Source organism: Coregonus clupeaformis, unplaced genomic scaffold, assembly GCF_020615455.1.
Source record: "Coregonus clupeaformis isolate EN_2021a unplaced genomic scaffold, ASM2061545v1 scaf1131, whole genome shotgun sequence".
Lineage (NCBI taxonomy): Eukaryota > Metazoa > Chordata > Actinopteri > Salmoniformes > Salmonidae > Coregonus > Coregonus clupeaformis.
Genome location: NW_025534585.1, coordinates 14371 through 158549, shown reverse-complemented (window position 1 = coordinate 158549; position 144179 = coordinate 14371). Strand labels below are relative to the sequence as shown.

Below are 144179 nucleotides of genomic sequence, written 5' to 3'. Positions count from 1 at the left end.
TCTAGCGGTGTGGGGGCTGTGCTTTGGCAAAGTTTATGGGGATATATCCTGCCTGGTTGGCCCTGTCCGGGGGTATCGTCGGGGCTAGGGTCACTGTCCTATCTGGTGAAATTATCCTGTCTTATCTGGTGTCCTGTGTGAACTTAAGTATGCTCCCTCTAATTCTCCTCTCTCTTCTCCCGGAGGACCTGAGCCCTAGGACCATAACTTAGGACTACCTTGCCTGATGACTCCTGGCTGTCCCTGTCCCCAGTCCACCTGGTCGTGCTGCTGATCCTGTCCTGCTGTTTTGCCTGTGGGTATGGTATCCTGACCTGTTCACCAAACGTGCTACCATGTTGTGCTGCTGCGCCAGTTTCAACTGTTCTGCCTGTGTTCGATGGAACCCTGACCTGTTCACCGGATGTGCTACCTTGTCCCAGACCTGCCGTTTTCAACTCTCCCTCTCCCGCTCCCTCTCCCTCTCTACCGCACCTGCTGTCTCGACCTCTGAATGCTCGGCTTTGAAAAGCCAACTGACATTTACTGACCTGTTGCACCCTCTACAACCTCTGTGATTATTATTTGACCCTGCTGGTCGTCTACGAACGTTTGAACATCTTGAAGAACAATCTGGCCTTAATGGCCATGTACTCTCATAATCTCCACCCAACACAGCCAGAAGAGGACTGGCCACCCCTCAGTGCCTGGTTCCTCTCTAGGTTTCTTCCTAGGTTCCTGCCTTTCTAGGGAGTTTCTCCTAGCCACCGTGCTTCTACTTCTGCATTGCTTGCTGTTTGGGGTTTTAGGCTGGGTTTCTGTATAAGCACTTTGTGACATCTGATGTAAAAAGGGTTTTATAAATACATTTGATTTGATATTGAACTGTTTAGGAAACCAGTCAATGATGCATAATGCCAATCTACCAAGGGGCTACATCAGAGACCAGAACTAGCTATACTTATTTTCCACCATAATTTGCAAATAAATTCATTAAAAATCCTACAATGTGATTTTCTTGATTTTTATTTCTCAATTTGTCTGTCATAGTTGACGTGTACCTATGATGAAAATTACAGGCCTCTCTCATCTTTTTAAGTGGGAGAACTTGCACAATTGGTGGCTGACTAAATACTTTTTTTCCCCACTGTATATACATGTACCTTACACAGAAAGCAGCACATGTCCTAATCCAGGCACTCGTCATCTCCCGTCTGGATTACTGCAACTCGCTGTTGGCTGGGCTCCCTGCCTGTGCCATTAAACCCCTACAACTTATCCAGAATGCTGCAGCCCGTCTGGTGTTCAACCTTCCCAAGTTCTCTCATGTCACCCCGCTCCTCCGCACACTCCACTGGCTTCCAGTTGAAGCTTGCATCTACTACAAAACTATGGTGCTTGCCTACGGAGCTGTGAGGGGAACGGCATCTCCTTACCTTCAGGCTCTGATCCGACCCTACACCCAAACGAGGACACTACGTTCATCCACCTCTGGCCTGCTAGCCCCCCTACCTCTACGGAAGCACAGTTCCCGCTCAGCCCAGTCAAAGCTATTCGCTGCTCTGGCACCCCAATGGTGGAACAAGCTCCCCCACGACGCCAGGACAGCAGAGTCACTGACCACCTTCCGGAGACACTTGAAACCCTACCTCTTTAAGGAATACCTGGAATAGTATAACAGTAATCCTTCTACACCCCCCCTCCCCAGTGGTGGTTGTCCCACTGGCTATCCTAAGTTGAATGCACCAATTTGTAAGTCGCTCTGGATAAGAGTGTCTGCTAAATGACTTAAATGTTAAATGTTAAAACATTTAGAATAAGGCTGTAACGTAACAAAATGTATAAAAAGTCAAGGGGTCTGAATACTTTCCGAATGCACTGTACATTTTATTTGGTCAGGCACACAAATAGGAGCTCTATTGCATGGGTTCTGGTCTGTAGATGGAGTTTTATTGGAATTCTTGCAACTGTTGTCCATAATAGTCAATCCTCCACGCTATAGTTAGGCTTAAGCCTAACCAATGAGCCTAACTCTGGTAAATGTATTTTTCTACCTTGTATTTGTCTCAGGCAACCAACTCCACACAACAAGCAAGATTAAATCACTCGCCAGTGATAATGATGTCCAACCACAGGCTCCCAAGCAGAGCAAGATGTCCACTCCAAAAATGTGGCAATGAGTCAGACGACTCAACTGACATAGGTCAAATAAAATTTCAAAAAATGGTCACATGCGCCTTACAGTAAAATGCTTACTTACAAGCCCTTAACACTTATTTTTCTTAAAACTGCATTGTTGGTTAAGTAAATAATAGATAAGTAGAAATAAAAAAAGGAACACGGACTTTCAACTCCCTCCAAAGATTTTCTATGGGGTTGAGATCTGGAGACTGGCTAGGCCACTCCAGGACCTTGAAATGCTTCTTACGAAGCCACTCCTTCGTTGCCCGGGTGGTGTGTTTGGGATCATTGTCATGCTGAAAGACCCAGCCACGTTTCATCTTCAATGCCCTTGCTGATGGAAGGAGGTTTTCACTCAAAATCTCACGATACATGGCCCCATTCTTTCCTTTACACGGATCAGTCGTCCTGGTCCCTTTGCAGAAAAACAGCCACAAAGCATGATGTTTCCACCCCCATGCTTCACAGTAGGTATGGTGTTCTTTGGATGCAACTCAGCATTCTTTGTCCTCCAAACACGACGAGTTGAGTTTTTACCAAAACGTTCTATTTTGGTTTCATCTGACCATATGACATTCTCCCAATCCTCTTCTGGATCATCCAAATGCACTCTAGCAAACTTCAGACGGGCCTGGACATGTACTGGCTTAAGCAGGGGGACACGTCTGGCACTGCAGGATTTGAGTCCCTGGCGGCGTAGTGTGTTACTGATAGTAGGCTTTGTTACTTTGGTCCCAGCTCTCTGCAGGTCATTCACTAGGTCCCCCCGTGTGGTTCTGGGATTTTTGCTCACCGTTCTTGTGATCATTTTGACCCCACGGGGTGAGATCTTGCGTGGAGCCCCAGATTGAGGGGAGATTATCAGTGGTCTTGTATGTCTTCCATTTCCTAATAATTGCTCCCACAGTTGATTTCTTCAAACCAAGCTGCTTACCTATTGCAGATTCAGTCTTCCCAGCCTGGTGCAGGTCTACAATTTTGTTTCTGGTGTCCTTTGACAGCTCTTTGGTCTTGGCCATAGTGGAGTTTGGAGTGTGACTGTTTGAGGTTGTGGACATGTGTCTTTTATACAATCAATCAATCAATCAATTTTATTTTATATAGCCCTTCTTACATCAGCTAATATCTCGAAGTGCTGTACAGAAACCCAGCCTAAAAACCCCAAACAGCTAGTAATGCAGGTGTAGAAGCACGGTGGCTAGGAAAAACTCCCTAGAAAGGCAAAACCTAGGAAGAAACCTAGAGAGGAACCAGGCTATGAGGGGTGGCCAGTCCTCTTCTGGCTGTGCCGGGTGGAGATTATAACAGAACCATGCCAAGATGTTCAAAAATGTTCATAAGTGACAAGCATGGTCAAATAATAATCAGGAATAAATCTCAGTTGGCTTTTCATAGCCGATCATTAGAGTTTAAAACAGCAGGTCTGGGACAGGTAGGGGTTCCATAACCGCAGGCAGAACAGTTTAAACTGGAATAGCAGCAAGGCCAGGCGGACTGGGGACAGCAAGGAGTCACCACGGCCGGTAGTCCCGACGTATGGTCCTAGGGCTCAGGTCTCTCAGTTGGCTTTTCATAGCCGATCATTTAGAGTTGAAAACAGCAGGTCTGGGACAGGTAGGGGTTTCGTAGCCGCAGGCAGAACAGTTGAAACTGGAATAGCAGCAAGGCCAGGCGGACTGGGGACAGCAAGGTGTCATCATGCCCGGTAGTCCTGACGTATGGTCCTAGGGCTCAGGTTCTCAGAGAGAAAGAGAGAACGAGAGAATTAGAGAGAGCATACTTAAATTCACACAGGACACTGGATAAGACAGGAGAAGTACTCCAGGTATAACCAACTAACCCCAGCCCCCCGACACATAAACTACTGCAGCATAAATACTGGAGGCTGAGACAGGAGCGGTCCGGAGACACTGTGGCCCCATCCGAAGAAACCCCGGACAGGGCCAAACAGGAAGGATATAACCCCACCCACTCCGCCAAAGCACAGCCCCCGCACCACTAGAGGGATATCCCCAACCACCAACTTACAATCCTGAGACAAGGCCGAGTATAGCCCACAGAGGTCTCCACCACAGCACAAACCAAGGGGGCGCCAACTCCAGACAGGAAGATCACGTCAGTAACTCAACCCACTCAAGTGACGCACCCCTCCCAGGGACGGCATGAAAGAGCACCAGCAAGCCAGTGACTCAGCCCCTGCAACAGGGTTAGAGGCAGAGAACCCCAGTGGAGAGGGGAACCGGCCTGGCAGAGACAGCAAGGGCTGTTCGTTGCTCCAGCCTTTCCGTTCACCTTCACACTCCTGGGCCAGACTACACTCAATCATATGACCTACTGAAGAGATAAGTCTTCAGTAAAGACTTAAAGGTTGAGACCGAGTCTGCGTCTCTCACATGGGTAGGCAGACTGTTCCATAAAAATGGAGATCTATAGGAGAAAGCCCTGCCTCCCGCTGTTTGCTTAGAAATTCTAGGGACAATTAGGAGGCCTGCGTCTTGTGACCGTAGCGTACGTATTGGTATGTACGGCAGGACCAACTCGGAAAGATAGGTAGGAGCAAGCCCATGTAACGCTTTATAGGTTAACAGTAAAACCTTGAAATCAGCCCTTGCCTTAACAGGAAGCCAGTGTAGGGAAGCTAGCACTGGAGTAATATGATCAAATTTCTTGGTTCTAGTCAGGATTCTAGCAGCCGTATTTAGCACTAACTGAAGTTTATTTAGTGCTTTATCCGGGTAGCCGGAAAATAGAGCATTGCAGTAGTCCAATCTAGAAGTAACTGATACTGATAACAAGTTCAAACAGGTGCCATTAATACAGGTAACGAGTGGAGGACAGAGGAGCCTCTTAAAGAAGAAGTTTACAGGTCTGTGCGAGCCAGAAATCTTGCTTGTTTGTAGGTGACCAAATACTTATTTTCCACCATAATTTGCAAATAAATTCATAAAAAATCCTACAATGTGATTTTCTGTTTTTTTTTCCTCATTTTGTCTGTCATAGTTGACGTGTACCTATGATGAAAATTACAGGCCTCTCTCATCTTTTTAAGTGGGAGAACTTGCACAATTGGTGGCTGACTAAATACTTTTTTTCCCCACTGTACATGTGGGTGGAGGTAAAGTGACTATGCATAGATAATAAACAGAGAGTAGCAGCAGCGTAAAAAGAGGGGGTGGGAGGGAGCGGGGGACAATGCAAATAGTCCGGTTAGCCATTTGATTAGCTGTTCAGGAGTCTCATGGCTTGGGGGTAGAAGCTGTTAAGAAGCCTTTTGGACCTAGACTTGGCGCTCCTGTACCGCTTGCCGTGCGGTAGCAGAGAGAACATTCTATGACATGGGTGGCTGGAGTCTTTGGCAATTTTTAGGGCCTTCCTCTGACACCGCCTGGTATAGAGGTCCTGGATGGCAGGAAGATAACCCAACACACTCACAGCCAAAGGTAAGGCTCATTTACTCATTTAGGTTTTATTACTGCTACCCTCCTGTGTTCAATGAACAGTGATTGTCAGCGTTTGTCATTCACCCATATTGTCATTCATATAATACCCAGAAGTCAAAGGTGACAAAGACATCAGCTGAAGAGTTCCTAAAACAGTACCAGTCACCAGACAGTGTTAAGCTAACAAACAGTGTAGGAATTGAAGCAGGAGATCTCCAAACTTAAACAGGAGAATTTCAAACCGAAACAGCAGAATGACAGATGGAAGGAGATGGTTCTTCAAGGTAATACTGTGCAATCGTCCAGCGTCTGTGCAGCTTCTTCAGTATTGACAGCTAACTGATACCATGGCTACTAATACTTTTTTACTCCTAGGTAACCAAGCATATTTGTCGTTTGTATGGACCCGCTTGATGTCTGAGTGATGCTACAAACCAGTCAGTCTTTTCATTTTGAACATCAATACCCACCCACATTTCACTATTTTATCAATGCTTATGTGAGGCATGTTTGCCAGTGTCTGTAAATGAGCTGACCCAGGTTGGCTGTTTCATCTTTGATTCACAGAAACTATAAGGTTTTCACATCTGCTGTAGCACACCTCTGAAAAACGTTATTTAATTACTAAACTTATCTTCAATCTAATCAATGTGTTATAGATGTGCCAGGGCTCCTCATAGATGTGAGGAAACTGGTGAAAATGGCTTTTCCTGGACTACCTAGCTCCGCCCTCTCCAGCCTTGCATCTTCCCCTGCACAACCCAGCTCCGCCCTCTCCAGCCCTGCGTCTGGCTCTGCACAACCCAGCTCCGCCCTCTCCAGCCCTGTGTCTGGCTCTGCACAACCCAGCTCCGCCCTCTCCAGCGCTGCATCTGGCCCTGCACAACCCACCTCTGCCCTCTCCAGTCCTGCATCTTCCCACCGCTCCCCTCTCTCTCTCCGGTTCCTGTGACTGATTCAGATCAGGTAATGGGCTTTAAAGGGACATTCATCTATTTTCAGACATTCAAACAATTAATGTTTATTCTATTTGCATATTTTATTTGATGGAAATTAATAAAAACTCCCTGTTTCCTTGTTTAAATAGATTGAAATCCATCCAGGGACAGGGGTGTTTGTTGACAAGCTGGCCTATGCTGTAAATGACAACTCTCATCCATCCTTTATACGGACATCGATCATGGCAGTCTATCCCGTGGAGGTCTTGCTGGTGAGCAAACTCCAGGGGATGTCAAAGGGGAATGGACCACACCATCAGCCGCTAGAGAAAACTAAGCTGGACACCATTTACAGTAAGCTTAAAAAAAGATGCAAACAGGAACACAGGCTCTCGTACATTTGCTTACTTTCATCCTTTATTGTATGGGTTTACTTATTTTCCTTTTCCCTTTTTATATCATAGGGACTACTCTCCAGAAGTGGCCGAACACCCTTCCAGTGAACATCGGCTCAGCCATCAACGCTAAAATCTCTGAGGTGCGTTCCAAGGCAAAGAATAAGGAGCACAATGTCAGAATGTTAGCTCAATGGACCTTTGGAATAGAGAACAAAGTGAACATTATGGAAAGATCATGTAAATTGTTCAACTTCAATTGTTTATTATACATAAGATTCAGTGGCGGGTCGGTGCCATTTTAATGAGCATGGCCTTATTTCTATTACAGCATATCGGATGACTGTAATTCATATTCCATTCAACCAGCTCAATTCAACGCACCTTTCCAAGCCAAACCTTCATATCATATTAGCTAACATCAAGTCAACAACATAGCTACTAGAACTAACGCGTTATTTATCCCGCTACAATCATGCAGTACAGTGTACAGTTAGCAAGCAGTTTAGCAGTTACACTGGCAGGCCCCGGTGGCAATAAATTAATGAAACCAAAAGCTTACCTTGACTTGGAAGAGTTCCAGTGTTGGATAGCCTTAGCCAGCTAGGTAACATAGCATCCCTCTCTGTTTGAGCCGGGTGTTTGAGTAGGCTAAATTAGCTGCATTTGCTAGCTAAGTAAGTGAAAGTGAAAAAAATATGACATATAGCTAGCTTTCTCTCTCTCTCTCTCCTTCATTTTTGAAGAAATTAATTTGTTAAAAACTGTTAAACTATTGTCTTTCTCTCTCTTTGTGTCAACTAGTCACCACATGTTATGCACTGCAGTGCTAGCTAGCTGTAGCTTATGCCTCAGTAATAGAGGGGGGAAAAAACATTTAAAAACCCCCACCTCAAACAGATTTGAGATTAGTTTTTTACAATGCTTGCTATTTTCTTCTGACATTTAGCAGACGCACTTATCCAGAGCGACTTACAGTTAATGAGTGCATACATTTTATTTTTTTCATACTGGCCCCCCGTGGGAATCGAACCCACAACCCTGGCGTTACAAACGCCATGCTCTACCAACTTGCAAACGTCATGCTCTACCCTGGGCCAATTGAGCGCCGCCCCATAGGTCTCCCGGTCGCGGCCGGCTACGACAGAGCCTGGATTCGAACCAGGATCTCTAGTGGCACAGCTAGCACTGTGATGCAGTGCCTTAGACAACTGCGCCACTCAGGAGACAATAGAGGACGATGTCATACTACACTTGTGGAAATATTTCAGGGAAATATTTACCAAGGGCTATCATCCTTGTTTGGTACAGATTTGTTTTTTTAGATAAAAGATTTCCAGCACTGTGTAGACACTGCATGAGTGACTGTTTGGCATCATCATCAGGGCGTCATCATCTGTTAATAAAGATGTTATACTTATCAGGTTGCCTGACTGTTCATCATCATTTCCCTTATAATGGACTGGTTAAGGATTTGATTCTTACATTGTGACGTGCAGCATTTATATAGGGATAAATACACTTTTTATAAAATGCATGTGTTTTCTAACCGTGGAAACTCATACCTGAAAATGAAGTGCATCTTATGAAGGCTTCATAAAGCATTCATATAGGCTTCATAAGACCTACATAAATGTGTCACAAATCATCTATAACCGTATTCCATGTGCTATAAAGGATTAATACATTTGAACAAATACATTTATGGTTATGTCACACAGTTATGCCACATTATGAAGTGTTATAGAGCATGATATGCGTTTATAGATTTGTGAAGCATCTATGTAGTGCTTATGAAGCCTATATGAAGGCTTTATGCTCCCGTGTTCCAAGATGGCGAAGTAGTGCAGTCTTGTTTCTGTCGTGTGTCTGTAAATAGCCTGTAAATACCCAGTTTTTTGTATTTTTCGTACATATTTCCCTATCAGACTTTTCATCCTTCTACAAAATATACTTTCCTGCAACCTGCCTCACTCAATGTGGAACGGATTCTATTATTGACTTACCTTTTATCCAGAATCTAGAATCTCCAGTTGAAACTAGCTAGCCAGCTAACTAGCTACTTGCTATTAGCCACGGCTAGCGGTGTTTCACCAGAACATAGGATTTTTTTCCCAGGATTAATTTTAATCACTGGACATTGATCACCGGATATTCGGCCAGTCTGCACAGCGCGTTATCGACCCAGAACATATCAGTTCTTCCGCCGGAATCACTGATTCACTGGACCTTTAACTCCGGATTCATCGCCACCAGCTGGCTACAACAAAACGGACGCTGTGGTCTGGCTAATCAACCTGAGCTAGGCCCATCTCCCGGCTATCTACCTCTCTATCAACTGGACGGGACCACCTAGGATTGACGCGAGCCCGCCGATCCTACACGACTGGTCTGCCGATGAAATCGTCTGATGTGGTTACGACGTAACCACGAAGATTCCATCCATCTGCTAGCCCTGGCCCGTTAGCACACGCTTACTCACTAAACTGAACTAGCTACTGAACTAGCTACTTGCTATTGGCCACAGCTGGCGGTGTTTCACCCAGAACATTTGATTTTTTTTCCGCGGGATTGGTTTTAATCACTGGACATTGATCGCCGGATATTCGGACAGTCAGCACTGCGCGTTGTCGACCCAGAACATATCAGTTTTTCCGTCGCTACCAGCTGGCTACAACAAAACGGACGTAGCACACGCTAGCCGTGGCCTCTTGCTCACTGGCGCTTCACCACCGGACCTTGTGATAACTCAGCTATACAGCTGATATCTGCTGGACTGTTCCTTTTTACGGTACTACATCCTGTTTATGTTTAGCCTCAGCCCAAACATGGTTAGTTTATTGTTGTTTCGGTTATTTCTAATTGTACTATATCACTGTAGACCCCCCAGCCTAGCTGAACCTGCCTTGGTTAGCCCCTTTGTCCCTCCACCCATACACTCAGAGACCGACTCAATTTATGCCTCTAGAGATACTATCTCTTTCAGTGTTACCCAACGCTTAGGTTTGCCTCCACTTTACTCATGTCCTTCCATATCCTTGTCTGTTCATAATGCCCTGAATCTTTTCTATAACACCCGGAAATCTGCCCCCTTTATTCTATGTACCCAACGCACTAGAAGACCAGTTCTTAAAGCCTTTAGCCGTATCCTTATTCTAGTCCTCCTCTGTTCCTCTGGTGATGTAGAGGCTAACCCAGGCCCTGTAGCCCCCAGTATCACTCCTACTCCCCAGGAGCTATCATTTGTTGACTTCTGTAATCGCAAAAGTCTTGGTTTCTTGCACATAAATATCAGAAGTCTACTTCCTAAGTTTGAGTTATTCACTGCGTTAGCACACTCTGCCAACCCTGATGTTCTAGCAGTGTCTGAATCCTGGCTCAGGAAGGCCACCAAAAATTCTGAAATTTCCATCCCCAACTATAACATTTTCCGTCTAGATAGAACTGCCAAAGGGGGTGGAGTTGCAATCTACTGTAGAGATAGCCTGCAGAGCTCTATCATACTATCCAGGTCTGTGCCCAAACAGTTTGAGCTTCTACTTCTAAAAATCCACCTTTCCAGAAATAAGTCTCTCACTGTTGCCGCTTGCTACAGACCCCCCTCAGCCCCCAGCTGTGCCCTGGACACCATATGTGAATTGATTGCCCCCCATTTATCCTCTGAGTTTGTACTGCTTGGTGACCTAAATTGGGATATGCTTAATACCCCAGCCATCCTACAATCCAAGCTAGATGCCCTCAACCTCACGCAAATTATCAACGAACCTACCAGGTACAACCCTAAATCCTTAAACATGGGTACCCTCATAGATATCATCCTGACTAATATACCCTCTAAATACACCTCAGCTGTCTTCAACCAGGATCTCAGCGATCACTGCCTTATTGCCTGCGTCCGTAACGGGTCCGCGGTCAAACGACCACCCCTCATCACTGTCAAACGCTCCCTAAAACACTTTAGCGAGGAGGCCTTCCTAATTGACCTGGCCCAGGTATCCTGGATGGATATAGATCTCATTCCGTCAGTAGAGGATGCCTGGTTGTTCCTTAAAAGTAATTTCCTCTCAATCTTAAATAAACATGCCCCATTCAAAAATACAGAACTAAGAACCGATATAGCCCCTGGTTCTCCTCAGACTTGACTGCCCTTGACCAGCACAAAAACATCCTGTGGCGTACAGCATTAGCATCAAATAGCCCCCGCGATATGCAACTTTTCAGGGAAGTTAGGAACCAATATACACAAGCAGTCAGGAAAGCAAAGGCTAACTTTTTTCAAACAGAAATTTGCATCCTGTAGCACTAACTCCAAAAAGTTTTGGGACACTGTAAAGTCCATGGAGAATAAGAGCACTTCCTCCCAGCTGCCCACTGCACTGAGGCTAGGAAACACTATCACCACCGATAAATCTACAATAATCGAGAATTTCAACAAGCATTTTGCTACAGCTGGCCATGCTTTCCATCTGGCTACCACTAACCCGGCCACCAACTCTGCACCCTCTGCTGCAACTTGCCCATGCCCCCCGCTTCTCCTTCACACAAATTCAGACAGTTGATGTTTTGAAAGCGCTGCAAAATCTGGACCCCTACAAATCAGCTGGGCTAGACAATCTGGACCCTTTCTTCCTAAAACTAGCCGCCGAAATTGTCGCAACCCCTATTACTAGTCTGTTCAACCTCTCTTTCATAACGTCTGAGATCCCCAGAGATTGGAAAGCTGCCGCGGTCATCCCCTCTTCAAAGGGGGTGACACTCTAGATCCAAACTGCTACAGACCTATATCCATCCTGCCCTGCCTTTCGAAAGTATTCGAAAGCCAAGTTAACAAACAGATCATCGACCATTTCGAATACCACCGTACCTTCTCCGCTATGCAATCCGGTTTCCGAGCTGGTCACGGGTGCACTTCAGCCACGCTCAAGGTCCTAAACGATATTATAACCGCGATTGATAATAGACAGTACTGTGCAGCCGTCTTCATCGACCTGGCCAAGGCTTTCGACTCTGTCAACCACCGCATTCTTATTGGCAGACTAAATAGCCTTGGTTTCTCAAATGACTGCCTCGCCTGGTTCACCAACTACTTCTCAGATAGAGTTCAGTGTGTCAAATCGGAGGGCCTGTTGTCTGGACCTATGGCAGTCTCTATGGGGGTGCCACAGGGTTCAATTCTTGGGCCGACACTTTTCTCCGTGTATATCAATGATGTCGCTCTTGCTGCTGGTGACTCTCAGATCCACCTCTACGCAGACGACACCATTTTTGTATACATCTGGCCCTTCATTGGACACTGTGTTAACAAACCTCCAAACGAGCTTCAATGCCATACAACAATCCTTCAGTAGCCTTCAACTGCTCTTAAACACTAGTAAAACTAAATGCATGCTTTTCAATCGAACGCTGCTAGCACCCGCCCACCCGACTAGAATCACCACTCTCGACGGGTCTGACCTAGAGTATGTGGACAACTACAAATATCTAGGTGTCTGGTTAGACTGTAAACTCAACTTCCAGACTCACATAAAGAATCTCCAATCCAAAGTTAAATCTAGAATCGGCTTCCTATTTCGCAACAAAGCCTCCTTCACTCATGCTGCCAAACATGCCCTCGTAAAACTGACTATCCTACCGATCCTTGACTTCGGCGATGTCATTTACAAAATAGCCTCCAACACTCTACTCAGCAAATTGGATGTAGTCTATCACAGTGCCATCCGTTTTGTCTCCAAAGCCCCATACACTACCCACCACTGTGACCTGTACGCTCTTGTTGGCTGGTCCTCACTACATGTTCGTCGTCAAACCCACTGGCTCCAGGCCATCTATAAATCACTGCTAGGCAAATCCCCGCCCTATCTTAGCTCATTGGTCACCATAGCAGCACCCACCCGTAGTCTGCGCTCCAGCAGGTATATCTCACTGGTCATTCCCAAAGCCAACACCTCCTTTGGCCGCCATTCCTTCCAGTTCTCTGCTGCCAATGACTGGAACGAATTGCAAAAATCTCTGAAGCTGGAGACTCTTATCTCCCCCAATAACTTTAAGCATCAGTTGTCAGAGCACCTTACCGATCACTGCACCTGTACACAGCCCATCTGAAATTAGCCCACCCAACTACCTCATCCCTATATTGTTATTTAATTTGCTCTTTTGCACCCCAGTATCTCTATTTGCACATAATCTCTTGCACATCTAGCATTCCAGTGTTAATACTATTGTAATTATTCTGCACTATAGCCCATTTATTGCCTTACCCCCATAACTTGCTACATTTGCACACACTGTATATATATTTTCTGTTGTATTTTCTGACTTTATGTTTTTTTTCTTTACCCCATATGTAACTCTGTGTTGTTTTTATTGCACTACTTTGCTTTATCTTGGCCAGGTCGCAGTTGTAAATGAGAACCTGTTCTCAACTGGCTTACCTGGTTAAATAAAGGTGAAATAAAAAAATAAAAAAATGTGAAGCCTATATGAAGGCTTCAATCTATAGCTAGAGGACTCCTGATACCTCCAGGAGTGATAAGTATACTTTTTTGGGTCTGTATCTGTTGTGGTCTAGTACTGTCTTTTTGGTAGCTAGCTCTCTACTTTAAGTGCTGCCTGTCTTCCCAGTGGCCTACTTGGTGTGTGAACTGCTGACTGCTCATAAGTTGCAAATAGTCGTTGACACATCAACCAGGATAAAGGGGCAGGGCAATATGTGACCTTTTTTGGTAATCAGTGGCTGTATGGGAGGGGGAATGGTGCTCTCCACCTCCACCAATTAGTGTTAGTTCCTCAGTCTCCCCTGGTTTCTCAGCGGCAGCTGTAGGCGGCAGTCGTGTCAATGGTGGTTTTGTCTCAAAACTAAGACAGTCGCTGAAACAAACACGGTTCTGCAGAGTTGTTCTGCAGAGTTTTTCGAGAAAGGAAAGAAAGGAAGGCTCCACACCACTCTCTCACTTGAGTATCTTACCTAGTTATTTACAGACTATCTCATTTTGCTCTTTTGTAGCTTTGTCAACTATGTGTGTGTTTTCTATACCTGTTCACACCTCTCCCTGTAGGCTTTACAGAGCTCCCCACCCCGTGGCTGCAACCTTTCTAATTTAGCTTACCCTGCGCTCACAACCCATTTGGAACTGCCGATCTGCGGTCAAGAACATTGAGTTCATCTCAGCCTATGCTGCCCTTCAGTCCCTTTCCTTTTTGGCCCTGACGGAGACATGGATCACCCCAGAGAACACTGCTACTCCAGCTGCTCTTTCTTCATCTGACTATGTTTCTCCAATAGTCAGAGAGCATCTGGTCGTCGCGGTGGTGGCACAGGTCTACTAATTTTTCGTAAGTGGAGATTTTCTCTTTTCTCCCTCTCTCACCTGTCCATCTCCTCATTTGAATTACATGCTGTCTCAAGCTTAACATTATTGTCATCTATCGCCCACCAGGTGCCCTTGGCGAGTTCCTCAATGAGCTTGACACTTTGATAAGTTCATTTCCTGACGATGGTTCTTCGTACTTGGCGACTTCAACCTCCCGACATCTGCCTTCGACTCATTTCTTTCCAACTCTCTCTTTTCCCTCCTTGCCTCTTTTGACCTTGTCACGGTTTCGGCCGAGGCTGCTCCTCCTCCTTGCTCGGGCAGGTTTCGGCGGTCGTCGTCCCCGGAGTACTAGCTGCCACCGTTGTATGTTTCATGTTCGTTTGGTTTGGTCTTGATGTTGTACACCTGTTTCTAGTTAGTCTTCATTAGTGTCCTATTTAGTTCTCGTTGTGTGTGTCAGGTGTTGTGTGTGATTACGCTTCTGTTTGGTGTTCTGTGCTACGTGTTTCCCTCCGTTGTTTGGAGAGGTTTTTCGCACATGTTAGTGCGCCTTTTGTTTGACGCCTGTGTGCGCCTTTATTTCGCCTCCGGGCTTGTTGGGCTCGTGTACTACGTGAATATTTCACTAAAGTCTTTTGGACTTAGTTTCTGCGTCCTGCGCTTGATTCCTGCACCACACCCACCTTCAGCACCCGTGACAGAATCACACACCATAATTAATGGAATCAGCAGGAGCAACAGCCACACCTGAGTCGCTGGAGGAGCATGTCCGCGGCCAGGATGACCAGATCAGACAACTGGGGACCGCTCTACAGGATGTCATCAACACCCTGCACCGATGGGAGTCCAGAGGGGTACCCACACCTCCACCTACCTTGCCACCCCCATCGGCCGGTCCACCAGTCCCAGGTCCGGAACCCAGTGGGATTCGGCTCTCGCTCCCGAGGGCGTATGACGGCACAGCTGCCGGGTGTCAGGGGTTCCTCCTGCAGGTAGAGCTCTACCTGGCCACTGTACACCCGGTGCCCCCGGGACACGAGAGCGTTTCCGCCCTCATCTCCTGTCTCACGGGCAAGGCGTTGGAATGGGCCAACGCCGAGTGGAGGAGGATAGACGCCACCACCATCTCCTACGCAGAGTTCTCCCGTCGCTTCAAGGCCGTGTTCGACCATCCACTTGAGGGCAAAGCGGCGGGGGATCGTCTATTCTACCTGAGACAGGGGAGGAGGAGCGCACAGGCGTTCGCGCTGGAGTTCCGGACTCTAGCGGCAGACGCAGGGTGGAATGAACGGGCCCTCATCGACCATTTTCGATGTAGCCTACGGGAGGACGTTCAACGTGAGTTGGCCTGCAGGGACACCAATTTCACCTTCGACCAGTTGGTCGACATGACCATCCGTTTGGACACCCTGCTGGCCACCCGTGGACGTTCCGAGTGGGGTCCGTCCATTCCACCCTCCAGCACCTCAGAGCCGAGCCCTATGGAGCTCGGGGGTGCTGGCGCTAGAGAAAGGAGGAGGAGGAGCCCGAGGGGGCCTGTCCCCTGCACCAATTGCGGTTGTGGAGGGCACACTGCGGCTAGGTGCTGGGGAGGGTTCCCAGAGGGAGGAGACAACAGGCCACGCACTGGGGAGCCTTCCCAGGTGAGTAGAAGCCCCACTTACCCAGAGCTCTCTGTTGTACACTTTTGTATACCTGTTTGTTTTCCACAGGTTGCACCTCATTCCCAGCATAAGGCGCTAGTAGATTCAGGTGCAGCTGGGAATTTTGTTGATCGGAAGTTTTGTTTAGATTTAGGGATTCCTCTCCTGCCTGTTGACAAGCCTTTTCCTTTCATGCTTTAGATAGCCGCCCGTTGGGGTCGGGGTTGATTAGGGAAATCACAGCGCCACTTAGGATGTGTGCGCAGGGGGGTCATGAGGAGACTATACAGCTATATCTGATCGACTCTCCTGCGTACCCGGTGGTGCTGGAAATTCCCTGGTTAAGTACCCATAACCCTGCCATTTCGTGGCAACAGAGAGCTCTCAATGGGTGGTCTGCTTAGTGTGAGGGGCGATGTCTGGGTGTTTCCGTGGGGGCGACTTCGGTGGAGAGTCCAAACCAAGTGCCCGCACTGCACATTCCGCCTGAATATGGGGATTTGGCTATCGTGTTTAGTAAAGCTAGGGCGACGCAGTTGCCTCCTCATAGACAGGGGGATTGTGCGATTGATCTCCAGGCAGGAGCAGCGCTCCCACGGAGCCACGTGTATCCTTTGTCTCAAGAGGAGAGAAAAGCTATGGAGACTTACATAGCCGAATCTTTGAGACAGGGATACTATACGGCCCTCCACTTCTCCCGCATCCTCGAGCTTCTTTTTTTGTGAAGAAAAAAGATGGAGGGTTGCGCCCGTGCATTGATTACCGTGGTCTCAATCAGATTACTGTGAAATACAGTTATCCACTCCCTCTGATTGCGACCATGACGGAGTCATTGCACGGAGCGGTTTTTCACACTAACTGGATCTCAGGAGCGCATATAACTTGGTGCGCATTAGGAGGGCGACGAATGGAAAACAGCGTTTAGTACCACGTCGGGTCATTTCGAGTATCTCGTCATGCCATACGGGTTGATGAATGCTCCATCAGTCTTCCAATCCTTCGTGGATGAGATTTTCCGGGGATATGCAGGGGCAAGGGGTGGTCGGGTACATTGATGACATTCTAGTGTACTTCGTCTACCCGAGCCGAGCATATAGCCCTGGTGCGTCGTGTATTGAGGAGGCTGTTGGAGCACCGACCTGTATGTCAAGGCAGAGAAATGTCTGTTTTTCCAGGAGTCGGTCTCCTTTTTGGGTTATCGGTTGTCCGCGTCAGGGGTGAGAATGGAGGTGGACCGTGTGTCAGCCGTGCGTAATTGGCAAACCCCAACCACTGTCAAAGAGGTGCAGCAGTTCTTGGGCTTTGCGAATTACTACCGGAGGTTTATCCGGGGTTTTGGACAGGTGGCAGCTCCCATCACGTCCCTTCTGAAAGGGGGTCCGTTGCGCCTGCAGTGGTCAGCTGAGGCGGACAGGGCTTTTGGGAGACTGAAGGACCTGTTTACGTCGGCTCCGGTGCTGGCGCATCCGGATCCCGCCTTACCCTTTCAGGTCGAGGTGGACGCATCTGAGGCCGGTATCGGGGCCGTACTCTCTCAACGGTCCGGCACGCCACCTAAACTCCGCCCCTGTGCTTTTTTACTCTAAAAGCTCAGCCCGGGCGGAGCGAAATTATGACGTCGGGGACAGGGAGCTGTTAGCTGTAGTTCAGGCCCTTAAGGTGTGGAGGCATTGGCTTGAGGGGGCTCAACACCCTTTCCTCATTTTGACTGACCATCGGAACCTGGAGTACATCCGGGCAGCGAGGAGACTGAACCCTCGCCAGGCTCGATGGAGTATGTTTCTCGCCAGGTTCATATTTAAAATCACGTACATCCCTGGGTCCCAGAACGGTAAGGCAGATGCGCTGTCCCGGCGGTATGACACGGAGGAGAGGTCCGTTGAGCCTACTCCCATACAACCGGCGTCTTGTCTTGTGGCACCGGTTGTGTGGGAGGTCGATGCTGAAATCGAGCGGGCGTTGCGTGCCGACCCTAGCCCTCCACAGTGTCCTGTGGGTCGGAAGTACGTTCCGCTCGAGGTTCGGGATCGACTCATTTACTGGGCTCACACGTCACCCTCCTCTGGACATCCGGGTATTGGCCTGACAGTGCATTGTCTTAGCACTAAATACTGGTGGCCCACGTTAGCCAGGGATGTGAGGGTTTATGTCTCCTCCTGCTCGGTGTGCGCCCAGTGTAAGGCGCCCAGACACCTGCCCAGGGGTAAGTTACAACCCCTGCCCGTTCCACAACGACCATGGTCCCACCTCTCAGTGGATTTTGTGACAGACCTTCCCCTCTCTCAGGGGAATACCACCATCCTGGTCGTTGTGGACCGGTTCTCTAAGGCCTGTCGTCTTCTCCCTATGTCGGGTCTTCCTACTGCCCTACAGACCGCAGAGGCACTATTTACCCATGTCTTCCGGCATTACGGGGTACCCGAGGATGTAGTGTCTGATCGAGGCCCCCAGTTTACCTCGCGAGTCTGGAGAGCGTTCATGGAGCGTTTGGGGGTCTCGGTGAGCCTTACCTCGGGGTACCACCCGGAGAGCAATGGGCAGGTAGAACGAGTCAACCAGGATGTGGGTAGGTTTCTGAGGTCGTATTGCCAGGACCGGCCGGAGGAGTGGGCTCGGTATATTCCCTGGGCCGAGATGGCCCAGAACTCTCTCCGCCACTCCTCTACCAACCTAACCCCCTTCCAATGTGTGTTAGGTTACCAGCCGGTTCTGGCACCTTGGCAGCAGAGCCAGATCGAGGCCCCTGCGGTGGATGATTGGATGAGGCGCTCGGAGGAGACGTGGAACGCTGCACACGTCGACACAAGGCGAGCCATCCGTCGACACAAGGCGAGCGCCGATCTCCACCGCAGTGAGGGGCCGGTGTACGCACCCGGAGATCGAGTCTGGCTCTCAACCAGAAACCTGCCCCTCCGCCTGCCCTGCCGGAAGCTGGGTCGGCAGTTTGTGGGGCCTTTTAAAGTCCTGAGAAGACTGAACGAGGTGTGTTATAGGTTACATCTGCCTATTGAATATAAGAATATTAACCCCTCGTTCCATGTGTCTCTTCTCAGGCCGGTGGTAGCTGGTCCACTCCAGGAAGGTGAGATAGGAGAGACTCCTCCGCCCCCACTGGACATTGAGGGGGCTCCGGCGTACACCGTTCGGTCCATCTTGGACTCAAGACTCCAGTATCTCGTGGAGTGGGAGGGGTACGGCCCGGAGGAGCGGTGCTGGGTGCCGCGGAGGGACATCCTAGACCCGTCTCTCCTGTCGGAGTTCCACCGGGGCCATCCCACGCGCCCTGCTCCGCGTCCTCCTGGTCGTCCCCGAGGCCGGGGTCGGCGCACGGCTGGAGCCGCGCGTCAAGGGGGGGGTACTGTCACGGTTTCGGCCGAGGCTGCTCCTCCTCCTTGCTCGGGCAGGTTTCGGCGGTCGTCGTCCCCGGAGTACTAGCTGCCACCGTTGTATGTTTCATGTTCGTTTGGTTTGGTCTTGATGTTGTACACCTGTTTCTAGTTAGTCTTCATTAGTGTCCTATTTAGTTCTCGTTGTGTGTGTCAGGTGTTGTGTGTGATTACGCTTCTGTTTGGTGTTCTGTGCTACGTGTTTCCCTCCGTTGTTTGGAGAGGTTTTTCGCACATGTTAGTGCGCCTTTATTTCGCCTCCGGGCTTGTTGGGCTCGTGTACTACGTGAATATTTCACTAAAGTCTTTTGGACTTAGTTTCTGCGTCCTGCGCTTGATTCCTGCACCACACCCACCTTCAGCACCCGTGACAGACCTCACCCTTTCCCAATCCCCTCCAACTCACAAGGCAGGCAATACACTTGACCTCATCTTTACTAGAGGCTGCTCGCCTACTAATCTCACTGCAACCCCACTCCAGGTCTCTGATCACTACTTTGTTAACTTTTCTGTCTCCCTTTCCTCCAACCCTAACCACTCAGCCCCTAGCCAGATGGTCATGTGCCGTCGTAATCTGTGTTCTCTCTCTCCCACTACTCTTTCCTCTTCTATCCTATCATCTCTCCCTTCTGCTAAATCCTTCTCCCTCCTGTCTCCTGATTCAGCCTCTTTGACCATACTCTCCTCTCCTCCCTTTCCGCTTCCTATAACTCGCACTGTCCCCTTTCCTCCTGGCCGGCTTTGCCCTCCCATGATGCTCTGTGGCTGAGTGACTCATTGTGACCTTACAGAACAGGGCTGCGGGCAGCTGAGCGAAAATGGAGGAAAACTAAACTTCCGGAGGACCTCTCATCCTTTCACTACCTTCTCTCTACCTTCCTCTGTATCCACTGCTAAAGCCACTTTCTATCACTCTACATTTCAAGCTTCTGCCTCTAACCCTAGGAGACCTTCTCCTATTCCCCACTTCCCGCATCAACTCATCCCTGACCACTGTCTGCACCCCCTCTGACTTCAAAATGGCTGAGTTGCTCCCCTCCTCAAGTAACACTGTATCCCAGTATCCCTTCTTTCTTTTCTTTCCCAAACACTTGAGCATGCTGTCTCTGATCAACTTTCTGGTTATCTCTCTCAGAACGATCTTCTTGACCCTAACCAGTCAGGCTTCAAGACGGGTCATTCAACCGAGACTGCTCTTCTCTGTGTCACGGAGGCTCTCCACACTGCCCAAGTTGACTCTCAATCCTCTGTTCTCATCCTCCTAGATCTATCTGCTGCTTTTGACACTGTGAACCATCCGATCCTTCTCTCCACCCTCTCAGGGCGTCTCAGGCTCTGCACACTCTTGGATTTCATCCTACCTGGCAGGCCGCTCCTACCAGGTGACGTGGAGAGGATCTGTGGAGAGGACATCAAGCTCAACCTCGACAAGACGGAACTGCTTTTCCTCCTGGGGATGGCCTGCCTTCTGAAAGACCTCTCCATCACGGTTGACAACTCCACAGTGTCGCCCTCCCAGAGTGCCAAGAGCCTTGGCGTGACCCTGGACAACACCCTGTCATTCTCTGCAAACATCAAAGCCGTGACCATGGCAATTACCTACGGAACAGCAAGAGGAACTGCCCCTCCCTACCTTCAGGCTATGCTCAAACCCTACACCCCAACCCGAGCACTCCATTCTGCCATCTCAGGCTCTTGGCCCTCCCACTCCTACGGGAGAGCAGCTCCCGCTCAGCCCAGTCCAAGCTCTTCTCTGTCCTGGCACCCCAATGGTAGAATCAGCTTCCCCCTGAAGCTAAGACAACAGACTCCCTGCCCAGCTTCCGAAAACATCTGAAACCCTACCTCTTCAAACAGTATCTTAAATAATCCTCCTCCTCACCTTATGTCACACATGCAGCTAACACAAATATATGGAAATGTCTGCTCTAACCAAAATTACAACCTACTAATTGCAGCATTACCACAAAAATGGAAGAGACAAGTGGAAGGGGGAAAAAGTAAGGAACTTGTCTGTTGGCCCTGCATTAAAGACCAAAATTGGTTAAAGAAAATGGTGATAAATAAAAAAGTATACCAGTTTCATTTAAGGACCAAAAAATTGACAGCTGTGCCATACAGATTGCAAAATAGTTGGGAAGAGATTTTCGATGTACCGATTCCATGGCACATGGTTTATGAACTGATACGCAAAACAACGGCGGATTCAAAACGTTTAATTTTTCAGTTTGGGTACTGTCCATCTGTCCATATGTAGCTTGTTTTTGGTCGCAGGTACAGGAATGGTTGAAGTGCATCATTTACCTGGAGCTACAGTGCCTTGCAAACGTATTCATCCCCCTTGGCGTTTTTCCTATTTTGTTGCACTACAACCTGTAATTTAAATTGATTTTTATTTGGATTTCATGTAATGGACATACACAAAATAGTCCGAATTGGTGAAGTGAAATGAAAATAATAACGGAAAAGTGGTGCGTGCATATGTATTCACCCCCTTTGCTATGAAGCCCCGAAATAACATCTGGTGCAACCAATAACCTTCAGAAGTCAACATAATTAGTTAAATAAAGTCCACCTATGTGCAATCTAAGTGTCACATGATCTCAGTATATATACACCTGTTCTGAAAGGCCCCAGAGTCTGCAACACCACTAAGCAAGGGGCACCACCAAGCAAGCGGCACCATGTAGACCAAGGAGCTCTCCAAACAGGTCAGGGACAAAGTTGTGGAGAAGTACAGATCAGGGATGGGTTATAAAAAAATATCTGAAACTCTGAACATCCCACGGAGCACCATTAAATCCATTATTAAAAAATGGAAAGAATATGGCACCACAACAAACTTGCCAAGAGAGGGCTGCCCACCAAAACCCACAGACCAGGCAAGGAGGGCATTAATCAGAGAGGCAACAAAAAGACCAAAGATAACCCTGAAGGAGCTGCAAAGCTCCACAGCGGAGATTGGAGTATCTGTCCATAGGACCACTTTAAGCCGTACACTCCACAGAGCTGGGCTTTACGGAAGAGTGGCCAGAAAAAAGCCATTGCTTAAAGAAAAATATAAGCAAACACATTTGGTGTTCGCCAAAAGCCATGTGGTAGACTCCCCAAACATATGGAAGAAGGTACTCTGGTCAGATGAGACTAAAATTGAGCTTTTTGGCCATCAAGGAAAACGCAATGTCTGGCGCAAACCCAACACCTCTCATCACCCTGAGAACACCATCCCCACAGTGAAGCATGGTAGTGGCAGCATCATGCTGTGGGGATGTTTATCATTGGCAGGGACTGGGAAACTGGTCAGAATAGAAGGAATGATGGATGGCGCTAAATACAGGGACATTCTTGAGGGAAACCTGTTTCAGTCTTCCAGAGATTTGAGACTAGAACGGAGGTTCACCTTCCAGCAGGACAATGACCCTAAGCATACTGCTAAAGCAACCCTTGAGTGGTTTAAGGGGAAACATTTAAATGTTTTGGAATGGCCTAGTCAAAGCCCAGACCTCAATCAAATTGGGAATCTGTGGTATGACTTAAAGATTACTGTACACCAGCGGAACCCATCCAACTTGAAGGAGCTGGAGCAGTTTTGCCTTGAAGAATGGGCAAAAATCCCAGTGGCTAGATGTGCCAAGCTTTTAGAGACATACCCCAAGAGACTTGCAGCTGTAATTGCTGCAAAAGGTGGCTCTACAAAGTATTGACTTTGGGGGGTGAATAGTTATGCACGCTCAAGTTTTCAGTTTTTTTGTCAAATTTCTTGTTTGTTTCACACCCAAAAAATGTTTTGCATCTTCAAAGTGGTAGGCATGTTGTGTAAATCAAATGATACAACCCCCCCCCAAAATCCATTTTAATTCCAGGTTAAAGGCAACAAAATAGGAAAAATGTCAAGGGGGGTTAATATTTTCGCAAGCCACTGTAACTCTGCAGATGGGTGATGTGAAAATTCATAGTCAGTCGATCAATAATATAATAATACTTTTAGCAAAAAAGTTTATCTGTAGAAACTATGAGAGTAGAAAGGTTCAGAACTTTTGTGAAACATCACAGCACAGTTGAAAAATATATGGAAAAGTCTAAATCAAGCTGGATGGGCTTCGGAGATGGATGGGAGGGGTTGATGGTAGCTGAAGGATGGGATTAAAATCATTGTGTCCGTAACATTTAATATAGTATGTATAAGCTGGAAGTAGAAGCCTAAGTGTTGTTGTCCATTAATTTACACCAATTAGGAGAGGGGTGGGTAGGTTTAGGGGAAAATGTATCAAGGAAAATATATTTTTAAAAGGTATGTATATATACAAAAAAAGATATGGGGGATTGGAAATGAATGCGACAATTACATTGATGGAATCTACAATCTATCAGAACTATTGAAGCTGATCTACCCCCCAAAAAATATATACAACAAAATACATAAAAAATAAATAAATAAACAATAATACCTTAACAAACACTTGCACTTGTTCACTTTTCTTATAATATTCATAGATTACTCATATAATTCATATACACTATATACACAAAAGTATGTGGACACCCATTCTAATTATTGGATTTGGCTATTTCAGCCACACCCGTTGCTGACAGGTGTATAAAATCGAGCACACAGCCATGCAACCGCCATAGACAAACATTGGCAGCAGAATGGCCTTACTTAAGAGCTTAGTGCCTTTCAACGTGGCACTGTCATAGGATGCCACCTTTCCAACAAGTCAGTTCGTCAAATTTCTGCACTGCTAGAGCTGCCCCGGTCAACTGTAAGTGCTGTTATTATGAAATGGAAACGTCTAGGAGCAATAACGGCTCAGCCACAAAGTGGAAGGCCACACAAGCTCACAGAATGGGACCGCTGAGTGCTGAAGCGCGTGGCATGTAAAAATGGTCTGTCCTCGGTTACAACACTCACTACCAAGTTCCAAACTTCCTCTGGAAGCAACGTCAGCAGAAGAACTGTTAGTCGGGAGCCTCATGAAATGGGGTTCCATGGCCGAGCAGCCGCACACAAGTCTAAGATCACCATGCGCAATGCCAAGCGTCGGACGGAGTGGTGTAAAGCTCACCGCCATTGGACTCTGGAGCAGTGGAAACACGTTCTCTGGAGTGATGAATCACGCTTCATCATCTGGCAGTCCGACCGACGTATCTGGGTTTGGCGGATGCCAGGAGAATGCTACCTGCCCCTATGCATAGTGCCAACTGTAAAGTTTGGTGGTGGAGGAATAATGGTCTGGGGCTATTTTTCATGGTTCAGGCTCCTTAGTTCCAGTGAAGGGAAATCTTAATGCTACAGCATACAATGACATTCTAGACGGTGGCCAACTTTGTGGCAACAGTTTGGGGAAGGCACTTTCCTGTTTGAGCATGACAATGCCCCCGTGCACAAAGCGAGGTCCATACAGAAATGGTTTGTCGAGATCGGTGTGGAAGAACTTGACTGGCCTGCACAGAGCCCTGACCTTAACCCCATCGAACACCTTTGGGATTAATTGGAATGCTGACTGCGAGCCAGGCTGTCGCCTAACATCAGTGCCCGACCTCACTGATGCTTTTGTGACTGAATGGAAGCAAGTCCCCGCAACAATGTTCCAACATCTAGTGGAAAGCCTTCCCAGAAGAGTGGAGGCTGTTATAGCAGCAAAGCGGGACCAATTCCATATTAATATCCATGATTTTGGAATGAGATGTTCGACGAGCACATACTTTTGGCCATGTAGTGTATTTTGTCTCATATATGTAATACCATATCTATGTAGGAAAATCACCACAATCATGTATTCAATTGTGTTTATCACAAAAGGCATAGAAGTTAACACATACAAATACACAACTGACATATAAGGCAAAACATGATAAATCTTACCAGATACTTTTTTGTACTAATAATCTTCTGCCATACAAGATTCTTATTTGATTTTCATTATTATTTTCCATATGGGTAAGTACATGACCCACTTCATAAAGGATTCAATACAGAGATGGTCTTCCATTTCATGCCTTTAAAGCACACAATGTCCACACCTTCATGTGATCAATAAAGAGCCTGTTGTTCCCATGACACTGACATGGACCTTACTCACCAGATAGGCAAACGTCCATTCATCAGTGTCTTAATAATGTATGTCAGTCAGGGGTCCATGTATGAAAGTCCATATGGCAGGAGAGCTCAAGTGTAACCAATGGCCAGCATTTTGACCAATTTCTGTCCATTGAAGTCCATTCAGGCTGCAACCATGATATCATGGAACGTGTTAGACTCTAGACTGGCCACCAATGTCACATGTGCAGCAGACTGCTACCCCAGCCATAGTGAACTATTTCAGGATGCTTCAAAGACTGGGAAAGGTGAAGGTACAGCTGAAGCCGGAAGTTTACATACACTTAGGTTGGAGTCATTAAAACTTGTTTTTCAACCACTCCACACATTTCTTGTTAACAAACTATAGTTTTGGCAAGTCGGTTACGACATCTACTTTGTACATGACAGAAGTAATTTTTCCAACAATTGTTTACAGACAGATTATTTCACTTATAATTAACTGTATCACAATTCCAGTGGGTCAGAAGTTTACATACACTAAGTTGACTGTAAACTGTAAACAGCTTGGAAAATTCCAGAAAATGATGTCATGGCTTTAGAAGCTTCTGATAGGCTAATTGACATAATTTGAGTCAATTAGAGGTGTACCTGTGGATGTATTTCAAGGCCTACCTTCAAACTCAGTGCCTCTTTGCTTGACATCATGGGAAAATCAAAATAAATCAGCCAAGACCTCAGAAAAAAATGTGTAGACCTCTGGTTCATCCTTGGGAGCAATTTCCAAACGCCTGAAGGTACCACGTTCATCTGTACAAACAATAGCACGCAAGTATAAACACCATGGGACCACGCAGCCGTCATACCGCTCAGGAAGGAGACACGTTCTGTCTCCTAGAGATGAACGTACTTTGGTGCGAAAAGTGAAAATCAATCCCAGAACAACAGCAAAGGACCTTGTGAAGATGCTGGAGGAAAAGGGTACAAAAGTATCTATATCCACAGGAAAATTAGTCCTATATCGACATAACCTGAAAGGCCACTCAGCAAGGAAGAAGCCACTGCTCCAAAACCGCCATAAAAAGCCAGACTATGGTTTGCAACTGCACATTGGGACAAAGATTGTATTTTTTGGAGACATGTCCTCTGGTCTGATGAAACAAAAATAGAACTGTTTGGCTATAATGACCATCGTTATGTTTGGAGGAAAAAGGGGGCCGCTTGCAAGCCAAAGAACACCATCCCAACCGTGAAGCACGGGGGTGGCAGCATCATGCTGTGGGGGTGCTTTGCTGCAGGAGGGACTGGTGCACTTCACAAAATAGATGGCATCATGAGGAAGGAAAATTATGTGGATATATTGAAGCAACATCTCAAGACATCAGTCAGGAAGTTAAAGCTTGGTCACAAATGGGTCTTCCAAATGGACAATGACCCTAAGCATACTTCCAAAGTTGTGGCAAAATGGCTTAAGGACAACAAAGTCAAGGTATTGGAGTGGCCATCACAAAGCCCTGACCTCAATCCTATAGAAAATGTGTGGGCAGAACTGAAAAAGCATGTGCAAACAAGGAGGCCTACAAACCTGATTCAGTTACACCAGCTCTGTCAGGAGGAATGGGCCAAAATTCACCAAACTTATTGTGCGAAGCTCGTGGAAGGCTACCCGAAATGTTTGACCCAAGTTAAACAATTTAAAGGCAATGCTACCAAATACTAATATTTGTGTATGTAAACTTCTGACCCACTGAGCATGTGATGAAAGAAATAAAAGCTGAAATAAATAATTCTCTCTACTATTACTCTGAGATTTCACATTCTTAAAATAAAGTGGTGATCCTAACTGACCTAAGACAGGGCATTTTTACTAGGATTAAATGTCAGGAATTGTGAAAAACTGAGTTTAAATGTATTTGGCTAAGGTGTATGTAAACTTCCGACTCCAACTGTATATCTTATCATTACTCCCAGCCAGCAGATATGATCTATACAAATAGTGAAGTTCTAGAGGGGAGAAAGCCTGATAGACATAATGTGTGTGTCAAAAGACCCACATTCCCACCACTAACAGAGGATTATCTGTTTGAAAAAGTCCTATCCTCCATGAGACCTTCGGATGCAGTGAATTCTCGATGCAACCTTCGGGGTAAATTTGGGAGTAATCCAAATGTGGTATTGCATCACCCCCTGCTGCAAGCTTTGGGGAATGAAAGTCTCTCTGGTGCACAAGGTACACTCCTCACCCTCTGAGACGGTAAACATGGTATTAGGGAAAGAGCCATCAGTTGCAGCACTGCAGCCAAGAGACCGAAACTTCAACAAACACAAGGACATGCATGCTACAAGCACCCCAAAACAAGAGGCTAGTGGCCCCGTGTAGCTCAGTTGGTAGAGCATGGCGCTTGCAACGCCAGGGTTGTGGGTTTGATTCCCACGGGGGGCCAGGGGGGCCAGTATGAAAATGTATGCACTCACTAACTGTAAGTTGCTCTGGATAAGAGCGTCTGCTAAATGACTAAAATGTAAATGTAAGGACTTCTGGGTGGGGTATTTGTAGTATAGACTTATGGGTGGGGTGTTTGTCAGTGCCTATCACTACGGATTAGGAACTGTCTGTGATCAGCTACTTTATATCAGAAACAGCATGTGATAGATAGTCCTCTGTGGATATAAAACAAAGAACAAATGACATTTCTGCCCTACTTTAATCTTTGTGTTTTGTTAAATAATTAATCCTTGAATGGCAGATGTTTTTCATAGAGGGGAAAAGCCTAAACACGTCCTTGTGTTAACCTACATGTATGGGATCCAGGGTATCTGCAGCTAGGTGAAGCTTTTACTAATGATAATAATATAATATTATTATCAATATCACTCACACTTCCTAATAGAAATGTCATAATACTATAAAACAAGATAAGATTAACGTCCGAGAAGAAAACATGAGAATGTTGGAGGAAGAACATGTCTGAGAAAAATGACATATAGTAGGCCTATGCACTGAAATTCCTTCCACTTGACCTATAGTAGTCAGGGTGAAGTTGTTCCACTTTTCTGTTAAAATGATGAGTCTGCAGTATTAATCAAATCGCTCACTTCCTCAAAACAGGTGGCTGCCATGCCCTGGCCCATTTGGACAACATGTGTCCCCACGTGAACCATAGTTAACTCTCATTAGCAAGGTTGGATGAATGATAGTAACCTGACAGGCAAATCCTTCATATACAGTGGGGAGAACAAGTATTTGATACACTGCCGATTTTGCAGGTTTTCCTACTTACAAAGCATGTAGAGGTCTGTAATTTTTACCATAGATACACTTCAACTGTGAGAGACTGAATCTGGAAAAAAACAGAAAATCACATTGTATGATTTTTAAGTAATTAATTTGCATTTTATTGCATGACATAAGTATTTGATCACCTACCAACCAGTAAGAATTCCGGCTCTCACAGACCTGTTAGTTTTTCTTTAATAAGCCCTCCTGTTCACCACTCATTACCTGTATTAACTGCACCTGTTCCCCAACTCGTTACCTGTATAAAATACACCTGTCCACAGATTCAATCAAACAGACTCCAACCTCTCCACAATGGCCAAGACCAGAGAGCTGTGTAAGGACATCAGGGATAAAATTGTAGACCTGCACAAGGCTGGGATGGGCTACAGGACAATAGGCAAGCAGCTTGGTGAGAAGGCAACAACTGTTGGCGCAATTATTAGAAAATGGAAGAAGTTCAAGATGACGGTCAATCACCCTCGGTCTGGGGCTCCTTGCAAGATCTCACCTCGTGGGGCATGAATGATCATGAGGAAGGTGAGGGATCAGCCCAGAACTACACGGCAGGACCTGGTCAATGACCTGAAGAGAGCTGGGACCACAGTCTCAAAGAAAACCATTAGTAACACACTACGCCGTCATGGATTGAAATCCTGCAGCGCACGCAAGGTCCCCCTGCTCAAGCCAGCGTATGTCCAGGCCTGTCTGAAGTTTGCCAATGACCATCTGGATGATCCAGAGGAGGAATGGGAGAAGGTCATGTGGTCTGATGAGACAACAATAGAGCTTTTTGGTGTAAACTCCACTCGCCGTGTTTGGAGGAAGAAGAAGGATGAGTACAACCCCAAGAACACCATCCCAACCGTGAAGCATGGAGGTGGAAACATCATTCTTTGGGGATGCTTTTCTGCAAAGGGGACAGGACGACTGCACCGTATTGAGGGGAGGATGGATGGGGCCATGTATCGCGAGATCTTGGCCAACAACCTCCTTCACTCAGTAAGAGCATTGAAGATGGGTCGTGGCTGGGTCTTCCAGCATGACAACGACCCGAAACACACAGCCAGGGCAACTAAGGAGTGGCTCCGTAAGAAGCATCTCAAGGTCCTGGAGTGGCCTAGCCAGTCTCCAGACCTGAACCCAATAGAACATCTTTGGTGGGAGCTGAAAGTCCGTATTGCCCAGCGACAGCCCCGAAACCTGAAGGATCTGGAGAAGGTCTGTATGGAGGAGTGGGCCAAAATCCCTGCTGCAGTGTGTGCAAACCTGGTCAAGACCTACAGGAAACGTATGATCTCTGTAATTGCAAACAAAGGTTTCTGTACCAAATATTAAGTTAATACAGGTAATGAGTGGAGAACAGGAGGGCTTATTAAAGAAAAACTAACAGGTCTGTGAGAGCCGGAATTCTTACTGGTTGGTAGGTGATCAAATACTTATGTCATGCAATAAAATGCAAATGAATTACTTAAAAATCATACAATGTGATTTTCTGGATTTTTCCAGATTCCGTCTCTCACAGTTGAAGTGTACCTATGGTAAAAATTACAGACCTCTACATGCTTTGTAAGTAGGAAAACCTGCAAAATCGGCAGTGTATCAAATACTTGTTCTCCCCACTGTATACAGTCATTGTGCAAATCACATTCTAAAGGACATTTTCACAATTGCATAGGCCATGCCATTTGTCTTGGCAGTGGCCATATATGGATAATTACATGGTGCCAGGATAGCCCAAACAGGTCATTTTGGGCAAAGATGTCTGGCATATATTTGAAATCTGTATCCAAAATAATGATTGAAAAATAATAATTAAAGTTGTGAAATGTGTGACATTTTAGCCATACCCAGGCCTTTTCCAACGATACGTGTGTTCTGAAATATGAGAAGTGTTTAGGTTAAGAATACACCTTTTTACATTAATTTATGGACAATGAAAAATATTAACATAAATATCTCAAAAGTACCCTTTTTGATGTTCTTAATTATTATACATATTGTTTTAAATATATTCTACAAATAAATCATTTCTAGAGTAGGCTCTCTGCTACTTTTGAAGTTATGGTCAATTTTATGAGCACCACCTACACAGTGAATGGGAAAATGGATTCAAAATAAACTCTCTCGGCAAGACAACATCTTTTCCCCCTCAAGAGACTGAAAAAATGTGGCATGGGTCACCAGATCCTCAAAAGTTCTACAGCTGCACCATTGAGAGCATCCTGACCAGTTGCATCACCGCCTTCTAAGAAGGCACAGTGATGCCGAAACATTGGTGGTTTCTAACTCAAAAAATGACTGGGAGTTTATACACAGAGTGTGCGACTCTCTTATTTGTTTTTATAGCTTACAGTTTATTCACCGTTAGTCAGCACCTCTACACTAAATAATGTTCTCTAGGTGTGCGCCAGCTCATGCTTTTTATTTTGAAGAGTATAGCGTTCCAAACAATATGTCTAAAAATACACAAAATCAAAAAAGGTATTTTGAGATAATTATGTTAATATTTTAAATGATCCATAAATTAATGTACATTAATTGTACTCTTAATCTAAACACTACTCATATTTCAGAACACACGATAAGGTTTTAGATGACAACAAAACTGGCCTGGTAGCATTTACAGACACATCATTTAAGTGTCTTAAAGAAGGCCTGAGTAAGGCCAAAATGACACAAATTCCACAACTTTAATCATTCATTTCTCAATAATCATATAGACTTCAAATGTATGCCAAACATTCTTCCCCCGAAGGACCTTTCTATGGAATTAATTTCAGGAAGATCCAAAACATCATAAATATATTTGGGCCATCCTGGCATGGAATTGCCCACATACATGAATCTAGTTGTCCCGGGCTGACATTGAGTGTAGGTAATTAACATGGCAGGTTAGGAGAATTAGGTTAAGGTTAGGAAAAGAGTTAGGGTTAGCTAAAATGCTAAAATTCTCCCTGACATGACTTGAAAATATCTGAGAACAGTCTTGGTTTCCACTAATGCGATTCTGCGCTGTTTACGTTCTTCTTTCTAAATGAAATAGCCACTGTCCTAAAGAAACCCCACAAAGAGGGAGAGCAATGGAGAGAGGAACTGAAGAGAGAACTCCAGAGGAGGAAGAATAAGCATATTGGGCTCAAGGATGTGAGAATTGGGAAGAGTTCCTTCCACTTTTTTTGAAACCTGTCAGATATTTTGTTGTTGATATGAGAAACACAATCTTTTGAAAATCATAGATAAGTCAGCAACATTTTGTCAATGTAAAGTATCTGTTTGCATATGGCTTCTCTGTATTGTTCACCAGTCAGAAATATGAACAATGACGTGCCATTTGGTAAGGAATAAATGTAGGGGTCAAGTCAACACAATTTGTACAGTACTTGTACAGGTCGAAGGTTGTCTGTCACACTATCGGCTTTCTACCTTATTTCTTCAACATTGACTGGTTCATTCTGCAACATTTCACCCTTGAGGATTCTAGTTGGGCACATTTCATTAGAGAGGGCAGTCACCCCAGTCTGCAGTTTTCTTAACTCAGATCAGAGATGTGGCAATGGCATTAATTTCACTTGTCATTTTTTGCACATATTTAATTTCTTTGCCAGACATTGCAATTGTACGGTGGCGTATTGCTGGCACTCAGAAAGAAATATTGTTCATATCATTATTATGAGATAAGATCACGTTATTACGAAAAACTCAATAACTTGTTAAAACGAAATATCGTTAAAATCTCCTATTTACAAGAAAGATAACTTTCTAGCTAGGGGTGTCCCGACATGGCCATACTTGTATTTGTAATCATATCCGTAAATTGACAGTGGATATTTGGATCGGATGATACTCGTGATCAGAAAAAACGGAAGTGTTTTAATATGCCTAAGTAAATGTTGGCAAAATACCTCCCTGCACGTTCTCACTGCAAAAGAATATGCAGATTAGGAGCAGCGCCCGGATGGGGTGCATAGCATACAGTGCATTCAGAAAGTATTCAGACCCCTTCCCTTTTTCCACATTTTGTTACGTTACAGCCTTATTCTAAAATGAATTTAAAAAATTATCATTTCATCAATCTACACACAATACCCCATAATGACAAAGCGAAAACAGGTTTTTAGACATCAATTTAAAAATGAAAAAATAAACTTATTTACACACGTTTTCAGACCCTTTGCTATGAGACTCGAAATTGAGCTCAGGTGCATCCTGTTTATATTGATCATCCTTGAGATGTTTCTACAACTTGATTGGAGTCCACCTGTGGTAAATTCAATTGATTGGACATGATTTGGAAAGATACACACATGTCTATATAAGGTGGCACAGTTGACAGTGCATGTCAGAGCATAAACCCAGCCATTAGGTCGAAGGAATTGTCCGTAGAGCTCCGAGACAGGATTGTGCCGCATTGAAGGTCCCCAAGAACACAGTGGCCTCCATCATTCTTAAATGGAAGAAGTTTGGAACCATCAAAACTCTTCCTAGAGCTGACCGCCCGGGCAAACTGAGCAATCGGGGGAGAAGGGCCTTGGTCAGGGAGGTGACCAAGAACCCGATGGTCACTCTGACAAAGCTCCAGCGTTCCTCTGTGGAGATGGGAGAACCTTCCAGAAGGACAACCATCTCTGCAGCACTCCTCAGTAAAAGGCACATGACAGCCCGCTTAGAGTTTGCCAAAAGGCACCTAAAGGACTCTCAGACCATGAGAAACAAGATTCTCTGGTCTGATGAAACCAAGATTGAACTCTTTGGCCTGAATGCCAAGCGTCACTTCTGGAGGAAAGCTGGCACCAGCCCTACGATGAAGCATGGTGGTGGCAGCGTCATGCTGAGGGGATGTTTTTCAACGACAGGGACTGGGAGACTAGTCAGGATCGGGGGAAAGATGAACGGAGCAAAGTACAGAGAGATCTTTGATGAAAACCTGCTCCAGAGCGCTCAGGACCTCAGACTGGGGCAAAGGTTCACTTTCCAACAGGACAACGACCCTAAGCACACAGCAAAGACAACGCAGGAGTTGGCCCAGCCAGAGCCAGGACTTGAACCCGATTGAACATCTCTTGAGAGACCTGAAAATAGCTGTGCAGCGACGCTCCCCATCCAACCTGACAGAGCTTGAGAGGATCTGCAAAGAAGAATGGGAGAAACTCCCTAAATACAGGTGTGACAAGCTTGTAGCGTCATACCCAAGAAGACTCGAGGCTGTAATCGCTTTGGAAAAAATTATGTAATCCATTTTAGAATAAGGCTGTAACGTTACTAAATGTGGAAAAAGTAAAGGGGTCTGAATACTTTCCGAATGCACTGTATGTGTCTGTGTGTCCTCAATTTGCAGTGGGCAGCCAAATTTGATTGCGCATCAGCGTTTTATTTATTTTTCCTACCCTTGCCCTGCTTATTAGATATTATACACATTGATAGCTTGATAGCAAATGTCCTAGTCATGTGATTTATCGTAGTAGCAGGCAGAAGCAATCTAAATTATTAGACCGAAAAACATGTGAGGAAAAGAGATGGAGTGAAATTATACTGAACAAAAATGTAAACGCAACATGTAAAGTGTTAGTCCCATGTTTCATGAGCTGAAATAAAAGATCCCCGAAATGGTTATTATTTCTCTCAAATGTTGTGCACAAATTCGTTTACATCCCTGCTAGTGAGCATTTCTCCTTTGCCAAGACAATCCATCCACCTGACAGGTGTGGCATATCAAGTAGCTGATTAAACAGCATGATCATTACACAGGTGCACATTGTGCTGGGGACAATAAAAGGCCACTCTAAAATATGCAGTTTTGTCTCACAACACAATGCCACAGATGTCTCAAGTTTTGAGGGAGCGTGCAATTGGCATGCAGACTGTAGGAATGTCCACCAGAGCTTTTGCCAGATAATTTTTTGTTCATTTCTCTACCATAAGCCTCCTCCAACGTCGTTTTAGAGAATTTGGCAGTACGTCCAACTGGCCTCACAACCACACACCACATGTAACCACGCCAACCCAGGACACATTCGGCTTCTTCACCTGCGGGATCGTCTGAGGAGTATTTCTGTCTGTAATAAAGCCTTTTGTGGGGAAAAACTCATTCTGATTGGCTGGGTCTGGCTCCCCAGTGGGTGGGCCTATGCCCTCCTAGCCCCACCCATGGCTGCAGCCCTGCCCAGTCATGTGAAATCCATAGATTAGGGCCTAATTAATTCATTTTAATTGACCAATGTCCTCAGTAAAATCTTTTAAATTGTTGCATGGTGCTTTTATATTTTTGTTCAGTATAGATTCAATGGTTGTAAAGATGGGGAGAGGTCTGTCCGTAATAAAGATATGCTTTTTTGACACGACACTCCAAAAAGAAAGTCCTGCAGGCTCAAGTTTAGTCTTATCTTGATTATTGTCCAGTCGTGTAGTCGAGTGCTGCAAGGAAATACCTAGTTAAACTGCATCTGGTCCCAGAACAGAGCGGCACGTCTTATAATCATTGTAATCAGAGGGCTAATATAAATAATATGCATGCCAGTCTCTCTTGGCTAAGAGTTGAGGAGAGACTCACTGCATCACCTTTTATTGTTATAAGAAACAATATGTTGAAAATCCCAAATTGTTTGCATAGTCAACTTACACACAGCTCCGACACACACTTACTCCACCAGACATGCCACCAGGGGTCTTTTCACAGTCCCCAAATCCAGAACAAATTCAAGAATGCGTGCAGTATTACATAGAGCCATTATTGCATGGAACTCCATTCCATCTCATATTGCTCAAATGAACAGCAAACCTGGTTTAAAAAAACAGATAAAGCAACACCTCACGGCATAACGCCTCTCCCCTATTTAACCCCTATTCTGTGTATGTACTAATATGTAGCCTATGTGTGCCTTTTTTAAATTGATGTAGTTCTGTCCTTGAGCTGTTCTTGTCTATTAATGTTCAGTATTATGTCATGTTTCATATTTTGTGTGGAGCCCAGGAAGAGTAGCTGCTGCTTTCGCAACAGCTAATAAAATACCCCAAAATACCAAATGCTTGCTGGCTTCCCTTGCATTCAAAACTACAGGTGGCAACTATGTCATACTCTTTTGGACCAGACAGCATCAGATAGATAGCCTACAGATACAGAGACAGAGGGGCACTGTTTCACTCGCTCAGATCCCTTCTCTGGTGAGATACATTCAGCCTATTGCGAATTGAAGGACAATTATGACACAGAGAGACGAAACATACATTATTTTATGTTTTTTGTTTCTGTTTTTCTTGGTCAATTTTTTGGGGAAGCATGGCTTCCCTTGCCATCCATGAATACACACCACTGCTGATAGCAGTTTGTCAGATGGTGATATTTAAAAGAGATGTCACCAGCTGTCTACTACCTTAGATACGGATAACGTGACTGGCAGACGTGATCAGCAGAGATAGTACCATGTATAGTACACACGTTTTGATTGGTTCACAGTTTAGTACTCGGAGGCGTTTGCATGTCCAGCTAGCGAACATAAAAGTAAGTATTTTGAAAAAATTAGCAAGAATTGACATTGCCAACAAACGGAAATGTGTTCAGAATAAATAAATATACACAATATGTAAAAACCATCTCCTCCCTCGACAGAGATCGATCATCTCGAAAACTAAAGCAGAAACTGTAGTTTGCTACGGCCCACCACCTATGAATATCAATATTAGTTTTGCATTTGTCTATTTTGCCCAGCTCTCATACTGTGTGTCTGTCCATCTGTCTTGGAGTTCCAGATGTGGCTGGAGGAGTGGCCGCCACTGGAGGGCAACTTTACTGGAGTACATGTAGGAGCTCATCATCATGAAATTAATCTATAACAGCAGATACAAGCAGGCTATCCTATATTAGGTACTACTACAGTGCTAGCTAGCTGATGGCCTACATGTACATATGGATTTACAGTACTAATCATATTCCATTAATGTACAGGGTCCACTTTGACCCAAGAGAACAATCCAGACTAAGAATATGTAAAAGGTAAGATCATAATGAATACTAGTATTATATGAACAGGGTGGACCTGATCCTAGATCAGCATTCCTACTCCGATGGTGAATTCTTTCTCCCTCATCCTTTCAATAACTTCAGTCTGACCCCCTGGTCTATGATTAGTAGATGTGGGTGAGTGGACATACAGATCTGGGACTAGCCTAGAGGTCTGGGCAGAACTGATTTCTTCATCCCTCCCGCCTGCATCTGCAGTTTTTCATTCCGCACCCTGCTGGCTTTCTGTCCGACTCCCACCCGCTACCGCAATGTTATTTTAGGCGTATGTGACGCAGCTCACTTGACAGCCATGGTCACAGCAATTTTGCGCCCTATAGGCAATTTGGAAATATGCAAAGGATTGGGACAATTTTCAGACAATTATTTCTAGGCAATGTAGTAAACTATAGCATAATCATGTTTAGGAAGTACATTTCCTTCTAAATATATTCTGCCAGTTACCCCCGCCATGCATAGGCAGCCTACTCTATTTCAATGAGACCACACATATTACTAGGCGCACTTGATCTCACATGCCCAACTAGAAGAGGTAGGCTCAGGGGCGCAACTTTCACTGGGGATGGTCATGACCCTCCCACATTCTGAAATTGCATTTTTGTTCCCCTCAGTTGTGTCACACCCTGGCTCTGGGACTCTATTTGTTGAGCCAGGGTGTGTTTATTCTATGTGTTATATGTCTATGTTGGGGGTTCTAGGTTGTCTGTTTCTATGTTTGCCTGTGTGACTCCCAATCAGAGGCAACGAGTGTCAGCTGTCGGCTGGTTGTCTCTGATTGGGAGCCATATTTAACTGTCTGTGTTTCACTTTGTGTTTGTGGGTTTTTGTTCCTTGTCGGTCTTTGTCACCGTGGACTTCACGAGTCGTTTATTGTTTTGTGTAGTGTGCTTATTATCACTGACGGTAATAAAGTCAATCATGTTTGCTCAACACGCTGCGTATTGGTCTACTTCTCGTCAAGACGATCGTGACAGAAAAACCCACCATACAAGGACCAAGCAGCGTGTCCAGGAGCAGGCAGACTGGACATGGGAGGAAGCGCCAGGAAAGGAGATGGAGAGGCTGGCGATGGCCCAGGTGGGCAAATCGTGGTCCTGGGAGGACATGCTCGGGGGCAAAGGGCCATGGGCAAGGATTAAGGCCCTGGCGAGAGAGGAGCAGCGGCGTCAGCAGTATCATCGTCGGACGGTCGAGAGGCAACCCCCAAGAAATTTTTAGGGGGGCACACGGCATGGACGACGGGGCTGACGGAGGCAAAGATGGGGCGAATCCAGGAGGCCACCAGGCCAGGGGGCACACCGCCCTGTACGTCCTGTGCGGATGCCTCACACAGAGTGTGTGAGGGTAGGCATTCAGCCAGGACGGGTTGTGGCCGCTCTTCACTCCAGGCCCCCTATCCGTCTCCACAGCCCGGTTCGGCCTGTCCCTGCTCCACGCACCAAGCCTACGGTGTGCGTCGCCAGCCCAGTCCGGCCTGTCCCTGCTCCACGCACCAAGCCTACGGTGTGCGTCGACAGCCCAGCCCGGCCTGTCCCTGCTCCACGCACCAAGCCTACGGTGTGCGTCGACAGCCCAGCCCGGCCTGTTCCTGCTCCACGCACCAAGCCTACAGTGTGCGTCGCCAGCCCAGTCCGGCCTGTCCCTGCTCCACGCACCAAGCCTACGGTGTGCGTCGACAGCCCAGCCCGGCCTGTCCCTGCTCCACGCACCAAGCCTACGGTGTGCGTCGCCAGCCCAGCCCGGCCTGTTCCTGCTCCACGCACCAAGCCTACGGTGTGCGTCGACAGCCCAGCCCGGCCTGTTCCTGCTCCACGCACCAAGCCTACGGTGTGCGTCGCCAGCCCGGCCTGTTCCTGCTCCACGCACCAAGCCTACGGTGTGCGTCGCCAGCCCTGCCCGGCCTGTTCCTGCTCCACGCACCAAGCCTACGGTGTGCGTCGCCAGCCCTGTCCGGCCTGTCCCTGCTCCACGCACCAAGCCTACGGTGTGCGTCATCAGCCCAGCCCGGCCTGTCCCTGCTCCACGCACCAAGCCTACGGGTGCGTCGCCAGCCCTGTCCGGCCTGTCCCTGCTCCACGCACCAAGCCTACGGTGTGCGTCGTCAGCCCAGCCCGGCCTGTCCCTGCTCCACGCACCAAGCCTACGGGATGCGTCGCCAGCCCGGCCCGGCCTGTCCCTGCTCCACGCACCAAGTCTACGGTGCGGCGTCGCCAGCCCGGTCCGGCCTGTTCCTGCCACTCGCACCAAGTCTACGGTGCGCTGTCGCCAGCCCGGCCCGGCCCGTTCCTGCCACTCGCACCAAGCCAGGGGTGCGAGTCGTCAGTCCGGCACAACCCGTGCCTGGGTCATCGGTGCCAATTCAGGTACCGCTCTACTGCTCCACTAAGGAGCTGAAGCCTACCGCTCCTGCTACGTCCAGTCCAGCTCCAGCCAGCGGGGCCAGACCGGACCAGGGGCGCTATGGGGGGTTTGTTGGAGGGTGGTGGGCAAGACCGGAGCCGCCGCCGAGGAGGAATGCCCACCCAGCCCTCCCCTGTTTTGCTCGTATTTAGGCGCGGTCGCAGTCCGCGCCTTTAGGGGGGGGTACTGTCACACCCTGGCTCTGGGACTCTATTTGTTGAGCCAGGGTGTGTTTATTCTATGTGTTATATGTCTATGTTGGGGGTTCTAGGTTGTCTGTTTCTATGTTTGCCTGTGTGACTCCCAATCAGAGGCAACGAGTGTCAGCTGTCGGCTGGTTGTCTCTGATTGGGAGCCATATTTAACTGTCTGTGTTTCACTTTGTGTTTGTGGGTTTTTGTTCCTTGTCGGTCTTTGTCACCGTGGACTTCACGAGTCGTTTATTGTTTTGTGTAGTGTGCTTATTATCACTGACGGTAATAAAGTCAATCATGTTCGCTCAACACGCTGCGTATTGGTCTACTTCTCGTCAAGACGATCGTGACAAGTTGTTTCGGCACGGGAGCAAGCAAGCAGGCAGAGCAGAGCAGAACAGAGCAGAAAAGCAAGCAAGCAGAGCAGAAACTGGCTACTCTTAAGTTGACTGATGCAGCTGGCAAGGTCACTGCTCTTAAACTAGTGTTTATTCCCAGTGCTGAGCTAGTAGTGTAACTGACATGTAACGTTAGCTAATATTTCATCCCCTCTTGACTGGGGTAAATGAATTAGCTAGCTGGTACCATAGTCAGTTCAGCTCTAGCTATCTGTCAGATTGCGATATGAGGAGGCAATTATTACTATCTAACAGCTGTTGTTTGTGTGGAAATGTTTTGTAGCCTTTGTTTTGTCCTGTTTCAACAGAAGTAAATTAACTTGGCTAGCTTTAGCTAGTTGATGTACCGTTAGAGAGAGAGTTGGCCGAAAGTTGGCTAACGTTAGCTATTCTTTTTGCCTCAATCACACTAGACCTGAATCAAACGATGAAACCAGCGGCCAAACAACTGAAGACCGATATTCTGACGTTTTTTCAGTGCAATGTGAGTTTTTATTAGAGTCAGTACAGCAATGTAACGTTATTAGTTTCCCTAGCTAATTCCGTAGCTACTTTTCACACTGACACAGTAATAAACAGCTCTACAGGCTAAACTGTCATGGTGCACAGTCAGTACACAACACTATGCTCATTATGTCTTAGCAGGGTCAGATGGTGACAGGTGTCCCAGCGTGGTCAGACAGCCAGGGAAGATCAGTCTACGGAGCTCAGGTGAATTTTGCAGTATATTATAACAATATCAGTGAATGATACAAAGTTCCATCTTGAGGTGATGGGTAGACAGCAGTTTAAGCTTAAAGGTACAGTCTGGGATCTGGGAATGATGGTAATTTCAATTATTGAACCATTGATTCTATTCTTGGATAATATAATGTATACATGTACTGTACACCAAGGTAATTCTTTGTCATGCCTCATCTTAGGAGGATCAGATTGTGACAGGGGTCTCAGTAGGGTCAGGCAGCCAGGGAAAAACAGTCTGTGACGGAGCTGAGGTGGATTTTTGCAGATAAAACACTTTATTCTCTCTGTGTAAACACTAGACAAGCCAGATGCTTCAGAGATTGAAACTATTTGCAGGCAGTCTGACAAACCTCCAAAGTTGATTTCCAAACTTTATCAAGGGTTGATGGAGGCTTTTCCCGATGACACAAAACATGTCAAACTAAAATGTGAGGAAGACCTGGTAGAAGCTATTGATGATGATGAATGTATACAGATATGTTTGAATGCAGAGTCATGTTCATATAATCTCAGACATAAACTACTGCAGTTTTAAGACCATCCATAGATCGTACTATATGCAAGTGAAACTGAATAACATGCACTCAGAAACGTATTTCCTCTGCTGGAGGTGTAAAACACAAAAGGGGATACATTATGGTCTTGTGAAGGCTGGCTGAATACAGATTACCCCTTCTCCCTGTTTTTGTTTGCTTGGAAATGTTGATACTGGAGAAATTGAACTGTGTAACTAAGCATTTATAGCGGCTAAGAAATGCATTGCCATTAATTGGACGGTTGGTTATCCTCCCACAATGTCACAATGGATGGCAGAAATGTCAAGTTATGTATCACTAGATTTGATTTATTACAAGATTAAGGGTATACTGGGCAACTTTCATAAGGTCTGGATGCCTTATATGGAATACAGTACAACAAAATTAGTCTGTATTGAAAACATGCCCACATTGGGAGAGATACCTATTTAGTCAATCCATAGTTGCTGGGCTGCTCAGTCCGGGTCCTGGGGCTCTGCTATCCTGTGGGTTGTCACTCTGGCCTTGGCCTAACACACCCCAAACCAATAATGAATATGTCACTAAGATCTTAAAGCCGAGTGGGGTGTGTTGGGTTGGGGCGCTTCAGGGTAGTGGACGCCTAGGGAGAGGACGGGGCGACCCAGCTACAGTTGAAGTCGGAAGTTTACATACACCTTAGCCAAATACATTTAAACTCAATTCCTGACATTTAATCCTAGTAAAAATGCCCTGTCTTAGGTCAGTTAGGATCACCACTTTATTTTAAGAATGTGAAATGTCAGAATAATAGTAGAGAGAATTATTTATTTCAGCTTTTATTTCTTTCATCATATTCCCAGTGGGTCAGAAGTTTACATACACTCAATTAGTATTTGGTAGCATTGCCTTTAAATTGTTTAACTTGGGTCAAACGTTTCGGGTAGCCTTCCACAAGCTTCCCACAATAAGTTGGGTGAATTTTGGTTCATTCCTCCTGACAGAGCTGGTGTAACTGAGTCAGGTTTGTAGGCCTCCTTGCTCGCACACGCTTTTTCAGTTCTTCCCACAAATGTTCTATAGGATTGAGGTCAGGGCTTTCTGATGGCCACTCCAATACCTTGACTTGTCCTTAAGCCATTTTGCCACAACTTTGGAAGTATGCTTGGGGTCATTGTCCATTTGGTTGACCCATTTGCGACCAAGCTTTAACTTCCTGACTGATGTCTTGAGATGTTCCTTCAATATATCCACATAATTTTCCTTCCTCATGATGCCATCTATTTTGTGAAGTGCACCAGTCCCTCCTGCAGCAAGGCACCCCGACAGCATGATGCTGCCACCCCTGTGCTTCATGGTTGGGATGGTGTTCTTCGGCTTGTAAGCGGCCCCCTTTTTCCTCCAAACATAACGATGGTCATTATAGCCAAACAGTTCTATTTTTGTTTCATCAGACGAGAGGACAGTTTACCAAAAACTACGATCTTTGTCCCCATGTGCAGTTGCAAACCGTAGTCTGGCTTTTTTATGGCGGTTTTGGAGTAGTGGCTTCTACCTTGCTGAGCGGCCTTTCAGGTTATGTCGATATAGGACTCATTTTCCTGTGGATATAGATAGTTTTGTACCTGTTTTCTCCAGCATCTTCACAAGGTCCTTTGCAGTTGTTCTGGGATTGATTTGCACTTTTCGCACCAAAGTACGTTCATCTCTAGGAGACAGAATGCGTCTCCTTCCTGAGCGGTATGACGGCTGCGTGGTCCCATGGTGTTTATACTTGCGTACTATTGTTTGTACAGATGAACGTGGTACCTTCAGGCATTTGGAAATTGCTCCCAAGGATGAACCAGACTTGTGGAGGTCTACAATTTTTTTTCTGAGGTCTTGGCTGATATCTTTTGATTTTCCCATGATGTCAAGCAAAGAGGCACTGAGTTTGAAGGTAGGCCTTGAAATACATCCACAGGTACATCTCCAATTGACTCAAATGATGTCAATTAGCCTATCAGAAGCTTCTAAAGCCATTACATCATTTTCTGGAATTTTCCAAGCTGTTTAAAGGCACAGTCAACTTAGTCGGGAGCTTCATGAAATGGGTTTCCATGGCCGAGCAGCTGCACACAAGCCTAAAATTATCATGCACAATGCCGAGCGTCAGCTGGAGTGGTGTAAAGCCCTCCACCATTGGACTCTGGAGCAGTGGAAACGCGTTCTCTGGCGTGATGAATCCCGATTCTGGCAGTCCGACAGACGAATCTGGGTTTGGCGGATGCCAGGAGAACCTGCCCGAATAAATATCAAATATATTTTGATTTGTACACAGTATTGGCAGGATAGAACAGCAGTCTCTGGTAAGACAAGGTGTTGTGGTCTATGTATATTTGTAAACAACAGCTGTTCTGGAAGTTTCGAGGTTTTGCTCGCCTGAGGTAGAGTATCTCATGATAAGCTGTAGACCACACTATCTACCAAGAGAGTTTTCATCTATATTCTTCGTAGCTGTCTATTTACCACCACAAACCGATGCTGGCACTAAGACCGCACTCAATGAACTGTATACGGCCATAAGCAAACAGGAAAACGCTCATCCAGAGGCGGCGCTCCTAGTGGCCGGGGACTTTAATGCAGGGGAACTTAAATCCGTTTTACCTAATTTCTACCAGCATGTTAAATGTGCAACCAGAGGGGAAAAAAACTCTAGACCACTTTTACTCCACACACAGAGACGCGTACAAAGCTCTCCCTCGCCCTCCATTTGGCAAATCTGACCATCATTCTATCCTCCTGATTCCTGCTTACAAGCAAAAACTAAAGCAGGAAGCACCAGTGACTCGGTCAATAAAAAAGTGGTCAGATGAAGCTGATGCTAAGCTACAGGACTGTTTTGCTAGCACAGACTGGAATATGTTCCGGGATTCTTCCAATAGCATTGAGGAGTACACCACATCAGTCACTGGCTTCATCAATAAGTGCATCGATGACGTCGTCCCCACAGTGACTGTACGTACATACCGAAACCAGAAGCCATGGATTACAGGCAACATCCGCACTGAACTAAAGGGTAGAGCTGCCGCTTTCAAGGAGCGGGACCCACTATGCCCTCAGACGAACCATCAAACAGGGAAAGCGTCAATACAGGACTAAGATCGAATCGTCGGATGTGGCAGGGCTTGCAAACTATTACAGACTACAAAGGGAAGCACAGCCGCGAGCTGCCCAGTGACACAAGCCTACCAGATGAGCTAAATTACTTCTATGCTCACTTCGAGGCAAGTAACACTGAAACATGCATGAGAGCAACCGCTGTTCCGGAAGACTGTGTGATCACGCTCTCCGTAGCCGATGTGAGTAAGACCTTTAAACAGGTCAACATTTACAAGGCCGCAGGGCCAGATGGATTACCAGGACGTGTACTCCGAGCATGCGCTGACCAACTGGCAAGTGTCTTCACTGACATTTTCAACCTCTCCCTGTCTGAGTCTGTAATACCAACATGTTTCAAGCAGACCACCATAGTCCCTGTGCCCAAGAACACTAAGGTAACCTGCCTAAATGACTACAGACGTGTAGCACTCACGTCTGTAGCCATGAAGTACTTTGAAAGGCTGGTCATGGCTCACATCAACACCATTATCCCAGAAACACTAGACCCACTCCAATTTGCATACCGCCCCAACAGATCCACAGGTGATGCAATCTCTATTGCACTCCATACTGCCCTTTCACAACTGGACAAAAGGAACACCTATGTGAGAATGCTATTCATTGACTACAGCTCAGCGTGCAACACCATAGTGCCCTCAAAGCTCATCACTAAGCTAAGGACCCTGGGACTAAACACCTCCCTCTGCAACTAGATCCTGGACTTCCTGACGGGCCACCCCCAGGTGGTAAGGGTAGGTAACAACACATCCGCCACGCTGATTGTCAACACGGGGGCCCCTCAGGGGTGCGTGCTCAGTCCCCTCCTGTACTCCCTGTTCACTCATGACTGCATGGCCAGGCACGACTCCAACACCATCATTACGTTTGCCGATGACACAACAGTGGTAGGCCTGATCACCAACAACGACGAGACAGCCTATAGGGAGGAGGTCAGAGACCTGGCCGTGTGGTGCCAGGATAACAACCTCTCCCTCAATGTGATCAAGACAAAGGAGATGATTGTGGACTACAGGAAAAAGAAGAGGACCGAGCACGCCCCCATTCTCATCGACGGGCTGTAGTGGAGCAGGTTGAGAGCTTCAAGTTCCTTGGTGTCCACATCACCAACAAACTAACATGGTCCAAGCACACCAAGACAGTCGTGAAAAGGGCACGACAAAACCTATTCCCCCTAAGGAGACTGAAAAGATTTGGCATGGGTCCTCAGATCCTCATTAGGTTCTACAGTTGCAACATCAAGAGCATCCTGACTGGTTGCATCACTGCCTGGTATGGCAACTGCTCGGCCTCCGACCGCAAGGCACTACAGATGGTAGTGCGTACGGCCCAGTACATCACTGGGGCCAAGCTTCCTGCCATCCAGGACCTCTATACCAGGCGGTGTCAGAGGAAGGCCCTAAAAATGGTCAAAGACTCCAGCCACCCTAGTCATAGACTGTTCTCTCTGCTACCGCACGGCAAGCGGTACCGGAGTGCCAAGTCTAGGTCCAAGAGGCTTCTAAACAGCTTCTACCCCCAAGCCATAAGACTCCTGAAAATCTAATCAAATGGCTACCCAGACTATTTGCAGACTTTACGCTGCTGCTACTCTCTGTTTATTATCTATGCATAGTCACTTTAATAACTCTACCTACATGTACATATTACCTTAATAACCGGTGCCCCCGCTCATTGACATTGACTCGGTACCAGTACCCCCTGTATATAGCCTGGCTATTGTTATTTTTACTGCTGCTCTTTAATTATTTGTTACTTTTATTTCGTATTATTTTATATTGTATTTTCGTGTGTGATTTTTTTTGGTATTCTTTCTTAAAACTGCATTGTTGGTTAAGGGTTTGTAAGTAAGCATTTCACTGTAAGGTCTAAACCTGTTGTATTCGGCACATGTGACAAATAACATTTGATTTGATTTGGTGTCCACATGCTTTTGGTCATGTAGTGTAGCTCAAGCTGGCTAACGTTAGCCATGCTAGCATGTATATAATTACATTCCAGACCAAGTGTTGGTGGTGGTGAGCTACAATCCACCAATCAAATAAATGTGTATTTGTCACATGCACCAAATACAACTGGTGTAGACTTTACCATGAAATGCTTGCTTACGAGCCCTTTCCAACAATGCAGAGTTTAAAAATAAAATAGTAACACGAGGAATAAAATAAAATACACAAGAATGGCGCTATATATAGGGTACCAGATCAATGTGCTGAGGTACGAGGTATTTGAGTTTGTGGCTGTGTTATCTAGTGGGAACCCGTTAGCGTGGCAGGCTCAGATGCTTTCTTCCCCTGGGCTCAAAGCGAAAGAGAAAATCATACCTGCTTGTTCTCATTTTGTAGTACCTCGTCTGTTCTCCTTTTTGTTTTGTAAACTTTTCGGCATTTTCTCTGTGAAGTAGGCTAGCTGACGGAGATCTGGAATCTATCTATTTGGGATTTCTCTGATTCTCCATCGGCCGGTGAAGTGCCCATCTCCCTGGCTTAGGTAGCTAACTCAGCCTGAACGCTTTCAAAAGTTTTACCATCGGATGTGCCCCAGCCATCAATCTGTAAGTCTCTGCTCTCTCTTTGCTTTGATCTGTTGTTATGTTTTAGTTTGGTTAGTTGTGTTCTAACTGGTCTCCAGTAGTTGGGCTCTAGCTTGCCGACCATAACTGTGGTTGTTGGCTAGGCTGGCTAGGTTAATAACTAGTTAGCTAAATAGCTCATGTTAGCTGGCTGGATAGCTTGCTGTCTAAGATAACTGCATATAGCTGACATTCTTTAACTGGTTAGATGGCGTTACGTATTTACAAAATGTTGTTTTACTTTAATGTAGCTGTAAGCTTGGTGTTGATAGCAATTGGGTGACTCAATTCCGACATGACTTCCGCATTCTGATCGGTTTTATGTAATAACTCAAAAAATAGAAAAGTGAGGTGTAACTTTGCATTGGGACTTTTGATGCGTATACTAATTAGGTTGAATGGCGGGAACCCGGTTATCGAGATTTACCGCCCAAAACCACTCGCTTTTCCCAGGATAAATAACTGCAAAAAAACGGTAAATTATAACAAATTATTTATATGAACAGCATGGCGTGAAATGGAACTGTTAAATTATGCAATGTCTAAATCTGGCTTCTCTACGGCATCTGCATGATGAATCAAGGGTGGGGACAGACAGCCCATCCCAGTATGGAGCGCATGTAGACCTATCATCTCATCATGCTAACTTTTTTTCATGTGATAGGTAGGCCTACATTTGCTGCAGCTACAGTAATATAAAGACAGAAAGCTGTGAAGAGACAGAATCATTAGATCATTTGTTTTGGTTCTATCCATTTGTAGCTTGTTTTTGGACACAGGTCCAGGAATGGCTAAAGGATTGCAATATTTACCTGGAACTAACCTTGCAGATAGCATTACTGGGTGATCTGAAAAGTCATAGTCAATCAATCAATAATATAATAATACTTTTAGCAAAAATGTTTATTTTTAATTCACAATCTGTAGAAGCAATGAGAATAGAAAGGTTCAGAACTTTTGTAAAACATCACAGTACGGTTGAAATATATATGGCAAATAGAAATCCCTATATGGATGGTGTTAAGAGATAGATGGGAGGTGTTGAATAGAGTTGAAGGATGGGACTAATAACAAATAACAACAAATAATAACAAAGATAGCTAATAATGTAAGCATACTGTGTCCATAATAAGTATATAGGTTGTATGTTGGGAGCTTTTGGGAAAGAGCACAGTTAGAAAGATATGGCATATAGAAGCAAACCGGATGGACATCATGAAAATGATCGGAGAGGTTGAGAGTAGAAGAAGTTCAGGAGCAATATTTTTTATTTTTTTAAAATATATATATATATATAATAGAATTATTGTAAAATTAACTCTGTCCATAAGGTGTAGATAGTAAGTATAGACCGGAAGTAGAGGCCTGGGCATTGTTGTTCACTAATTTACTCCAAGTAGGGAAAGGATGGTGAGGTTGAAAAGTAATAAAGGGGAGTATATATATAAAAAATAAAATAAAAATAAAAACATGGGGGATTGGAAGTGATGCAGACAATTACATTGATAGAAGATACAATCTATCTCCAATATTAAGCTGATCCATTCCCCCCGATTTTTTTTAAAAAAGATTATATATATATATATATATATATAAAAAAATAAAAAATAAATAAATAAAAGCGCGTCTAATTTACCCATCTCCATCTGGCTTTCGGGGTCACCTTATTTTTTATTGTAAAGATTGCAGCTGCAGAGTTTTTAAAACAGTTTATTACCCGAATATCGTTGCTTTAAATCAGTGCATGCGCGAGCATTCTCTCGCAGTCTTTCTCTCTCTCTCAATCAATTCCATTCAAATTGCATCCAAAATAGATTTCTAGATTGATATATAGCCCTATACAGTGCATTCGGAAAGTATTCAAACCCCTTGACTTTTTCCTCATCAATCTACACACAATACCCCATAATGACAAAGCATAACAGGTTTTAAGAAATGTTTGCAAATGTATTAAAAATAAAAAACGGAAATATCAAATGTACATAAGTACCTTGTTGAAGGACCTTTGGCAGCGATTACAGCCTCGATTCTTCTTGGGTATGACACTACTACAACTCCCCACTAACTACCGAATATCACCCTCCTTTCATGTTTCCCTCCTCAGGTCGGTGGTTCCTGGTCACCTGGCTGATGCCGTCCCCCGTGACACCCCTCCGACACCCCTGGACATCGAGGGGACCCGCGCCTATGCTGTTAAGTCGCTCCGGGACTCATGATGTCGTGGGGGTCAGCTCCAGTACCTGGTGGACTGGGAGGGGTACGGTCCTGAGGAGCGCTCTTGGGTCCTGGTGGCGGACATCCTGGACTCTAACATCATCCGGGATTTCCATCTCCGCCATCCGGACCGTCCCGCTCCTCGCCCTCGGGGCCGGCCCGCTCCTCGCCCTCTGGGTCGTCCTCCTGCGGCCGGAGCCGCGCGTCCGGGGGGGAGGGGGTACTGTCACGCCTACTCCTGCTCCCTCCCTCCGGCGCTCGACGTCACCGGTCTACTAGCCACCGGTCCTGGCAACCCACATTGCGCACACCTGGCAACCATCATTGCGCACACCTGCTCCCCATCATTACGCACACCTGGACTTAATCACCACCCTGATTACTCTCCCTTCATATAGCCTCAGTAGCCTCTGTCATCAGGCAGTATTGGTTTTGGTTACGTTCAGTACGCTTCTCCTGTTTTGTATTATCTTCATGTATATTATTATTAAACTCACCTTCTGCACCTACTTCCTGCATATACGTTACACTGTTCCAAGACAGGTGCATGATAATGGTCCATTCTAAATCAAAACTAATTTCACACATACATGATTTAGTTTATGTAAAGACAACATTAAATTAAGAATAGTCTGATGGGTGACAATATTAGCCTATCACTTGTGAATTATGTATTATCACTTGTGAATGATGCCCAAAGTGTGCAGTAAGGCAAGAGACAGTGCATGCCTTTTTTTTTTACTTTTTTTTATCATAGTTGCCTAGCCCATAGCCTATATGTTTTAATAAGGTTTGTATCAAAACTAAAGTGGCCAAATAATTTCTTAAAATTAAGCACATTAATCCGCTTTACAACCGGTATAGATCCTAACTGGCATACATAGGCGGCGCGTGAGTTTCAAGTTTGGGGAAGATAATTTTCACCATAGAAATGCACCTTTATAATAAAGCACATGCATAATCGTATTTGCGGTCAGAAAAGTGTTTTCCCGCTTATTTATTGCATTTTGGAACATTCGTGCTTATAGCCTACTGCTGTATGCGCATTGCTGTGCTTATAATGTGAAGAAATAGCCAAATAGTTTATCAAAATTTTAAGCTAAACGTTCTAATCTGTTGCATCAGTCGCATTGCTTTTAAAAGGTGGTTGTATTAATTTGGGATCTATTGCATCCCACAACTGTCCCAGCGTATGTTAGGAATATTTATTTATTGCACAGAAGGACAAGTTGACCAATAGAATAGGTCAACTTTTGTACTATGGGGGATAGTAGATTGACATAGGCTAGTGCTTTTGCTGTTCGTTAGGCCTACTCATCTTGCTGGCTGACGAAAAGTAGGCTAAATGTGGACAGTTCTTCTAACAACTTCAATATGCACCTTGGAATTCGATGAGGGACGCGCGCAGTTGCGTCTCCGATGTGTCTGTCTTCACTTGTAGCCTACTTCTTAGCTGTGAGAAGGACCCGATCACATGACCGGCATTGGCTAATAAGAATTGAGATATCTGAGAGAGCCATGTGAGTGAGATGTGCTTCGGAGCACGGCAGACGGGAGAAGGGAATTATATTGATTAAATTCAGCCCAAGGGCACAACGGCCACTTTGGCCGCAAAAGGCAATTGTCAAATTGTGAATGAGAGACTGATGAAGTGTGTGCAGCCTGCACAAGAAACAAATCAGAGCTCATGCCTTTCATGCAACTTTTTTCAAATCATCATTAGTCGCATCATGCAGCCTTAGAATACATACAAAATATAAACATATAGCCCAATGTTTGTATCACAACTAAAGTTGCATAAATAAATTAAGCATTTAGGGAGGATCTGTATCTTTGTTAACCGCTCAACACAGAATAGCTGTATGTGGACACTTCCTTGGAAATCGTTTGGAGAAAATATCCTTTTTATTTTATTCAGCTATGTTCAATTGTATTCTTCATACTATGAATTAAGAAAAAATAATTATATGGAATTCTAAGCAAATCCTATCTGCTAAATGAACTAGTGTAGCCTACAGCCATATGGCATAGCCATATCAGGGCCTAACATAAGGACAACTCAGAGTATGCTATTCTGTTCTGAAATATACTACATTTTCTTCATATCATGTTTCTTTAGACATGTCTAAAATCAATAATGGATTTATTGTGATGGTGTAGGCTATATTAAATGGATTTATTATACTTTTTTTAATGTAGATGTTCCAAAGGTCTGCATCAGTGGCTTGTAGGCTAAGCATGGAAGCCAGGAGATGCTAATGTGTTTATGTTAATTAACGGTCAATTACAGTGAGACCGGCAGTTATTTGCTTGACAATCACCGGCTGATGAAATTTCATGACCGCCACAGCCCTATCACTAATCTCTCTTCGTCCTCTGATAACAGCTTCTTAGGCCCATGGACTACCTTTCCACTCATCCGGTCTGCTAAAGTCATCCTCTGTACTTGAAATATCACAACTGCCTTCCTGACTGACATACCCTTTTTACATGCCTTCATGGCCTCCATATTTTTGTTATTTCTTTAGGTGCTGGCATGGTATTGTCACTGTAAGGACATGCAAAACTACTGTCAAGACTCAGATTATTGGTATTTGGTGTCACCTACTGCTTTTATTTTTCTAATGACAAATCAAATGAATGATCATTAATTTAACGCAACACAATTTGGAATCAATATGTTGCATCTAGATGATTAGATTCTGGTAGACACCACCAGCTAGCGAAAGTAACAATCTTAGTACACCTAGCTCCTATGTGTGTCCCCGTTTGGACTGATAGTCGCAGGGTCCTGGATTCGATTCCGGGGCTTCCCATCAACTTTTTATACATCAGAAGCGGGATGACACCAGCTGGAGCTGGGAGGCCATCAGAATTCTGATCGTTAACTGGGCTGGCAGGATGGATGTGGGTGAAGCGCAGGGACACCTTTTATGAAGAAATGTTGCAGTCATACTCTTAGTTCTGCAAGGACTACTACCATGTCAGAAGTTCGGGCCACTTGGCGTAATAGGACACCCAGAAATAGCACCTAAATTGGCTACAATAATATAGGCCACCAAATATGAATTAGTGATATTACTTACAAAACATGTTTAGGTTTATTTGACCGATAGCTATCCGAATGGAGAGCCATTATTAACTTGTAACACAGATGGAAGGAGCAGTATCTTTGCTTGATAACAAGCAAAAGTACACTGAACAAAAATATAAACAACATGTAAAGTGGTGGTCCCACATTTCATGAGCTGAAATAAAAAATCCCCCAATATTTTCCACATGCAAAGAAAGCTTATTTCTCTTTGTGCACAAATTTGTTTACATCCCTGTTAGTGAGCATTTCTCCTTTGCCAAGATAATGTGGCATATCAAGAAGCTGATTAAACAGCATGATCATTAAACAGGTACACCTTGTGCTGGGGACAAAAAGCCACTAAAATGTGCAGTTTTGTCACACAACACAGATGTCTCAAGATTTGAGGGAGAGTGCAATTGGCATGAGGACTGCAGGAATGTCCACCAGAGCTGTTGCCAGATAATTTAATGTTAATTTCTCTACCATAAGCTGCCTCCAATGTCGTTTTAGAGAACAACCGCAAACCATGTATAACCACGCCAGACCCATCCACGTCCGGCACCTTCACCTGCGGGGTAGTTTGTGTGGGAGTGGGCAGGAGTGCTGAGGAGTATTTCTATCTGTAATAAAGCCCTTTTGTGGGGAAAAACACATTCTGATTGGCTGGGCCTGGCTGCCAAGTGGGTAGGCCTATGCCCAAGGCCCACCCATGGCTGCACCCCTACCCAGTCATGTGAAATCCATAGATTAGGGCCTGATTTATTTATTTCAATTAACTGATTTCCTTATATGAACTGTAACGCTGTAAAATCTTTGAAATGTTGCATTTATATTTCTGTTCAGTATAGCTGGCTAGCTAGGTAAAGAAAGAATAAACAGAGATAGCTAGCATTTCTCTTCATTTTCCATTGCTAGCTTGGTAAATAATGATAGTATACCGGTTTAATCCACATGAAATCACTTTGCAGTGGATTCGTTCGCTAGCAAGTCGGGCTTTGCTGTCAATGGCTGTCACATTTACGTGGCGCGAATTGGGCACGAAGATAGCTACTGGACCCATAGACGGGTTGGTGGTTTAGCAACAAAACCGACACGGACAAAACAGACTGGGTTGGCATAGATTGTTGACATGTAAGCTATATTGCCTCCAATGTTTATTGAAAACATAAATACATTTGCACAATGAGCACTTGTCTCTCAAAAACATCATTACAGTTGTTGGTTAGCTAGCTAGCGAATTTTAACCCTCAACGTTCCACAATGTGGTGAAAATGGCAGCCATATTGGTCAGGGAGATCCGAACCAGGCATAATCCTGATTTTACTTCTGCAGAAAAGAAGTAAGGCGTGTGATATATCAGAAATTGTGTAATAAAATTGTCAACCTAAAATTGTTATTATAGTTTAAGGGTTTTATACCAATATAGCCTCTAAAATATGCAAACAGTCCACACGTCTCAATGTTTGTTTTCTTGGACAGCTGTGATTGCTATTATATGATGCAATGTCAGTATTTGTTGCATTTACAACTTGTCTGTCCTATCAACCGATTTCATCCAGTGTATAGCTGTGGATTGACAATTGTTTGAATGGAATGTTGGCATATTGGCAGTTCATTATAAATATTAATGGAATCATTCCTCTAAAACTGTCTGGGTAACTAACTCCCTGACCAGAATGGCTGACCTTTAGACCATAAGAAGGTTCATGTCTATTGTAGTATTCTAATTCCATGACTGGACCAAAGATTCATCTTTAATCTCTGGGCTGGGCAAGTTAGAGACATCAAAAGTTATGGTAGACTGCTAGAGGGGAAAACTGCTGGTAGGCTAGGAGAAAAGCAGGTGGAGTAAACAAAACAATGTATCTTTTAAGCAACTGTTTACATCAGTGTGGCCTAGGCCCTACGGAGTAGATAGACAATCATGCCAAACTAATTAACTTAAAACATTCATAAGCTCATTATGAATCAAGATCGTCAAACAAAATAGTCTGTAAAGTGTTAAGCTCCAAAGATGTAGCCTACAAGTATGCAGGTGAAAATCCCCACACAACACATTTCACAAGGGCAAGATGATTTATGTACTTATCGTTTTCTGGTTGCATGAGGAGTCCTGAGCTCTTAGGTCTAATTCTATTGGATTTGTGGAGTTATATCTACCACGAACAAAACTTGCGTTAATAGTTATAATATGGACAACATTCCTCTTAAAATTGTCATTATGAAGAGAAAGTCCCAAAAAATATTTGCCCTTGCCCTGCAAAAAGAAAATACATTTTATTAGGCAGCATTCTCATCTCACAGAAAAATAGCCATCAGGTGCCATCCAGTGGTGGTATTGTACAACTGCAGTTGAATCTAACACGGTTGATTGTTTCCTATTGTACATACAAATTCTGAAAATATTTTTGTACATAAACACTAAGACAACGCCACATTTTACAGTTACTGAAATTATGCCCGAAATGCAATCATAACCATTAATGGGTTCGTACTTTTCCGCAACTAAGTTCACCACAGGTTTCAGCAAACGTTTAAGCAGACGCATTCCTGAGCATTTCTTACCAAGATACAACCACACTCAAAATACACAAAATAGAAAAATTATAAATTCCATTCAATTAGAAAACAAAAGGTAATTCAGAATGAAAAAGCTATGAATGATCTGATCAGAGACATTTAAAACTCAGATGTTCAGTTAAGTTCAATTGCAGTTAAGTTTTAAAAGGGAAGAAGAAAAGTCAAAGGGTCTATAAAAGCAACATCTGAATTCACAAAGTTTTTGTGAGCAATATACATGCTGCAGACAGTTTCACAATACATCTAAACATGTGACTGGGAACTGGGTGTTCAGACCTCAGTAGCGGCGACCGAAGGCCCCGCCACCCTGCATCATCTGGTTCTGACGATTCAGAGCTCCAGAGAGGGACTGGGAGGTCCCTGTTGTCATGTAGCCTCCACCACGACTGTGGGTCAGAAAACAAGACACCATTAGGACCAGAATTGTCGTATGTCTCCTTTGTGATAGAAACATAGTAAATACTGCCATATATTTGAATTTACCTTGCCATTCCTCCCCGTGCCCCCATGTGACTTTGGCCTGGGATGCCCCCGTCTCGACCTGTTTGCCAGGTTCTGTCCCAGTCACGGCCCTCCCTGAAAGAAACCACAGACAGACAGTCAGTGACAAGCAGCTCATAGCACACCTTGGTATCCATCTGGTGAGAGGTAAATTTAAACTTGACAAAACCATCTAAAAATCAAACTGACCTCGGATTAATAGTACGCTTGTCATAACTTCCTGCTGCGGTCCAGGCGTCCCTCCCATGCCTCTCGGTACGGTCCGAGAAGTGCTGCTGAGGGAAGCATGATTAAAACCAAACAATCGTGTCACATTTAAAATGGCACAAAATGCTGTAAAACAGGTGGTACTACATGAACATCAACAACTCTCATATTGGTGCCTAATGGCATACATGAGGCCATGTCTCTTACTGTGCTATCCCGGTCTGCAACTACAGCCCGTGAAGTGTCCCTCCTACAGGAAAGATCACAGATTAAACATTATTAAACACAAACATTGATTATTGATCGAAACATGGCATACAACCACAAATTCATCACCAACAAGCAGTTGGCCATTAATACTACTTTTTACGTAAGTGTAAACATAAGCATCTATGATGCCTACATAACATAACAGACGCCATAAACAGTCATTACAACTGGTGTCAGCTCACGGAAAATAACCTTACTCAGCCTACTCTGTACCTGTCAATGACGGCATCGTCCTGGTAGCGTCCACGGTCCCGGTGGTCAATGTCTTGGTAGCGCTCCTGGCGACCGAAGTCTGAGCGCCCCCCATAGCGGTCATCCATAGCCAGCCTCTTGTCCTGCCAGTCGTCTTTCCTACAAGCAGCAGGTCTTTGTCAGTCGCAATAAAATATTCTCAAACCATGCACACCTTGTCATGACAGTCATGTACACTGAAGATCTCGATTAAGGCTGAGGTTGTTATGTGGCCAGCCATCTATTCTATTTTATGATAGAGACCTGGTAAGTCAAACAGGGGTACTGACGCAGTGGAGAGGGGGACAGATGGGGATAAAGTGTGTACCTGTCAATGTCGGCGTAGGGCCTCTTGAGTGGGCGGCGGTCCTGCTCAAAGCGCAGCTGCTCCTGCTGCCTGCGGAGCTCCTCCCTCTCCCGTTGGATCCTCTCCTGCTCACGCCGGCGCTCGTACTCCACACGCTGACGCTCACGCTCCAGGAACTCGCGCTCCATGCGGTCAAATTTCAGCCGCTCCTTCTCCACCTCCAGCCAGTTTCTTTTCCGCAGGAGGCGCTCACACTCCTCCTTCTCCCGGAACAGGCGGATACGCTCACGCTCAGTGCGGTTGTCTGCGCTGCCACGGTCTGGGCCACTGCCGCGCTCACTGGGCCAATCAGAAAGCATAGGAGATATTTAGTGGAATCACTTTGAATGACCAGTCTCTTTTCAAAACATTCTAACTGCTGTAACAAGCTAACAGAGTACAGACACATGCATACGCATGTGAAGAGACACACAAAGGTACAGATATGCACACACACATTGTAATATTGTTGTATGGTGGCATTAAACATTTTGTATTGTAGATATGTAGTGGTGTAATAATGTTATGACGTACTGTTTTCTCTTTTGTTTTATATGTAAGTGCTTTAATATGTTTGGACCCCAGGAAGAGTAGTGGGGATCCCTAATAAATACAAATACAACCTGGCTTCATTCTTAGCAATAAGGTGAAATGTTTTGCAGCTATAGTAACTCCTCACCCAGAGTGCCTGCGTCGCTCCACCTCCCTGATGTCCCTCTCCCGCTGCCGCCGTCTCTCCCGCTCACGCTGCTCCTTGATCTGGTCAAACGACAGGATGTCCTTCTCTTTGCTTGGGGACTTGCGGTCGCGACTCTTGGTGCTCTGTATTGAACAACACAAAAGCTCATGTAGCGTAACCATTTTTTCCACAAAAGTTGGAGGTGGAAGTTCAATAGATGGAGCATAGATGTCAGCGTTTGGGTATCTTACCCGGTCTTTGCTTTTGGCTTTCACGCTGATGACAGGCTCTCCCTTGGACTTGTCCATCACCACTGTCCTTTCATTACGTTTGCCATCTTTTCCGACTTCACCTTCAGCCTTTTCGTCCTTGTTGGCATCGGACCTGGAGAAAGAAAATAGTTAAAAACACGAATCTAGTATCTGATGACATACAGTAAGTATATAGCTTAAAGTGTAATGACTTTGACATGTTCTCAGAGCTTACTTGGAGTCTGAGGAGTGTCTCCTGTCGGTGCCAGACTTAGCGTCACTATTGTCAGCAGGCTTCTTCCCAGCAGGCTCGTTCTTAGCCTGGAACAGAGGTCGGAGGTCAAACAATGGTGAGACAGATTATAACGGCAGACCTGCCAACCATTAAGAATTTGTATGAGTACCACTTCAGCGTGGCATCACCACCTCCGGAGCCCCACGTCGGCACACATGCGAATCCCACACTGCTCAAATCATAGGCAAATGCACCTTTTTTAGCCTAATAATGTTGACAGAAGACTGCCTCAGTAGGAATGGTATGCTATAGACTTATGGGTACTTGGTAATTGGCTGCTTTTCAGTAGCTAACTAGAAATGTTTAAATGTACACATTTTCTGACAAGGTGGTGCTGATGTAGGCCTAAGGTTGGGTAGGGAGGGAGGTCCGGAGGGGGGGGGGGGTCAGTCAACTCCCCCCTCAGGGGGTTTGGAGCATTTGGCATTTTTGAAAAACCTGTAAATGCCATTTCCTGAAACCTAGAGTCTTGAGCTCTATTCGGACAGGATTAGTTTTACTGGGGGAGGTCGGTAATATAATTAACTGATTCGATAAAAACGCATATCAAGTGCAAGTGTGCTGTTTAGCTCACATCTGAAGGCTGGGGGGCCATTTAGGACGTCTTCTACTACAGATCGCTAAAATATCCTAATGATTATGATCACACTTCCTCAATTCAAATATTATGAAGACACTATACCAAAGACGGTTTGGTATGGTTGAAAGAAACTCCAGTTATCAGTGTAGCCTGGACTTATTGAAATATATTCACGCCTAGAAGAAAAAAACTTCCAGGCTTCCGTCATAACTGTCAACTTATAAAAACAAACAAAAAAAGATTTACAGGGAGCAGTTTAAAAAAGAAAAACTAATCCCGTCCGAATCGTTCTCTGGAATAACGGACATTCTGGGTTAATAAATACATAGCCAATGTTATCTAGTAATAATAGTCTCGTGCGAATAGGGTTTTAAATGATATCAAAAATTGTAGCCAATGATGATTCAAATTAATAGCCGCTTTATGTGGATAGTCTAGTGAAAATGTAAACTTGCATCATCTTAATTGAGTTAGTGGAGAAAATTCTGAATAATTCAATTACTGGATGCAATGTAGTCGTCTAGATTGATGTAGGCTATTTGGAATATGAAACAACTGAACTAGGCCTATATGAGCTGGTTTCAGATCTCCATCCCTGACCTAATCCATCAATTTAGGTCTGACTATTAGGCTTCTGTTGACATACAGCTATATCAACAGTTCTTGATCTGTCCTAACATTCCGTTTAAAAATTAATCGGCCTAACATAACTTTCTGTGAAGGACGGTGTTAGCAGAACAGCTCTGCCATTTCTGTTCCATCCACAGAGCGACACGCACTGAACTACCGCAACACTGCACGTTTCCTTCCTTGTCAATGCGCTCACGCCTACTACCATTGCAGAGACCAAAGCATGTGCGGGCAAGAGTGTTCACGCTTCGTTGACTAACCGCTGTAGCTAACTACCTTTGTCGTAATGATGCCTTAGCTAAGGAGCTAACTACAAAATAAGTGGTTGTGCGCTTGACTAATACATACAATTCTGTATTTGGCAAACAGTTCGTTCTCCATTTTCCCTACCCCTTTTACTCACACATCAGTGGTATCAACAGACGAAGTGGAAAGTGGCCATCCAGCACGAGGGAGGGAAATAGTACTAAGACTAAAGGGCAGGCCGGAGCGGAGAGCTAGAGATTTTCTCTCCTCGCCCAAGTCGTCTGATTGGCTCAGCTCCAACTTCAGACACTTGAGTCAAAAACCACAATGTGCCAACTAGAAGCCTATTTTGGGGAGTTTTTTGTACCAGCTTACTTTGATCTCAAATTGCGTGCATGGTACACCTAAAGCGTGCAGGTTGGCCGGTCTGTAACGGTCAATCCTCACTTCTCTGAATGAAGGCATCCCATACATTTGATAAAAATACAGGTGGTCTAAGAGGCCACTGATATAGAAGATGGTAGATAATGACCCTCACCCTCTCCACAGAGATCATTCTACCGTGGAGCTCGGTCCTGTGCAGGTGGCTGATGCACTTGGTGGCCTCCTCCGTGGAACACATGGTGACAAAACCGTAGCAGCGAGCCCCGGGGCTCCGGGCATTAGTCACCACTTTAGCTCCAACAACCTGATGTTGAGACGGAGAAGGATAGGACACTTAATTCATGGGCAGTGAAAATGTGTATGTGGGGTCCGAAAGTACAGGCAGTAAAGTACCATTTCACACCTACATCTTGCTCAATTACATTCATGCATGAACATATACACCAAAAAAGGGGTGGTTATTTTTTCCTCAGGATACTGACCTTTCCATACTTGCTGAACAGAGTCTTTAGATCAGTCGCTCTGGTGGTGGAGGAGAGGCCGCTAACCCACAGGTTTCTGCCACTACTAGCTGGAGCGCTACCTGTAGGGGCTTTCAGAACACAGCCAAACATGAGCCAAATGTACACAGACATTCAACTCAGAGCTGATTCAGCACCTCATTCAGATGTGACCATTGTAGGAAATTGCAAAAGACGTACTCACATCACATCCCAATTACAGAATGATACAGGATGAACAATGTTTACACTTACCCTTTTCATCTTTTGAGTCAGGCTTGCTACCTTTTTCCTCATCAGAACTAAAGACAAAGAGAACACACAATGAATATTTGGAAGTGAGAAGACCTGGGGGGAGGGGGCTCTCATCCAGATGAATCATACTTACCCTGTGCACACAGTAATTAACCCCAGCATATACAAAATTACAGTGATTTGGGTGTGTGTCAATGTTACAAGGCTGCCTTACATGGCCAAAGAAACTCCCAATACATTACTTTATGATGGTAAAGAGGTGAGGTAGGGGTGGGGAATGACAAAATGATAACTTGACAAATGCAGACCATTTTACCTCCAGAAGAGCACCAAAACTTGCTAAAATAGGAGCCAATGCAACAGAGATAGCCATTGTTCTAGTAGACAGAAAACAACAAACCTCTTTTTCTGATCATCGCCCTCAACAGAAGAGGACTCTTTCACTGCCGTTGATTCTGCAGCATTCTCTTCAGTCTTCTTCTCTTCCTCCTCACCCTCAGCTTTAGAGACCATTTCCGAATCAACAGCGCTTTCGGTTTCACCCGCGCCCTGCTCGCTTACGCTAACAGCCCGAGTGCTCTTGCTTTCAGGGTCAACTGCCTCTTCTGGGACATTTTGAGTGTCCTCAGTGTCTTTCGTTTCACTCGCAGTTAGCTTAGCAACGTCCATGTCGCTAGTCGACAGTTCAGGCTCCAAATTGATGGCCTCCTTGGCTTTAGTGGTGTTGCACACATCGTCTTCCTCGGCAACATTGACCATGTCCCCGATGGTGGCTTGATCTTCTGTCGGTGGCTCCTGGCGCTCTTCATTTAGCGGCTCAGATAAACAAGACCCGGCTACTTTCTCATTTTCTACGGATTTAACAGGAATAGAATGGCACAGAGTTTAATTACTTCTGAAACACAGCAATGGTTAACGTGGAACTGGCAAGGCTGGAAAAGGACGTGGCCCTCCGCTGTCATTGAACTACGTATACACAGATACACACGTAACAAGAGACTGGAAAAACCAAAGAGACTGACCAAGCAGCCTAACTCCTCATTCAAGTCGACCATTTCAGTTCACCTGATCCCTAGGCAGAAAATGATCTGATCTGAAGAAAGCCACAAGATCAGCAGAGGCTCCATGAAGGTCCATCTTCATGCAATTGCTGACTTCATGAGTGTCCATAATCTGGTAAGTGACAGCGAATTCAGATTTCTTTTGGTTTGTATAACAAGTCCATTAGTCTCATCTCCAGTGAGAATATTAGTCAGAGTCCTAAAAAGGCTTTTGAATGGTTGGTTTCAAATGATGGGCCTCAGTCTTCTCTTCTTGGTCTTTGCGTGGCAACCTAAAAACACTGTTACCTGCAACAACTAAACCTTTAATTACTGGCTTTGCGCTTCAGATTGTTAACCAGTTCTGTGTTAATAATAGGAGGGTGCCCAAAATAGACAGATTAATTTATCAGTATTTAACAATTCTAGTTAACAAGCGTCAACACACAGTCAGCAATTATCTTTGGATTTCCAGTCTCTTCCTGACCAACCACAGGCATGAATGTTAATCTAAAAGGACTTGCATACCGAGTTTAACACTGCAAAAAGAGTGTGCATTCATATCAACTTCCAACCCCTTTTCAACAGTACCTATTTCTTCCTTTGAGTCTTTGGGCTCCGGATCCTTCTCTTGAACCTAAGGGAATAAAAGGAAAATGTATCTAGTGTAACATGGCTCGGTACCTAACACAATTGGGGTTTTACAGTCTGTTTTCCTTCCAACTACACACAAATGATTATGAAATGCTGCTTGCATTTTAGTTCAACTATAACACTTTAGGTAATGGGCAAATTAGATCTTCCTTCTCTTCAATGTCTGCTAATTCAGGCTGTGCCTCCTAGTTTTAAAAAAGAGAAAAAAACAAGTGGGAGAATATTGGAATCATCATTAGATATGACTGTGCCACAATAGCAGCAAGTTTGTCTCACCTCTTCAGGTTTGGCTTCACTCATTGGCTCAGGAGAGCCAGAGACTCCATTGTGTTCATCTTCGTTCATGGCCTCTTCATCAGCCAGGATCTCGGGGTTGACTTCATCCGATGGAGAGTTCAGGACTTCATCTGTGTCGTACTCCTCCTCGGCTGGCATACTGTTGTCATTCTCAGCCTCATCAAGCACATTCATATCCAGGATGTCCATGTCCTGCATGTTGTCATCCTTGAATGGAATTATAGGAGGTGAATTTATTAACAGATTGTTATCCAGGTAGTGCATAGTGATTGCATTAGATAAAACCAGGTGATTCAATGGTAGACACTCACCTGGCCATCCCCCGAATCTTCCTCAATGGTGCAGTCCTCTGATTCATCGTTCTCATGTCTTTTCCCTGCAGACAAGATCGTAATTGGAATGCAATTGGATATCACGAAATTGGGGAGAAGGGGGTAAAACATTTTCAAGTCTCTCTAATATAAAATTACTCCAAGACATCATTGCTTACTTATGACCTTGCTCTCACTCCCTTAACATACCTTTGGAGGTCCGTTTAGCCAGTGCCGCCTTAGGAGTTGCATCGAGAACAACCGCTATCTCATCTGGGTTTCCACCCTCTTCTTCAATAGCCTGTGGAGAAATTGACATACTGAATTATTATAGTTACCTGGCTAGCTAGCCAACTACGTTATATCTGGTTTAAGGAGTTTAGCCAACTTGACTATTATCTAACACACGAATATGTGGTCAGCTACAACACAGTGCTAGTTAGTGGAAATTATGACTTACATAAACATCTGACCCGGAAAGCAAGCTTGCAGGCCTAGGAGCAGGCCTAGGAGCAGCGTTTCCCTAATCTCTCCTCCAGTGCCTACAACCTTTCAGCTTATTCGATGTATTTTAGTACTAACACATCTGATTCAAATGGCCAACTAATCACTAAGGCTTTCATTAGTTGAATCGGGCATACTAACTAGTTAGTTCTAGAATACGGAGTGGGGGTGCTCGAGGATAGGTTTTTGGAAAGGGCACCATGTGGCTACCGCGCCCGCTCACAAAGGCCTTGCCGTTCGGCTACGCAAGGCCATGGCTAGCAGATGTTAGTTTAATTTATTTGAAATAAATACACAATTTAGTTAGCTAGCTAATTCTAGTGGTTATATACATCATGCAACTAACGTTAACTAATGACGTGACATTGGTTCCAGTTCATTTTTGAATTATCATGATGCATAAACACAGCTAGCTACTAGTTAGCATGGCTAACGTTACCTTTTTCAGCCTCTCTGTCAGCGTACTCTTGATGCCGGTGGCGTCCAGATTTCGTCTTTTTAATTCTGCTTTCAAGTCAATGACTCTCAGCTCCGACAATTTGCGAATTGCTCCCTCAGGAATCTCTACGCCCCCTGCTTCTCCTGTCGAATAGTTTTCAGACATGATTACACAGAGAAAACGCTATTTTGTTGCAAGTACAGGTTAGCTAATCTCTTGCACGAAACAATCAGCCTACTGTTACAAAATGGCGTGCTATGAACAGGGACTTCCACTGCGCATGTGTTATCTGATTACCTTTTGTGAAAAGGGGCAGTGTTCTTATGAACGCCTAAACGTGCTCTTCTTCTTCTTCTTCTTCGAGTTTTATATCGAGCTACACGCAAAAGGTGTATTGTCGCCACCAACTGAACGGAGGTGCAAAAAATATATAAGACAAAAGTAAATTCAATACGGGGAAGCGAAAATGTACATTAATCCACACAAACTACAAGCCCCAAAAAATACACAGTACCAGTCAAAAGTTTGGACACACCTACTCATTCCATTAAAAAAAAACTATTTTCTACATTGTAGAATAATAGTGAAGACATCAAAACTATGAAATAACACATATGGAATCATGTTGTAACCCAAAAAGTGTTAAACATGGAATCATGTAGTAACCCAAAAAGTGTTAAACAAATAAAAATATATTTTACATTTGAGATTCTTCAAAGTAGCCACCCTTTGCCTTTGCCTTTTTTATTTTTTTATTTCACCTTTATTTAACCAGGTAAGCCAGTTGAGAACAAGTTCTCATTTACAACTGCGACCTGGCCAAGATAAAGCAAAGCAGTGCGATAAAAACAACAACACAGAGTTTCATATGGGGTAAAAAATACATAAAGTCAAAAAATACAACAGAAAATATATATACAGTGTGTGCAAATGTAGCAAGTTATGGAGGTAAGGCAATAAATAGGCTATAGTGCAAAATAATTACAATTAGTATTAACACTGGAATGCTAGATGTGCAAGAGATTATGTGCAAATAGAGATACTGGGGTGCAAAAGAGCAAAATAAATAACAATATAGGGATGAGGTAGTTGGGTGGGCTAATTTCAGATGGGCTGTGTACAGGTGCAGTGATCGGTAAGGTGCTCTGACAACTGATGCTTAAAGTTAGTGAGGGAGATAAGAGTCTCCAGCTTCAGAGATTTTTGCAATTCGTTCCAGTCATTGGCAGCAGAGAACTGGAAGGAATGGCGGCCAAAGGAGGTGTTGGCTTTGGGGATGACCAGTGAGATATACCTGCTGGAGCGCAGACTACGGGTGGGTGCTGCTATGGTGACCAATGAGCTAAGATAAGGCGGGGATTTGCCTAGCAGTGATTTATAGATGGCCTGGAGCCAGTGGGTTTGACGACAAACATGTAGTGAGGACCAGCCAACAAGAGCGTACAGGTCACAGTGGTGGGTTGTATATGGGGCTTTGGTGACAAAACGGATGGCACTGTGATAGACTACATCCAATTTGCTGAGTAGAGTGTTGGAGGCTATTTTGTAAATGACATCGCCGAAGTCAAGGATCGGTAGGATAGTCAGTTTTACGAGGGCATGTTTGGCAGCATGAGTGAAGGAGGCTTTGTTGCGAAATAGGAAGCCGATTCTATATTTAACTTTGGATTGGAGATTCCTAATGTGAGTCTGGAAGGAGAGTTTACAGTTTAACCAGACACCTAGGTATTTGTAGTTGTCCACATACTCTAGGTCAGACCCGTCGAGAGTAGTGATTCTAGTCAGGTGGGCGGGTGCCAGCAGCGTTCGATTGAAGAGCATGCATTTAGTTTTACTAGTGTTTAAGAGCAGTTGGAGGCTACTGAAGGAGTGTTGTATGGCATTGAAGCTCGTTTGGAGGATTGTTAACACAGTGTCCAATGAAGGGCCAGATGTATACAAAATGGTGTCGTCTGCGTAGAGTTGGATCTGAGAGTCACCAGCAGCAAGAGCGACATCATTGATATACACGGAGAAAAGAGTCGGCCCAAGAATTGAACCCTGTGGCACCCCCATAGAGACTGCCATAGGTCCAGACAACAGGCCCTCCAATTTGACACATTGAACTCTTTCTGAGAAGTAATTGGTGAACCAGGCGAGGCAGTCATTTGAGAAGCCTTGATGACAGCTTTGCACACTCTTGGCATTCTCTCAACCAGCTTCATGGGGTAGTCACCTGGAATGCATTTCAAATAACAGGTGTGCACTGTTAAAAGTTAATTTGTGGAATTTCTTTCCTTAATGCGTTTGAGACAATCAGTTGTGTTGTGACAAGGTAGGGTGGTATACAGAAGATAGCCCTATTTGGTAAAAGACCAAGTCCATATTATGGCAAGAACAGCACAAATAAGCAAGGATAAGCGACCGTCCATCATTACTTTAAGACATGAAGGTCAGTCAATACAGAACATTTCAAGAACTTTGAACGTTTCTTCAAGTGCAATCGCAAAAACCATCAAGCACTATGATGAAACTGGCTCTAATGAGGACCGCCACAGGAAAGGAAGACCCAGAGTTACCTCTGCTGCAGAGGATAAGTTAATTAGAGTTAACTGCACCTCAGATTGCAGCCCAAATAAATGCTTCACAGAGTTCAAGTAACAGACACATCTCAACATCAACAGTTCAGAGGAGACTGCGTGAATCAGGCCTTCATGGTCGAATTGCTACAAAGAAACCACTACTAAAGGACACCAATAAGAAGAAGAGACTTGCTTGGGCCAAGAAACACGAGCAATGGACATTAGACCGGTGGAAATCTGTCCTTTGGTCTGATGAGTCCAAATTTGAGATTTTTGGTTCCAACCACCGTGTCTTTGTGAGACGCAGAGTAGGTGAACGGATGATCTCCGCTTGTGTGGTTCCCACCGTGAAGCATGGAGGAGGAGGTGTGATGGCGTGGGGGTGCTTTGCTGGTGACAATATCAGTGATTTATTTAGAACTCATGGCACACTTAACCAGCATGGCTACCACAGCATTCTGCAGCGATACGCCATCCCATCTTGTTTGCGCTTAGTGGGACTATCATTTGATTTTCAACAGGACAATGAACAAAAACACACCTCCAGGCTGTGAAAGGGCTATTTGGCCATGAAGGAGAGTGATGGAGTGCTGCATCAGATTACCTGGCCTCCACAATCACCCGACCTCCACCCAATTGAGATAGTTTGGGATGAGTTGGACTGCAGAGTGAAGGAAAGCAGCCAACAAGTGCTCAGCATATGTGGGAACTCCTTCAAGACTTTTGGAAAAGCATTCCTCATGAAGCTGGTTGAGAGAATGCCAAGAGTATGCAAAGCTGTCATCAAGGCAAAGGGTGGCTACTTTGAAAAATCTAAAATGTAAAATATATTTTGATTTGTTTAACACTTTTTTGGTTACTCCATGATTCCATGTGTTATTTCATAGTTTTGATGTCTTCACTATTATTCTACAATATAGAAAAGAGTAAAACATAAAGAAAAACTCTTGAATGAGTAGGTGTGTCCAAACTTTTGACTGGTACTGTATATATTTTTTGTAGTTTGTGTGGATTCATGTTCATTTTCCCTGAACACACTGAACAGAAATATAAATGCAACAATTTCTAAGATTTTACTGAGTTACAGTTCACATAAGGAAATCAGTCAATGGAAATAATTAAATTAGGCCCTAATCTATGGATTTCACATGACTGGGAATACAGATATACAGTGGGGAGAACAAGTATTTGATACACTGCCGATTTTGCAGGTTTTCCTACTTACAAAGCATGTAGAGGTCTGTAATTTTTTTATCATAGGTACACTACAACTGTGAGAGACGGAATCTAAAACAAAAATCCAGAAAATCACATTGTATGATTTTTAAGTAATTAATTTGCATTTTATTGCATGACATAAGTATTTGATACATCAGAAAAGCAGAACTTAATATTTGGTACAGAAACCTTTGTTTGCAATTACAGAGATCATACGTTTCCTGTAGGTCTTGACCAGGTTTGCACACACTGCAGCAGGGATTTTGGCCCACTCCTCCATACAGACCTTCTCCAGATCCTTCAGGTTTCGGGGCTGTCGCTGGGCAATATGGACTTTCAGCTCCCTCCAAAGATTTTCTATTGGGTTCAGGTCTGGAGACTGGCTAGGCCACTCCAGGTCCTTGAGATGCTTCTTATGGAGCCACTCCTTAGATGCCCTGGCTGTGTGTTTCGGGTCGTTGTCATGCTGGAAGACCCAGCCACGACCCATCTTCAATGCTCTTACTGAGGGAAGGAGGTTGTTGGCCAAGATCTCGCGATACATGGCCCCATCCATCCTCCCCTCAATACGGTGCAGTCGTCCTGTCCCCTTTGCAGAAAAGCATCCCCAAAGAATGATGTTTCCACCTCCATGCTTCACGGTTGGGATGGTGTTCTTGGGGTTGTACTCATCCTTCTTCTTCCTCCAGACACGGCGAGTGGAGTTTAGACCAAAAAGCTCTATTTTTGTCTCATCAGACCACATGACCTTCTCCCATTCCTCCTCTGGATCATCTAGATGGTCATTGGCAAACTTCAGACGGGCCTGGACATGTGCTGGCTTGAGCAGGGGGACTTTGCGTGCGCTACAGGATTTTAATCCATGACGGCGTAGTGTGTTACTAATGGTTTTCTTTGAGACTGTGGTCCCAGCTCTCTTCAGGTCATTGACCAGGTCCTGCCGTGTAGTTCTGGGCTGATCCCTCACCTTCCTCATGATCATTGATGCCCCACGAGGTGAGATCTTGCATGGAGACCCAGACTGAGGGTGATTGACCGTCATCTTGAACTTCTTCCATTTTCTAATAATTGCGCCAACAGTTGTTGCCTTCTCACCAAGCTGCTTGCCTATTGTCCTGTAGCCCATCCCAGCCTTGTGCAGGTCTACAATTTTATCCCTGATGTCCTTACACAGCTCTCTGGTCTTGGCCATTGTGGAGAGGTTGGAGTCTGTTTGATTGAGTGTGTGGACAGGTGTCTTTTATACAGGTAACGAGTTCAAACAGGTGCAGTTAATACAGGTAATGAGTGGAGAACAGGAGGGCTTCTTAAAGAAAAATGAACAGGTCTGTGAGAGCCAGAATTCTTACTGGTTGATAGGTGATCAAATCCTTATGTCATGCAATAAAATGCAAATTAATTACTTAAAAATCATACAATGTGATTTTCTGGATTTTTGTTTTAGATTCCATATCTCACAGTTGAAGTGTACCTATGATAAAAATTACAGACCTCTACATGCTTTGTAAGTAGGAAAACCTGCAAAATCGGCAGTGTATCAAATACTTGTTCTCCCCACTGTACATCTGTTGGTCACAGATACCTTAAAAGAAAGGTAGCGGTGTGGATCAGAAAACCAGTCAGTATCTGGTGTGACCACCATTTCCCTCATGCAGCGCGACGCATAGAGTTGATCAGGCTGTTGATTGTGGCCTGTGGAATGTTGTCCCACTCCTCTTCATTGGCTGTGCGAAGTTGCTGGACATTGGCGGGAACTGGAACACGCTGTCGTCCAGAGCATCCCAAACATGCTCAATGGATGACATGTCTGGTGAGTATGCAGGCCATGGAAGAATTGGGAAATGTTCAACTTCCAGGAATTGTGTACGGATCCTTGCGACATGGGGCCGTGCATTATCATGCTGAAACATGAGGTGATGGCGGTGGATGAATGGCACGACAATGGGCCTCAGGATCTCATCACGGTATCTCTGTGCTTTCAAATTGCCATCGACAAAATGCAATTGTGTTCATTGTCTGTAGTTTATGCCTGCCCATACCATAACCCCACCGCCACCATGGGGCACTCTGTTCACAACATTGATATCAGCAAATCGCTCGGCCACACAACGCCAAACATGTGGTCTGCGGTTGTGAGGCCGGCTGGACAAACTGCCAAATTCTCTAAAACGACGTTGGAGGTGGCTTATGGTAGAAAAATGAACATTCAATTCTCTGGCAACAGCTCTGGACATTCCTACAGTCAGCATGCCAATTGAATGCTCCCTCAAAACTTGAGACATCTGTGGCATTGTGTTGTGAGACAAAACTGCACATTTTAGAGTGGCCTTTTATTGTCCCCAGCACAAGGTGCACCTGTGTAATGATCATGCTGTTAAATCAGCTTCTTGATATGCCACACCTGTCAGGTGGATGAATTATCTTGGCAAAGGAGAAATGCACACTAACAGGGATGCATATTAATTTGTGCACAGAATTTGAGAGAAATAAGCTTTCTGTGCGTCTGGAAAATTTCGGGGATCTTTTATTTCAGCTCATGAAACATGGGACAAAGAGTTTATTGTTTTGTTCAGGGTATAAACATTGCCACTCCTTTAGTGATTTGAAAACTCAAATACCCTGCTCAGGCAATACCCTGCTCAGGCTCTGGGGCCTGAGAGGGTTGGACTGCACGAGACAGTACTCCATGTACAGTGCATTCAGAAAGTATTCAGACCCCTTGACCTTTTCCACATTTTGTTACGTTACAGCCTTATTCTATAATGGATTAAAAGAAAAATCCTCATCAATCTACACACAATACCCCATAATGACAAAGCGAAAACATCCTTGAGATGTTTCTACAACTTGATTGGAGTCCACCTGTGGTAAATTAAATTGATTGGACATGATTTGGAAAGGCACACACCCGTCTACAGTGAGGGAAATAAGTATTTGACCCCTCTCAATCAGAAAGATTTCTGCCTCCCAGGTATCTTTTATACAGGTAACGAGCTGAGATTAGGAGCACACTCTTAAAGGGAGTGCTCCTAATCTCAGTTTGTTACCTGTATAAAAGACACCTGTCCACAGAAGCAATCAATCAATCAGATTCCAAATTCTCCACCATGGCCAAGACCAAAGAGCTCTCCAAGGATGTCAAGGACAAGATTGTAGACCTACACAAGGCTGGAATGGGCTACAAGACCATCGCCAAGCAGCTTGGTGAGAAGGTGACAACAGTTGGTGCGATTATTCGCAAATGGAAGAAACACAAAATAACTGTCAATCTCCCTCGGCCTGGGGCTCCACTCACCTCGTGGAGTTGCAATGATCATGAGAACGGTGAGGCATCAGCCCAGAACTACACGGGAGGATCTTGTCAATGATCTCAAGGCAGCTGGGACCATAGTCACCAAGAAAACAATTGGTAACACACTACGCCGTGAAGGACTGAAATCCTGCAGCGCCCGCAAGGTCCCCCTGCTCAAGAAAGCACATATACATGCCCGTCTGAAGTTTGCCAATTAACATCTGAATGATTCAGAGGAGAACTGGGTGAAAGTGTTGTTGTCAGATGAGACCAAAATCGAGCTCTTTTGCATCAACTCAACTCGCCGTGTTTGGAGGAGGAGGAATGCTGCTTATGACCCCAAGAACACCATCCCCACCATCAAACATGGAGGTGGAAACATTATGCTTTGGGGGTGTTTTTCTGCTAAGGGGACAGGACAACTTCACCGCATCAAAGGGACGATGGACGGGGCCATGTACCGTAAAATCTTGGGTGAGAACCTCCTTCCCTCAGCCAGGGCATTGAAAATGGGTCGTGGATGGGTATTCCAGCATGACAATGACCCAAAACACACGGCCAACGCAACAAAGGAGTGGCTCAAGAAGAAGCACATTAAGGTCCTGGAGTGGCCTAGCCAGTCTCCAGACCTTAATCCCATAGAAAATCTGTGGAGGGAGCTGAAGGTTCGAGTTGCCAAACGTCAGCCTCGAAACCTTAAAGACTTGGAGAAGATCTGCAAAGAGGAGTGGGACAAAATCCCTCCTGAGTTGTGTGCAAACCTGGAGGCCAACTACAAGAAACGTCTGACCTCTGTGATTGCCAACAAGGGTTTTGCCACCAAGTACTAAGTCATGTTTTGCAGAGGGGTCAAATACTTATTTCCCTCATTAAAATGCAAATCAATTTATAACATTTTTGACATGCGTGTTTCTGGATTTATTTGTTGTTATTCTGTCTCTCACTTTTCAAATAAATCTACCATTAAAATTATAGACTGATCATTTCTTTGTCAGTGGGCAAACGTACAAAATCAGCAGGAGATCCAATACTTTTTTCCCAACAGTTGACAGTGCATGTCAGAGCAAAAACCAAGCCCTGAGGTCGAAGGAATTGTCCGTAGAGCTCCATGACAGGAAAGTGTTGAGGCACAGATCTGGGGAAGGGTACAAAAACATTTCTGCAGCATTGAAGGTCCCCAAGAACACAGTGGCCTCCATCATTCTTGAATGGAAGAAGTTTGGAACCACCAAGACTCTTCCTAGAGCTGGCCGCCCAGCTAAACTGAACAATCGGGGGAGAAGGGCCTTGGTCAGGGAGGTGACCAAGAACCCGATGGTCACTCTGACAGAGCTCCAGAGTTCTGATAGAATGGGACCTATAATTATGATACAGGCTTTTTAAACATATAGTTATCATATATTCAGGGGACCCAAAACTGCACTGACCCTCAGGGCGCTTATCTTGCATGTTGGCATTGGTTGTTTATTGTGGTACCACTGGTACTGAGGAGGAGGGTTGGCCTCAGCAAAGCAGTCCAGACACAAGGAGTCCCCCCGATGGTCACTCTGACAGAGCTCCAGAGTTCCTCTGTGGAGATGGGAGAAATTATTTGGCCTAAATGTCAAGCGTCACGTCTGGAGGAAACCTGGCACCATCCCTACGGTGAAGCATAGTGGTGGCAGCTGTGGGGATGTTTTTCAGCGACAGGGACTGGGAGACTAGTCAGGATCGAGGGAAAAATGAACGGAGCAAAGTACAGAGAGATTCTTGATGAAAATCTGCTCCAGAGCGCTCAGGACCTCAGACTGGGGCGAAGGTTCACCTTCCAGCAGGACAATGACCCTAAGCACACAGCCAAGACAACGCAGGAGTGGCTTCGGGACAAGTCTCTGAATGTCCTTGAGTGGCCCAGCCAGAGCCCGGACTTGAACCTGATCGAACATCTCTGGAGAGACTTGAAAATAGCTGTGCAGCGACGCTCCCCATCCAACCTGACAGAGCTTGAGAGGATCTGCAGACAAGAATGGGAGAAACTCCACAAATACAGGTGTGCCAAGCTTGTAGTGTCATACCCAAGAAGACTCAAAGCTGTAATCACTGCCAAAGGTTCAACAAAGTACTATGTAAAGGGTCTGAATACTTACGTAAATGTGATATCAGTTTTCTATTTTTAATGAATTAGCAAAAATGTATAAAAACCTGTTTTTGCTTCGTCATTATGGGGTATTGTGTGTAGATTGATGAGGGAAAAACACATTTGAATCCATTCTAGAATAAGGCTGTAGCGTAACAAAATTTTGAAAAAGTCAAGGGGTTTGAATACTTTCCGAATGCACTGTAACTCCTTAAGATTTCAGCTGCAGAAACAATGTTGATCTTTCTTGACTTATTTTTCACTTGTGTAGTTCCGTTTATCACCATTGCTATAAATGACACAAAGTCCACTTTCTTCACTTGAAGAATGTCTGGATCCTGCTGGTGACATGCAGGCCTCGGTGCATGTTGCAGTGTCAGACCTTTTGCTCTTTCAACCCTTTATAGCGCCTTCCGCATAGAAGACAGACTGAACTGCCCTGATTTTGGCCACCTCCACCTCTTTCACCATATTTGGGCATTCCAAGGATGTTGTCTCATCACCACAGTTACAACACTTTATCCCTTTGCAATTCTCTTCTGCTATACAGTCTCCATCAAAGTGATTTTCCCCCACACGTTCCACATCTCGGCTCCTTCTGTCTGCAGACACGTTTTACGTCCAAACATTTTACATCTCTTACACTGCAAAGGCCTGTACATAAAGGCTCTGACAGGATAATAAACATATCCCAGCCTAAACTAGTTGTCTTTTGTGTACAGTATTTGAGGGGCCAGAATCAAAATGTTCAAACACATTTTAGTAAGTTATTTATGTTTGTTAAAAAGAAGTAAACTAGCTCAATCCACCATGTGAAAGAAATGTATTAACAGCATGCCCAAATGGATATGCTTTAAGAAACTATATTTTCATAACATGAGCTACAAAAACGAGATTACATCAGTTTTTCTCTACATATTCTTTAACATATAAACAATGCAGGTCATGGGATCAATTTGTTGTAAAGTAAGTTGCACTATAAGTTAATATGTAGGTCTGTAGACAAAACACAATGGGTCTTACAACTCTGCAAATTGACAGGACTAACATGAATGGAAGTTGTGCATGTTACTGAATCGATATGTGAGGTCCTCTACTTGACCATGAGGCAGGCTTTTGCTTGTGGTGAGAGGCTGAGGGGCGTCAGAATCAAACAACTCTGGACTGTCATCCTCCACCGGTAGATTTAACTTCCCGAGGGAAGACGGGGTGTCAGACACTCCTGGCTGTGAGTAATATGACCAGGTGGTGGAGGCTGAGCCAACGGAGGATGTCTCTGAGGCAGGGAAGCTTGGCCCAAAGCCCTCTGGGAAGGAGGAGGAATGGCTGAAGGAGTGAAGGTCGAATGAGGAGGAGGCCGAGTAGGAGCGGGGAAGCCGAGGTTCGTGGAGATTGAGTTTGGATACCAGTGGTTTGCCCACAGTTACAGTTTGCCTCTCATGGACCTCCTCATCCAAGTTCGTATACTGATACTGAAGGCACACAGTGAATGTCAGCTCCTTCTGTAATGAGAACAAGCAAAGGCAGATTCGTCAGAGCTCAGAAAAAGGTGATAGTCACATAACTCATAGGCCTACGCAGAGAAGGGATCCACAATCCCCTTGAGCAAGGTTCTTACAGGATTTCTGGGCTCTCCCATATCCCAAAACAAAACTGGTAACAATGATATCTGATTTAGAGTTCGAATACCAACACTGGTCCCACTGTTTTGGGCCACCCATGATAGTCAGTGTGTCATTTGAACCCTGACCTTGAGTCTCTGCAGTCCCTTCAGGCGGGTGTAGAGGCCTGGAAGCTCTGCAGGCAGGAGGATCTCCATTGGCAGTAAACTCCCTGCATCTAGGAGGTTCTCCTGATTACTCATCTTCAGATCCAGATCCAAACCCTGCCATCATACAGAACACAATTGGAAACAGGAACAAGTATGATTGCATGTCCACATGACAGAAACATATTACTGTTAAATGTTTAATAAAGAGTCACCAACCCTGATTGTGCTGCAGTTGAAGACTATTGAACATATTAAGACATTGTGACAATGGACCAGCTAACCTCAGTGAAGTCTGTGAGTTGGGCAGAGCAGGACGCAATGTCCTTGGGCTTCTCCAATATTCGGGTGTAGATGATCATGATGTTGGAGAATTCTGCTGCGAAGCCCAGCTGCACCTTCACGCCACAGTCAAACTGCAGGTTACGGCTCTTTGGAAGAACTGGAAAAAGACAGCTAATGCTTATTGAAGCCGTGATGCAGTGCTTACTTAGGTCTACCAGAAAACGCATATCAGCTCCCAGAGCTAATGCATTGGATTTAGCTCAGAGGGATAATGTCACACAGATGACCTGGGTTCAAAACCCAGTTGGTCACTCCACTAATGTACCTTGATTGAAGAATGCATGGTGAATAAGCCAAAGGACTCACCATGTGCTATGGCCCACTGCAGGTTGCGTGCTGAGGTGGTCTCTGGGCAGCCGGAGCTCTGGATGCGGTCAGTGAGCGCACGTCGCTCAGAAAGATTACTGCGTAACTCTAGAGCCTGCCGCCCTCGTGTGATCTCACACCGACCCATGTCTGTGCAGATACATGAACAAAACAGAGAAACTACATTAACAGTCATTTGTAAAGATTGATATTCATGATATCAAGTGTCACTATACTTCAAAATATATATATATATATTTTTTACTTCATTAGTCATAGTCATACCTTCGGCCACCCTGTCCAGCATGACAGTGACCTTCTCGTCCTCCATGACTCTCTGTTTGAGGAAACTGATGAAGATTCCATTGGACAGGTCGTCTTTGTTCACCTCAAAAGCCTCTGCATCCACACACCTAGACATAACCAGAGATTAATATAACACATTCTGTGATACGTGTATGACTGAAAGAGGTACTTTAAGGTGGCAGAGAAGCGACTCACGTGGCATAACCAAACACTATGTTTGCGGTCACTTTCAGTTGCCCTGGCTGTGGAGGGACGCCATCGTTCAAGTTTCTAAGACAGTACAAGTTTAGTACAGATATTCATTAATTTACAACATCACAACAGCAATATCATTATTACATTATCGTAGAGCCCAATCAAATAGTTGATTCTGAGAACTGTACCTTTTGCGACACATGTCCAATAGAAAGACATTGAGGCCCGTCTCTCGCTCCTGCATCCGCTGTAGCACATCCTGCACCCACAGGCAGTTCTCTGAGGTATAAGAGGCCGGGGCATCAATGGGCACCATGAAACTGTTCCCATAGTTCTCATAACCATGACCCGCAAAGTACAGAAGCCCTGGAACATGACGGGAGAGGAGGAACGAGAAAGAGATAGACACTATTAGACACAGCTGGACAATGCATATAATATTACTATTTAACTACTCTGATATCTTATAGTAACTAAACTGACCATAGACACCGCGGTCGAGCAGCAGTAGGAACTCAGTAACAGCGCTGTGCATCTCCTGCCAGTTGAGGTCCAGCAGAGAAACCACCTTGAAGTCTAGCTGGCGCAGCAGGTTGGTCATCTCGTGCACGTCAGCCATGGGCGCTCGCAGTGGCCTGTGGTGCAAGTAGTTCATGTTGCCCATCAGAAGGGCCACCTTGTCTGTGGCTATGACAAACAAGAGGAAATCAAGGTATGAGGAAAAAGGGTACATATCAGAAATATTCTGTTATTAATGTTATTCAAATGGGACAATCATATACAGTAATTTATGTTTATAAAGCTTTTTTTCTACACTGCATCTTCTTTTAGATGGCTATGTTGTTTATTGCACTTACCATATAATTTACTTATCTGCCTGGCAGGGCTAGGTATGATAGCTGTAAAACATTGTTGATAACATCTTTATGAATTAATCACATTACCACCAAAAAAAACAGGTGCAACACGGAGTAGTAAAACAGTGAAGGTGGTTAAAATACTATCATGTCTGTACCATGGTCTACTTCTGCCCAGGAAGCATCAATGGAGGAACCAGGGTCTACAAATACCACAAACAAGGAAGTCAGTCAAAGCACCGTGTCATGTGCTTTCCGGGACAATCAAAACATATTCATAGAACTAGAAATACCACTTCTGCATGAACCCTCACAATTAAGCCAACACTAAAAAGGAAACATAAAATATATGTAATTAAAGTCTGACCAGAGAACAGAAATAGCAGAAAATACAATCATTGCAGATGCACCACTCTCACCTATTTTGACATGGACTTGGTCGCTCCACACCTCGTGGTACAGGTTGAACACCCTGCAGCTGTAGTTTCCTCTGTCTGCTGTGGTCACACGCGGTATCTGCAGACAACCACGACACATACCAACCCCAAACATGACAATCATATACAGCCAACGCACAGACACCTACAATTCCAAGATGGCTGATAGAATGGGACCTATAATTATGATACAGGCTTTTTAAACATATAGTAAAAAAAAAAAAGTCAGTTATCATATATTCAGGGGACCCAAAACTACACTGACCCTCAGGGCGCTTATCTTGCATGTTGGCATTGGTTGTTTATTGTGGTACCACTGGTACTGAGGAGGAGGGTTGGCCTCAGCAAAGCAGTCCAGACACAAGGAGTCCCCCTCAGCTACTGCCTGGGGCCGGGGCTGACGGACAATACGCACTCCACTCACTGAGGGGGGGAAGAAGTTGCTACTGACACCTGAAACACAACCAAGGGGCCTGATGGTTATGACACAAAGAATGCAAGGTGAAGTCAATGTGATGAATTCAGGAAGGGCAGAGCCTAAATGCCAAGACGATCTGTACTGCCACGTATGTTCTAATACCATCGTTGCATTGACTACATTAGTTCTACTGATTGAACTATATTTGAAAATATAGTTCAATTGAGTTACCTGCACTGGAGCCAGCTGACCTGACCAAGCGGACATGTGCCCACTGGGAGAAGATGAAGTTCTCTCCATGGTTGACCCGGCAGATGTAGTGTCCCTGGTGGGATGGGGTTAAAGGGCAAAGGACCAGCTCCGGACCACTTCCACCCAGCACCTAAAGAGAGAATACATGATCTCACTCATACACTTTACACTGTATGTGGGCACTGGGTATACACTGAGTATACCAAACATTAGGAACACCTTCCTAATATTGAGTTGCGCACCCCCCACCGCTTAAACAAGTTGGCTGGATGTCTTTCTGGTGGTGGACCAGTCTTGATACAGACAGGAAACTGTTGAGCGTGAAAAACCTAGCAGTGTTTCAGTTCTTGACACAAACCGGTGCGCCTGGCACCTACTACCATACCCCGTTCAAAGGCACTTAAATATTTTGTCTTGTCCATTCACCCTCTGAATGGCACACATACACAATCCATGTCTCAATTGTCTCAAGGCTTAAAAATCCTTCTTTAACCTATCTCCTCCCCTTCCCCTACACTGATTGAATTGTATTTAACAAGTGACATCAATAAGGGATCATAGCTTTCACCTGGGTTCACCTGGTCAGTATGTCATGGAAAGAGCAGGTGTTCTTAATGTTTTGTATACTCAGTGTATAATGACTGTAACATGCAATGGACTGACCTCTTCTTTGCCTCTGAACCACTGGTAGCCCATAGCTGCAGGACCAATGGCCTTACAGACCAGCACAACCCTGCCTCCCTCTGTAGCATGTTGGGCCTGGGGCTGCACTGTGATCCGAAACCGCTCCATCACTACACACACACACACACATATACACACGCACACACACAGTGACTGAGGTACCAAGTAAGGTGACTGAGAGGACACCTGTAGTGTTGATGTTTTGCTAAAATTGAGCAAATATCAGAGAGAGAGAGAGAGAGAGAGAGAGAGAGAGAGAGAGAGAGAGAGAGAGAGAGAGAGAGAGAGAGAGAGAGAGAGAGAGAGAGAGAGAGAGAGAGAGAGAGAGAGAGAGAGAGAGAGACAGAGACAGAGACAGAGACAGAGACAGAGACAGAGAGAGGCAGGCAGGCAGAGGTTAAGATTGACCTATAGCAGTGAGGTACTGCACAGCTTCATGGTGCTCCATCTTCTTCAGGCAGTGCAGCAGGAAGCCCAAGGTGCAGGAGCGCTCAGACAGCCTCTCTAGGAGGTAGCGGCTGGGGCTGCCTGTCGGGCTGAGCACCTGGAGCGAACAGCTGGTCATCTCATTCTCACTGTCAATCAATGGTGACAAACCACTGACAGGTCAGGCTAAACATTGACACTCTCTCTGTATGGCTTTATGCCATCATTAAGACTTCCACAGCTTCACAACATCACTATTAAAAAAAGTTACAGATCGAGTGTTATCATTGGATATAGATGACAGATTATTCTGTAAAGAATATGGGGTACGGACTTACTTATCAACATCATAGCTCTAATGATTATGAGACAATGCTATTAACATTGACTGTTTCATTTCAAAGTCTCACCTGCAGCGGAATCGAGGTTCCTCAGTGACAACATTGGCAAGTTGTCTCCATCCACATTTGGCATTATCCAGCATGTCAGCTAACCTGCTCTGAACTCCTTCACTCAAAGTCCCAATGCTGAGATTCCAGTCACCCATCTCGTCTGTCTTCAAACAATACTGTTCATTGGAGGGAAGAAAATAAACAACTAATGGTTATTGACCCTAGTTTTCACAGTTCTCAATTTTTTTGGGAATAAACTTGTGACAGTGGTCATCCAGAGTCAAGCGTGCCAGTCACGCCTTGAGTGGCTGTGTTGACAGAACATACTACAGAAGACACATTGTTACAACCATAGATATCCTGTTAAATTACTAGAGGGGCTATGTCATAGACACTCAAAGTTCCAGAATGGGATGAAAATGGCAGCCATATTGGTCAGGGAAAAATCAAAAACAGTCTAATTTGAATGAATTGCAGTAGAGGCATAATCCTGATTTTACTTAAGCAGGAAAATAAAAGTAAGGCATGTGATATTTTAGAAATTGTGTAATAGAATTATTGTCAACCTAGAATATAGTCATATAATTATACATACAGTTTATACAGGTTTTATGCCTATTTACATGTGTTCTTTAAATTGTCTCTAAAATATATGTAAACAGACCAGAAATGTCTCAACTTCAGTGTTCTTGTAAAGCTGTGAGTGCTATTATATGATACAATATCAGTACTTGTTGCATTTACAACTTTTCTTAGTCCTGTCATCAACTGATTTCAGCCAGTGTATGGCCGTGGATAGCGGAAGTGGAGTTTAGTCTGCTAGGCTGTGGATTGATTGCATTGTTCGAATGGAATGTTGGCATATTGGCAGTTAATTTGACCCATTAATGGAATCATTCCTCTAAAACTGGCTTACTATAGCATGCTAACAAACATACAGTGCAGATAAATTCCTCAAATTCATTATTTTACACAATATCTTATTACAGCACTGCAAACCATGGTTGACCAACTTGACCAACATTGCTGACCTTTATATGATCATAACAAGGTTCATGTCCATTCTAGTATTCTAATTCTTAATTCTATGGTTACAACTTTCACTTGCTGATGCTTACAGTGACTGGCAATATGCAATGCGTGTGGGAAAATCTTTGTATGATTGGATTGTACGTAGCCTAGTTAAAATCTATAACAATTAAACAAGCACATTACAACATAACGATAGGCCTAAATATCGGTCAACTGCCGTAGCCTATTTATCCGAATGTATCGCCAACTTGAATGAGTGACTGAAAGCGCATCCATTTACCTGCGTTCTATTCAGCTGCTTCCGGAATAACCTGAGATGAATTTCTTCGTCCACGTAAAGTAGACTACTGTATCTTTATCTCAAAACTTACAAACGCCTGCCTCTTTACCGATTCCGGCGATATTTTCGATGAGACAAGAAGTCGTTCAATAGTTTTCAGTGGAAGAATAGACAGACCGACCGCTCTCATCTAGTTCAAAAATCTCTATCAATAATCATATATTTCGGAACTACAGTAGTCCGTTTTGCCAATCTCGTCTCGGTGTGAATCTACCCTCACAATTAGTTGAACAATTTGTCTTGTTTCTTATTTCACATCTGTTCCTCTTTTTGTGTCCCTTGTATTTGCATGAAAGCGACCATGTTCCCCCTCAAGTTTGCTTTCACCTTCCCTACGCCAATAGAATCACACCAAAATTCAGCGTCAGGGGAAAGTATGTATCAGAAAAGAAGCTCTACAACCCATTCGTTCATACGCCACCGTGAAATACAGTAAGGCCGTGACAACAAAAATACAACAGTCACACAGTTGCGGAACAAATTCAACTACATAAAAAATATTTGTATTCACCATTGACACACAGAATCTTGCACGAAATAAGTAGATCTCAAAAGGTATTTAGGTGTTCCCTCTCTGACAAGTGACGAGAATAAACAAGCACATAATTGTTCTGAAGTTCTCTCCTGCAGTTGCGGTGCATGGGTAAAATCACAGGAGAAGCCAAGCCAGGAAAGAACTGCCATATTACAACCTGTGATAATTGCGTTGTTTGCTCTGTAAATCCTGTTAGTTCATATGCCTTGACACCATGATATATAGGCCTAAGGCAGAGACAATAAGAACCCTCTCACCACTGTGGGTTCGGGCCTATTCCGTTCTATATCGTGGAGCTCTGCTCCTATTGGTTTACCCACTGCCCTAAGGCAGCATCAGCCTGAGACAAAATTAGCACACACCTGCAGCCAATAGGAGTACAGGTGTCCCTATAAGAGGGGATGCCTCCCCTCAATCAGCCTCCCATTATCTTCAGCGACTGGACTAGAAGAAGCAAGAAGAGACGAAGACTCAGGACGAGAACACGCAGTCGAATTCCAGATCTTCGACGTCGTCCAAGAATGAGCACACCTGGAGATTTTCCACCCCCAAAAGCTATTTTCAGAACTCAATGTCGATGTTCCTCCATGGCAGCTACGGACCCCCACGACTTGTGTTTCGTGTGTTTGGGTGCGCAGCATGCCAAGGACGGAACCGACGTTCCCCCTAATTGCGCCTCCTGCGCCCTCCTTCCTTTGAAGGAGAGGAAGCAGCGCTGGGCGTTCTTCAGGGAGGATATTCCCTTAGAGGATGTGCTCTCGATACTAGCCTCAGCTTCTGAGGCGTCATCTGAGGGCGCCGACTCTGAGGATGACAAGGAGAGAGGGGAAGAGATGGATATTCCATCGGAACAATCCGTCCCTCTGACCCAGACTTTTAAGACCCCCTCCATTGGAAATTGAGAGGTCTTACAGCTCCTTGGGCGATGACGACACGGGCTCTGAGAAATCAGTAGCCCTGTCCTTCGCAGCGGCCTCTCTGCGCTCAGACTTTCCTGGGCTCATTGAGCGGGCTGCTAATCGACTGGAGATAGCGATGCCTCCCATTCCCCTCGCTGCAGAGGTGGATATGATGGAGGACGGACCCTATTCTCGGCCGAGGAAGGCGGCTGAGCTTTTGGCTCCAGCCATGCCCTCTCTCAGCAAATATGTCGAGGGCTCATGGGAGGCACCTTTAGCGGCGCGTTCGCCGGCTAAGATGTACTGCCCATTCACCAGAGTGGAAGGAAGGGAGAGAGCTGACAAGGGAATCCCCAGGCTCGAGAGCGCCATGGCGGCGTATCTAGTGCCAGGTTCGAGTCCCTGGGCATCCTCCAAGAAAGCCACTTTACCAACACAAAAGGACAGGCTCACAGCGCAGCTGGCAGAGAAGTCCTTCACGTTGGGAGCCCAAGTTGTGGCAGCAGCAAACAATATTGCCCTCCTCGCGGCCTCTCTATCATGTTTAACAACGGGTAGATCTGAGCTCACGAGTGAGGAGGTGGAAGAGGCGTCCAGGATTTCTGGCGCTATTCTTCACCTAACGCAGGCGTCTGCTATATGTGCGGGGAGGTCCATGGCCACTTCGGTGGTCATGGAGCGACACCTCTGGCTGTCGTTGACTGCCATGAAGGAAACCGACAGTGCGTCACTGCTCAACGCCCCCCTCTCTGATGACGGGCTCTTCGGGGTCGCCGTCAAAGAGGCGACGGAGCGTTTTGCAAAGTTAGACGAGGATAAGAAGCAGCAGGCTAGACACCTGCCACTGGCAGGGAAGTCTAATCACACGCCACAGAAGCCGTCTACCTCCAACGCCCCCAGTAGATCTTCTACAGTGAGGCGGCGTGCCAGGCGTCAGACGTCAGCCGCGAGCAGCAGGCAAGTGGGCCCCGCCCCCCCAGCAGCACCCGTGGCTACGACGATTCCACCAACGAGGGAGGTGGTCACGAAGTCGCTCTGGCAGCACCCTAAGGGGGCGCAGAAGAGGCGACGTCAATGACGGGACGAGGGGGAGAGAATGGGAGCTGGCTCGGCGTGGGATACGACTGAGCCCACTATTCCCCCCCACCCTTCTGTTCAGGGTATGGAGGAAACTGTTTGTTTTTATGTGTTAAATAAAGAGTTGGCTCCCATTGACATTGTCACAAGAGAGCCCTTTTTCCATAACACATCTGAGAACGTTCAGAGTACTTCACGCCCTAGGTCTCTCTCACTACAGTACTCCTAGGAGAAAGGTAGCAAGGCGCAGCCTTAGCTAACCTCATAAAGATCTCACACCACAGACTCCTAGGAGTACTGTAGTGAAGGTCTCACATAGCGGGCTGCAGTCTCAGTCAGAATATGGCATGATGACGCAACCGCTATCCGGGGATGACGCCTTGTCTTAAGCTAACGCCTCAGTCAGCGCAGTTCAGACCCGTGCTGCGTTCACGGAGGGCCGGAATACTAGAGTTACGGACGTAACCAACGTATTGGCGCCCCAGTTTATCACAGAACGCGTTAAGGTTCACCACTCCGAGTATAGCTCAGCCCACCAGAGGTGCGCAGCTGAGCAAACACAGGAGGCGAGTGTAAAAAAGGTATCAAGGCACCGCCTTGTGTTACCCAATAGAGACCTCACGTCACAGACTCCTAGGAGTGCTGTAGGGAGGGTCTCACACAACAGGTTGCAGTCTCAGCCAGAGAATGGCATGATGACGCGACCTATATCTGGGGATGGCGCTAGTTTTTGGCATTAAGACGTGTCACATATCTGTAGCTCAGCTGGTAGAGCACGGCGCTTGTAACGCCAAGGTAGTGGGTTCGAACCCCGGGACCACCCATACACAAAAAAATGTATGCACGCATGACTGTAAGTCGCTTTGGATAAAAGCGTCTGCTAAATGGCATATTATTATTATTATTATTAAACAATGTTAAAAAATAATTTAAAGATATCATTGAGTTAATAAAGCCTCCATTCCCGGGGCCACGAATGGAAAATGAATGCATGCATACTGTCGCTTTTTGCACACCCCATATACACCTCACCTCATATTTTAATATAAATATTTATTTAGTAGTGGGGGGGGGGCATGCCGGAATCAGGCCAGATGTGAGCCAGACGTTTGGTGCTACCTGGGAAGCCACAGTGGCAGAATATATGTTTAATCACAAAACCGGAGAGCAACATCCGTCTGGTGAAGTCCACAAAGCAAATAATGCATGTAACAAACAGTTATATCACCTGCAGCATGGTCAAGCAAGTTAATGTTTTCAACAGTTTACTAAACAACTACTGATTTAGAACTACAGTTACCACAAGTCAGTACAAAAACAACAGGAGCACTGCCTCCGCTATTCCAGCACCATTTCAATTTAAATATAATCAAATCAACAAGGCTATATATGCTTACTTTAATACACTGAAAACAAACTGAAAAGATACCCAAAACAATTTAGTCCAATCAATGCTGCTAAATGTCATGTGGCTGTCCATGTGTCATGAGAATTTCTATCTCTAATTCAACCTAAGCTTGATTCATTACCAGGGGTTGTAAGGCTCTGGTTTTAATCATAAATGATTCAAGGTCCACAACCAGCAAGAATGACCTGTATTTTTAATCATGGAGAGCTCTGCCGCCAAAAAACATACATACAGCTTTATACCCCAAGACACACAAAGGCACTTTGCTCCGCCCACCTTTAGGAGGCCTTTTTTAACCAGTTTTCTCAGTCCCCTTCACCCTGGAATGTTTAGTCCCGCCCCCCTCTGTTAGTGGGTTGACACTACATTATAACTCCTAACACCGTTCACACATTTATACTGTATTTGGGGTGAAATCCTTTAGTCATTATTCTTAAAATACAAATTAATCTATCACCATGGTACGGATTTCTGTCTGTGTGTGTGGGCGTGCGTGCACAAGCAAAAAAATGTTTTGGGGATTCACCATACTTGTAGACTAGTTGAATGCCAATGCCATCCTCCTTTCTTGCTAGCTAGTTAACGTGAGCCTACTAGGCTACATCTAGGGTACATACTGAACTTCAATCATCTCAGGTCAGTGGCACAACATATCAATTTATGTTTAGATCAGAATCGCCATCATAATCATTGGCCTGTACAGAGAATTAAGTCAAAACAGTCCAAATCCCCATCTCCATCCATGGCTTAGGAATGGGAGGATTTAGCAAGCTAGCTACTGCAGTACATCAACACAAGCAGACCAAAAACAGACACTGAAGTTTTGCTTAGGAAGTGATTTGACTGGTGTGAAACCAAATCCAAAATGGCCTCCCTTGGGCGGGCGTTTTGCTGCAGAAGGACAACCCACAGTTGAGCTTAGCTCAACGCTGATTGGCTAATTATTTTATAAAACATTTTTATCAAGGGAGGCCAAATGCTTGCTGGTATCAATCAATCAAATGCTACGGTGGCAACATGTTATACTCATTAGGTCCAGACAGCATCAGATAAATGGGCTACACATACTGAGACAGACGGGCGCTGTTTCCCTCGCTCGGATGATTTCTCCAGTGAGATTCAGCCACTCAAATTATGAAAACACAGAGAGAGACTAATATTTTTGTATTGGTCAAATATTTGGGGAAGCCTGGCTTCCCTTGGCATCCATGAATACACGCCACTGTGCAGAATAATCAAAACAGACAGTCATCGAATTAAAACATTATTTTATTCACCATTGATACACAAAATCTTGCACGAAATATGTAGATCTCAAAAGGTATTTAGGTGTTCTCTCTCTGACAAGTGATGAGAATAAACAAGGCCTTCATTTTTCTGAACGCGAACTCGGGACCTCTGCCTTGCTAGCACACGTGACCGCCCTCCGGAAACGTCTTACCAGTCGGTGCTACACGAAAAGCTAGCTATTCGCTGCCGCAAGTGGGGACATCAGGCTGAGAAGTAAGTTTCACACATCCCTATGTGCTACACTTCGTCTAATACAGTGACAACTAAAAGATACCAAAAACGATTTAGTCCAATCAACTTAAGCTAAATATGATGTGGCTGTCCATGGGACTGAGCTCTGTGTGTGTGTGTGTGCAAGTAGAAAAACATGATGACTCACCCTACTTGTAGAGAAATGCAAATGCCATCCTACTCTTTCATGTTGCCTGAACAGTCTATGACGCTCTCATACATTGTGGTCCTCTGTAGCTCAGCTGGTAGAGCACGGCGCTTGTAACGCCAAGGTAGTGGGTTCGATCCCCGGGACCACCCATACACAAAAAAAAAAAAAAATGTATGCACGCATGACTGTAAGTCGCTTTGGATAAAAGCGTCTGCTAAATGGCATATTATTATTATTATTATACAGTACACGCATTTCGTTTTTGTTGTCCTAGGCTACCTGGCTAAAATGCTTGCTCGATAGCCTAACTTCCTTTCATGGGCAACGATGCGCAAGGCCAGCTAGTTAAAATTAGCCTTCTACATCTATGTTGAACTTCCATCCTCTCAGGCCAGGGGCACAATGTATGAATTTATGTTTTGATCAGAATCGCCGTTATAATCATTGGCCAGTACGGAGAATTAAGTAAAACCAAAAGCCCAAATCCCCATCTCCATCCATGGAAAGCGACAATTTTAGCTATTTAGCTACCTGAGGACAACGGCACAACAATTCAAGTTTGTTTCTGTCAATGACGTTTGGCTTCTGATGTGATGTTATGTGATTGGTGTGAAGCCAAATCCAGAGCTGGCCTCCCTTGACACTTTTTTTTGTGTGCGCCAGGACCATTCACAGCTGAGCTCACTTAGTTTAGCTCAACGCTGATTGGCTATTATTTTATTTGAAAAATGATCAAGCGAGACCAAATGCTCACTAGCTTCCCTTGCATTCAACGCTACGGGCGGCAACAATGTCATACTCTTTTTGACCAGACAGCATCAGATAAATGGGCTACACATACTGAGACAGAGAGGTACTGTTTCGTTCGCTCTGATGCTTTCTCCGGTGAGATACATTCAGCCTTGTGAATTTAAGGAAATTTATGAAACACAGAGAGACAAAAGATAAATAATTGTGTATGTTTTCTTCTTTTTTTCCTTGATAACGTTTTTGGGGAAGGCTGGCTTCCCTTGGCAGCCATGAATACACACCACTGGTCTCTAGCACAGCCATGCATCAATCACAGATTATTACAGATGCTATCTGCAAGGTGTGAATAAAAACTCATACCCTCACATAATTCTAAAATAACATGTCTGTATGTGTCATCTTCTTCAAAGAAGCCTACACATGGTAACATTTGAGATATGAAATCAAAAGGCAAAAGTTCAGATGGATTCAAAATCCAGGTCTTTCTATTTGCCTTCACTTACAAAGTCCAAGTTCTCGAGGTGATGGGTTATTCCTTTTCAGCAGAACGATGACATACAGGCTGAGAGTATTGACTCAGTCAAGTTACAGCTGCGCTATAGTGTCTGGTGTCCAGAGAACACAGTTCTGTAGAGAGCAGCTGATCTCTGCCCCTGGTCCTACAGCTTCTTCCCTTGGTGTAACCTGTTAAAGCGCCACATGTGCTCCTTCCTCAGGACCTTCCAGTATTCACGGCTATCTGGCTCCAGCTCATGGATATTCTTAGGGGGACCCAGCTGTAACTGGAACAGCCTGGGAGGCAGAAGCTTGGTGTCACTTAAATTGTTTATATTAAATGCTTTGTAATTATTCATTAATAATAACACAACGGTACATGTTTATCACAAAAGCTGATTTCATGGCATGAAGTAGAGCATTAACGGGATATATTTCAAGCAGGGTCAAGTGAAAGCTATATCTCAAAATATCCCACAAAAATATAACTGATCTCCAGCTCTCTTTCTCAAGGTAGTACCAAATTTGAGCACTTACCACTCTGGGTATTCCTTGCATGGTTTTAGTGCAGGGTCATCTCCTTGCTTAAAGAATGTTGACTCCGACAGCATGAGAGGTGAGCTTCACAGGGTCCTTACACACCTCCGGCCCCTTCAGCACATCTTTCATCATGCCCTTGCCTTTCCCTTTGGCAGCTGGGAGAGAGAGAAAACAAGTTGGGATGAAAACATGTTATGACTCATTCAACATTTCAGTATCGCTATCACTGGTCATACTACAAAACATGGAAACAAATACTATTCTGCATTTCTGCCCAGTGTTTATGTTAAATACATCAAATTGATCCCATATTTATAGATATAAAGCCTTAAAATCAGGTAAATTAATTAATGCAATAGATTTAACAACATTGGCTAAAGATCCAACTGATCCTCGGAAGATACCATTTCCATCGCTATTCACACGGCTGTAACACATCTGGACAAGAGGGACACCTACAGTATTTGAGAATGCTGTTCATTGACTACAGTTCAGCATTTAACACTATTGTTCCCTCCGAGCTTGACACCACCCTCTGCAACTGGATCCTGGACACCCTGACGGGCAGACCAAAGGCTGTGAGGATTGGCAACAACACTTCCTCCACACTGACTCTTAACACAGGGGCTCCCCAGGGGTGTCCTCATTCCTCTGCTGTACTCCCTGTTCACTCACGACTGTGTGGCATTGCACGACACCAACCCCATCATCAAGTTTTCTGATGACACCACGGATGTAGCCCTGATAACCAACAATGATAAGTCAGCCTATAGGGAGGAGGTAAGTGAACTGGCATTGTGGTGTCATGACAACAACCTCTTCCTCAACGTCAGCAAAACAAAGAGTTGATTGTTGATTTCAGGAAACAGAGGAGGGAACATGCCCCGATCCATATCAATGGGACTGCAGTAGAGAGAGTCACAAGTTTTAAGTTCCTCAGCGTCCACATCACCAAGGACTTGTCATGGACCAACAACACCATCACTCTTGTCGAGAGGGCTCTACTTCCTAAGGCGGCTGAAGAAATGTGGCATTCCGCCCCAGGTCCTCTCCAAATACTACTGCTGCACCATCGAGAGCGTTCTGGCCCGTTGCATCACGGTCTGTTACGGGAATTGCTCCGGCCACGATTGCAAGGCCATCCAGTGGGTGGTGAAGACGGCCAAGTAGATCACTGGGACCGTGCTCCCACCCATCCAGGACATCTACTTGAAACGGTGCCTGAGGAAGGCACGCAGCATCATCAAGGACCCCATACACCCCAGCATACGAGCTGTTCTCTCCCTTACCGTCGTGCAGATGGTATCGGAGCATGAGGTCTGCTACCAACAGGCTCAGAGACAGTTTCTATCTACAAGCCATCAAACTGCTGAACACTTGAACTGGACATGTACACACCCACACAGACATACACACACACACATCACAACTGCTACCAGACTCTTATTATACTGCTCAATTTATACACTTGCCTCCATCTCCCCTTCCCCAATACACGTGTAAATATTGGACTATAAATTATGCCTTCCTGTATTATAAAATGTATTATTCTATTCTACTTTCATTTACTTTATGTTCGTATTCATATATTTTATTATTTATTTTTGTTGCATTGTCGAGAAGAAACCTGCAAGTAAGCATTTCGTTAGACGATGTATACCAATGCGTATCCCGTACATACGACTAATAAAACTTGATATTGTCCTGAATGCTATTTGGCAAGGCCACACTCAGATGTAATCTAAAGATCCACTGCCTTGAGATAAACAACTTCACAATTTACAGAGATAATATGGACAGGCAAAGGCATACAGAGGATACAGGCAATTATTCAGTGGGTGTGGGTGAAAGAGCTATTTTGATTGCACATGAATTCACACAGGAAGTTATGACAGGAACTGTGCATCACTGTGGGGATCCTGACCATAAAGCGGCACATACACTGAGGGAAAAAAGTATTTGATCCCCTGCTGATTTTGTGCGTTTGCCCACTGACAAAGAAATGATCAGTCTATAATTTTAATGGTAGGTTTATTTGAACAGTGAGAGACAGAATAACAACAAAAAAATCCAGAAAAACGCATGTCAAAAATGTTATAAATTGATTTGCATTTTAATGAGGGAAATAAGTATTTGACCCCCTCTCAATCAGAACAATTTCTGGCTCCCAGGTGTCTTTTATACAGGTAACGAGCTGAGATTAGGAGCACACTCTTAAAGGGAGTGCTCCTAATCTCAGTTTGTTACCTGTATAAAAGACACCTGTCCACAGAAGCAATCAATCAATCAGATTCCAAACTCTCCACCATGGCCAAGACCAAAGAGCTCTCCAAGCATGTCAGGGACAAGATTGTAGACCTACACAAGGCTGGAATGAGCTACAAGACCATCGCCAAGCAGCTTGGTGAGAAGGTGACAACAGTTGGTGCAATTATTCGCAAATGGAAGAAACACAAAAGACTGTCAATCTCCCTCGGCCTGGGGCTCCATGCAAGATCTCACTTCGTGGAGTTGCAATGATCATGAGAACGGTGAGGAATCAGCCCAGAACTACACGGGAGGATCTTGTCAATGATCTCAAGGCAGCTGGGACCATAGTCACCAAGAAAACAATTGGTAACACAGTACGCCGTGAAGGACTGAAATCCTGCAGCGCCCGCAAGGTCCCCCTGCTCAAGAAAGCACATATACAGGGCCGTCTGAAGTTTGCCAATGAACATCTGAATGATTCAGAGGAGAACTGGGTGAAAGTGTTGTGGTCAGATGAGACCAAAATCGAGCTCTTTGGCATCAACTCAACTCGCCGTGTTTGGAGGAGGAGGAATGCTGCCTATGACCCCAAGAACACCATCCCCACCGTCAAACATGGAGGTGGAAACATTATGCTTTGGGGGTGTTTTTCTGCTAAGGGGACAGGACAACTTCACCGCATCAAAGGGACGATGGACGGGGCCATGTACCTTCAAATCTTGGGTGAGAACCTCCTTCCCTCAGCCAGGGCATTGAAAATGGGTCGTGGATAGGTATTCCAGCATGACAATGACCCAAAACACACGGCCAAGGCAACAAAGGAGTGGCTCAAGAAGAAGCACATTAAGGTCCTGGAGTGGCCTAGCCAGTCTCTAGACCTTAATCCCATAGAAAATCTGTGGAGGGAGCTGAAGGTTCGAGTTGCCAAACGTCAGCCTCAAAACCTTAATGACTTGGAGAAGATCTGCAAAGAGGAGTGGAACAAAATCCCTCCTGAGATGTGTGCAAACCTGGTGGCCAACTACAAGAAACGTCTGACCTCTGTGATTGCCAACAAGGGCTTTGCCACCAAGTACTAAGTCATGTTTTGCAGAGGGGTCAAATAATTATTTCCCTCATTAAAATGCAAATCAATTTATAAAATTTTCGACATGCGTTTTTCTGGATTTTTTTGTTGTTATTCTGTCTCTCACTGTTCAAATAAACCTACCATTAAAATTATAGACTGATCATGTCTTTGTCAGTGGGCAAACGTACAAAATCAGCAGGGGATCAAATACTTTTTTCCCTCACTGTAGGCTCCTACTAGCAAGTAGATGGCTATCTCACACTAGACGTCTTGACGGATCCACCTGTACCTGAATACCAGAGACCAGGTCAGGGAGCCGAGGGGGTCCGGATCCAGAATTCTAAATAATGTCAGGGGTCTGGGTCGGATCTGATATGATTGTCACAGGTCTCAGGTATGTTTAATTTTAACTGACTTGTCTGGAAGGGTCCGTACAGATCCGAACGCAATGTTTGCAGTAGCGAGAGAGAGAGAAATGTGATAATTTATGCTGCTTCTCTTGCTTTTCACAAGTGGAGGGTGTAGCTTGTGGTTGGCCAATCATAATTCATCAAATCACCTAGCAACCGCACCAGGTGCCATGTTGGAAGACCAGTCAGTCTGGTGGAAGTCCTCCAATCGTCCACATGGCTAACAGCCATGGAAGAGGGTGAAAGGATTAGCTAGCAGTTCCAGCTGTCAGAGAAGGGAGAGTAGGCTACTCTGGATAAGGGCAGGTACCTTTGTGGGAGGACATTATGAAAACATTCTCCAGTTCCAGTCCCTAGCGAGAAAAACTATGAGGACAGAGAGATATAGCAACATAATATTCAGTGCCGTCTAATTTGAGTATAATGCAGCCTGTTTCTTTGTGATGTTTTCTGTCCTCAGATACTGAGAGCTGTGAAACTCTGTCTGCAGATGAAGAGATCCCAATGATTGTCCCAAAAGAATAAGGGTACATCCTTGTATACCATGGATTACAGTGCATTCGGAAAGTATTCAGACCCTTTGACTTTTTCCACATTTTGTTACGTTACAGCCTTATTCTAAAATGGATTAAATTGTTTCCCCCCCCCCCCCTCAATCTACACACAATACCCTTTACTCAGTACTTTGTTGAAGTACCTTTGGCAGCGATTACAGCCTTGAGTCTTTTTGGGTATGACGCTACAAGCTTAGCACACCTGTATTTGGGGAGTTTCTCCCATTCTTATCTGCAGATCCTCTCAAGCTCTGTCAGGTTGGATGGGGAGCATCGCTGCATAGCTATTTTCAGGTCTCTCCAGAGATGTTAGATCGGGTTCAAGTCCGGGCTCTGGCTGGGCCACTCAAGGACATTCAGAGACTTGTCCCGAAGCCACTCCTGCTGAGTCTGAGGTCCTGAGCGCTCTGGAGCAGGTTTTCATCAAGGATCTCTCTACTTTGCTCCGTTCATCTTTCCCTTGATCCTGACTAGTCTCCCAGTCCCTGCCGCTAAAAAAACATCCCCACAGCATGATGCTGCCAACACCATGCTTCACCGTAGGGATGGTGCCAGGTTTCCTCCAGACGTGACGCTTGGCATTCAAGCCAAAGAGGTAAGTCTTGGTTTCATCTGACCAGAGAATCTTGTTTCTCATGGTCTGAGTCCTTTAGGTGCCTTTTGGCAAACTCCAAGCAGGCAGTCATGTTACTGAGGAGTGGCTTCCTTCTGGCCACTTTACCATAAAGGCCTGATTGGTGGAGTGCTGCAGAGATGGTTGTCCTTCTGGAAGGTTCTCCCATCTCCCCAGAGGAACTCTTGAGCTCTGTCAGAGTGACCATCGGGTTCTTGGTCACCTCCCTGATCAAGGCCCTTCTCCCCCTGATTGCTCAGTTTGGCCGGGTGGCCAGCTCTAGGAAGAGTCTTGGTGGTTCCAAAGTTCTTCCATTTAAGAATGATGGAGGCCACGGTGTTCTTGGGGACCTTCAATGCTGCAGACTTTTTTTGGTACCCTGATCTGTGCCTCAACATAAACCTGTCTCGGAGCTCTACGGCCAATTCCTTCGACCTCATGGCTTGGTTTGTGCTCTGACCTTATATAGACAGGTGTGTGCCTTTCCAAATCATGTCCAATCAATTGAATTTAGCACAGGTGGACTCCAAATAAGTTGTAGAAAAATCTCAAGGATGATCAATGGAAACAAGATGCACCAGAGCTCAATTTCAAGTCTCATAGCAAAGGGTCTGAATACTTACGTAAATGTAATATTTCCAGCCCAGCACTAACACCTGATTCAATTTATCAAACCTAATTAGTTGATAATCAAGTGTGCTATTGTGGGCTGGAACAGAAGTCTGCTCACCCAGTAGACCAGGGATCAGTGAAGCGAGGTTTGCCACCACTGGTATTTACTTTATTTTTTTCACCTGAAATTATGCTTTAGTAATAATAGCCTACTTGGTACTAAGATTTGTAACCTTTACATATGAGTTAGCTTACTTGTACACTTTGAAATGATATAAGTGTTGATTCTATGAAGTTAAGTGTTTATAAACTTGTTAACTTAAAACTATTATTCAAGAGTGTGCAAAGCTGTCATCAAGGCAAAGGGTGGCTATTTGAAGAATCTAAAATATAAAATATATTTGAATTTGTTTAACACTTTTTTGGATACTAGATGATTCCATATGTGATATTTCATTGTTTTGATGTCTTCACTATTATTCTACAATGTAGAAAATAGTAAAAATAAAGAAAAACCCTTGAATGAGTAGGTGTTCTAAAACTTTTGACCGGTAGTGTACACAAAACTACTACTACCACCAAGTTCAATGCCAGATACTTTTCTCCCAGAAGGTCTGAGTGGCACTTGGGAGGTGCCACTGTGATAATGAAGATGGTTTGCCTAAGACTACCACAACAATTACATTGTCTATGCTAAATGTGTTTAAATTGTTTTAAAAAAATAAAAATAATAGTTAGGCTATTAGAAATACATTTTATTTAATGGAGCAAGGCAAAGCAGAAATGACAAAATACTTTTCATTTCACCCATACAACAATATAGCATATTATTAAAGTACAGTATGTTTACAATATCATAAACAATAGCATTTTACATTGTTGTTCCAAAATACATTTTATATATTCATACAGTTTATTTTGTAATGACGACAAGGTGAAGGTGCTCTCTGCACAAATGGCACAACAGAATCATTCAGATTGACCAAAGCACAGCATATGACAACCATCTTATAATACTGAGGGAAGTCTCCTTTCATATCAGGAAAAGAACAAAGTAGTAGAAGAAACTGATGCTGCTGCAGCATCGCTCATCTTCACAGGGGGAATCCAGTCGACATGGGTGTCTTGATAGAGGTCAGCTGGTGAACCTACAGTACATAAACAAATGAAAAGCACACCTGATGTTAGAATATCACTTCTTCAGGTCACCTATACCATCAGGGCTCTTAATTGTTTGGTTGTGTTTAATTCATTCTGGTGTTTTAGTGTCATATAAAGATGAAATCTATTGTTGAGCTGGAACAACCAGTCAACACAGCAGATTGTCCTATCCCATTGAGGCATTTTCCCTATGCTGTAATGTCCATACATTTTCCCTCTTATGAATAAAGTTCTCAAATTATACTTATTTTTTTTGGCTATATGGACCTCATATTGTACAATTTGTCTCCCCTCTTCATGGTCATGGTTCGAATGTATCTATCTTTTGTCAAATTAACATAATTTGACTTTTCGTTGCAGATTAGGAGAATTTACGCTGCAGGCTATGAGAATTAATGTAGCAGAATTAGGTTAAGGTAAGGAAAAGGTTTTTACCTTTATTTAACTAGGCAAGTCAGTTAAGAAGAAATTCTTATTTACAATGACGGCCTACACCGGCCAAACCCGAACGAAGCTGGGCCAATTGTGCGCCGCCCTATGGGACTCCCAATCACGGCCGGTTGTGATACAGCCTGGAATCGAACCAGGGGGTCTGTAGTGACGCCTCAAGCACTGAGATGCAGTGCCTTAGACCACTGCGCCACTCGGGAGCTAAAATGAATTTTTTTTAACGTTGATTTGACAAAAGCTGGATCCCTTCTAGCCATGACCCCTTTTCATAGGCATAGATTACATGGTTACATTCAAGACAAGGATGTTTTATTGATCTGTTGTCAGTGTCAGCAGAGTAGGCCTAGCCTACCATCATATTAAAAAAGATTCTGCTAATGTCTCCAGTCATATAAAGTGTAGTAGAAGTGTATGAAATGTTTATCAAAGGCCACATTTTTACATTTACATTTTAGCAGACGCTCTTATCCAGAGCGACTTACAGGAGCAATTAGGGTTAAGTGCCTTGCTCAATGTCACATCGACCGATTTTTCTCCTAGTCGGCTTGGGGATTAGAACCAGCGACCTTTCGGTTACTGGCACAACGCTCTTAACCACTAAGCTACCTGCCGCCCCAGACAAAGGGGCAAAACGTCTCTGATATAGGCTATAGGCCTATACCACTACGCGCTCATTAGCCTAAATTATGATTATCCAATCTACTCATCACATTAGGAATAGTAGGCTTACATTAGTCTGCAAATGCGATGATAGATGCATGCAATCCATTGTTATAAAGGTGCATTGGTGCATATGGTGAAAAAATTCCTTCCCCAAAACTTGAAACTCACTCGAAACATGCTAATAGCTAGACTACAAGCTATCTAGCTAGCTAATTTTGGCTAATTTAGTATTGTTAACACCTGGTTAGCATAACAGCTAAACTAAACTCGAAATCGATCAGACTCGACTTTCCAGTGATGAAATAACCGTAGCAGACCCTGTACTGACAGCTGTCTGGGTTCAGGTCTTGACGGGCAAAAAGGTTTCTTCGCTTTTCTTACAGTTCTTGAGTCTTATCTCCTTGGTGTCACCAAAGTTGTTTCATGATTGCGGGGAATCTGTAAACATATATTTTTCTGTTGTCTTTTCTGCCTTGTTAGAGCAGCCATATACTGCACAGAAAATTACATGGTGATGAATCAACTACACTGAACAAAAATATAAACGCAACATGCAACAATTTCAATGATTTTACTGAGTTACAGTTCCTATAAGGAAATCAGTCAATTGAAAAATTCATGAAGTCCTAATCTATGGATTTCACATGACTGGGAATACAGACATGCATATGTTGGTCACAGATACCTTTAAAAAGAAAAGTAGAGGCGTGGATCAGAAAACCAGTCAGTATCTGGTGTGACCACCATTTGCCTCAAGCAGCGCGACACATCTCCTTCGCATAGAGTTGATCAGGCTGTTGATTGTGGCCTGTGGAATGTTGTCCCACTCCTATTCAATGGCTGTGCGAAGTTGCTGGATATTGGCGGGAACTGGAACACACCGTCGTACACGCCGATCCAGAACATCCCAAACATGCTCAATGGGTGACATGTCTAGTGAGTATGCCGGCCAGGGAAGAACTGGGACATTTTCAGCTTCCAGGAATTGTGTACAGATCCTTGCGACATGTGGCCGTGCGTTATCATGTTGAAACATGAGGTGATGGCGAAGTATGAATGGCACGACAATGGGCCTCAGGATCTCGTCACGGTATCTCTGTGCATTTAAATTGCCATTGATAAAATGCAATGGTGTTCGTTGTCCGTAGCTTATGCCTGCCCATACCATAACCCCACCGCCACTATGGGGCACTCTGTTACAATGTTGACATCAGCAAACTGCTCACCCACACGACGCCATACACGCCGTCTGCCATCTGCCCAGTACAGTTGAAACGCAGGATTCTTCCATGAAGAGCACACTTCTCCAGCGTGCCAGTGGCCATCGAAGGTGAGCATTTGCCCACTTAAGTCGGTTACGACGCCGAACTGCAGTCAGGTCAAGACCCTGGTGAGGACGACGAGCACGCAGATGAGCTTCCCTGAGACGGTTTCTGACAGTTTGTGCAGAAATTCTTCGGTTGTGCAAACCCACAGTTTCATCAGCTGTTCGGGTGGCTGGTCTCAGACAATGCCACAGGTGAAAAGCCGGATGTAGAGGTCCTGGGCTGGCGTGGTTACACATGGTCTGCGGTTGTGAGGCCGGTTGGACGTACTGTCAAATTCTCTAAAACGACGTTGGAGGCGGCTTATGGTAGATACATGAACATTACATTCTCTGGCAACAGCTCTGGTGGACATTCCTGCAGTTAGCATGCCAATTGCACACTCCCACAAAACTTGAGACATTTGTGGCATTGTGTATGATCCAAACCAGTCAGGTTTCAAGACTGGTCATTCAACTGAGACTGCTCTTATCTGTGTCACAGAGGCTCTCCGCACTGCTAAAGCTAACTCTCTCTCCTCTGCTCTTGTCCTTCTAGACCTGTCTGCTGCCTTTGATACTGTGAACCATCAGATCCTCCTCTCCACCCTCTCCGAGCTGGGCATCTCCGGCGCGGCTCACTCTTGGATTGCGTCCTACCCAGTGGCGGCTCCTGAAAAAATTCTCAGGGGGGGCAATTTTTCTGATGATTTAGGTGACCTACACACATTTTAAAAAAGATATGTCCAGCAACAACATGAAGACAGGGGCAGCATATAAGTCAATACCAGAAGCATTTATTGACTGATCTCAAAAGTGTTGGCTTACCAGGGTTGGTGGAGCCCTCAGTTTCATCTTTGCCTCGCAAGCTAACTCAAACACTCCGCAAAACTTCACACACTGGATTAGCCGGCTGAGGATGTGGCGGTTCTTGCTAATGTCGTAGTAAATATATTTGTTATAGTGAATATGGAATATGATATGTTGAGTAAAATGTTGTGCTAAGATCTATTTAGGTCAGGAGCTGGTTATAAGTTCTGTTCCTATCCAATAACAATGGACAAAAGGGTCCTATCTTGTCAGCCTTGTCAGCAGGTGGCCAAGGACAACACCCACGCCATAGGCCTCTCAGTTCTTCCAACTCACGAGTTCTTGCTCTGAGGACACACACACACAAACACACACACATCATCACTGTTAAACACACACACACACACACACACACACACACACATCATCACTGTTAAACACACACACACACACAAAAATCCCCTCTCTTAGGCTGAACATTTGAAGACAGAGAACCCGACTCAGAGCCAATGCAACAGTGACAGTAGCCTGGAGGGGACCTCGCCCAACTCATCAGGACCAATCAGAAGATCAGAACTACTAGATTCAACCTACTTCATTTATTGCATAAAATGTCTGCACACAATGTTTCGGGGCTCTCTTCAGATAATAATAATAATAATAATAATATGCCATTTAGCAGACGCTTTTATCCAAAGCGACTTACAGTCATGCGTGCATACATTTTTGTGTATGGGTGGTCCCGGGGATCGAACCCACTACCTTGGCATTACAAGCGCCATGCTCTACCAGCTGAGCTACAGAAAGTGGATACTCATGGATGCGCATCGCAATTGTAAAATGTCAACACAATTGGAGACACCACGTCATTTTTGGAGACATGTTATTGACAGTAAACTATTGTAGATGCGACTGCTAACTAAATAAAACATTTTAGCTGGCTAGCTAATCATCTTAGCTAAATGTGGGGCAAACAATTCAGTTATTTACCGTTAATTTGAGGGATTGGGGTGAAAGAAATCGAGTTACATAGTGATACTTTACGATATACTGTATTGACAATATCGCAATATTTTAGGGCTGGTTGGCTGTACCTGCACCAAAACACCATTATTGTTCCTTCATAGCTTGTTCTCAATCTTTTCACATTGGGAGCCAATTTGTTTTCAGCACTTTTATTTCCATGACTGATCAAAACTCGTTCTCATGGCTTTCTGATCCCTCTGCAACAGACATATGGTGCGCAATAAAATCACAGTATCGAATCGCAATACGTATAGAATCATGAGACTCGCAATGCTGATGCATATATCTTATCGTGAGGTTCCTGGCAATTCCCAGCCCAAGTTCATTTGCCACAACAAATCTCTTCGCTAGCAAACGCGATGTCTTCTCCAAAACGGCAATGTGTCTCCAGCAATGTTTACTTTTTTGACGTTCTATGGCATCTCCACTTTCCAAGCATATATGACCACATGTAATATTTTGGTAAGTGATGCAAATAGTGAACTATGTAGGGCCAGGATGTAAAATATATGTAGCTGCAGCAATTTCTCTTATCTGATATGGTAAGTAATGGGGCTTAATTTATAGCTCCCTAAGAGTTTGACGAACGGGTCCGTGCACGCGATTCCAGATATCTTTACCTCTGAATAAACTGCCTTTATTATACCATATCCACCCTGTCCAAAGTCTCTACTTGGTCTCAGTTCTCCAGTAAACTTGTGATTATCAACACTAACCTCATCGTTGTGGCGGCGGACAGCTAGCCTGTATCCCTCATCAAGTTGAGTGGCAATGTTATTTTTCCGTTAGTACCAATTTTTGGAAAATCCTCGGGTGTAGGACTTTCCGCCTTTAGTAGAAACCTGTTGAATTATTAAATTTGGTCTGGGAGGTCCTAATTGTTTCGTTGCCAATTTATCTTCATTTGTTCGCCGACAAAAAGGAACTTATTTCAAAGACACAATCCGCTCTTTTCTCAGTTACGTTCATGGTTACGTTACGTTACGTATGACGAAAGCGCGTAAGTGCAAGCCCTCAGACACCCATAGAGATTGTATTGAAGGCTCTGAAATTTGAAAAAATAGATTTTACATTAGAGGCTATGAGAGACTTCTGGGCGATTTTCAACCTGACTGAAATCGCCCCAAAAGGGGGGGGAGCCATTTGAAGCACGACTTTAGCCTGATTCGACATTTAGTGGCAGTGTGGCACTGTGGCAGATCAGACGTATAGATTACAACACTGATAACTACTGTTGCCGTGATATAATTGATTAGAAAAAAAATCCCTTCCTTTTCCCGTTTGGCAGTGCGTCGCCCATATCGCCCTATTGAACAGGCCGCCCCTGGTCCTACCTGACCGGTCGCTCCTACCAAGTGGCGTGGCGAGAAGCTGTCTCCGCACCACGTGCTCTCACCACTGGTGTCCCCCAGGGCTCAGTTCTAGGCCCTCTCCTATTCTCGCTATACACCAAGTCACTTGGCACTGTCATATCCTCACATGGCCTCTCCTATCATTGCTACGCTGACGACACACAACTAATCTTCTCCTTTCCCCCTTCTGATAACCAGGTGGCGAATCGCATCTCTGCATGTCTGGCAGACATATCAGTATGGATGACGGATCACCACCTCAAGCTGAACCTCGGCAAGATGGAGCTGCTCTTCCTCCCGGGGAAGGACTGCCCGTTCCATGATCTCGCCATCACGGTTGACAATTCCGTTGTGTCCTCCTCCCAGAGTGCGAAGAGCCTTGGCGTGACCCTGGACAACACCCTGTCGTTCTCCGCTACCATCAAGGCGGTGACCCGATCCTGTAGGTTCATGCTCTACAACATTCGGAGAGTACGACCCTGCCTTACACAGGAAGCGGCACAGGTCCTAATCCAGGCACTTGTCATCTCCCGTCCGGATTACTGCAACTCGCTGTTGGCTGGGCTCCCTGCCTGTGCCATTAAACCCCTACAACTCATCCAGAATGCCGCAGCCCGTCTGGTGTTCAACCTTCCCAAGTTCTCTCACGTCACCCCGCTCTTCCGCACACTCCACTGGCTTCCAGTTGAAGCTCGCATCTGCTACAAGACCATGGTGCTTGCCTACGGAGCTGTGAGGGGAACGGCACCTCCGTACCTTCAGGCTCTGATCAGTCCCTACACCCAAACGAGGGCACTGCCTTCATCCACCTCTGGCCTGCTGGCTCCCCTACCTCTGCGGAAGCATAGTTCCCGCTCAGCCCAGTCAAAACTGTTCGCTGCTCTGGCACCCCAATGGTGGAACAAGCTCCCTCACGACGCCAGGACAGCGGAGTCACTCACCACCTTCCGGAGACATTTGAAACCCCACCTCTTTAAGGAATACCTGGGATAGGATAAAGTAATCCTTCTACCCCCCCAAAAAAACAAAAAAAAAACATTGTAAAGTGGTTATCCCACTGGCTATAAGGTGAATGCACCTATTTGTAAGTCGCTCTGGATAAGAGCGTCTGCTAAATGACGTAAATGTAAATGTAATGTAAATGTGTTGTGTGACAAAACTGCACATATTAGAGTGGCCTTTTATTGTCCCCAGCACAAGGTGCACCTGTGTAATGATCATGCTATTTAATAATCCGATTATTGATATGCCACACCTGTCAGGTGGATGGATTACCTTGGCAAAGGATAAATGCTCACGAAAAGGGATGTAAACAAATTTCTGCCCAAAATGTGAGATAAATAAGCTTTTTGTGCGAATGGAACATTTCTGTGATCTTTTATTTCAGCTCATGAAACCAACACTTTACATGTTGCATTTATATTTTTGTTCAGTGTAGTTTTAGGCACTGTTATCATGCAATTTGGGGTAGCCACTCAGCTATTGTTGTCGGAAGAATTAATGTGGTGGTCTTCCAACATGGCCACCAGGAGGCGTCATATGCCAACTGCAAGCCCTCCATAGAGCCCCACAGTGGAAGTGTCATAATACCCATAAAACCTAGTGGTCAAACAGGGAAATGGTTCCAATCGTTTTTCCACCATTCATTTTTCCCACAGGGAATTTTAGAAACACTTAAAATAAGGGCTGTGTTTCTTGTAGGCTTACCCTGGCGTGATGTTTTGATAACCATGTAAATCTCTCTTGGACAAGGTGACTTTTATCAATATATTCAGCTCTATTTACTCTCAGATTCGAAAATGCTAATTAGCATCAAAGTAGCCATCATGCAAGACTACAAATCCCAATTCTTTTAAATTGACAGAATTGTCAATCATTACACAGGTGCACCGGCTAATTAGCATTTCATTTTTAGGGGGTAAATACAGGCGAATATATTGATAAAAGACACCTTGTCCTAGAGAGATGTAAATCTCTCTAGGTTATCAAAACCTTACGCCAGGGTAAGCCTACATGAAACGCAGCCCTTATTTTAAGTGTTTCTAAAATCCCTATGGGAAAAATGAATGGTGTGAAAATGATTGGAACCATTTCCTTGCTTGACCGCTAGGTTTTATGGGTATTATGACTCATACTGTGGTACTCTATAGCAGGGTTTCCCTAAGTCGGTACAGATATAACAAAACATGCCGAAAAGCTGCTGTGTTGTTCAATGTACAGTACCAGTTAAAAGTTTGGACACACCTACTCATTCAAGGATTTTTCTTTATTTTAAATATTTTCTACATTGTAGAATAATAGTGAAGACATCAAAACTATGAAATAACACATGGAATCATGTAGTAACCAAAAAGGTGCTAAACAAATCAAAATATATTTTAGATTCTTCAAAGTAGCCACCCATTGCCTTGACAGCTTTGCCCACTCTTGGCATTCTCTCAACCAGCTTCATGAGGAATGCTTTTCCAACAGTCTTGAAGGAGTATGCTGAGCACTTGTTGGCTGCTTTCCTTCACTCTGCGGTCCAACTCATCCCAAACCATCTCAATTGGGTTGAGGTCGGGTGATTGTGGAGGCCAGGTCATCTGATGCAGTACTCCATCACTCTCCTTGGTCAAATAGCCCTTGCACAGCCTGGAGGTGTGTTTTGGGTCACTGTCATGTTGAAAAACAAATGATAGTCCCACTAAGCACAAACCAGATGGGATGGCGTATCGGTGCCTTGAACACCAAGGAGATAAGTTTGCCTCGAATTCTAAATAAATCACAGACAGTGTCACCAGCAAAGCACCTCCTCACCATCGCACCTCCTCTATGCTTCACGGTGGGAACCACATATGCAGATATCATCCGTTCACCTACTCTGTGTTTCACGAAGACACTGCGGTTTTGGAACCAGAAATCTCAGATTTGGACTATTGGATATTTCCACTAGTGTAATGTCCATTGCTCGTGTTTCTTGGCCCAAGCAAGTCTCTTTTTCTTATTGGTGTCCTTTAGTAGTGGTTTCTTTGCAGCAATTTGACCATGAAGGCTTGATTCACACAGTCATCTCTGAACAATTGATGTTGAGATGTGTCTGTTACTTGAACTCTGTGAAGCATTTATTTGGGCTGCAATCTGAGGCGCAGTTAACTCTAATGAATTTATCCTCTGCAGCAGAGGTAACTCTGGGTCTTCCTTTCCTGTCGCGGTCCTCATGAGAGCCAGTTTCATCATAGTGCTTGATGGTTTATGCGACTGCACTTGAAGAAAGTTCTTCACATTTTCCTGATTTACTGACATTCCTGTCTTAAGTAATGATGGACTGTCTTTTCTCTTTGCTTATTTGAGCTGTTCTTGCCATAATATGGACTTGGTCTTTTACCAAATAGGGCTATCTTCTGTATACCACCCCTACCTTGTCACAACACAACTGATTGGCTCAAACGCATTAAGAAGGAAATAAATTCCACAAATTAACTTTTAACAAGGCACACCTGTTAATTTAAATGCATTCCAGGTGACTTCCTCATGAGAGAGAATGCCAAGAGCGTGCAAAGCTGTCATCAAGTCAAAAGGTGGCTACTTGGAAGAATCTCAAATATATTTTCATTTGTTTAACACTTTTTTGGTTACTACATGATTCCATATGTGTTATTTCATAGTTTTGTTGTCTTCACTATTATTCTACAATGTAGAAAATATAAAAAAAATAAAGAAAAACCCTGGAATGAGTAGGTGTGTCCAAACTTTTGATTGGTAGGTCAAAAATCCCGACCTACTTTGAAAATGCTCTCGCGTAGAGAAATAGAGGCTGTGAGAAGAGCCCTGTGGCTTCAGGCTATTCAGCGTGGGAAATGTGGGGACCCGGTGTCCAAGTAGGCTATATTTAGCTGTGTGTGTGGCAAACAATTAATCACAGGTAAGACATTTAACGTTAACTTGTTTAGTGCAGTACGTTTATAACGCTACTCTTTACTTCTATCTGTTTAGTCCGTTTGTGTGTGTTGTTGGTCTTGGCTAGCTTAATGTTCCGGTCGGTAGCTAACACTCACTCAAGTGGCTGCTAGCATTGTTATGAAAAGGGGAACGTAAAGCCCTATAATATTACGTTTTTCTAAGTAGTGAGAATACTAGGGAGCAGGCAATGTTTAAAGGTAATCTTCAGACATGTTCTATTTTCTTAAATGTAGTTTTGTAGTTGACTAAAATAAGTAAACAAGAAAATTGTTTACTTAAAAAAAGGTCAAAAGACGGGATTGGTTTAGATTGTTGACATGTAAACTCTTTCGTCTCCAAGGCTTGTTTTAAAAATAAATAAATTTGCACAATGAGCACTTGCTGTCTCAAATATATTGTTAGTTGTTGTTTAGCTAGCAAATGTTTTGCCATATTAGCGTTGCCATGAAATCAGTCAACACACCTCAAAACAAGCCATTGTATCATGGAAGAGATTTTCCATGAAACCCCCACTTCTTCTTATATGGTTCCTTTCGAAACGCCTACTCATTTCGACACCCCCACTTTTCCTGAGATATCAGTAGGTGGGAGCATAGAGATCCTCAGAGATGACAGCTGGACCCTATTGAACTATCTGGCCATCCAGAATCACAGCAACACACGGGCTTCTGCCACATTGAAGCGTACACATCGTTTTTGTGGAGTTGTCAGCTAAACCATCTATAACTACTCATACTGTAATCATATAAATAACTTTTGCTCACCGTGCCTGCAATTTATCTGTACCTGTGTATTGTTCATCACTCAGTTAGTTATATTTCCTAATGGAACTAGCTAACTACTAACTTTAAGCATCAGTTGTCAGAGCACCTTACCGATCACTGCACATGTACACAGCCCATCTGAAATTAGCCCACCCAACTACCTCATCCCTATATTGTTATTTATTTTGCTATTTTGCACCCCAGTATCTCTATTTGCACATAATCTCTTGCACATCTATCATTCCAGTGTTAATACTAATTGTAATTATTTTGCACTATAGCCTATTTATTGCCTTACCTCCATAACTTGCTACATTTGCACACACTGTATATATATTTTCTGTTGTATTTTATGACCTTATGTTTTTTTTACCCCCTCTGTGTTGTTGTTTTTATCGCTTTGCTTTATCTTGGCCAGGTCGCAGTTGTAAATGAGAACTTGTTCTCAACTGGCTTACCTGGTTAAATAAAGGTGAAATAAAATAAAATAAATAGCTAGAAGATACATTTTATAGAAGCCATTTAACGTTACTTACCAACTTTCTTTACGTATCCACACGTCGGAGTTTTATATAAAAAAAAAAGTCAAAAAACAGGTTACTCATACACGGGTCTATTAGTCGCAAGGCATTTCATTTTCATTGTAGAGCAGAATAAATCGTATTCTGCCAACCTTTCTTGTTGTGTTAGGGGTTAGCCAACACAACAGGCCACTACGCACGTGTTTGACGTTCATAATCGCCACTTCTGGTCACGTTACTGCCACCTGCTGGGAGGAATGCATGGTACTCTGCACTAGGGGGCAGCAGAGTACCATTCATGAAAATCATCTGCATAACAGCGAGAGAGGAAGAACGAATTCGACATCAACAACAAATGTCGGATCAATACGCCACCGTCCAGAAAGGCTCCCTGAAATTGAAAGGAATAGGCGTTGTTTCCGCGGGTAAAAAGTATGTATTTCATGTTATTGTTACTTATAAATAAATGTGCTCTTAACATTGTCCACACCTAACTATGTTTAAAATGGAGTCAAAGAGCAACGTAGCTAGCTAGCTCTCTGTCCCTATATACCAGCAGCTAATACAGCTAAAACAATGCAGTTAGAACAATGAGCCAGATGTTTCGCCGGATGTATAAATGTGAAGCATCAGGTTGGCTTTTCCACTCACTACCAAATATGGTGATGAGAGCAAGGCGAGTGAACGGAAATGGGAGCGAGATTAATTTTGGCCTACATTTCTGCAAATGTTTTCATCAATGAAACATTTGATCTCCATACAGTTTTCTGTTTCCAAAATTAGAATATGTCACAAACAGACTGGACTGCGTTTTATAGACTTTACCATTTGCCAAAGTTTCATTTTTTGTTTTGTTTAGTAGTGCGCGGACGAATTGCGTTATTGCACAAGCGCACTTCAGAGTAAGCGTTCCCTAACGTAAATATGCAAATAAATGCTAGAACGCGCCAATAGGATCTCACTAGCTAGTGCTTGGCTCTGCCCACCTGCTTGCTTGTTCTGCCCACTATTATTCATTCGCTTCCATTGGAAACGACAGACTCTGGTCTATTTTGGGTTAGATATAAAAAATCTTTGCCAGCTAAGCTAACCAGCTAACTATCAAACATGGTAACAACGGCTAAATCATCTTTTGTTCACTGTAAATAGTTACATAGTGTTAGCCTTCTCAAATGCATGTAGCTTTTAAGTGCAAGTAAACAAACATATAAGCTAAACACTCTGTAGCTCAGCTGGTAGAGCACAGCGCTTGTAACGCCAGGGTAGTGGGTTCGATCCCCGGGACCACCCATACACAAAAAAATGTATGCACGCATGACTGTAAGTCGCTTTGGATAAAAGCGTCTGCTAAATGGCATATTATATTATAAGACAGTCATGAAGAGGGCACGACTAAGCCTATTCCCCCTCAGGAGACTGAAAATATTTGGCATGGGTCCTCAGATCCTCAAAGTTCAACAGCTGCACCATCGAGAGCATCCTGACTGGTTGCATCACTGCCTGGTATGGCAACTGTTCGGCCTCCGACCGAAGGTGTCAGAGGAATGCCCTAAAAATTGTCAGACTCAGCCTCCCTAGTCATAGACTGTTCTCTCTGCTACCACACGGCAAGCAGTACCGGAGCGCCAAGTCTAGGTCCAAAAGGCTTCTTAACAGCTTCTACCCCAAAGCCATAAGACTCCTGAACAGCTAATCAAATGGCTACCCGGACAATTTGCATTGTTTCCACCCCCTCTTTTACGCAGCTGCTACTGTTTATTATCTAGGCATAGTCACTTGAACTCTACCTACATGTACATATTACCTCGACTAACCTGTGCCCCTGCACATTGACGTCTCTGTACCGGTACCCCCTGTATATAGCCTCGCTACTGTTATTTTACTGCTGCTCTTTAATTATTTTAATTTTTAATTGTTTACTTATCTATTTTTTACTTAACTCTTATTTTTCTTAAAACTGCATTGTTGGTTAAGGGCTTGTAAGTAAGCATTTCACTGTATGGTCTACACCTTTTGTATTCGGCGCATGTGACAAATAAAATGTGATTTGATTTGGTGTAGGCTAGCTATGTAGATATGTAGCAGGCTAGCTCGCTAACTCCTCACTAGCAACCCATCATCTGTTGGCATTATTTTACTATTTTAGAAAGAAGAAGAAGGACAAGGAGAAGAAGCGTTGTTTGGAGCAGCAAATTAATACAAATAAAAACGAAGAGGAGGAGACCAAGAGTGGATACATTGACAAAAGAACACCAGCTCAAATGGCTTTTGACAAGATGCAAGAGAAGAGGGTAATAATCATTGTCCTAAATGTATTGTCCTATTGATGTTCTAGCACTGAAATAGAGAGACATTGTTAGTCATGGGATAAAAAATACCTATTTCCTGCTTACAATACCAGAATTCACACCCTACTTTTTCAATTTCTTTCAGCAAATGGAGAGAATTTTGAACAAAGCAGAAAAAACTCACAAGCGGAGAGTTGAGGTAAGACCTTATTATTTGAAAACATCTGCATTAATTTACTGTAATTCAGAAAACCCTTTTGGGGAGATTTGAGTTCTACAAACCCCTGGCATTGACTATAAACAAAGTTATTTTTGTTGTATTGCAGGATTTCAACCGTCACCTGGACTCCCTGACAGAACATTACGATATTCCTAAAGTCAGCTGGACCAAATGAAGAGGAATCCTGGATCACTTTAATTTTAGAATGTGCTTTAGAAGTTACTTTTTTTTTGCCCATTGTTACCCATGCGGTGTCATTTCTGTTGTACATTAAAGTCATTTTATAATGTGGTAATTTGTGTGAATATATTTTGGTTCCTTACGTAGAATTATACTAGATTACATTTACATTACATTTTAGTCATTTAGCAGACGCTCTTATCCAGAGCGACTTACAGTTAGTGAGTGCATACATAATTTTCTATTTTTCATACTGGCCCCCCGCGGGAATCGAACCCACAACCCTGCTGAGCTACATCCCTGCCGGCCATTCCCTCCCCTACCCTGGACGACGCTGGGCCAATTGTGCGCCGCCCCATGGGTCTCCCGGTCGCGGCCGGCTATGACAGAGCCTGGATTCGAACCAGGATCTCTAGTGGCACAGCTAGCACTGCGATGCAGTGCCTTAGACCACTGAGACATGAATGCTGCTGTAATGTGTATTTAATTAAACTGAGTTACTTTTCCTTGTCTGGAAATGCAGTTATTTATTAACCTTAAATTGATTACATTAGTATTGGCTGTGTAGTTCATTGCTGTCAATATTGTACAATTAAATTTAGATCGAAACGCAAGAGACCAGAGGCATTTTGTAAAGTAGAGGGCAGAGCTGTGGTCTCTTATAACGTCACATGCATAAGTACGTACAGTGGAGTCTCTCAATATATTAATTACAGTGAGCATAATTGGTAATATAAAAAAATATGAAGCAAATTCTATCTAATTATGATAAATTATGTATGAAGGCAACAACGTGTGTTGGGAATATGCAGCGATAGCTTCCCGGAAGTAGGGCAGTATGAGCGTTTGTGTTTTCCGGTTTGTGACGTGTGCAGAAAATATTTTAAATGTTAGCAAAGATTTTCTATAATATTGACAAGATAGTCGAGTAACCACTCTTAACAATGGAAATACTTATCCTCAAAGGTTGAAGGCAGGCGGGAGGAGGCGATATAAGGTGGGACCACTAGCTAATAAGAGGGCAGATACGCATGTGAACAACAAGCAGAACTCCGATATAAAGTAGTTTTGTTTTTGCCGAAATACCACGTACGTTAGTTCATTCGTAACAATCGAACACGAAACTTCTATTTGATCAAATAAGCAATTCATTTTTTGTTGTTGACCAAATTCGACACTCATTGGCGGACTTGTTTTCGTGGACAAAATGTGGGCGGAGTAAATTCTCTCGTTTCGCTTCTTCCTCTCTGATGTTAGCAGGCGACACCTAGCACTCCTAGGTGGATGCTACCGTACCGCCACATGTTTTTGTATTTTATTATTTAGATATTATACATATATTTCACCGGTACCAACTCGTAGTAAGTTACGACGAGCTAAAAGCAAAATGTCAGCAAGTGCGGTGTATGTGTTAGACCTCAAAGGCAAGGTAAGAGGACATGATATTTGCTTAGCTAGCTTAATCTAAAATGGTTCACATATGTTTACTAATGCATCGCATAATTTGATGGTCAAAGTACAATATATAGCTAGCAACTTTACGTTCTAAGAAAAATATACAACAGTGAATTTGAGATGGGTAGTTTTTTATGTTGACACGGGAAATTAATAATATGCATTGTAGCAAGTTTCTTAGCTAGCAGCTAACCCACCAGCTAGACTGGATTGGGATGGACTGGTTCAATGGATCACGTGATGTATTGTGGCCAAATTCTGCATGATAATGGTTGTGGTGGCCATATGAACAGTATACTGTATCACAAGCTTGACAAGAGCCCATACCATCCATGGATGTCATCATGATCTCCAACATTTGCCTCCATCCAAAGGCCTGTTTTGAGAATGAAAACACACTCCATGTGAAGGCTCAAATGCATAGTCCAGTTAGACCCATGTAGATTTTTGTGTTCCATATCAAAGACACTTGAAGATATGAAAACATGATGCAAGTTCAGGATGTCATCAGGAGGCACATACCATGTAGGATGGAGAGATAGCTAGAGAAGTAAGTTCCTGTTGATTTTGTTTCACCTCTCCAGGTTCTGGTTTGTCGTAACTACAGAGGAGATGTGGACATGTCAGAGATTGAGCACTTTATGCCCATCCTCATGGACAGAGAGGAGGAGGGCAACTTATCCCCTATCCTGGCCCACGGAGGGGTCCGCTTCATGTGGATCAAACACAACAACCTGTACCGTATCCTTACTGCCACTCACTCAACCTCTCACAAAGGGGATTAGAATGACTACTGCCTCAGTATTCCTTTGCCTTTCCAATATAGAGTCCCCAATACAAATGGGAAACCGTTCCATATCTTGCTCTGGGAAAAAGGGAGAGTGATGGTTGGTTTGATTGCTTAGGTCAAAGTACTACTACTCTCGCTGAGAGCTGAAGCAATGGATAGGTTCACTTCTTGCAAATTCCACTTTATTGAGGTAGATAAAAGTCGACTCATGTTGACAGCCCCACATCAACTTTTCACCTTAACAAATGTTCCATCAGTTGTAGCAACGTCTAAGAAAAATGCCTGTGTCTCCTTGGTCTTCTCTTTCCTCTACAAAATTATCCAGGTGAGTTGCAATAAGTCTGTCTATAATGGTGTGCAGTGGTCTTATTTTCCAATAACCCATAGGTAATTACTGGTGGTTAACTGGTAAGAAATGTGTTGTATCTAGACTCAGTCTATTGTCTCTGCAGGTTTTCTCAGAGTATTTTAAAGAATTGGAAGAGGAGAGTATCAGAGATAACTTTGTCATCATCTATGAGTTGATGGATGAGCTGATGGACTTTGGCTACCCCCAGACTACTGACAGCAAGATCCTTCAAGAGTGAGTATCCTATCTAGCCCTTAATCTGTCTACAACACTCTTGTCTCTGTACAAACCTATGTTTAGCTTCCATTAAACAGTTTAAAATTCCTCCAAGTTAAACATGATAAAATAATGTAGTAGTGACCTACAGTACTGTATGTACAGTTTCTTACATTTCACCTAAACACCCAGTATGACAGACAGTTCCTCTCAGTTTTGTCCTGTCCTCTCACCCGGTCTGTCTTTGTTGGTTTGTAGGTACATCACCCAAGAGGGGCACAAGCTGGACACAGGGGGCCCGCGCCCCCCTGCCACCGTCACCAACGCTGTGTCCTGGAGGTCAGAGGGCATAAAGTACAGGAAGAATGAAGTCTTCCTGGATGTCATCGAGTCTGTTAATCTTCTGGTGCGGCACCTTGTCACGTCGTGTTCTAAGTCTAACACTCGCCTCCCTCTAATACAGTCTTCTCTATGACAAAAGGATTCAGTGTTTCATTGAAGTACTATCAACCATTTTCAACTTAGACGCATTTCTGCAATTGTTGTAAACGGTCTGACACTTCTCCCCCTTTCTCTCCTCTGTGCAGGTCAGTGCAAACGGTAACGTACTGCGCAGTGAGATCGTGGGCTCCATCAAGATGCGTGTGTTCTTGTCAGGGATGCCTGAGCTGCGTCTGGGCCTCAACGACAAAGTTCTGTTTGAGAACACTGGCCGTGAGTTCCTCTGCACTCTGCACACAGTTTGCCACTGTGGATGGGTTACAGTTCAGTTAAAAGACATGCATGTCAGATTTCAAAGCTGTTTGTCTGTATTCTCAGACCTAATTTTAGACACTAACGCGTGACTTAGCCTTTTGCTTAGAATTTCCCATAGACATCATTGCATAATTTTGTTGTATGCAGTGCACACATATTTCAAGTTATGATTCAGCTCTTACCTCTAATCAATTTAAATTCCAAACAGAGCTTTCGTTTTTCTCAGATGACTGTACTTGTACCACGTACAATCCTCTCATGCCCTGACTCTCTCTGTGGCTATGCTCACCACAGGAGGGAAGAGTAAATCAGTGGAGCTGGAGGACACGAAGTTCCACCAGTGTGTGCGTCTGTCCCGCTTTGAGAATGACCGCACCATCTCCTTCATTCCCCCCGATGGAGAGTTTGAGCTCATGTCCTACCGCCTCAATACACACGTATGTACTGTATGAGAGAGAGGCCAGTTTAATTTGATTAGATGGGCTTGTTGTTATGGGTCTGTTTTACAGACAAAGATGACTTCTTAGACAAAAAACCATGCTTCATGGAGATTCTCCATCGAAAGGGCTTCTTAGTCCAAGACTAGGTTTTATCTCTGTCTGTGTTACCGCCCCTTTAAGGGATGGGCATGCAATTAGAAGTGTACAAATTAAAGCTGAAATCCGTACTTGGTGAAACTGCCATGTCCGTTTGCAATATTAAAACAATAAAGAAGTTACTTCAAACAACGAACACTGTTTTTTACCTCGGGCATTGCACATCATTGCACGAGCGATAGAACAGCAGAGTATGTACTGCTCAGATTTTCGCCTAAAATGACATACCCAAATCTAACTGCCTGTAGCTTAGGACCTGAATCAAGAATATGCATATTCTTGATACCATTTGAAAGAAACACTTTAAAGTTTGTGGAAATGTGAAATTAATGTAGGAGAATATAACACATTAGATCTGGTAAAAGATAATACAACCAAAAAAACATGCGTTTTCTATTAGTTTTGTTGTTCCATCTTTGAAATGCAAAAGAAAGGCCACAATATAATATTGCGGTTTAGGTGCGATTTAGATTTTGGCCACTAGATGGCAGCAGTGTGCGCGCAAAGTTTTTCAAATTGATTCAGTGAAGCGTTGCAATACTGGACTATTTTGTATCAAGTCTGCCCAAATGTGCCAAATTGGTCAATTGATACATTTTCAAGTACATAACTATAGAGAACATACAAAAATTATATGGTAATACAAAATGTATGTTTACACATTCCCAGGAATGTCATACATGATGGATCATTAGCTTATACACTAACTTTCACACATCTAGATGGCCGGGCAGGGTGGGTGTGGAGCCAGAGATGGCAAAGGTTCAAACTGTAGAACCCAGTTCCTACATTTGAATATAAAAATGGATTTTATCAAACAAAACTATGCTACATTTTATCTCTGGGACCCTCAGGATGACCAATCAGATCAAGATTACTGAATGTAAGTACATTATTTACCTTCAGAGGTGAATGTATCAAACCAGTTGCCGTGCTAAGTTTTTTGTTGTTGTGCACTCTTCTCAAACAATAGCATGGTATTTTTTCACTGTAATAGCTACTGTAAATTGGACAGTGCAGTTAGATTAACAAGAATGTAAGCTTTCTGCCCATATAAGACATGTCTATGTCCTGGAAAGTTTGCTATTACTTACAAGTCATGCTAATCACATTAGCGCACGTTAGCTCAACCGTCCCGTATATGGGACACCGATCCCGTAGAGGTTAAGGAATTACTCATGTATTTATGCGTATGAGATTGTGACATTATGACATGCCATTTTGCATGTACAAGAAAGATGTGTCAATGCAGAAATTACCCTTTCGTTGTATTGATTAGTTTTTTTTTTTAAGCCTATGAAATGTATTGTCCCCAGGTGAAGCCCCTGATCTGGATAGAGTCTGTGATAGAGAAACACTCCCACAGCAGGATCGAGTACATGATCAAGGTAAACACCAGCCCTGCAACGTTACCCAGCAGCTAAGATAACAGTATGCTCTGGTATCAAATCAATAGTTAACCACAAAGCTATCATAAACGCAAATGGCATGATATTCAGAAATGCTGTATATTAATCTCTCTTTTTCTGTCTAAGGCTAAGAGTCAGTTCAAGAGGCGGTCCACGGCCAACAACGTGGAGATCCACATTCCAGTTCCCACAGATGCGGACTCGCCCAAGTTCAAGACCACGGTGGGCAGTGTCAAGTGGATCCCAGAGAACAGTGAGGTCGTCTGGTCCATCAAGTCATTCCCGGTGAGTACAACAACACACTGGACCGCATGCTAGCGTAGACCATAGTTCTCAAAGTAGGGTTCTTTGAGAGTCTGAACATAACCACAAAAATCTAAAGTGTCACTTAACTAACCTGGATACAATCCTAACTCTTGCTCTGTTTTGTTTTGTCTTGTCTCAGGGGGGTAAGGAGTATCTGATGAGAGCCCACTTCGGTCTGCCAAGTGTGGAAGCAGAGGACAAGGAGGGGAAGCCCCCCATCAGTGTCAAGTTTGAGATCCCCTACTTCACTACGTCTGGCATCCAAGTGAGCATCCTTACTGCAGTACCTCTTCTATCCACCAGGGGTCTCTTGTTGCTGTTAGTGGGAGACTGGGAATCATTCTAACACAGGATGGCGCTGTTGTAACACAGATGAGGTCTGACTGCTCGCGCTGAGAACCTGAGGTGTGCTTGAGATCGTGCTTGGTTTGTGCTTCAAAGACTGGTGTCGTGTGTGTGTGTGTGTGGTTCTGTTGTAGGTAGAACTGCTGTCATTTTAAATACAGACCGTACAACAGACAAACTGTCAGTCAACCAACACAAAGAACAACATCCCTTCATCACTGTAGCGTTGGCCTGGCGGGTCTCTGTCAGAGAACATATCTACACTAGAGAGCTAAGATGTTGACAAGCAGCACTCAAAAGGATGTACACACATTCAAATAGTTCTGCACAGATACTGTATAGCTAGCATCAGGCAACTGCTAAAAAAGAAAATCTGATCCACACGCTCACTGCTTTTAGGACTGACTTTGTTTTGCTCTGTTTTATTGAGACATTGTTTCTACCCATAATACTCAGACCTAATGGCCAAAAGGTAGTAGATGGGATGGTTAAGATGAGAACAATTAGGAGCACAGTACCAGTGTGCAGGTCCTTTTTTATGTTGGGTGGTGTTCTGGATCAGTGTCAAGCTCTCCCTGACAGCCCTCTGCTTCCAGATCTGATACCAGGGAAATTACGTCAGAGCCCAGAGAATCAAAGGAAAGCCTTTTCGTTGGCTCAGTGGTGGGTTCGCTCGCCTCGTGTCTTTGTTTCCCAATTTCCTGGTGAAAAACGAGCATGGCAAATTTATTATCGAGACGCACACCCTCACAACAGCACTAAAACAAACCGTTTGCGTCTCCATACAGGAATACAAAGCTATGAAGTCGACACATTACATCATTGTAGGGATTAACATGGGTAACTGGGATCCCGGGACTGTCCCGGGAACACTCTTCATATTTCCCCCAAAAATAAAATGACAAGACCCGGGAAATTACATTTTACCCCAAAGTGGCTAATGCAATTCCACAAAAGCAGATTAGCAAAAAATAAAATAGCACATTATCCAAACAGGTTGTTGCATGGAGTCTAGCATATTAACTTCACACAAAGTCACCATAAATTCAAAGCACACACATAATTGACACTGCCGGACTGCACACGCGACCTGAATGCCGTTAATAAACCCTACAGGAAACCCCTACTGTATAGCCTATTTTAAAAAATGTGCCTCTCTGAGTTATCATTGTGATTCTTCAGACAGTCACAAATTTGATAGGCCCCTATGCACAATACATTACATCTGTCACAGTCTGTTAACAATTCAGTGGCATGAGGGAAAATTCTATCTTCTCCTGTCATAGCGCCTAGGCTATTTTCCAATCCAGTCCCAATCCCACTGAAACCCAAAATCCTGACTCCTGTCTCGCATGGAAATTCCTAACTTTATTCTGTAATCCATAGGTTGCATTATCAAAGCACGTCTTTTTCCTATGCATGTCAAAATACAGCTATAGCTTCTCTCGTACTTGCTGCCCATATGAGAGCTTCGGTAGAGAATGTCAAATCAAATTTTATTGGCCACATGCGCCGAATACAACAGGTGCGATCAACAAACGGTATGAGAGTATATATGGATATTTTTTAAACAGAGGTTTTCCCTGTTAAGATACCTTTTTAAAAACATTTCCACTCTTCATCTCCCCGTGATTCATAAGCTGATCTGCTATCTATATAATCATCAACTCGATTTCGCCAAATATTGGAGATATTCTGTCATTCGTTGAAGGATGTTATCTAGCAAGCTTAGCAACTTTGTTCTTTTTACTTTTGTTTGACTGCCGTTACAAAGTTTGTATGATTCGACAGCTCTATACTCTGCGTCTTGAGCGCGCTCTGTGTTGAGATTACCACTGCTGAAATGCACTGAATTAATTGAGGAACATGAGAACGCTCTGAATTTATGAATGGCCTGTTTCGCAGTTCACAACAATGTAATTGTTGATCAAAGATCGTTACTCTATCATTACTAAATATCAGTTTCATTTTCTCTGATATCTTCACATAGTGGCGCAGCCAAGCCGACAAGGTGGCGCAGCACCCTTCATATTTGGGGAGAACCCAGGCATTTTTACAATATCTTGGTTTTAAACGCTTTAAATTGGCAATTTGTGACTCCAGAAAGAGTAGCTATTGCTTCTGCAAAACGAATGGGGATCCAAATAAACAAAAACGCCTGATTTTTGTGGTATTTCCCAGGACTCTTGGGATGAATATGAATTATCTTTGGGAAAATATGAATCCTTACATCATTGTGCTGCAGCACTGTGTTTTTTAGCTGGACCTGCACAACATTTGCAGCCTTAGTAACAACTAGCCTAGATTTTAAAGTTTGCCGAGGGACATCTCAGCTAAGCTGCCATGCATTGGGGCTAAACACAAATTAGGCACTTTGGGGGTGCAGGGAGTTGGATATTACAGTTGAGTTAAGAGTCAGTAAAGCAGGAGAAACTCAAGCCTGTTATCTACACCTCCATTGTGTCGTATTCTAAATAAATGTGACATGCTAGCTCACAGTGGTGATATCAGTTCACATGGCTGGAAAGCAGCATTGGTGTCTGGTGGTTACCTCACCTTCCATAGCAGGTTTATGTGTGCGTTGGGATGATTTCCTTTCTTTTGTGAGAGCGTATGACAAAACCTTTTTCAATAGGCTTTGTTCCATGTATTCACAGGGCCTCTGTCTTGCCTGTAAAGCCACAGGATATATTACCTGATCTCTATCTGGATTTACCGTCTATGCAAATTCTCTAAATTCACTGTCAATCAATCAATCAATCAATTTTATTTTATATAGCCCTTCTTACATCAGCTAATATCTCGAAGTGCTGTACAGAAACCCAGCCTAAAACCCCAAACAGCTAGTAATGCAGGTGTAGAAGCACGGTGGCTAGGAAAAACTCCCTAGAAAGGCGAAAACCTAGGAAGAAACCTAGAGAGGAACCAGGCTATGAGGGGTGGCCAGTCCTCTTCTGGCTGTGCCGGGTGAAGATTATAACAGAACCATGCCAAGATGTTCAAAAATGTTCATAAGTGACAAGCATGGTCAAATAATAATCAGGAATAAATCTCAGTTGGCTTTTCATAGCCGATCATTAAGAGTTGAAAACAGCAGGTCTGGGACAGGTAGGGGTTCCATAACCGCAGGCAGAACAGTTGAAACTGGAATAGCAGCAAGGCCAGGCGGACTGGGGACAGCAAGGAGTCACCACGGCGGTAGTCCCGACGTATGGTCCTAGGGCTCAGGTCTCTCAGTTGGCTTTTCATAGCCGATCATTAAGAGTTGAAAACAGCAGGTCTGGGACAGGTAGGGGTTTCGTAACCGCAGGCAGAACAGTTGAAACTGGAATAGCAGCAAGGCCAGGCGGACTGGGGACAGCAAGGTGTCATCATGCCCGGTAGTCCTGACGTATGGTCCTAGGGCTCAGGTTCTCAGAGAGAAAGAGAGAACGAGAGAATTAGAGAGAGCATACTTAAATTCACACAGGACACTGGATAAGACAGGAGAAGTACTCCAGGTATAACCAACTAACCCCAGCCCCCGACACATAAACTACTGCAGCATAAATACTGGAGGCTGAGACAGGAGCGGTCCGGAGACACTGTGGCCCCATCCGAAGAAACCCCGGACAGGGCCAAACAGGAAGGATATAACCCCACCCACTCTGCCAAAGCACAGCCCCCGCACCACTAGAGGGATATCCTCAACCACCAACTTACAATCCTGAGACAAGGCCGAGTATAGCCCACAGAGGTCTCCACCACAGCACAAACCAAGGGGGGCGCCAACCCAGACAGGAAGATCACGTCAGTAACTCAACCCACTCAAGTGACGCACCCCTCCCAGGGACGGCATGAAAGAGCACCAGCAAGCCAGTGACTCAGCCCCTGCAACAGGGTTAGAGGCAGAGAACCCCAGTGGAGAGGGGAACCAGCCTGGCAGAGACAGCAAGGGCTGTTCGTTGCTCCAGAGCCTTTCCGTTCACCTTCACACTCCTGGGCCAGACTACACTCAATCATATGACCTACTGAAGAGATAAGTCTTCAGTAAAGACTTAAAGGTTGAGACCGAGTCTGCGTCTCTCACATGGGTAGGCAGACTGTTCCATAAAAATGGAGATCTATAGGAGAAAGCCCTGCCTCCCGCTGTTTGCTTAGAAATTCTAGGGACAATTAGGAGGCCTGCGTCTTGTGACCGTAGCGTACGTATTGGTATGTACGGCAGGACCAACTCGGAAAGATAGGTAGGAGCAAGCCCATGTAACGCTTTATAGGTTAACAGTAAAACTGTCAAACTGTTTTAATAAATTAGACATGATCTACCCAATATAGTTATCAGTTTGAACATATTTCTATACACACATGTTAAAGAGCCAAACATGCTCTGCTAAATAAGAGTTTTTCTCAGTTTTTTGTGTCATTCCCAAATCAATATTCTGCAGTGGCATCCCACACAGAATTGAAAGACAGAGGATTAAATTACACTTTGCTTGAATTTCTCTGGAAATGAGGAGGTTTTGGCACTAATGGAAAATGAGAGCTTTCATAATCAAATGGATCGACTGAGAGACATTGACAGTGTCTTCCTGTTGTAGTGTTCTACCAGACAATGTTCACCGAACGGTTTCATCATCACTACAAGATGCACTCGTAACGTAGCCACACTTATTTAACCCTAGTGGTGGCACCTTGAGGAAAGGGTTGCTTGTAAACCGCAGCCCCTCAAAATAACTCACTCAACCAGAGATCAATGGAGCCTTCATCAGAGATGCTACTGGAAGCTACTATTTAGGGGTTTTGATGAGGAGCTATTTTGTGGCCCTCGCTGACCCCAAGGCCGCTTCGCTGGTGTTCCAGGGCCTCTTGAACTGTGCAGAGCCCCTGTGGTCGCTCCAACGGAGCCCACCGCACGCCACCAAGGTTCTCTGCTAGCATTGAGGGAACATTTATGCAGCCTGGGCTTATTACAGGGAGCACGCCATTTACTGCTCAGTGTGTGTGTGTCTGTGGGTGCGTGCCTCTGCATATGCCTGGCTGCATGTGTGAGCATGTGTGCACACTCACTCTCCACGCTCCCTTGTCTCTCACACACGACACACAGCACAAAAAAAAAGAGGAACCACATCATCAACTCCTTGATTAGACAGCGTGGTATATCAAAGTGGTGTTTTACCCCACCGCCAGCCAGGCCTACAGGCAGATGTGCATTAAGCCCCCCAGCCATATCCTATCTGAGGTAGAAAAGGGAAGTTTACCACCAGAGCGGTTTGGGCTGCTCTAGAGGCAGAGGCTGCCGGGTTTCTTTATAGCCTGCTGATGGTAGGGGGGGAAGCCACATCAGGGCTCATCTGTCCCCCTCCAGGGGATAATTACAGCCAGGTTCCCCCTCCCCTCAGACACAGTGGCGTGGCCCACCAGCCCCTCAGAGAGATGTACTCCATATAGGCCTAGTCAACCACCAGAACAGAACGCATGGCCAACTGCAAGTATTCATTATTTACAGTAAATATATCATAGTCCATATCATGTACTGAATAAAAAACTGGCATTGTGTATGAAAATAAGAACTATATTTGGCACAGATATCATCACGGATATCCTGGAAAGTAGATATTCCGGTGTTGTACCAATTTGACATGCCCAAGAAAAGCGATTGATGGATGTGCCTTTGCTGTAAGTTTTGTAAGCAGATGATAATTTGATCTTCATTTAATGTAAATAAACTGTTCTTACTGTTATAAACAGAAATGATTAGACATCTATCAGTAGTTAGTAGAACTGTCATGTAGGTTTAGTTGTTTCAAAAGAGATCTTAAAAACAAGTTGTTTGTTGGACCATGGGTGACAGATTCATTGACTATTTTTGCTTGAGCATTCATTGAAGCTCTTACCTCATGCTGATCAAATCAAATAGCTGTTGAAAAGGTCAATTGTCTACCAGATAGCCTAGAGAAACCGCTTGTTCTAAATAACTACTGTCTCTGTATTCACATTCTCTAACATCTCAGAGAAATCCTTAAACACTGAGGACACATTCATCCCCAAGATAAATATGCTATATTTCAAGAGGGTGTCCTTGAAATATGACATTTTTAGCTTGGTCCGAATGTGTCCGAAACTTTGGAACGAATGTGTGAAAATGTTTGCCAAATCGTGCCCGCTTTGGTCTTACAGTAGTTTAGAACAACAAGCATCTAAATTTGTAAGGCACCAGACTACTTAGACATAGAGTAGTAGGCTACACCTCGATTTAGCTGCATTCATTACAGCATCACATCAGCCAACCTTGTTACTGTCTGCGACTAACTGGTAGTGTAGGAATAAGAAGCTACCAATTTCACCACCGGCCGTGTAGAGTTGTAGACGGGTCAACTAATGTTGGAGACTTCAGGACGAGAAAAGAGGTCTGTCCTTGTTTCACCCTGTGGGTACTATTCCTGCATCTCTTTTGATCAAGGCTATTTCTCACTATGACTTGGTATTGTTGGCTAAACATAGAAACTATGAAATATTAGGAAAGTTCAACGTTGAATTGGCTCAGTTAGCATATCACTTTTAGGCAAGATAGGAGACTAAAGGTTAGCATGATTCAAGATAGGAGACTAAAGGTTAGCATGATTCAAGATAGGAGACTAAAGGTTAGCATGATTCAAGATAGGAGACTAAAGGTTAGCATGATTCAAGATAGGAGACTAAAGGTTAGCATGATTCAAGATAGGAGACTAAAGGTTAGCATGATTCTGGCTGATAAAAGTATGGATATATCAATATAGGCCAGAGGTAATGGAAGTGTTGGACAAAAACGTCATTCATAATCTTTAGTGATATGTATGAGGTGATCGCACAATTGAGGGTAGTTGGGGAGTGTCAACATGATAACCACCAGGCCATTCTGATGGGCCTTGTTGGCTTGCTTTGACCTGCTAGCACCCCTGTTCTGCCAATGACAGCCACTAGACCTAACTGATGTTAGCTTTGACCTGCCAGCACTGAGATCCTCCTGTTCTCACAACGTCTAGACTGCAGACACACACACACAGCTCTGAGACCGTTCAGACAGTCCTATATGCATATAGACATATTCATTCTGCATTGTGTATTGGCCGTGTGATCTGCCTCAAACACCCTTTAGAGCTTAAATCACACTTGAAATAGGCATGGTGCGTAAATGGGAGGCGATTTCTACAGCTCACAGTCCAAAAACAGCCCTAGTCTGATATGGATAATGTCAGGTCAGCAGACCGATCTACCTCTGTGGAGTAAATGTGTTTGTGTCCAACTAGGTTGCCTTTGCACCAGAGTGCAGGATCATAGCCTTTTTGGAGAGGAATGGAGCAGCTCCCTGTTATGAGACAAACCACCTTGTGTGTCTTGGAGGCAGGTTATGTCCTGATACTGGCAGTGTTCACACCTTTCTGAGAGGAACATGAAGGATGTGTTTTGGGTGCCCGACTGCATGCCTGTTGCATCTTCATCAGGACCCCCAGACAGACGGACCACACCCAGAGGTGTTCGTTGAGGAGCCTGTAAGGGCCTGTGTCCTGTTGTAGTGTGGGTTTCTTCATTACGGCCCAGTTATGATTTATGGTACCCTTGGTGTAAAGTGTTTCACTCCCTAATGCAAAAACGATCATCTTTCCCATATGGTGTTGATAAAAAGCTCAGTATTTATGTGAAGAGAGCTGGGCTGCGGTGCGGTGTGCTGTGGCCATTTACACATCGTCAAATCTGTCTGTCAGTGTAATTCTCGGGGCCATTATTGCAAGTCTTTTATACTGGGGAAGATTTAAGGCGTAATCCCCCACTCTCATGTTCTGTTAGAATCTCTGAATGCCTCAAGGTGCTCCCCGTTTCAACGAAAGCCCAGCCATGAAACAATAAGGAACTGTTTTACGATGGGGGAATATGAAGCTCAATCCACTGATAAGCTCACCACAGAGATAAGCATGCTAAATATATTGTTTGTTTTATAGGCCTCAGTGTAAAATAATGAGATTTTAATGACAGTTGCATTCTCATGTGTTCTGCTTACACTCACAGTTATGCAATATGTGTGCCCTTGGTGGGTCTTGTTCAATAGGTTGTAGTTTCACAAGAAGGGCAAGTGAAGAATTTATGAAATTTCACATAGGATTGGGAAGTGCCAGTTCCCTAATTTGTATTAATATCGAAAAGTTTCTTAACCACTTCTTCATACCAGCTCATTTCTCTCTTGAATGTGAGAATAGTTCCCATCATCTGCAGACGTTTACTTTGTTTACAGGGCATATATGACCTTATGGGTGTAACTTGGCATTGTTAAAGGTAGTATTTTAAGTGGATGTAAAAAAGAATCTTCCTTGTAAAAACAACACAGTATCATGTACAGTTAACCCTATTTTGTTATATTCAATGTACTTGACTGGTTTTCCAAACAGGCTCAGATTGACATTAAATAAACTGAGTGTACAAAACATAAGAAACACCTTCCTAATATTGAGTTATATTGAGCACCCCCTTTTACCCTCAGAACAGCCACAATTTCTCGGAGTATGGACTCTACAAGGTGTTGAAAGCGTTCCACAGGCATGCTGGCCCTTCTTGAGTCCAATGCTTCCCATAGTTGTGTCAAGTTGGCTGGATGTCCTTTGGGTGGTGGACCATCCTTGATACACATGGGAAACTGTTGAGCGTCAAAAACCCAGCAGCGTTGCAGTTCTTGACACACTCAAACCGGTGCACCTACTACCATACCCCGTTCAAAGGCACTTAAATATTTTGTCTTGCCCATTCACCCTCTGAATGGCACACATACACAATCAATGTCTCAATTATCTCAAGGCTTAAAAACTCTTCTTTAACCTGTCTCCTCCCTTTCATCTACACTGATTGAAGTGGATTTAACAGGTGACATCAATAAGGGATCATAGCTTTCACCTGGATTCACCTGGTCAGTTTATGTCATGGAAAGAGCAGGTGTTCCTAGTGTTTTGTACACTCAGTGTATGTACTCTAATTACTCCCTTTAATCACTGTTTGCGCTCAGTGTGATGATGGACATACACAGTGTGATGTTTGTTTGCTCACTCTTGTTTTTAGGTGCGCTACCTGAAGATCATTGAGAAGAGTGGCTACCAGGCTCTGCCATGGGTTCGATATATCACACAGAACGGAGGTAAGGCTGAACTAGACATTCACACCAAACCTCCCAATGAAGACTGACCCTTAACCCACCATACTGTAATCATGATCTCTCATTATCCCACCCACCAAACATCTGCATGTGAAACGCACTGTCATCTACCATCAATCGTATGCGTTGAACTATGCATGTCTGAACTGCCACGTGGCTCTGCTCCTGTACTCTGGCTCTTCTGCTTCTGGGTGGGCCCCCCACGTTGCTCTGTTGCCCCGCACATAAGTGTTGAGGCTTTTACTGGTTTCAATAGTTTTAGTAATTACAGCACTGAATGTTGCTTCAGGGACCGTTTTGCCCTGCCAGGAATAAGTCTAGGGGACACTGCTACCAAGTGGTCTGCAACGTCCGTCACTGGATTTTCCCCTGCTTCATGCAGTGCTGTGTGTGGTTCTGTTATCTACTGTACGCCATGTTGTAAGGCGCTATAGTACAGTCGGCAGTCCGTCTCTCTCCAGGCCTCTCTTCCTGATCAGGTTATCTGTGCAGGTGGTCTGAGACAGGGGCCCCTCCCCTCCCGACTCTGATTGGCAGGAAGGAAGCATCCAGGAAATAGTTGTTCTTGGCGGCCGCTGGCCATCTGTCGTACGTACTACACCCCAACTAATGGCTGTCTTACTTATACACCGGCCCCCACAGAGCAGAGCCAACCAACATATTCATTACCTCCGATATCAACCAGAGGAAGGCATTCGTCTCCGCCGACAGCCTCTCGACTGGACGTTTGTTTTGATACTTTGTCAATCGGGGGGTTGAATATTTTGTTCCGGGCGGTCTTTGGTGTCTACTCCATGCAAGGCCAAACTACAGGTCCTGGCTTTGTTGTTGTCTGTGCGTGTGGCTTGAATCCAGTCTATCTGAATCGCTGACTCGCTGATCCTAATGGAATTCATGTCAATGTTTTCACTACAGTGAAAGTAGATTAAACGGACAAGAAACAATATCTCCAGTGATCCATTCTCACCAGAAAGTATCATGATATTTGACAATATGAATCCCGGCAATTATATGGCTCCATTTTGTCTCAATCCCCTCTGAAATAGATGAGTTCCACCTCCATTGTCTGCGAGGAGAGCGAAAGCCAACACATGCTGAAGCGGTTAAGAATGATGCTGCAACTCTGACATTGATACTATCTTTTGCAAGAGTGAAAAAAGGGAAGAAAAACACGGAAGGGGGGAAAAGCTCAGAGGTCCCAGAGGACTGAGAGAACCTGCTAGCGTAGCGAGAGGGGAGGGCCGGCCGGAGAGGCTTTTGCCAAACGATGGTGACCTCTCCAGTTTGGGGTTAGCGGATGACGAATGTAGGCAGCCCACAGGGACTCCATGTGCACGCCCTTGCTCTTAAATGTTTATCTTACCTTATGTCTCTGGGTTATTGCCAGTGCATTTAGCCAAGGAATGATTTAGGAATGCACATGTGAGTAGGGGAATTCAGGGCTGCTGAAACTGAAAGCATACTTTTTCCATCGTCCCCCTCTCACAAAATGTTTCTGATAGGATCTAATAAAACAGGGATCAGTGGGTCTGTTGAATTACTTGTCTTGAGGATGGGTGATAGATTTCATACTGGGGAGGTTAGACCTTAACGTGGGTGGATCGCTGAATACTTACAGTAGATGTACTGTGTATATAGACTGAATTCTTTAGATAAATAAAGATTAAATAATACAATAAAAAATATTTTGTTGACACAGATATAAAAAATTTAAGAACGGTGCCATCATACTGCACTGTTGTATTTCACCGAAAGGGAAGGTGTAGCTAACCTTTTCCATACATCTGTATTTGTAATGTTCATGTATGGGGGATTCCACTAGTTCCGCTTAGGGTTAAAGAAAATACTAGACCTTTTGTTTGAGTTAATGCCCCTAACTTTAATACAAAATCCAACTTTATTATCACTCATCAAACCTGTTATTAAACAGATTTAAGTTGACATGTTGTGGAAGCTGTCAGGGTAATCAAACAACACGGATCACAGTGGTGTAATTACAAACTAGGTGTGAAGACGAGATATCTCATGTAGGCTACCTCATGTGCTCTGGCCACTGCCAAGTTTTACTTCCATGTTCACCCCCAAGGCCCCAACTGAATAGCCAACGCCACCTGAACTGACTGCTTGCATCATCTTGATGAGCTCTGGGTTTTAGTGGTCAAACTGGGCACCAGTTTCCAGACTGATTCCTTGCCAGTGCCCACCGCAGACTGCTACCGCGCCACCATTTTGTGTATTTTTTTTCCTCCTATGTAATTTTCTTGATCAAAAGAGATGCAACGTTAGCGGAAAGATGTCCCTAGTCTTAACTGACGATTCAATCTTCATGAGATTGATTTCATTAAAAGAGCTGAAATGTAATTAGGCATCCTTAATATTAAGCGTGGTATCCTGTATGGTTTTATTAACTTAATCTATTAAAGTTTACACCTTCAAAGGGGAAGAAGTGAATTATTATTGACCTATGTCTATGTGACATCTCAATGTTATCAAACAATGAAAGACAAAGTACTTCAAATTGCACGTTTCATATCACTTTTAAAAAGGGGCAGTGTTCTTTTATGGGGAAGCGATACTCGACACTGTACAACTCTAGAAATAAAGCACTGGCCCTAACCCAACTAGATGCCTTGATGCCTTTGGCAGCCTGACAGTTTCTTCAGGCTGATTGAAAAGCCTCGTCCGATTTGCAGAGCGCCCTTGGGGCCTTGATGTGGCCGTAGGTCCTGATTGGCATGTTGGTGGCGGTGAGGTCACGGACGGGGCTGTCGTTGAAGACTGGTGGAAAGTGTAGGAGTGGTGTGACAGGGTGATGCCACCCCCAAGGAACCTGTGGCTTTACCCCAGCACGAACATGCACTTTGTTGTGGACCACGGAGAGCCAATGGCACATCATCTGTGTGTCCCTGTGTGTGACTGTGCTATGGCCAGGAGCCTGAGTCAGCAAAGCCACGTATTGGCTCCGTCTCTTCAAGAAGAACTGTGTGCTCGTGCATTTCTGGGGAGAGGGGCGCATAGGACCAAATTAGAGACCTCCCATGAGCGTGCAGTAAAGGTCTGTAAACACAGCCTATCAATTACCACAGCCAAAGTAGTCCTGAAGACTTAAGCTGTCTTATTCTACCCCTTTAATGTTCTCCTCACTCAAAAGCCATATAGGAAACCAGCATGTGCTTGATGGTTAAGAGGACAGTCATTTTCAAGGAGACTTTGGGGGGGTGGAAATAAGCCACCAGACCCATTGTCTAGCCCGTGGCATGTGCACTCTACAATAAAAAATAGTTATCCAGGCGAGTCGGGGTAATTTAGACTGGTGTGTAGACTGGATTAAAGAGTTCCGTTAAGTCAAATATTTTTAAAGAAATGTCATATTACCGAGAAGTAATATTTTGAAGTTTATTAGGTCTGTTAAAGTTGTTTTGAAGGGGTCAAAAGTCTTTAGTTTTATTCACATGAAAACATTCTGTCAAACGAACAATATGAATTCCCACATTTAGAAAGCGAACAGTTGAGTTTCACTAGAAGTAAACATGTTATGATATTTAAAGTGTGTGTGGCAGCAACATGTGGATGTCTGTGTTAGACACTTCATAACTACCAAATTTGGCACTGTATTTCTCAAACCACCGTCACATGTTAAAGGAATTACAAATGTCAGTAGTGCATTTCAAACCCACGTCACGTAACAATACTATTGGGCTCAGTTCACCATTGTTCCAAGTGCCTCTGGTTCCCCCTAGCAACCACAGAAACACTGCTCCACCGTAGGCGTTGCACTTAATTGCTCTTAAAGCAGATATGATTTAAGGCAAATGAAAACCAGATACGCTGGGCTTAGGGGGCAAGCGGTTTCATCACTCCATGTCTAATGTTCCACACCACACTGTTTCCATAACAAACTGTGTTTTTTTTATTGTTATCATTACAGAAATTGAGGCTGTGTTCTTTAGGCTAAAGAGTGCGATTTTGGAGAGGTTTCCACTAACAGACAGTACTGATCTCGTTAAATCCGGCCCATGCTGCGTGCTTGCCCTCGTCGTAAAAGTGAATTCACACAGTCCACATACATACATACATACATACATACATACATACATACATACATACATACATACATACATACATACATACATACATACATACATACATACATACATACTGTACATATAGTACCAGTCAAAAGTTTGGACAAACCTACTGATTCCAGGGGTTTTCTTTATTTGTACTATTGTCTACATTGTATGGAATCATGTAGTAACCAAAAAAGTGTTAAACTGATTCTTCAAAGTAGCCACCCTTTGCCTTGATGACAGCTTTGCACACTCTTGGCATTCTCTCAACCAGCTTCATGAGGAATGCTTTTCCAACAGTCTTGAAGGAGTTCCCACATATGCTGAGCACTTGTTGGCTGCTTTTCCTTCACTCTGCAGTCCAACTCATCCCAAACCATCTCAATTGGGTTGAGGTCGGGGGATTGTGGAGGCCAGGTCATCTGATGCAGCACTCCATCACTTTCCTTCTTGGTCAAATAGCCCTTACACAGCCTGGAGGTATGTTTTGGGTCATTGTCCTGTTGAAAAACAAATGATAGTCCCACTAAGCGTGAACCAGATAGGATGGTGTATCGCTGCAGAATGCTGTGGTAGCCATGCTGGTTATGTGTGCCTTGAATTATAAATAAATCACTGACCATGTCACCAGCAAAGCACCATCACACCTCCTCCATGCTTCACGGTGGGAACCACACATGCGGAGATCATCCGTTCACCTACTCTGCGTCTCACAAAGACACGCGGTTGGAACAGAAGATCTCTAATTTGGACTCATCAGACCAAAGGACAGATTTCCACCGGTCTAATGTCCATTGCTCGTGTTTCTTGGCCCAAGCAAGTCTCTTCTTCTTATTGGTGTCCTTTAGTAGTGGTTTCTTTGCAGCAATTCGACCATGAAGGCCTGATTTCATGCAGTCTCCTCTGAACAGTTGATGTTGAGATGTGTCTGTTACATGAACTCTGTGAAGCATTTATTTGGGCTGCAATCTGAGGTGCAGTTAACTCTAATGAACGTATCCTCTGCAGCAGAGGTAACTCTGGGTCTTCCTTTCCTGTGGCGGTCCTCATGAAAGCCAGTTTCATAATAGCGCTTGATGGATTTTACAAACTGCACTTGAAGAAACTTTCAAAATTCTTGAAATTTCCGGATTGACTGACCTTCATGTCTTGAAGTAATGATGGACTGTTGTTTCTCTTTGCTTATTTGAGCTGTTCTTGGTCTTTTACCAAATAGGGCTATCTTCTGTATACCACCCCTAACTTGTCACAACACAACTGATTGGCTCAAACGCATTAAGAAGGAAAGAAATTCCACAGATTAACTTTTAACAAGGCACACCTGTTAATTGAAATGCATTCCAGGGGACTACCTCATGAAGCTGGTTGAGAGAATGCCAATAGTGTGCAAAGCTGTCATCAAGGCAAAGGGTGGCTACTTTGAAGAATCTGAAATCTCAAATATATTTAGATTAGTTTAACACTTTTTTGGTTACTACATGATTCCATATGTGTGTTATTTCATAGTTTTGATGTCTTCACTATTATTCTACAATGTAGAAAATAGTAAAAATAAAGAAGTACCCTGGAATGAGTAGGTGTGTCAACTGTACGTACACACATACATAAACAAGTACACAATCCGTTGTGTGTGAGAGGGAGTGCGGATGTCATGCTCACCTCTACTCAAAACTCAGATTCCTGAACGGATAAGCAGTCAGAACTTGGCTTGAGCGAAGAAACCAAACTCCATACAGCTGTGTGCTTCCCATTGTAAATGTATGTGTGTTTAAGATGTTTATTTACGACTCATACTGCCAAGCATAGCACCAGAGGAACTTAACGTCTCCTTACAAACACACAATCTTTGGTCTGAGGGAACTAAAATAAGGAAACTTATCCTTGAGCTGGTTCTGCTGGTTTTAACAAGAGTTGTCTCTACTTATTGTCTTTCTTCTGTTTGTTTTATAATGGGTGGAGCCAACTCCCACAAGACGAATCACTGTTTATTTTGATTGGCTCTTGGAGTAATATTAAAACGTTAATGAATTGTGTGTGTTTTGAGGTCAAGATGGAAGGGTAGGGAAAGGACTTCTCTGTAAGCATTCGCTTAGCTTTTATGGCCAAACCAATGTTTATAGATCAGTCAATATTCATGTATGACTGTCAGCGAAATGTATGTTGTTACTGATGAGATCACTAATTATTATTTTAATTTTATTTTTTTCTCCAGATTACCAGCTCCGAACCCAATAGAAGCTGCAGCAGGGGAAAAAAGGACCCATATTTCCAGGATGTATAATTACCTATAGTCCTATGTCATGGGCCGTTGTTGTCAAATGTCTTAATATTTGTTTTCATTTCCATCTTTAAAGTTTGGTTCAAGTTTAGTGCCATAATATGAAAATGATACTCCTCTGAAAATTCCGAATTTAGGCTTTTATTTGTTTACAGTTGTACTCCTCCAAAAGCAGTGAAATGTATAATATTTCTAGAGTTACGCAAAGGTAGGTCAGTTGCAAATAATGAATACAATTATTGATACTTTACTTCCTTGTGGTCTAGCGTTCGAAGCTGCTGCCTCCAGATCACATATACCGCTGCAGCATGGGTTTGGATCTGTACCACTGCTATGTCCTCTCTCCTTCCTCTCTATATCTTTCCTGTCCAATAAAAACAGAAAATATGTGAGTGGGACTGCCACACTCCTTTAAAAAAAAAATTATATATACTTTCCCCCTTTTCCATCTAAATTACCTGCTTGAAATGTTATTTCATAGGTCAATTTCAGGTGTTACAAGTTGAGTGTGACCAACGAAACAGTACAGTGTTATAAGAAGCTAATGTGAATTGACAAACTGCATTCTTCATTTCTCTGTTCCATTTACTTGGTGATAGCCTGACTCAAAGCTGAAAAAGCTCTTTAATCTATTTTGTCTGGTCAGGCTTCATCAGACATCAGTCTGTGTGGCTGTTATGATGAGATAAGGTGCATTGGTACATTCATGCAGATCAAAGTGAGCACTTAAAATAGACAATGTAATAAAATATGTGCCACATTAGTTTTTATGTTTGTGTCATGACTCCAAAAGTACAGTTCCTTTAGGCCACCATTACCCCTATGAAGAATACAATCCTGAATGTTTATTAAGGATGTATTAATTGCTAATTATCTGATTCATTTAAAAACATTTTGTGTTTTTCCGTTTGTCATTTTGATCTTTCATTCGTTTTTTGGTTTCTTATCCTCACAGTGGTCAGTGGAATTAAGCTAGCTATTAAATGGTTATACGTGTACACTCACCGGCCAATTATAGGAACATCACCCTATTCACGAAAATGGATCGCTCCTACAGACAGTCAGTCATGTGGCTGTGGCTTGTTATAGAAAGCAGGCAGACAGGCATTCGGTTACTGTTCGATTTAACGTTAGAATGGGCGAAACGAGTGACCTAAGCGACTTTGAACATGGTATGATTAGGGCTGTGGCGGTTACGAAATTTCATCAGCCGTTGATTGTCAAGTAAATAACTGCTGGTCTCATGGTAGTTGACCGTTAATTAACATAAACACATTTTGCATCTCCTGGCTTCCAAGCACAGCCTACAAGGCACTGATGCAGACCTTTTGGAACATCTACATTTTAAAAAGTCTAATAAATCCATGTAATATAGCTTACACCTTCACAATAAATCCATTATTTATTTTAGACAGGTCTAAAGAAACATGATATGAAGAAAATGTATTCTATTTCAGAATAATAGAATAGCATACTCTGAGTTGTCCTTATGTTAGGTCCTCATCTGGCTATACATTTTACATTTTAGTCATTTAGCAGATGCTCTTATCCAGAGCAACTTACAGTTAGTGGCTATGCCATATGGCTGTGGGCTACACTAGTTCATTTAGCAGACAAGATTTGCTTAGAATTCCGTAGCATTATTTTATAGTATGAAGAATACAATTGAACAAAGCTGTATAAAATGGAAAGGATATTTTCTCCAAACGATTTGAGGGAGTGCGCACACGCGGCTATTCTGTGTTGAGCGTTAACAAAGAAATAGGTACTCCTATATACTAGTTATTAATGTAACTTTAGTTGTTCTACAAATGTTGGGCTATATGTTTAGATTTTTAATACATTGTAAGGCTGCATGATGTGACTCTAATGATGATGTGTCTCTCATTCACAATTTGACAAGCACTTGATAATGCCTCAAATTTCCTGGCGGCATCCGCTTTGTGTGGCAGTAATGCCCCTAAAAAAATCCATGCCTTTTGCGGCCAGTGGCCGTTGTGCCCTTGGGCTGAATATAATAATGATAATTCCCTTCTCACTCACATGGCTCTCTTATCACGTGATTGGGTCTTTCTCACAGGCTTCAAGTGAAGACCAACACATCAGGGACACAACTGCGCGCGTACTTACCAAATTCCTAAGTGCATATTGAAGATATTGGAAGAACTGTCCACATTTACTTTTTGTCAGCCAGCAAGATGAGTAGGCCTAACGAACAGCAAAAGCACTAGCCTATGTCAATCTACTATCCCCCATAGTGCAAAAGTGGACCTATTCTAGTCTGTGCGAGAAATAAATATTCCAAACATTGTTCTGATCTGTTGTGGGATGCGATAGATCCCAAATTAATACAACCACTAGCATCAAAAAAACTGTTTTACGCAATGAGGCTGACGCAACAGATCAGAACGTTTAGCTTAAAATGTTGATCAACTATTAGGCTATTGCTTCACATTATAAGTGCAGAAATGCGCACACAGCAGTAGGCTATAAGCGGAAAACACCATTATCAAGTGACCCTAAATGCGATTATGCAATGCTTTTATTATAAAGGTGCATTTTCTGTGTGAAAATTATCTTCCCCAAACTTGTATGCCAGTTAGGCTCTACACCCCTTATAAAGCGGATTAATGTGCTTAATTCTAAGAAGTTATTTGCCCACTTTAGTTGTGATACAAACCTTATCAAAACATATAGGACTATGGGCTAGGCAACAAACATATAGGCCTATGGGCTAGGCTACAAACATATAGGCCTATGGGCTAGGCTACAAACATATAGGCCTATGGGCTAGGCTACAAACATATAGGCCTATGGGCTAGGCTACAAACATATAGGCCTATGGGCTAGGCTACAAACATATACAGTGGGGGAAAAAAGTATTTAGTCAGCCACCAATTGTGCAAGTTCTCCCACTTAAAAAGATGAGAGAGGCCTGTAATTTTCATCATAGGTACACGTCAACTATGACAGACAAAATGAGATTTTTTTCCCCAAAAAATCACATTGTAGGATTTTTTATGAATTTATTAGCAAATTATGGTGGAAAATAAGTATTTGGTCAATAACAAAAGTTTCTCAATACTTTGTTATATACCCTTTGTTGGCAATGACACAGGTCAAACGTTTTCTGTAAGTCTTCACATGGTTTTCACACACTGTTGCTGGTATTTTGGCCCATTCCTCCATGCAGATCTCCTCTAGAGCAGTGATGTTTTGGGGCTGTCGCTGGGCAACACAGACTTTCAACTCCCTCCAAAGATTTTCTATGGGGTTGAGATCTGGAGACTGGCTAGGCCACTCCAGGACCTTGAAATGCTTCTTACAAAGCCACTCCTTCGTTGCCCGGGCTGTGTTTGGGATCATTGTCATGCTGAAAGACCCAGCCACGTTTCATCTTCAATGCCCTTGCTGATGGAAGGAGGTTTTCACTCAAAATCTCACGATACATGGCCCCATTCATTCTTTCCTTTACACGGATCAGTCGTCCTGGTCCCTTTGCAGAAAAACAGCCCCAAAGCATGATGTTTCCACCCCCATGCTTCACAGTAGGTATGGTGTTCTTTAGATGCAACTCAGCATTCTTTGTCCTCCAAACACGACGAGTTGAGTTTTTACCAAAAAGTTATATTTTGGTTTCATCTGACCATATGACATTCTCCCAATCCTCTTCTGGATCATCCAAATGCACTCTAGCAAACTTCAGACGGGCCTGGACATGTACTGGCTTAAGCAGGGGGACACGTCTGGCACTGCAGGATTTGAGTCCCTGGCGGCGTAGTGTGTTACTGATGGTAGGCTTTGTTACTTTGGTCCCAGCTCTCTGCAGGTCATTCACTAGGTCCCCCCGTGTGGTTCTGGGATTTTTGCTCACCGTTCTTGTGATCATTTTGACCCCACGGGGTGAGATCTTGCATGGAGCCCCAGATCGAGGGAGATTATCAGTGGTCTTGTATGTCTTCCATTTCCAAATAATTGCTCCCACAGTTGATTTCTTCAAACCAAGCTGCTTACCTATTGCAGATGCAGTCTTCCCAGCCTGGTGCAGGTCTACAATTTTGTTTCTGGTGTCCTTTGACAGCTCTTTGGTCTTGGCCATAGTGGAGTTTGGAGTGTGACTGTTTGAGGTTGTGGACAGGTGTCTTTTATACTGATAACAAGTTCAAACAGGTGCCATTAATACAGGTAACGAGTGGAGGACAGAGGAGCCTCTTAAAGAAGTTGTTACAGGTCTGTGAGAGCCAGAAATCTTGCTTGTTTGTAGGTGACCAAATACTTATTTTCCACCATAATTTGCAAATAAATTCATTAAAAATCCTACAATGTGATTTTCTGGATTTTTTTTCTCTCAATTTGTCTGTCATAGTTGACGTGTACCTACAGGCCTCTCTCATCTTTTTAAGTGGGAGAACTTGCACAATTGGTGGCTGACTAAATACTTTTTTTCCCCACTGTAGGCCTATGGGCTAGGCTACAAACATATAGGCCTATGGGCTAGGCTACAAACATATAGGCCTATGGGCTAGGCTACAAACATATAGGCCTATGGGCTAGGCTACATGAGGTGTGTGAGCGACTATTATTCGAAAAAGTAGCAAAAAAAGGCATTGTTTCTTGCCTTACGCTGGGCATCATTCACAAGTGATAATATATAATTCACAAGTGATAGGCTAATATTGTCACCCATCAGACTATTCTTGATTTAATCTTGTCTTTACATATACTAAATAATATATGTGTGAAATTTGTTTTGATTTAGAATGGACCATTATCATGCCCCTGGGTTGAAACAGGGGCAGGGGAAAAAATACATGTAATCTCTGCAGTTAAATAGCAAATGGCGGACGCTTTTCTGTAGTTCATTTTTTTTATGCCAGCCAGGTAGGCTATACTCCTGTTGTAAAGAGAATCAATGTGCTTAATATTAGGAAAGTTTAGAAATAATTATAGTAGGCCTAGCCAATAGAAAGCTGATGGGATCCTCCTCTTTATAACAGAGGCCACCACTCTGTTTTCTCACGCAATTGCATAGCCTATAGAAATGTTGCGCAACATGAGCTCATGGGCTGTCATGAAGTGTTTGATTAGATTTTCGATTACATTTGCATTGATGTCAGAGTGATTAGAGGGACAATAGAGTGCTGAGTAAAAGGCAGTTAGCACGTTTGGTAGGCTACTAATGACCATCAGCAGCATCAGAGCTTGGAGAAGACTAATTACCGTGACTAAACGGTCACGTGGAATTTGACTGCCTTGATGACTTGTGACCGCCGGTGTGGCGATAATACGTCACCGTAACTGCCCTAGGTATCAGCAGTGCCAGGCGCGCCAGATCCAGTATCTCAGAAATGACCACCCTCCTGGGCTTTTTATGCACAACAGTCTCTGGGGTTTACCGAGAATGGTACGACAAACCAAAAAACATCCAGTCAGCGACAGTCCTGTGGGCAAAAACAGCTTGTTGATGAGCGTGGTCGAAGGAGAATAGCAATAATCGTGCAAACTAACAGGCGGGCCACAAACAGACAAATAACGGCGCAGTACAACAGTGGTGTGCAGAACGGCATCTCGGAATGCACAACTCATCGATCCTTGTCATGGATTGGCTATTGCAGCAGACGACCACACCGGGTTCCACTCCTATCAGCTAAAAACAAGAAGAAGTGGTTCCAGTGGGCATGCGATCACCAACACTGGACAATTGAGGAGTGGAAAAACATCGACTGGAACATGACAGCGAGTTCAGTTTACTTGAATGGCCTGCGCAGTCCGCAGACCTCAACCCAATAGAGCAGGGGTGTCAAACTCATTTTAGCTCAGGGGCCACATGGAGGAAAATCTATTCCCAAGTGGGCCGGACCGGGAAAATCATGGTATATATAACTTAAAAACAACAACTTCAGATTGTTTTCTTTGTTTTAATACGATCAACATACAACATAAAGCTGGAGCCTGAGGACAGTGTGTCCAAAATAGTACAAGCACAACATCACTATTAATCATAAAACACGTCAAGTTTATTTGAAAATTCTAAAGAAAAAGAACACACAAACACACAATGCCTCAGTGATTAACAGAACTGTTTCACAGATCACAGAACTATATCAGGGTGTCATTTCTCAGGCAGAAATGTAGATAAAAATAATGAAATCCTGTTCCCCAAACAAGTGCAAGAACCACAGAGTCAAGAATAGGTTAAATATACAAATAAAATAAAATCAATTAAAAACAATAGCACATCAACATAAAAACATATAAACATAAAGCTGGAGCCTGAGGACAGTGTCCAAAAGCACAACATCACTATTAATCATAAAACACCTCAAGTTATTTGAAAGTTCTGAGGACAAAGAACACACAAACACACAATGCCTCAGTGATTCACATAAGTATATCACAGATCACAGAACTATATCAGAGTGTCATTTCTCAGGCAGAAATGTAGATAAAAATAATGAAATCCTGTTCCCCAAACAAGTGCAAGAACCACAGAGTCAAGAATAGGTTAAATATACAAATAAAATAAAATCAATTAAAAACAATAGCACATCAACATAAAAACATATAAACATAAAGCTGGAGCCTGAGGACAGTGTCCAAAAGCACAACATCACTATTAATCATAAAACACCTCAAGTTATTTGAAAGTTCTGAGGACAAAGAACACACAAACACACAATGCCTCAGTGATTCACAGAAGTATATCACAGATCACAGAACTATATCAGAGTGTCATTTCTCAGGCAGATATGTAGATAAAAATAATGAAATCCTGTTCCCCAAACAAGTGCAAGAACCACAGAGTCAAGAATAGGTTAAATATACAAATAAAATAAAAACAATTAAAAACAATAGCACATCAACATAAAAACATATAAACATAAATCTGAAAGCGTTGCTCAAACTCCCGTAACAGTCCCGTTATTTTATCTTTGAACCGCTTCATGTCTGCCACATGTTGGGTTGCGCACACATTTTTCAGACAGGGGAAGTGAGCTGCATCACCACCGGCAAGTTGCGTCTCCCACAATGACAGCTTCAACTTGAAAGAACGTATGCTGTCATAATACTGCGTGACAACTTTGTTGCGCCCTTGCAGCTGTTTGTTCAAGTTATTCAGGTGCTCTGTAACATCCACCATAAATGCAAGGTCCTGCATCCATTCTGCGGAATGAAATTCTAACACTAGTTTGCCCTTTTCTTCCATGAACTGTTCAATTTCTTCTCGTAAATCAATGAAACGCCTCAGCACAGCACCTCGGCTTAACCATCTTACCTCAGTGTGGTATGGCAGGCCATAGATGTGGTCTTTCTCTCTGAGAAGGCTGTCAAACTGACGGTGATTCAGGCTTCTGGATCGGATGAAATTAACAGTTTGGATGACCACCTTCATGACGTTATCCATCTTTAATGACTTGCAACACAAAGCCTCCTGGTGCAAAATACAGTGAAAAGTCAAAAATCACGTCCTCCATTTGCAGATTGCACTTTCTCTCTGAACTTTGTCACAACGCCTGCTTTTTTCCCGATCATTGAGGGCGCACCATCTGTAGCCAGGCTGACAGCGCGGGACCAGTCCACTCCGACCCTGTCCAGCGCGCCCGACGAAAGTGCGGTAAAAATATCAGCTGCTGTCGTTGTATCTGTCATCGGCACCAACTCCACGAACTCCTCGGTGACGGTCAATGTGTCATCAACTCCGCGGATGAAAATGGCCAGTTGTGCAACATCTGTAATGTCCGTGCTTTCATCAATTGCAACCGAAACGCAATAAATGACTTTACTTTTTGCTTCAACTGGCTGTCCAAATCCACTGAAAGATCGGAAATCCTGTCTGCAACTGTGTTTCTTGTCAGGCTGATATTTGCAAAAGCCTGCCGCTTTTCAGGGCACACAATCTCCGCTGCCTTCATCATGCATGTTTTTACAAATTCACCCTCACTAAATGGTTTTGAAGCCACTGCGATTTCATTAGCAATGAGGTAGCTAGCTTTCACTGCAGCGTCACTGATGTCTCGGCTGTGAGTAAACACAGACTGCTCTTTCTTCAGACCCGCCAACAGTTCATTCACCTTCTCTCATCTCCGCTGTCCTTGAAAGTTGTCATATTTGTCGGCATGAAGACTCACATAGTGGCGACGAAGGTTATATTCTTTCAGCACTGCAACATGCTCTGAACACACCAAACATACAGCTTTCCCATTCAATTCCGTGAATAAATAGGATGACCATTTTTCTTGGAACACTCTGCACTCTGCGTCCACTTTTCTCTTTTTTGACAGAGACATATTGGGGCAATGAGGGTGCCAAAGCACATAATGTTAAAAGTAGAAGCCGTAATAAATATCGCGGGCAAAACAAAGTAGCTCATTGGCTGCACGTGCTTGACCTACTTGCTCTGCCCCGGTATAAACAGTTTGCTTGCTTAACACAATTGCTATTGTGCCATCCAGTGGACGCAATTGGAACAGCAGTTTATTTTATTGAAAAATTGCAGCGCATTTTTATACTTTACAAAATTATAATTATTATAATTATTATTTATTTATTTTTAAATTCAAAATCATCTCGCGGGCCGGATTAAACCCGTTTGCGGCCCTGATCCGGCCCGCGGGCCGGACGTTTGACACCCCTGCAATAGAGCATCTTTAGGATGGGATGGAACAGGCTGTTTGCAGCATGAATGTACCGCCGTCCAATCTGCAGCAACTGCGTGATGCCATCGTGTCAGCATGGACCAACATCCCTATGGAACGTTTCCAACACCTTGTAGAATGCCCCGACAAATTCAGGCTGTTCTGGAGGCAAAGGGGCGTCCAACCCGGTACTAGATTGGTGTACCTAATAAACTGGCCTGGTTAGTGTATAGTGCTAGCAGATCTTTAAGATGACTCGTACGAGTTCATATCAGTGTTAACAGTTGACTGCATTGATGTTTCAATAAGTTCTCAGAAGCTAGGCCAAAAGCTGTAAACCGTGAATTTTGCCAAAAAAATCCCACTCGGATACACTTTCTCCCTCAAAAAGTTGTATCATCTTGGTCTTGTTTGCTGTAAACTGTTGTTTATGTTCAAATCAAAGGGACCACAGTCCTAGTGGCTGTGTGTTTGGATTTGAGGTTTGTCTGTGTTTCTTGTCAGTTCCTTTTTAACACAAAGTTTAGGCCAGAGCATTTGGATACAGATATAAGCAGAAAATGTAGCTAAAAGTGTCAACTTTTTTTTATACCTTTTTTCAGTTCACAGCCAATTGATCTTTGAAAATGAAATGAAATCAAATAGTTTTGTTGGACATACAAAAGTCAGAACTTCATCATCCAACCAAACCATTGCTTATTTTTGTACTCCTGAGTGGCGCAGTGGTCTAAGGCACTGCATCACAGTGCTAACTGTGCCACTAGATCCTGGTTCGAATCCAGGCTCTGTCGCAGCCGGCCGCGACCGGGAGACTCATGGGCGGCGCACAATTGGCCCAGCGTCGTCCAGGGTTGGGGAGGGAATGGCCGGCAGGGATGTAGCTCAGTTGATAGAGCATGGCGTTTGCAACGCCAGGGTTGTGGGTTCGATTCCCACGGGGGGCCAGTATAAAAAAAAAAATATGTATTCACTAACTGTAAGTCGCTCTGGATAAGAGCGTCTGCTAAATGACTAAAATGTAAATGTAAATGTTATTTTTGAATTATATGACACAAGGTACCCTTCAAACAGTTACAGTTATGAAAAGCTTTCAAGTGATACTGCTTTTAGCAGAGGTATTGACTTGCCTGTATTGTTATCCATATCTTTAAAATCAAGCATCAATAAAGTAGTTTTATCAAAAAGAGCTTGACTGTTTCCTCGACTATTTCCTATGTATTAATATATTTTCAACTTTATTGCAGGCTTCCTACTGCATTATGTTGTCTGCAGCATGTTTAGGCCACATTTGAATACTTTGAAAATGCATCCTTCCACCACGCTTTGTTGAAGTAATCACTTGACATGACTGTCTGTGAAAGCTACTCTATGTTCTATGTAGTGGCACCCCTGCTTACACCTACAGTGCCTTGCAAAAGTATTTATCCCTCTTGGCGTTTTTCCTATTTTGTGGCATTACAACCTGTAATTTAAATTGATTTTATTTGGATTTCATGTAATGGACATACACAAAATAGTTTCAAAAAATTCTAAAAAATAAACACAGGAAAAGTGGTGCGTGCATATGTATTCACCCCCTTTGCTATGAAGCCCCTAAATAACATCTGGTGCAACCAATTACCTTCAGAAGTCACATAATTAGTTAAATAAAGTCCACCTGTGTGCAATCTAAGTGTTACATGATCTGTCACATGATCGCAGTATATATACACCTGTTCTGAAAGGCCCCAGAGTCTGCAACACCACTAAGCAAGGGGCACCACCAAGCAAGCGGCACCATGAAGACCAAGGAGCTCTCCAAACAGGTCAGGGACAAAGTTGTGGAGAAGTACAGATCAGGGTTGGGTTATAAAAAAATATCTGAAACTTTGAACATCCCACGGAGCACCATTAAATCCATAATTAAAAAATTTAAAGAATATGGCACCACAACAAACTTGCCAAGAGAGGGCCGGCCACCAAAACTCACGGACCAGGCAAGGAGGGCATTATCAGAGAGTCAACAAAGAGACCAAAGATAACCCTGAAGGAGCTGCAAAGCTCCACAGCAGAGATTGGAGTATCTGTCCATAGGACCACTTTAAGCCGTACACTCCACAGAGCTGGGCTTTACGGAAGAGTGGCCAAAAAAAAGGCATTGCTTAAAGAAAAAAATAAGCAAACACGTTTGGTGTTCGCCAAAAGCCATGTGGGAGACTCCCCAAACATATGGAAGAAGGTACTCTGGTCAGATGAGACTAAAATTGAGCTTTTTGGCCATCAAGGAAAACGCTTTGTCTGGTGCAAACCCAACACCTCTCATCACCATCAGCATGGTGGTGGCAGCATCATGCTGTGGGGATGTTTTTCATCGGCAGGGACTGGGAAACTGGTCAGAATTGAAGGAATGATGGATGGCGCTAAATACAGGGAAATTCTTGAGGGAAACCTGTTTCAGTCTTCCAGAGATTTGAGACTGAGACGGAGGTTCACCTTCCAGCAGGACAATGACCTTAAGCATACAGCTAAGGCAACATTCAAGTGGTTTAAGGGGAAACATTAAAATGTCTTGGAATGGCCTAGTCAAAGCCCAGACCTCAATCCAAATGAGAATCTGTGGTATGAGTTAAAGATTGCTGTACACCAGCGGAACCCATCCAACTTGAAGGAGCTGGAGCAGTTTTGCCTTGAAGAATGGGCAAAAATCCCAATGGCTAGATGTGCCAAGCTTATAGAGACATACCCCAAGAGACTTGCAGCTGTAATAGTTTTTTTGTCTTATTTCTTGTTTGTTTCACACAAAAAAATATTTTGCATCTTCAAAGTGGTAGGCATGTTGTGTAAATCAAATGATACAAACCCCCCAAAAATCAATTTTAATTCCAGGTTGTAAGGCAACAAAATAGGAAAAATGCCAAGGGGGGTGAATACTTTCGCAAGCCACTGTATCCAAGGAAGGATGCATTTTCAAAGTATTCCAACATAGCATAAAACTATTTAAACAGGCCTTAGATATCGATCACTACAGTCCATTTGCGTTACTCAACTTTCTTTCCTCTGAGAGGTGTGATGTAAGTCAGTCCAGATGCTGTGTTGCGTGCATGCCTCATGCTCTGGTCCAGATCAGAATGGAATATCTCCCTGCAGACCACTGGTTGAGAATAGCGTGCATGCAGACCTGTGAGGCTCTCTCTGTAAAACAAATCTATCTGCCATTAAAACAGCATACATCTGTGTGTCTTCTCCCCCTTTCCACTGTTACAATGTAACAACAAAACACAACAACATGGCCTATAAACCAAAGGCTGCCAGTATGTATTGCTGTATAAAAAGGATGAAACTAAGAATAGCCTGCAAACAAAGGGTCTGACTTGCGTGCTCATGGACCAGGAAGTGACAGGCTGTTTTCCCTGTCAGTGTGTGTACACACACACACACATGGATGCTGTCCATATGTGTTGAGAGCTGAATAGGAGGAAGATAACAGCCGAGTGGCTTTCCTGGACAGGGCCAGCCAGTCTGCCATTGAAGCTTATTTTAAACCTGTTGAGGGGAGGTCTGTGACTGTGTGAGTGCTGCAGCTCCGGTCTGGGCCTGTGTGAGGTCACGTCCTGAGTCACAGAGTGCAGCATTTGGGAAAGAAGCCCTGGAATGTGGAGGAGGAAGTGATTCAAAGTGGGGAACACGGGATCCTGCTGGGCAGCGTGGGGCTGCCTGACTCAGACAGGTTCATTCCCCCAACACACAAATTTTTTTGCTCTCACACACACACACACGGAAGGGGACAATGGGACAGTCGCCTTTAGACCTGGCTTCGTGCCGAAGCATTCCCAGACCCTAGTCCTGCATTCAGCTGTGTCTGCATTAGACATAGGCTAGTGCTCCATGTCAGCAGCATTTCAAACAATAGGTTCTTGTTATGGGTTTATTACTATTTTGAATAAACAAATACAACCCATTGAGTACCATGTGGTTGCATTGTACAATATGTTTGAAATACAATACATCAATTGTAAAACAACATGTTTTTAATGGCTGAAATTGCTGCTCCTTTTTACATGCTGCTCATGAACACACGTTCAAGTTTCAGAACAAAGTTACTTGGACTTTTATCAAATTATCAGGCTGGGTTTCAGGCTAGATAAAGCTCAACCCTTCAAAGTGTTAGGGCTGTATTGCGGAAGTACCACGGAAGATCAGCATTACAATTTAAATGTAATTTCCGATTGAGCCGACATATGCAGCGTTTCCCGTGAATGCATTCTCCGCGAACGCGGGAACATTGCCTTTAAATTTAAATCAAACTATATGAGGGGATTTCCACATAACACAATAATTTGGATAGCCATGTTAGCTTCGCCTTCATGTGAGTGCAAGCTAGCAAGCGGACTAGGTAGTGCTAGGTATCAACAGCCAATCCAGTAGGGGCTGGAAGCTATAATGAGCTTCGATTGCATTGCGATCTCGTGGAGTATTTGCATAAAGTTCTGCTTTCCTGAACTTTGGTCCCGCCCTGTTCACGTTCCCTCGCCATGCTCGCATCGCCCAACGGTCCCTCCACCCATTTCACTTCCCTCCATTGAAAATGAAAGGGGCTCCGTTGTTTCATCGCCCCCATCGTGTTATGTGGAAATGCAATGTAATGCAGATCTTTTGCGATACTTCGGCGATACGGATTTAATCGAGCCCTTAACCTGTCAGTCAGACAGAGGGAAAAGAAGACGGATCACCTGTTTAGTGTGAATGGTGGTGGCTCTCAGACAGACACATCGCCAGGCGGCTGTGCTATCATCTCATCTCAGCAGCTCTCCCACTCTCCCCAGTATGCCAGGTACCTGTGGTATGTAGGCTAACTGGATCTGCAAAGGAAACTTGAAAATGGAGGTTCGATGGAAGGTGTTTCTTTATTGTTAAACAGTAATGCACATGGTGCTGCATTAAAGCCTTCACCAGGGTGCTCAGTTCAGTTGGCTCGTCATGAGACTTTGTTAAATGATGTGATAGTGAGTGTACTGCTTCGAACCCATGTAGATCCAAATACATTACACCACAACAGAACAGAAAGAGAGTGAGAAAGGGGGAGATATACAGTGCATTCAGAAAATATTCAGACCCCTTGACTTTTTCCCCATTTTGTTACGTTACAGCCTTATTCTACAATGGATTAAATAGTTTTTTCCCCCTCATCAATCTACAAACAATACCCCATAATGACAAAGCAAAAACAGGTTTTTAGAAATTTTAGAATTAAAAAAAATATATTCAGACCCTTTACTCAGTATTTTGTTGAAGCACCTTTGGCAACGATTACAGCCTCGAGGGTATGACGCTACAAGCTTGGCACACCTGTATTTGGGGAGTTTTTCCAATTCTTCTCTGCAGATCCTCTCAAGCTCTGTCAGGTTGGATGGGGAGCGTCGCTGCACAGCTATTTCCAGGTCTCTCCAGAGATGTTTGATCGGGTTCAAGTCCAGGCTCTGGCTGGGCCATTCAAGGACTTTCAGAGACTTGTCCACTCCTGTGTTGTCTTGGCTGTGTGCTTAGGGTCATTGTCCTGTTTGATGGTGAACCTTTGCCCCAGTCTGAGGTCCTGAGCGCTCTGGAGCAGGTTTTCATCAAGGATCTCTCTGTACTTTGCTCCGTTCATCTTTCCCTCGATCCTGACTAGTCTCCCAGTCCCTGCTGCTGAACAACATCCCCACAACATGATGCTGCCACCACCATGCTTCTCCGTAGGGATGGTGCCAGGCTTCCTCCAGACGTGACGCTTGGCATTCAGGCCAAAGTGTTCAATCTTGGTTTCATCAGACCAGAGAATCTTGTTTTAGGTGCCTTTTGGCAAACTCCAAACGGGCTATCATGTGCCTTTTACTGAGGAATGGCTTCCGTCTGGCCACTCTTCCATAAAGGCCTGATTGGTGGAGTGCTGCAGAGATGGTTGTCCTTCTGGAAGGTTCTCCCATCTCCACAGAGGAACACTGGAGCTCTGTCAGAGTGACCATCGGGTTCTTGGTCACCTCCCTGACCAAGGCCCTTCTCCCCCGATTGCTCAGTTTGGCCAGGCGGTTCAAAACTTCTTCCATTTAAGAATGATGTAGGCCATTGTGTTCTTGGGGACCTTCAATGCTGTATAAATGTTTTGGTACCCTTCCCTAGATCTGTGCCTCGACACAATCCTGTCTCGGAGCTCTACAGACAATTCCTTCGACCTCATGGCTTGGTTTTTGCTCTGAGATGCACTGTCAACTGTGGGACCTTATGTAGACAGGTG

At 44.1% G+C, this 144179-nt stretch overlaps 5 protein-coding genes and 1 long non-coding RNA gene across 11 annotated transcripts; 2 read left to right on the top strand and 4 right to left on the bottom strand.

Moving 5' to 3' along the window:
* Positions 1-52966: 52966 nt before the first annotated feature.
* LOC121533606 (scaffold attachment factor B2) lies at positions 52967-63339 on the bottom strand. 5 transcript variants are annotated; one of them, XM_041839694.2, is made up of 18 exons: positions 63061-63337; positions 62328-62418; positions 62118-62182; positions 61786-62013; positions 61447-61492; positions 60216-60666; positions 59816-59862; positions 59543-59652; positions 59215-59364; positions 57161-57246; positions 56926-57058; positions 56675-56817; positions 55978-56295; positions 55632-55769; positions 55356-55398; positions 55131-55216; positions 54924-55016; positions 52967-54826 (listed from the first exon to the last, which is right to left on the bottom strand). In XM_041839694.2, exons 1-18 carry the CDS (start codon positions 63223-63225, stop codon positions 54718-54720), a joined length of 2502 nt encoding a protein of 833 aa, XP_041695628.1. In that variant the 5' UTR covers positions 63226-63337; the 3' UTR covers positions 52967-54717. The 5 variants fall into 5 exon arrangements, with proteins under 5 accessions (XP_041695628.1, XP_041695629.1, XP_041695630.1 ...); XM_041839695.2 differs by having other exon boundaries at positions 55131-55213; XM_041839696.2 differs by having other exon boundaries at positions 59543-59643.
* Positions 63340-72394: 9055 nt separating this feature from the next.
* Positions 72395-80339, bottom strand: malt2 (MALT paracaspase 2). The gene is made up of 17 exons (XM_041839699.2): positions 79946-80339; positions 78652-78809; positions 78224-78390; positions 77795-77925; positions 77111-77261; positions 76727-76914; positions 76444-76540; positions 76183-76227; positions 76025-76066; positions 75651-75854; positions 75356-75533; positions 75168-75242; positions 74952-75079; positions 74667-74816; positions 74300-74457; positions 73998-74132; positions 72395-73749 (listed from the first exon to the last, which is right to left on the bottom strand). Exons 2-17 carry the CDS (start codon positions 78786-78788, stop codon positions 73291-73293), a joined length of 2445 nt encoding a protein of 814 aa, XP_041695633.1. The 5' UTR covers positions 78789-78809; positions 79946-80339; the 3' UTR covers positions 72395-73290.
* A 6166-nt stretch (positions 80340-86505) lies between these two features.
* LOC121533610 (39S ribosomal protein L54, mitochondrial) lies at positions 86506-88069 on the bottom strand. The gene is given in 4 exon segments (XM_045217578.1): positions 86506-87138; positions 87379-87428; positions 87430-87536; positions 88057-88069. Coding segments are annotated over 4 exon segments (303 nt in total). The 3' UTR covers positions 86506-87005.
* A 5562-nt stretch (positions 88070-93631) lies between these two features.
* On the bottom strand, positions 93632-105114 carry LOC123486314. Its single transcript, XR_006659340.1, has 2 exons — positions 104897-105114; positions 93632-94037 (listed from the first exon to the last, which is right to left on the bottom strand). It is a non-coding gene; the product is annotated as an uncharacterized LOC123486314 (long non-coding RNA).
* A 64-nt stretch (positions 105115-105178) lies between these two features.
* Positions 105179-107684, top strand: LOC121533609 (protein FAM32A-like). Its single transcript, XM_041839700.2, has 4 exons — positions 105179-105313; positions 107028-107172; positions 107315-107368; positions 107496-107684. The coding sequence occupies exons 1-4, from the start codon at positions 105180-105182 to the stop codon at positions 107562-107564; spliced, it is 402 nt and encodes a 133-aa protein (XP_041695634.1). The 5' UTR covers position 105179; the 3' UTR covers positions 107565-107684.
* Positions 107685-108473: 789 nt separating this feature from the next.
* On the top strand, positions 108474-130056 carry LOC121533611 (AP-1 complex subunit mu-1). 2 transcript variants are annotated; one of them, XM_041839704.1, is made up of 12 exons: positions 108474-108566; positions 109609-109765; positions 110072-110139; positions 110267-110397; positions 110638-110785; positions 110967-111093; positions 111430-111572; positions 113048-113119; positions 113267-113425; positions 113586-113711; positions 122852-122927; positions 129228-130056. In XM_041839704.1, the coding sequence occupies exons 2-12, from the start codon at positions 109645-109647 to the stop codon at positions 129248-129250; spliced, it is 1194 nt and encodes a 397-aa protein (XP_041695638.1). In that variant the 5' UTR covers positions 108474-108566; positions 109609-109644; the 3' UTR covers positions 129251-130056. The 2 variants fall into 2 exon arrangements, with proteins under 2 accessions (XP_041695638.1, XP_041695637.1); XM_041839703.2 differs by lacking the exon at positions 108474-108566 and adding an exon at positions 108786-108998.
* The last annotated feature ends 14123 nt before the right edge of the window (positions 130057-144179 follow it).

Excerpts from the sequence above, each read along its gene's own strand:
- LOC121533606 (XM_041839694.2), bottom strand. The coding sequence starts at position 63,225 with ATGTCTGAAAACTATTCGACAGGAGAAGCAGGGGGCGTAGAGATTCCT. Across the intron at positions 61,493-61,785 it reads GTGAAGCCAAACCTGAAGAG|GTTCAAGAGAAGGATCCGGA; the intron begins GTGAGACAAACT and ends TTATTCCCTTAG. Across the intron at positions 57,059-57,160 it reads AGACACTCCTCAGACTCCAA|GTCCGATGCCAACAAGGACG; the intron begins GTAAGCTCTGAG and ends TTCTTTCTCCAG.
- malt2 (XM_041839699.2), bottom strand. The coding sequence starts at position 78,788 with ATGGGTGACTGGAATCTCAGCATTGGGACTTTGAGTGAAGGAGTTCAG. Across the intron at positions 77,926-78,223 it reads GCAGTACCTCACTGCTATAG|TGATGGAGCGGTTTCGGATC; the intron begins GTCAATCTTAAC and ends GTGTGTGTGTAG. Across the intron at positions 75,855-76,024 it reads GCAGATAAGTAAATTATATG|CCACAGACAAGGTGGCCCTT; the intron begins GTAAGTGCAATA and ends TGTTTGTCATAG.
- LOC121533609 (XM_041839700.2), top strand. The coding sequence starts at position 105,180 with ATGAAAATCATCTGCATAACAGCGAGAGAGGAAGAACGAATTCGACAT. Across the intron at positions 107,173-107,314 it reads ACAAGATGCAAGAGAAGAGG|CAAATGGAGAGAATTTTGAA; the intron begins GTAATAATCATT and ends AATTTCTTTCAG. Across the intron at positions 107,369-107,495 it reads CTCACAAGCGGAGAGTTGAG|GATTTCAACCGTCACCTGGA; the intron begins GTAAGACCTTAT and ends GTTGTATTGCAG.
- LOC121533611 (XM_041839703.2), top strand. The coding sequence starts at position 108,957 with ATGTCAGCAAGTGCGGTGTATGTGTTAGACCTCAAAGGCAAG. Across the intron at positions 110,140-110,266 it reads TCCTCTACAAAATTATCCAG|GTTTTCTCAGAGTATTTTAA; the intron begins GTGAGTTGCAAT and ends TTGTCTCTGCAG. Across the intron at positions 113,712-122,851 it reads TCACTACGTCTGGCATCCAA|GTGCGCTACCTGAAGATCAT; the intron begins GTGAGCATCCTT and ends TCTTGTTTTTAG.